Source organism: Drosophila tropicalis, unplaced genomic scaffold, assembly GCF_018151085.1.
Source record: "Drosophila tropicalis isolate 14030-0801.00 unplaced genomic scaffold, ASM1815108v1 contig_169, whole genome shotgun sequence".
Lineage (NCBI taxonomy): Eukaryota > Metazoa > Arthropoda > Insecta > Diptera > Drosophilidae > Drosophila > Drosophila tropicalis.
In genome coordinates, this window is record NW_027172614.1 from 21,193 (window position 1) to 165,371 (window position 144,179).

General features: G+C 37.7%; 8 protein-coding genes and 1 long non-coding RNA gene across 18 annotated transcripts in view; 4 read left to right on the top strand and 5 right to left on the bottom strand.

Annotated features, from left to right (window-relative positions):
- The window catches only part of FMRFaR (FMRFamide Receptor), a 9,222-nt gene extending 6,656 nt beyond the window's left edge, over positions 1 to 2,566 (bottom strand). The window contains 1 exon segment of the mRNA XM_068283783.1: positions 2,024 to 2,566. The gene's annotated coding sequence lies outside the window, so the exon portion shown is untranslated.
- Positions 2,567 to 8,485: 5,919 nt separating this feature from the next.
- On the bottom strand, positions 8,486 to 9,511 carry LOC137572024 (actin-binding Rho-activating protein). 3 transcript variants are annotated; one of them, XM_068283790.1, is made up of 2 exons: positions 9,378 to 9,511; positions 8,486 to 9,325 (listed from the first exon to the last, which is right to left on the bottom strand). In XM_068283790.1, exons 1-2 carry the CDS (start codon positions 9,405 to 9,407, stop codon positions 8,792 to 8,794), a joined length of 564 nt encoding a protein of 187 aa, XP_068139891.1. In that variant the 5' UTR covers positions 9,408 to 9,511; the 3' UTR covers positions 8,486 to 8,791. The 3 variants fall into 3 exon arrangements, with proteins under 3 accessions (XP_068139891.1, XP_068139892.1, XP_068139893.1); XM_068283791.1 differs by having other exon boundaries at positions 8,486 to 9,286; positions 9,378 to 9,483; XM_068283792.1 differs by having other exon boundaries at positions 8,486 to 9,283; positions 9,378 to 9,422.
- A 10,073-nt stretch (positions 9,512 to 19,584) lies between these two features.
- On the bottom strand, positions 19,585 to 21,979 carry CPT2 (Carnitine palmitoyltransferase 2). The gene is given in 5 exon segments (XM_068283764.1): positions 19,585 to 19,890; positions 19,946 to 21,186; positions 21,188 to 21,436; positions 21,438 to 21,710; positions 21,770 to 21,979. Coding segments are annotated over 5 exon segments (2,001 nt in total). The 5' UTR covers positions 21,869 to 21,979; the 3' UTR covers positions 19,585 to 19,751.
- Positions 21,980 to 31,509: 9,530 nt separating this feature from the next.
- On the bottom strand, positions 31,510 to 33,524 carry Or63a (Odorant receptor 63a). The gene is made up of 10 exons (XM_068283787.1): positions 33,391 to 33,524; positions 33,205 to 33,301; positions 32,970 to 33,114; positions 32,715 to 32,906; positions 32,546 to 32,650; positions 32,241 to 32,406; positions 32,026 to 32,131; positions 31,854 to 31,955; positions 31,634 to 31,789; positions 31,510 to 31,566 (listed from the first exon to the last, which is right to left on the bottom strand). Exons 1-10 carry the CDS (start codon positions 33,522 to 33,524, stop codon positions 31,510 to 31,512), a joined length of 1,260 nt encoding a protein of 419 aa, XP_068139888.1.
- Positions 33,525 to 34,391: 867 nt separating this feature from the next.
- LOC137572025 (uncharacterized) lies at positions 34,392 to 35,956 on the top strand. The gene is made up of 3 exons (XR_011031515.1): positions 34,392 to 34,948; positions 35,016 to 35,704; positions 35,773 to 35,956. It is a non-coding gene; the product is annotated as an uncharacterized lncRNA (long non-coding RNA).
- A 323-nt stretch (positions 35,957 to 36,279) lies between these two features.
- Shab (Shaker cognate b) lies at positions 36,280 to 96,137 on the bottom strand. Of its 6 annotated transcripts, XM_068283807.1 has the most exons (15): positions 95,898 to 96,137; positions 92,728 to 92,901; positions 69,969 to 70,353; positions 69,151 to 69,894; positions 68,434 to 69,055; positions 59,396 to 60,239; positions 58,386 to 58,475; positions 51,219 to 51,355; positions 50,654 to 51,022; positions 46,997 to 47,110; positions 43,694 to 44,454; positions 43,195 to 43,619; positions 42,944 to 43,137; positions 42,587 to 42,875; positions 36,280 to 40,092 (listed from the first exon to the last, which is right to left on the bottom strand). In XM_068283807.1, exons 4-15 carry the CDS (start codon positions 69,885 to 69,887, stop codon positions 39,845 to 39,847), a joined length of 4,830 nt encoding a protein of 1,609 aa, XP_068139908.1. In that variant the 5' UTR covers positions 69,888 to 69,894; positions 69,969 to 70,353; positions 92,728 to 92,901; positions 95,898 to 96,137; the 3' UTR covers positions 36,280 to 39,844. The 6 variants fall into 6 exon arrangements, with proteins under 6 accessions (XP_068139908.1, XP_068139905.1, XP_068139904.1 ...); XM_068283804.1 differs by lacking the exons at positions 69,969 to 70,353; positions 92,728 to 92,901; positions 95,898 to 96,137 and having other exon boundaries at positions 51,219 to 51,430; positions 68,434 to 69,276; XM_068283802.1 differs by lacking the exons at positions 36,280 to 40,092; positions 69,151 to 69,894; positions 69,969 to 70,353; positions 92,728 to 92,901; positions 95,898 to 96,137 and adding an exon at positions 40,459 to 40,690 and having other exon boundaries at positions 51,219 to 51,430; positions 68,434 to 69,116.
- LOC137572037 (uncharacterized) lies at positions 47,749 to 49,265 on the top strand. 3 transcript variants are annotated; one of them, XM_068283810.1, is made up of 3 exons: positions 47,749 to 47,858; positions 47,920 to 48,111; positions 48,170 to 49,265. In XM_068283810.1, the coding sequence occupies exons 1-3, from the start codon at positions 47,828 to 47,830 to the stop codon at positions 49,198 to 49,200; spliced, it is 1,254 nt and encodes a 417-aa protein (XP_068139911.1). In that variant the 5' UTR covers positions 47,749 to 47,827; the 3' UTR covers positions 49,201 to 49,265. The 3 variants fall into 3 exon arrangements, with proteins under 3 accessions (XP_068139911.1, XP_068139912.1, XP_068139913.1); XM_068283811.1 differs by having other exon boundaries at positions 48,236 to 49,265; XM_068283812.1 differs by having other exon boundaries at positions 48,266 to 49,265.
- A 2,938-nt stretch (positions 96,138 to 99,075) lies between the features above and the next one.
- spz5 (spatzle 5) lies at positions 99,076 to 107,513 on the top strand. Its single transcript, XM_068283813.1, has 6 exons — positions 99,076 to 99,249; positions 102,318 to 102,479; positions 102,544 to 102,707; positions 104,419 to 104,709; positions 104,783 to 105,292; positions 107,031 to 107,513. Exons 2-6 carry the CDS (start codon positions 102,414 to 102,416, stop codon positions 107,197 to 107,199), a joined length of 1,200 nt encoding a protein of 399 aa, XP_068139914.1. The 5' UTR covers positions 99,076 to 99,249; positions 102,318 to 102,413; the 3' UTR covers positions 107,200 to 107,513.
- Positions 107,514 to 119,142: 11,629 nt separating this feature from the next.
- Tet (Ten-Eleven Translocation (TET) family protein) overlaps positions 119,143 to 144,179 on the top strand; it is an 82,845-nt gene continuing 57,808 nt past the window's right edge. The window contains 4 exon segments of the mRNA XM_068283801.1: positions 119,143 to 121,588; positions 121,771 to 121,911; positions 126,809 to 126,826; positions 138,762 to 138,899. Coding sequence (XP_068139902.1) covers positions 119,984 to 121,588; positions 121,771 to 121,911; positions 126,809 to 126,826; positions 138,762 to 138,899 — 1,902 coding nt within the window. The 5' untranslated portion in view covers positions 119,143 to 119,983.

Sequence of the window (144,179 nt, forward strand, 5' to 3'; positions counted from 1 at the left end):
ATACCAACAAAAATTGGGAGAAACACGACTTGCCTGGCCAGAGTTGACCGAGTTGCCGTGCTATGTTTGACTTGATATTCGCGCTGCCTTAAGTTGGCATTAACATATTTTGTTAGTCATTTATTAATGAACATCCTGAAAGGCTTTTCAGTTCTTTTAGTCGGTCCTAACGAATCTTGCCTTGGGAATGTTTAATTGTTAAAAATTTCAGCAATTTGATTGCTCAATGGTCAGGTGCTCAAGCAGCATAAAGCAGCTGATTTATGTATACCAAGTTAAGCATCCAGCCATTATCCTTTTTATGCGTCTTTGTTTCGGGCTGTTTATTTTGTTGTTGCTATGTTGGTTACTTGACTGGTGCGTGTATGCGGCGTATATTTAAGCATCTAGACATTAAATTTCAAGAAGCATTTATGTCTAAGAATTTGTAACAGATGTTCAGAGTATTTAGCTCAAGGATAAGTTCTAAAAAAGCCTCTGTGGGTTAGTTTAGAGCTCACCTAACATAAACCACTCCACACAGATTCACTCATACATGCTCTGAACGTACGCACTGAATGGTAAATGTAGAATTTAGGATTGCAAATTTTATTTTTGTTTAGTTTTTAATTTGTTTAACAGGCTTACAAAAGTTTCGCATTGTCTATCGAGTTCTCAGATTTATCTTGCATTTTAATTAATTAAATGCAACTTGCTTAAATGTTCACTGCTTTTTGTAATCAGAATATATTTACTTATCCAAGAAAATAAAATAATATGCTAAAAAATAACAAACTTGGGTTGGCCGACATGGACGAACTATGTACCTATGTATGAATACAAATATATATTTGTAGTTCTTTAACGAATAAACATATATTTTCTATAAATCTATACTTTTTCAATCTTCTATTCGTAAACACGACTAAACTAAAAGAACATAATTAGTTTTTTGAGTTACCAGGTTGGTTGAAATGGTAAAGGTTTTCACGAAGCCGAACAATACTTCGTTTCAGTTTATATTATGTTTGTATTTTTAGTTTTTAAAACCATTAAGATCTTGCTAATATGTCGACATCGAAGACAATTAAATCAAATAACGCAGGCAATTCATCTAAAAACAAAACCGTTAAAGCTTAGTCCACAGAATTTTCAGTACACCATCCTAAGAAAATCACCAACTCCACGCTATAAATTAACACATCAAAACTTTTCAATTGTTGTCCGCCATTGGATATAAAGTATTACGATTTCAGATTGAATATCATTTTATTTATCCTTACACATATTTGATCAAGCAAATGGCACAACATTGTAGTCTATGTATATATACTCCTATCTGAAAGTCTTTTATGGCAATTTATTTGGAAAACAGCTGATTGAAGAGTTCGTTTTGTGAGGTTTAGGTCAAAATGGCTCTTGACATTTTTTATGTGTGTAAGTCCATGAATTGTATTAGAATGTACATATTCCTGTTTCATTTCATTTTATAAAAATATTGAAAAGCTTAAGGCATGATAAACTTATTGACAGCGACAATCCTAAGGGCTTTCGGTTGGTCTACCCCAAGGCTTTCACTCAAATGAGCTAAGTAATAAAAAAGCCACTTGAAATGATGTAGTCTTAAAAAACAACATTCGCACACACATACACACATATCTTAACATTTTACTGTCATTTTGTCAAATAAAAATGCGTGCCCGTTTTTTTAATAGGCTTATTACATTTATTTATTTCGTTTACCTTGGAGAATTTTAATTTACATTTCAAGTGCAATCTGCCTGGCTTGATTCCTGAAGTGCGTGAGTGTGTGTGTGTGTGTACCACGTATATATATTAATTTGTGTGTGTGATTCAGTGAGCGTGTGTCAGTCTGTCAGTTGAAATCTTCCAGTATTCCCTAGTTGCTTGAATTCTTTTTCTCTTGCCTGACAAGATCTACAGGGACCTGCCTCTGACAGTTCTCAAAGGTAATTCACTTGCTTATCATTATAAGTAGGGCTAATGGAGGGTATATTTAAGTATGTATATGTGTATCACTCACACGTGTAAACAATTTGTAGATGTTGTTGTATGTGGACGGATATAGCTGACTCTTGACTCTTCTGTTTCGTCTGATCTTCTGTTTTTCGCCTGGCTAGCATGGCTAATTTGCTGATTTGTTTTCGCGCATTTTCGTTTTCTTCCTCTGCTTTGCTTTTTGCTATTAATTCTTTGTCAATTTGTTGTTGTTGCTTTTGTTGTTCGTTCACCAAAATATATTTATTATATTTATTTATAAATTTATGTGGTCGCTGTTATATGTACATATGAAATGTATTATGTATTCATTTGTTACACTTTTCTAGGCTTTTTCAGACAGCATAATATTTAGCCATTTCATTCGTCGCCATTGTATTCTTATGTTTTTTTTTTTTTTTTATCACAGTTAACTTAAAAAACAACGGAAAAAAAAATTTAAAATTCTGTATATTTTTTTTATTAATTATAAGGAAATATTGTTGTCTTTTGCTTGAAAAACAGTATTTTGAGTTTTTCACACCGTAAGTGTATTCCGTCCAATTTCGCTTTTGGATGTGAATACTTCGAACGCTGACAGCCGACTGTGCCTCTAGCCCGAATTCCTATAGTTTTTCCGGCTGGCAACAATGTTGCTTCTGCAACATTGGGCATGCGCCATCGTCAAAGCATTTTCCCTCATACAAACAGCTGTTTTCATCCATTCATTCATAAAATGAAGAAAGCAGCTCGTTGTTCTGACTTTTTTACACCATGCACCAATCGGAACAACTGTTTAAGTTTTTAAAATAAAATTCTTCTCAAATTTTGCATAGATATCTGAATCAATTGTACAAGTTTACCAACATTTTAGTAACTTATTTTACTCAGCCAAATTCCCGTTATTTTAAATATTGCAGATAGAAATTGGTAAGTATTTAAAGGGACGAAGAGGCGGATACGCATTATTTACTCGACTATTGAAGCTGATCAAGAATATACATATATACATACATACATACATATTGGGACAGTAGAAACGTTTCATTCTATTTGTTACATACATTTTGGCGGCGTGAATAAATCATTTGATATCATGGATGAATGGCATTTGGCGCGCATTATTACTACATGCAACATTTTCATTTTCACTTGCTGCTGCTGCACTTGAGTGTGATTTTTCTATTGCTTGCGTGCGTGAGCTTGTCCCTCGTGTGTTTGTATCTAGCCTATTTATAAAGTTAAGTAAATGCCAGAGGCAAAAGACGGCAAGCAATAAACGACCCAGTAATTGAGCAACAGACAAACAGACAGACGATGAACATAAAAGTTCACAATAGGTACATATACATATGTATGTATGTATTCGTACGCTAGGAAGATAGGTGAAGCAATCGCTTCATTCTATGAAAATAAACCACTAAGTAAACATCGGACAAAAGCAAAAGTCAAAATTTACTACTTTCTCGCTCTCTGTGTGTGCAGCAAAAGCTTAATTTAAAATAATTGAGCAATTGAGCGATTCAATATTTAATATTAGATTTTTATGTACATATATTATCAGGATGCACCCACAGTTGTGTCAGGTCTATTGCCTCCCCAAAGCAATTATTAAAGAACCAATGACTTCGTTTAAATATAAATAGTTGTTTAACTGTATTTTGTGATCTGGAAAGTCGAGTCGTGGCTTTCCTTGAAACGATTCCTTTCCAGCATCGATTGTTGATGTTTTTATTTGTGGAAAATTCTTTTCTTTTATTTTATTTGTTTTATGCCAAATGAAATATAGTCACGTCATCATTATCTACATTTGTTTGCCAACATATGGTTATGACAATTTGCCGTTTTCCTTCACTGAACAATAGCAATTGTAGTTTCTATTGTTACTAAACGTTTAGGAAAATAAAATTTGACTTGGCCACTAGCTTAAACGTTAACGCCAACTATTTTTTCATCTGTTCCATCTGTCTGACAAAAAGCGTCAAAATGTTACATCATGTGTTTTTTGTTCTCACTCTATTTCTATTTCTCATCTGGAGAACAAAATTTTTACTGAGCAACTCGTTTGACAGTCAACGGAAGAGTAACTGCACCAGTTGCAAGGACCATATTTTGAAATAAAAAATTGTAGAAGGAAAAAAATTGTCTGCATTTGCGTTTAAGGCAATTTTCATGTTCCTATTTTGCGACAGACACAAGGCACTTGGCGTGCCAAGAGAGGACAAATAGTGTCTCCAGTTACTCTTGCTTTACATGTCCTCTTTCTGGAAGTTAAGTAACTCTGCTTGCGTTCCTGTCGACCTTTTGGGCCAAAAGACCCTGAATCCGTGTTAAGTTTTCGGTCTGCGGTCAGTTATCAATAAATTCAATGATAGTGGGTGGTCACACAACAGAGTATTAGTTTTCCTCTGTTCCCTCTATCCCTTAATCTTTCGCTTTGCAGCTTATGTATCGCATTTTGTTGTGTAATTGTGCATAGCAACCACATTTTGTGTTTGTCTCTGTGAGTTGGTCCAGCTAAACTGCTTGGAAACTTCAAGGTAATCACATTTAAAGTCTCTTACCAACTTTAATGAAATCAGTGACCAAGCCAAAATGAAAAGAAAATTTTGTTGGCATCATGCAATTGATTGAAATTGTCACATACATTCACTCCCATGCTCCAAATTGTTATCTTAGCTAACCATCGAATATATATTTGTGTTCCATTCGAACGGATACTCTCAGTGTGTTTGTCAGCGAGGCGCCAAGTCAAACATAAAAACGAAGAAGAAGCCCTTCAACACACAAATACAAGAATATAGAAATTGAACAGCAACAACGGAAAAAAATAATATCAAAAGTATAAAAGAACGAAAGAAAAGTTGAATCCGACAAAAAAAAAAAAAAGAAAAGAAAATCCTCTAAACTTTTAATATTTATTTTTGCCTTTCAACACAATTTTAAGGCTTACGAAACACATGGCCAGTAACACAAGTGCTTCAACCAAGTATTAATACAAAACTTCCTCCAATTGAACCTAAACCATATGCCAGCCAAACGATTTTAGATTTATTGAAAACTGGGCTTTGCAAGTCAAATCTAGTGAATTTTTTTAATAAAAAAATCGCTTACTTTTGTTTTGATTTAGTTTAGTTTTTGAAAAAAATTGAAGAAAAACAGATGTGTATTTAGTTGAGATTCTTGTCCTTTGTATTTATAAGTCGGTGTCTAATCTGACATCTTTATAGCTTGGAAAATTTTTTAATACCCATTAGCCAAGTGTTTCATCATTGTCGCCGGGTTGATTCAAACCGCAGCGCCTCAACCACAGCCTTTCGTGCCGCAATGACCTTTCTGCTTGGTTGACGCTCGGTTTATCCTTCTTTGGCGGGGGGTATAATAAATTCAAATTGATATACAATAAAAACTTGGCACATCATCTGAACTTCGCAAGTAAGAAACTGCTGAGTTGCCAAAAAACTCTAAACTGAAGGAAAGTGAACTATATAGTTTTAGTTTTTGTGTTAAATGAATGCCCGACATTCCAATAAACAAAAAACCGCCATATAAATAACATATTTATAATCATAAATCGTATTCTTTTGTGTTTTTCTTCCATTCTATTCTGCAGCAAATGGCGGCAATTTGCATAAATGAGTGGAATAACTGCGTCATTGTTTGCCTGTCTGCAAAGTTTTCTTCACTCGGTCGCCGCCTCTTCACATTTTGGGCATTTTTAGTTTTATCATTTAGCGTCATCATCACCGACATCATCATCATTGAGTCTGAGCTTAGCTGCCCCACTGCTGCTGCTGCTGCCAGCCATTATCGTTAATATGCAAAAATGTGTAGGTATAATTTTTATGCTTGTTACATTTATGTATAAGCAAATGCGGAATCTGATCGCAAACTGGAATCTGCTCGACAATATTCGTGGACCTACACAATATTATCATATAATATAAGTTCTTTCAAGTTCGTTATCCAAACCGAAAAACGCGGCAACTTTTTCATCAGCTACTGCTCGTTAGGACATACCCTGTATAAAGTCCCAAGAGAAACTAAAGTGAGTTGACTGCTATAACTCTTAAATCGGATACCCCCCTTGGTTTGCAGGGTATTAAGCTTAAATCCTGAAATTAAGCTTTTCAGTTGTATTTTCACTTTGACTGTGTTGATTATTGGCTCTCCTGGTCGTCATATCCATGCGGCTGGCTTATCAAATGTTAAATGACAGTTTTATGATTCCAGCTAAGTTATCAGCTTGGCTATGACAATGATGACTAGCTCGGCTTTTCATTGTGCTCGACCTTTGTGGGTTTTTGTTTGTCTAATCAAAAACAGCTTACCACCTTTTCGGTGCTGGAATATGGGCAAATCCTTTGAGACAGCGATGCCAAAAGCTACACAGCAAAAGCAACAGCAGGTTGAAAAACAAGTACCGGAAATGGAAAGGAGAGGCAAATGGGGGAGAGATAAAGGGAAATAGAGATATCGCCAAGTGTGTGCTCAGGTTACGTCGTTTTTAGCTCGCATCCTTTGGCTATAAATCAGCTGGCAAGTTTTGACGGAAATTCAAAACGTCTAAGCCAAGTAGCAGCGGGCTGTCCATTATGAGATTCTGGTCAAATTGCTTTAAAGTACGGACACCAGGATACTGGTGAAGTTTTCAACAACTTTTTACTTGGTTAGCTAATTCGGTTCGTCCTTATTTATACACTGTTTCACAGATCATAAAACACTTTTTCTAAAAGCAACGAAAAAAAACCAAAATAAATCAATAATTTATATGCATGTTCAGGGTGTTTGAGTGGCACATATGTACATATGTCTGCATTATGTACGATAGTGTGTGTGTAGCGCACGGGAAGCAAGAAATTCTAAGCCAAAAAATATGCACATAAATAAATAAAAGTTCATGTGAACTTGGCCAGTCAAGTTCAAGTCAAAAGTTAAACACAAATACACGGACATGACCATTTGGTTTTGTTTTGTTGATACCCTAGCGTAGGATTGAGTATTGGTTTATTCCTATCTCATTATGGTACAAAGTAACTCAATTTAAGCATTATTTTTGGCTATGTTAGGAATTGCTGGCAGAGTATTTCGCAATAAAGGCAGCCATTTATCGTGCAAAGTTCTCACTTTTGTCCTTTTACTTACCTTCGTCTGGACAATTGTGTGTGGACTGTGATTTAGTCGCATCCGTTTTCGCCCTTGGGCCTCCAAAGCCCTCAGATTGGGAACCAGAGAAAGAGGGAGAGAGAGAGAGTAAACCAGAGATATTGGCAAAAGAGGAGCAACCAAAACAAAGCTTACAACACAACAAAACCCACCGCAAACTGAAACAATTTTCGAGCTGAGCAATCAGCACCTACAACTGTACAACTGAAAGGCACAGTGGGGCGAAGCATTTCAAGCTTTCTACCCCCTGGGTCTTTCTCTATTTTTCACTTCCTTTTTGGCCTTCCGCTTTTAGTTGGCAACGAAAAATGGCAAACGGAAGTTGTGCGCAACGAGCCGAAATCCTGACATTTGCATAATAAAAAACAATGTGCCTTGTGCGACTCCAAGTAGCCGGCTTTTTAATGCCCTGTAGACAGTTGCATGGACAAGAGTAGGTACCATTAAATTAAGTTTAAGGCCAGTTGTTGATTAAACTGAGTATACCCGTCGTCCTGTTTTCCTTTCATAGGTAGAGTATAGTACACGTGGGATAAAAATACTGGAAAGAATGCGAATAAAATTTTACTGCCAAAAACGGAAACATGTTTATTTTAGATCATTTCACTTGCTGCCCTTCCTGCTATGCCTCTCAATCATAATTATGTGCCAAAAATTGAATAGCAATCATTTTTTCAATAATCATTTGTTACTGGTGGAAATATTTTTAAAGCAGGAAACTCGCCTCCGCAAGAAAAATCTACATAAATTACACATGTTACAGGCGTATAATTTTTTGGTGGGAAGGGCCCACAAGTCGGTCGACTGACTGTTTAACGAGTTTGTGGAGTTAGAGGGACAAGAGATAAGGGGGCTGACTGTTGGGGTATAGTCACTGTATTCAGCTCGTCGTAAAATCAAATCAACGGTACATTAGTTGTGCGCATTCACGTCACCCGTTGCTACAATGGACTTCACCCATGAAAACCTAATCAAAATTGTATAAAAAATAGGTAAATACAATGTGGCACCCATGATATAAGTGTCTAATCTAAGTTACCAATATATGTATGTATATGTCTGTCTCAATGGAATGCCAGATTATTGCAATCAAAATCTGCTATTCCCAGCTTGTTTCCTATTTTTAGCCCACTGTGCGGTACGATTTAAAAACAAGAGTCTTTTCCCTTAGAAAACTGAATGACTTACAAGATTCGCAAAGATGCCTTAGGATTCCATAGGAAAATAATTTGTCAGATGAGCGAATGCGAGGCGCTTTGAAGTCTTCCTACGCTCGGGCATCAGTGTATGTTTGTATGTACATTTGTATGTGTATTAGTGTGTATATAAATTTGACTAAGACTGGTGTAATTTATTTATTTGCCATGATAGGGAGACACATTCTGGTTGGATATGAGAAGAGTTCAGCCAGCTGCGTGGCATTTGCTTCGTATAGGAGCTTAGAACTCTGACACTTACTCGTAAAGTATGCGTGGCGTATACGTGATGGGATCTCCACTCTGGTTGACTCTGTCATGGCGAAGAAGTAAGTTTCTTCGCCTGCGAAATTTTAATTCAATTAGCTGTATAAAAAAGGGTTTCACGGTTTCTCTTTGGTGGGCACGTGCGTGAATGACATGGGTCAGCGATCAGATGACAGTTGAATAGTTCACAAGAACTGGGCACTGCGTAGAGCAGGTCTTTCAATCGGCTTTTCTGTGGCTATGCAACGTATATCCTCGATTTTAACAAGTATTTCACCCTTCAATTCGTCAAATGGTCGTTCCAAACGTATGAGGACCCTATCATCCCGTCCCTGGAATAGAGTCTCACCCGGAAAATCCACATACTTTTGCTTGCGGGCACCAAGTAATGTGCCCATTAATTTATCTGAGATGTTATTATATAGCTCAAATAGTTGGCCAAAGTGCACACTAATCAATTCTGATTCTTGAGCCATTTCACCCTTCTGATGGATCAATTCGCATAATTGCAAAATTTCCTGCAACGACTTTACCTGAGCCTGCAGAGCCCTTTGCTCCGAATGACTGCCCGATGGTGCTCGTCCATATTCCTCCTTGAGGAATGAACGCTTCGGCATGTCCTTAACACTGTAGTGAGTGAATGGATTGATTTTCTGCCAGTTCTGGTAGTCCTCGACCTGCTGATTGAATAGTACAATGCGTGAGGATACTGAAGAGTCCTGCAATGTAATTCTTCATTATGTTTCCTCTTTACCATTTACCACAACTCACCTCACTGTCACTACGTTCGTTGTCTGTCATACTGGGAATTTAGGATGAGAACGCGTGTTATGTTGTGACTGCAAAATGTATAATAGTAACAAAAAGTTCTGACATAATGGAATACGGCCTACCATGTGTAAATACCTGATTAACGTACGAAACAAAACCTAAATTGTTGACGATGTAGATTAAATTCTCTTTCACTCAAAAAAAAAAAAAAAAAAAAAAACATAAAAATAATCAGGAAATGGCTAAATGTCTGTTATGTAGCAACTGTAGTGGAAACAGCCAACCAGAATAGCTCCATAAATTTGTGGCAGACCTAAGTTAACGGAAACATTTCGAACTCACGCAGTTGGTGAGAAGGAAACGCAAGACAAATTTTCCCAGAGACAGCAATCAGCCACTAAACTAAAAGCAGAAGCAGATCCAAAGACCGGATCAGAGTCTGTGTCTGAAAATAAATACAACAAAACCAAAAAATCTAAAGCCAAACTTAAAAGCAAAAAGAATTGAGAACCATCTTAAGCCCAAATCAGACGATATATTGATGTCCTTTCCTTAAATGCTTTCACACATTACAAGGGAGAACCGCATATTGGCCAACTGATTGTTCGCATATCGAATGTCGTGCACAAGCTTAATTAAATACCGATTCACCGAAGCCAACATGACCTTAGTTTCCTCGCTCTATTGAACAACTTTATATGAATAAAGTTGAGGTGACCCGATAAAATGTGTCATCATTGCCAATGCTTTTTTTCTTATAGAGTAATGCCAGAGGAGAAATCTTACTTATTTTTCTGTGTGTGTGTTCTATGGTGTGGACTAACGTACTAACAAATGGCAAAATGGCGTCGGTTTCACATCCGCCAAGCAATAAACATTAATGCGCAATTAAGGCTTGAATCTGTCTTTGTGGGTGCGTCTCTGCGACTCTGACTCTCAATGCTTAAATGGTTGGGGTCGTAATTCTGTTTTGCCCTCTTCTCGGAATGTTCTGTGGTGCCTTCTGTACTAATTTTGTTGCGATGGTGTCTGTGTTTGATTTCTAGTCTTGGCGCCTTGTGTTAGCCTTTTGGTTTATTTATGGACTTGCTACAAAATAGAAACCAGAACCCGAATAACCTAAGTTAGTTTTTCGGGTGTGTTGAGCTTTGATGTTTAATGATGGGCTCCATTAGGCGTAGGAAGTGACGTTGTCATGGTACTGGGTGTTTATTCTCGCCAAACATCAAAGTTTAATTATAATTGACCATTTTGTCTATAAGTGATTCCCTGGAAGTGGCAAGTATTTAAAGGAAATGCACGAGAACTCCAAAGGCAGAAGTCCGAGGAGACTTAAGCTGTCTCTAGTCAAGTGATGACAGCTGCCAGAGAGCAATCCTTTCCAGCAGCTGCAGCAGCTTGTTTGCATTGATGCTACTTACCCATTTTGCACCGCCCACACACAACTTAGTTGCATATTCTCAGTTTCTTGTCTTTCTTGCTATTTTCCTGTAACAGGATGTCCTGTACAAGTTCTAGTGACACAGCTGCCACTTCAGTAACAATCCAATCCAGCCAATTTATGCACACGCCTTTTAAATTTATGGCCAAAATAAACATACGAGGGACCTTGCAAATGTTAAATAACCATACACACATACTAGGCGATCGATAAGATTTCAGTATCACGGTCTTATTGTGACAGCTTTAATCTATTGTTGGATAATTTATAAGAATTTACATACATACACTGAGCAACTTTGAAATAAAAACCACAATAGCAAATCTTTTCTATTATCGTGAATATTTAACCTTTCTTTTTTTTTCGAAAGGAATTAAAGCAATTCTTATGTGCCCCTCGTGTATAAACGTGTACTAAAATGCTTGACGAATTATTCAATTTGCCTGTAAAACAATTTCAGTGAAATGCATAAAAGCGTTTTGGGTTTGGAAGAAGAAATCGCAACGCTTGAATGATTTTTATGTGCGGGGCACGTTCCACAATAAATTTTCATGCGAGCTCCTCATATTGGATTTTACAAATTGATGCTTAATCCCCGACTTGGCCCCTGGCATGGTGAAGACAGACGAAATTTATATACGTATTGTATTCTTCAAGTTTCTCCCAAAATAGGATAGGTGTGAGACTGCAGAAGGGGAATGAATTTTCCCTATTTAAAGTCAACTAAATGTAATTTATTATAACCTTGGCATTTACTAAATAAACAATTTATTTCAATGTCTGGGGCCAGTCAATATTTTTGATAAATTGAAATGCATTAAGTAACTTTTTGTTGGCTTTTGCATATTGATCCATGCTAACAGTTGACAGCATCGGGTAACTGCCAGTTGCACTTTTTCAGCTTCATTTGGCAGATGTCAAGGTTTGCTTTATGCTATTTAGTTCAGAATAATATAGTAATAGCAGCACTAACAATGCTTAATATGCCAGAAACAAAACCATCAAATCAGCTTTTGTGTCCTGACAAACAGACAATGAACCCGTCGCTGCAGAAGACCCAAATGAAACGAAAGAAATCAAAACAAATCAATACCAACAACAACAACAACAAAAGCCAATGTCTGTAGTTTACGCTATATAAAATTAGCTAGATCGACAACGAACAACAAAAATCAATGTGTTAAGCAGATATGTGGAATAGTCGTGAGGGATTTTTCCTTCATTACTTTTTTGTTTGTGTAATTTTTGTTCCCACAGGGCGCAGAAAAGTATGCAACATCAGGCGTATTCATCATGCATGTGAACGTCAGTAAGGGTTCGTGTGTGTGTGTGTGTGAAAAATTGCTGGTTGTTGGCTCTACCATTGATTTGATTGACACTTTGTTGTTGTTGTTCTTTGCCAAGGGTTTTATGACCGGTTAAAAGGGCTTCATGGCGGGAGCTGGTCTTTAAGTCAAGAAATATTTGAAGCCCAAACGATTAACTGTCCAAAAAGTTCAGCCTAAATACATATAAGTATGTTTTCTATTAATACCCTAGCCACATTTGATACTTTTTCTTGAGCAACATAGAGGAATCGAGCTGAATTAGTCACATAAAGGATTGCCAAAATTCCTTTCAGATATATTTCACTATACACGTTGACGATGGCGATTTTTTAAAGGGTAAAATAACTTCGTTAGTGGCGAAAATCAATTACAAATCCCATTTACTAATTCTCTACTTCACAGGGTTAAAAGAAAACCATAAAAATTGTATTTTTTTGATCAGATTTATGGTAGTAAAAACGTTCTTAGCTATATACATAAAAAATGGGACAATAAAATTTGAAGTGCCAATTTTCCAAGTTAAAGTTTTCGCTTTTTGTGTATGTACCTACTCCATGAGAGATTTTAATGGACCTCGAACGCGTTGGAATGAACCAGCTAATTGGCCAGCTCCCTCTGACTCTCATTCTCCCTCTGTCTCTCTCTCCCTCTCTCTCACGGTTAATTAAATTTTGTGGCATCAAATGGATAGTTAGAGGGAGGGATTGGAGGTTGGTTGTGATACTAGCGCAATGAATTTTCCTGGCACTCACAGTCGCAATTTTTTTATACGTGCCCATAACAATAACCGACACACAAAGAGAATAGAGATTGATGAAGAGGGAAAACGAAAATATACAAAACAGAGAGTGAAGCTATAAATACAAGTATGACATTTTCTAGCCTTTTGTGTTCTGCATTAATCCGGCATAAAACATGCGGCTAGCCTTTTGTGGTCATAATGACAAGCCTTATGGGCCTCTCCTGCTGCTGCTGCTGATGCAATCGTTGGGCAATTAATCAGGCTTCATTTTCACTTAATCGCATCGCCATGATTCGCACGCAATGCCGAATATTACTTTCTTTTATTTAATTTTCATTATGCCGAACCGAAATTGCTTTTAGCCCCCTTGGTGACCAGCAAATGGCTAAAATAAAAACCGTCATTTAAATATGCATGGCATGACGACCGCCATTTTCGCTTTTGTTGTTGCGGCCGCTCCACAGTGCCACTTAATTATATATTTAAATTCCAACTGTGCGTTGGCTCTCCGCAATCGGACAAAAAAAGTTCTTCTTCTCTACCTACAGGTGTCAACGTGGAAAAGGTCGGTCTTTCGTTAAACGAATCACGACCCAACCGAACTAATGCAATCCACATATCATGCAAATTTTTTATTTCTTTGTAGTTGTCCTCGTTGTTAGTTAAAGAATGTAACAGATACATTCGTTCTTGAAATTGAAATTAAATTACATCCAAGACAAGAACAGACTGTGGGACAGGTTTTTTTTTTTGTACGGGATAAAGGTATAAAAAGGCCATATTAGTTATTATAAAGTAAGGTTTGAAAGCAAAAATTAAAAGTCAAAGTACGTAAAAAGTATTAATTTCAGTTGTTGGAGTTGCCGGCACACTCAGAGTGCGAAAATTAAACAAATTCATTAATCCTAATAAGCGTGAGATAATTCATAACACTCCTCACAATGGGAACCAAATTCTTTCAGCGTTAAAATTAAATTAAAATATGTTAAAAATTTGTTGTTCTTTCCCTTTTTATCCCCCTTCTGAAATTTTCACAACGTTCCTTTTTTTCCGTTGATTTATCTAGGGGTAGGCTAATCCAGGCCTCCCCCCAGCTAACCAGCGCCGTTCTTCCTCCGCATAGACACACACACTCACGCAATAGCGTCATAACTGACTGACTGGCTGCGTGTGTGGTGGCATTTTTATTGTTGTTGACTTGCGTATTTAAAGCGCCTTCAAAGCCATCTCCGGATAGAGCTTCTCAGGCTCCAGGTCCAGGTTTTATGACCTCCTTGGTTGTTTCTTCGTCGTTATTATTATCGTCATCATCATCCCAACGAACGAAGGCGAAAAAAAAAAAAACATTGATTCATCGCAAATTTATGCAAATTGCCCAGTATTCGGCGACTGCCTGGAGCAGCCTAAAAATAGACTTCTACAAAAAGTAGGCATTTTGAAGCTCTCGATTAGGCTCGGCGTGAAATTCATTTGCCTTAAATGAATTAGGAATTTTGTCTTTAAATGAAATCGGTTAATTAACTTTAACGCCAACCAGATATAAATTTTTACACACCAAAGTACTTCTTATTGAAATGACAACAACTCTGCAATACCTTGTAGAAAAAAAAAGAATTAGCGTACTGAATCTTTCTTTTTGTATTCATATGTATATGTATATATTATAATTATATAATACATATATATGTATGTATAATATATAGGATATATAGGATTTTGGTTTTGAGTTAACTTACATTTATCTTATAGTGTTAGTAGATTATCGTTCCTGTTTTTTCTGTATGCCACATACTTACGTAATTTAGCAATTTTTTTACACAACAATTGCAACGTTTATAGGCGGCAACAAAAACCTTTGGATTGTTATCGGTAGAAAGCAATTGTCAGGGGATGAAGAAAACACTTTTGCTGCTTTATATTACATACACCCACACAACAAAATCCAAAATACCATACAAACATCTACCCACATATAACTATTAACAATGGCGTGCTAGGAGGAAAAACATGTTGGCTCAACCATTTTCTGTTTCAGAAAGCAACTTGATGACGTGGCCAACAAAAGTCCTTCATGCTACTCAAGCTAGTTGAACTGAAGGTTAACATACTATACTAGGGCGGACCCTGGGCTACATTTCATTCCAGTCGGGGTTGATGGGAGTGAAGAGAAAGGGCTCTAGGATGCATCTAGTTAAGCTTTAATATTTCTGCGGTGATAAAACTGCATTCCCCTTTGGGCAAACTACATTGACTGCCATGACTGAATCCCATATTTTTTACAATATTGATAAGGACAAGAGCACGGCGAATGATTCTCGACTCAAAGGCTAAGGCAAATGCAAAATGTAATTACTACGATGAAAAACGACACACTTGACCTACATACTGGCCTCACAACTACAATGGCAATTACTTCCGCACGTTTGGTCAACATACACAAGGGAAAAAAAGACCCTTTGTGTGCCTTTTGTGCCGTGGAGTTCTCTAATAAAATCCTGGAAGAGCAGCATGGAAAATTATTGCATAGCTGGCAATATTCTCAGGCATATTTGGCATAAGTACAAAAAAGTGGTCAGTGCTTCCTTTTTTTTTTTTTTGCCTTCATTGTTGCTCCGGATTGCTCATAAAATCCTTGATACTTGGATATCTTCACAACTTCATGCTGTCATATGTGAATTTACGCAATCAAAGAGGGTGTCGAGCTCAGGCCAGAAGCTATCATAACTTGTGCTTCAGGACCAGACACAAAAACCCAAAAAGGCCAAATCGAGGCCTACCGCCTCCCATCCCCATACATTAATCAAATGTCACTTTGAAGTTGTAGCCCAAGATAAATGAAACTATAATACATATACATATGTATGTACATAAATATACATAAATATACATATTGTTATTTTTGGATGGAAATGAAAACGTTTTTTGGCGCCGCGAGCTGTAGAAATCGGGAAATTAATACATAGAAAGCCAGAGGAGATTACGCCAAAAAGCAAGTAAAGCATTTATGTTTACCATAAAGAAAAAAATGTTCCAACTTGACAAAATACTTTGGCTTTATATCGACTTTCTAATATTCTTTAAATTTTATATACAAAGCTTATGTTTAAATTATAAAAAAATGTTGTGCTAAATTCACTTTAGTCACTTCTAAGATTAAACAAAATATACTGTCATATAGAAACTGTTTAGAAGTATGTCTAATTGTAATGACTTTTTTGTTAAAAAGACAAAATCTTCTTTTTGTGTTGTCGTAACACAGTGGTTTATAATTTTCATATCCCCTGTCCAGCTGCAAATATGAAATCAACTCCTAGACCAAACTCTAAAGATAGAAGTTCATGATGTCATTTTCGGGTGAAAGGACTCATGCTGTCTATGTTTGTGTTAAAAGTTGTTTCCGCTTCTGTGGCTAAGTCATCATATGAGAATGAAAGGGGAAAAAGGCAAATGATAATAAAAATGCTGCTGTATAAAGACGAAATGTAAACACGATTGTGGCACGTATGAGCCACGAAAACAAAACCCCGACCGGGTTGCTTCAGCTTGAACGAAGTTTAACTTAACCTAATTGACTCGGCCTCTGCTTTGATGGATATGGAGTAGTTTCGTTACATTGGGTTAATCACGAGGAGTTTTCTGGCTTCCTGGCTTTCTGATTCAGCCGGTCCTGATGATAAGCCATGTACGAGAGCAGAGACAGTCATATCTCTTATTATGTACATGTATCTAGCGCTTACACGTAGCTATTTTGGTTTCTACTCCCGACGTTTGAACATTCGGAGTTAACGCTTTTTGTGCTATTATTTTTTGAAACATTTAACTTGCACTTTCAATGAAAAATACTTTGTTAATCAACTTTCTTTGTTTTGGTACAGTTCCCGTAATATGAAGAGCCTTTCAGTCTCTTTGAGACGAGGACTGCTGCTTCAGTAAGTACTTGAACATCCGTTAAAAATCTTTTTCTAAATTACTTGTAATTTTAATAAAATGCTAAAAATTGTCATTGTGTATCTGACATTAATATGTGTAAACACATCAGATATCAAATATTTAGCAAATTGTCTTTGTGTTACGTGGTGGATGCTACGCCGTTCGCTGCTGGGCGTAGCAATATCAATTTAGCAAGGGACGGAAACGGTTAAGGTTTTTAAGTGCATGCCATCTGCACAGACATTTACCCATTCACCTTGAATTGCTCATAAAATTTATGTTAATTGCGTAAAGGACATGATCCTAAAAGGAATCGACAAAGCATGCACACATGCTTTAAATTGTCTTATGAAAGTTCTTTGAAAATTATATTCTCATACGAAAAATGTTGCACATCTTACATGTTTACGAGTTACTTAATAATACGTGCAATTGGGCCTCGAGGAAATCTATGACACTTACAAACAATTTTTTTTGATTGAAAATTGGCTAATTGGAGCAAGGTCATGCCTAGGTCATGTGTTGGATAAGTTAATATCATAATAAGCATTTAATTAATGCGACTGACATTTGTGATCATTGGGGATAGACCCAAACTAATTTCCATATTAATTGGTCATTAGTTAGGTGAGAAATGTTTCTGTTATTGCCGCTCGTTTCGACTCGGGCATGGGCAAGTACATTAACATTTCATATTAAGCATACGCAATGTGTTTTATATTGGGTACCCGTTCGACTGATGGTTATGTTAAACTGTTACTGCTTCTGATGCGGTTGCGGTGCGGCTTGCCAAATGTTTCTTAACTTTCCGCTGTTTTCATCTTGGGAAACAAGTGTTGATATCTCGCCTAATGGCAGTAACCACAAATTTTCCCATAAATCAAAGAAGAAACCGAAGTGGAAGTTAGCCACAAAAACTTTTTAGGTCCTGTCAACATCAGCTACAGCAGGAGCAGAACTGAAGTAGGCCTAACGGCTAATGAGGCGTGAGCGAGTCCTGACCATGAAATTAAATATTAATATTCAATTAGAAGAATAATTATTGATTTTCCCTCTGGGTTATCCCGCAGTTGTTTGTTTTTTGCCAGAGTTTATTTAGCCTTTTGACTCACATTGGCGTGTGGCAATCGGATGCACAGGGTCTGGTGTTCAAGGGGCAGGCAAAATAATAATAACAACAGCAACAACTTGACTCATTTTCATTTACTTCATTTATAAGCCAGGCACGTTAGGACTTTTTATTACAGCCACATGTTCTGCTACTACAGAATGAACTATCATTTGAGGGAGCCAACGAGCAAATTCAGAAGGACTTGGTGACAGAAAATAAAAGAGTGGACGGAGTAAGAGAAAATAGGAATGGATAGGGCAGATGTTAAGATTCCTCAACTCTGTAGCCAGCCAGTCTGGGTCTCATTTTGAATAATTTAATGAGCTTCTCATGAATGGCGGCGTATGCGTAATATTAAATCCAAGCGGCCGCACATTTTTCATACTCACTTACCCATACTCTCACACATGCCATCAATATACATTCTCATACTCGTTCTTGGCTACTGTGTGGCATTTAAATGCCTTTTTAATTGTTATTACTGTTTGCGCATGGAAAACATGGCCGTAGACGTAAAATTGTCCAAATTATACGACAAGTCAATCCTTGCTTTTCTAGAATAAGTGCCATGACGTCTAGGGTACCTTTCGAGAGTCGTTTAAAGTCCGTTTCCATTGTCTGCTCGATTTCAGTCCCAGTTGGTTTTCGAATTCATGGAGAAACTTTTTATTACAATTAAGAGGTACAAGGTATATGTCCTAGTGTACTCCAGTTTCGGACCCAAACTCGATCCCATCCTGTTTGGATACGCCACTGCTGCAGTGCACTACATATATTGTTCGTACAACATGCACTTTAATGACCATCTTTTCTTGAATATTTTAATACCTCATTAATGGTGCTGCGACACCAACGAATGATATATCAGCTACAAGCTAAAGGGTTGAGGGCGCGGATAAAAAAAACAAAACCTAAAGGTTAAAGCATAGCAGAATTAATAAAACGAGTTAAGCGAATTAATTCATTTTTATTGGGCCTGGTTGCCTAGCTGATTTTCTTTATGTATTTTCCGCGACATTTTTATAAGCAGCAGTGGGAAACAAAATTGACAGTCAGCTTAATGCTAAAAAAGTGGAAATTGTTATATTTGAAACAAACTGGGTATGGGCGGTATATGACAGGTTGAAAACATATTTTGATAAACTTTCACGACAAGAGTGGGCCCGAAATCAAAAGTTTATATTAACCCCCATCCAAGAACTAAAACCCAACTATGCCAGCCAAAGATGTCGATGTCGTTGTCCTTGTTAGTTACTTGTAAGTTAGGCGCAAAAAAAAGGTCAAGTGGGTTAAAGTTTCCTTCGGATTAATCAACAAAATTTGCTTAATATGTGTGTGGGTATAAAGAGTTTCGTGGGTGGGCATGCGTGTGTCGATTGTTCCCTACTTATGCATACGAAATGAGCAAAAGGGACTTTGAATTTAGAACCATTTAAAGATAGCACTTTGTTTTGTTTTGTTTTTTTTTTTTTTTTTTTGTGAGTGCTGTGCAAATTAAATGCTTAACCTGACAGAAATTTCGTTTAGATAAGTACATTAGGAATACGTTCTAACTAAGACATTTAAACTATAAAAGTGTTCAAATTCGAATGTTCTTTGCATTCCCTTCGGATTAGATAAAAAAAGGAGCTGTGTGCATCTTAAAACCAGTGAGCTAGGAAGGGGGCCAAAAAGTGTTCTCTCTTTTTATTATCTATAAATTTGTAAAACTTGGAATAAAATATTGCGTTTCAGACATTTTGAATACATAAAAGCAAAATTTCGTTTTGTTTTCGGCTTCCTGCCTTTTCTTAAAGCTGCGTTGTTTGGGGCTGGGAGCCGTCTACTTAGTGCTGCTCTGCTCAATAATGTTATATATTTTATTAAATGCCGATTCTAAGCTATTAATAAAAACTTTGCCATCGGCTTGATCCTTATACGTGGTTACAATGGCACCGGCAAAGTCATTTTGAATCGAATAGCTAAAATCAGTTAAAATAAGTGAATGCTGAAGAAGATGATTCATTGTAAACTCACCCGATTCCCAGGCCATCTTTAACCACTGGGCCAAAGGAACCCGCTAATAGGGCATCAGAACCCAATGTAGAAGTGCTGATGATGTTATGGTTAATTCGTTTATAGGCTTCAGTCTCGTATAGGTCGGGTTGTTGTAAACCCTCCAATTGGGCGATGTGTCGTAATGCAAACAGATGACGGTCAAAGCCTTGTCCCATGGCTGCTTCTTTGGTTAGCTGTCCATGCATTTTGCTGCACTTGTCGATCATGGATCTTAATTCATTGGCAGATGGTTTTGAGCTTTCCGGTTTTAGGACTGCCTCACAAAAAGCTTGAGTAGCCGTAGAACATGGTCGCATTGTCTCGGTGCGACCATGACGAAATGCTGAGGTGCTGCAGGACTCGTAGGTACCCACATATTTATTGAAAGCTTGCCTATAAGCGAGCTGGAACGATAGTTGTATAATGGAATCGGGACTCAGGCCGTACTGTTTGCAGGTTTTTTTGTTAATGCGAGGATATTTTAAAAGATTCATCTCCAGGCTATTCACAACTGCGGAGTTTTTGGCAAAGGCCTCCTCTACGGAGCTTTTTGTTTGATTATCAATATCAAAGTTAATCGCACGAACATTGCCAGTATCACCATCGGCAGGAGTATGGACAGAATCTGTAGAAACAAATGGCTGTTCTAGGGTATCCTTGTACACTTCGTTGAAATACCGCAGAACAGCCACACCGTCGCCCCAAGAGTGCTCGAAGTGAACAGATGCAGTGCCATCGGCACTGATTAAGAGGGAAATCGACTTGTCAAACCAGCGATTCGTTGCCTTACCTCCTAGCAAATGTTTTAGCAGAGGCACTTGGTTCTCCTCCTGGAAGACGCCATCCTCCTTCGTGTCTAGGCATACGCAGAACAATGATGCATCAACTTCGCGTTGTAAAATATCGGCATTATGTGAGCTGCTCACCAAATGGGCCCTAGCTTTGGCCCATTCGTCTCTTTGGGCAGAGGTTAAAACACCCAAAGGTACTTCTGCTTCTTCCCGCTGACTATCCAGTTGGAGTACAGCTTTAAGCCTGCCTATAATCACACTTGGACTCTCTATGAAACCACTGGAATCAAGTACATTCACTGCATACATGTGGCCTCTTCGCATGACTAGAATATGTTTTGATTCCGGTGCGTGGACCAGCTCATCTTTTCCCAATCGCGGTATGCGGGAGGTGCCAAACAGCCTATGGTATTGGCTCATGTCCAAGGGGGAAAGCTTTGAATGCATAAGAAGCATATGTAGCTAAAGCTTTGGGAGCCACCTTCATCCAGCGACGATAGCTGGCGGTGTCACTCTTCTTCGCGTTCATATGGTAGACCTCCGGTTCGAGAAGACCATTTTGAAGTGAGCGCCAAAAGCGTAACGAACTGATAATCAGATTTGTGGTTCGAACTATCTGCTCTTGATACTCCGGACGTACATCGCTTTTCATTACTAGTAAGGGATTATAATTAAGGGGGCAAAGGAGCCCGATCAGATAAATACATATCGAACCAGGGCTGAGATATATAACTTGTGTGCTTATTCCGATCGTCGATATCTTTCAATTTGGCATGCAATTCCATTCCAATGCCCTCACGGAATTGAGTTATCACCTGTTGTGTATGACCAAGCTCTGAGGGAGTCAGCAACGGGTGGACAGCTGCCAGGAATCGCTGGCAAGTATTTTCCAGCAAAGGTATAGGTAATCTCGGCAGTGATCGTTGAAAATATAAGGTCGGCAATTTGGAGCACTGAAAGAAGGGGAAACACTTTGTCAAATATCCAAATTCTCTAAAGAGTCTAAACCAACCTGTAGATATTGAAAATGCCGGCCATGAGTCGTTGTCGTGGTGGAGGAATAGCGACTTAAGCCTGTAGTAGCAGTTGCATGAACTTTTCGTCTTAGCATCTTGAGGAATTTTTTTGTTTTTTGTAAATTGAATAACACAACAAAAAAAAAGAAACCAAAACTGCAGCGTTTCAAAGTCCACAATCCGTAACAACAACAATAATAACAGACGCAACAGATGAAAATAGAAATAGTGTGGCATCTCCATTTGGCCATGTCTAGATCACAGCTGATCAATTATCGATAAGTCTGACTGGTCTGCCATCGATTATTGTGTATCTCATGGCGGGTGTTTTTGAATTCAAAAATAAAAACTACTTATGTATAGATGTATGTTTATGAATTAATTTAATTTAATATTCTACTTTTAAATTAAATTCGATGCTGCTTTAATACTTCGAGTTCATCTACACGCACCCAAAAAATTGCTTTTTAAGTTCCAAGAAGCTATAAAGCCCATCGATTTGTACGATTTCAAAGTGCTTCAGGTGCATTCCTCAAGCGTACTTTCACCTTTCGTTTGAAAGATAAACACATTTTCTGCTGGAATTCGCATGGTCAGGAGGATGAGTACATAAGTGGTGGGTGGATGGTGTCGACTGGACTGGACGGGTATTTATTTGTTTCACTGTCTGCAATTCGCGGCACGGTCAAGTGCTTGACGTGGCGCTGTCTGCGTTCTCAGGTGTTGCCACTGAACTTGGAAGAAAGCGCAGAGGCAAAATGCAAATTTGAATAAAAATTTAATTCTTGCCTTGTCGAAGTTAACGAGCAACCTTTAGGTGCTTATCGATTTAGCTTTGCAATTCGCACCGAAACTAGAAAGATAGAAAAACACCATAAAACTTTCTATCCACAATTCTTCAAATTAAGCAAAGTGCGCGGGTGAAGGCTCTCTGGATATTTGCATAAAAGCCAAAGCCGCGGATGGGGATGCTGGTGCCGATGTGGATGGGTTGCAGTGTAATTGGGCAAAGTGAAATTGCGTTAATATTTAACAAGACAAGTGAAAGTGCAGAAGTGAAGTAGATAACTCTGGCCCAATGCAAATGCGAGTGCAAATGGGGAAGAGGATGCGAATGCGAATGCGGATCCGGATGCCAAACTCAGAGTCGGAGTCTCACACTTGGCCAGCCTTGGTGCAAAGTGGAAAATTATACAAGCGACAGAGCCGAGGGGCACCCTACTAAATTATAAGGGAAAAATGAACGAGGAAAAGTAAAAAAAAGAGCAGGGTAAACGCTCAAGTCCAGCTTTGCGACTTTAAATGTTAAATGTTTGCAATAAAGTCAAATTAGCACCCATATATGTACATACGTGTGTTCACATGAACATATGTCGTAACATGTCAAAAATGGGAAAGGTCACATCGTAATGAATTTAATTAAAGAGCCGCCATTCAATTTGCACTTTACATTTGGCCAGTTTTAATTTTTGCAATTTTCTCAAAATTGATTTATTTATTTATGGTTTGTAAAAACGAATGCGCAAGGGAGGACTGCTGATGTTGACAAAAAAAAAACTTTTCAAATATATTGTAATTATAATGCACAATTACATAATTTGCAAAAGGAGCAAATAATGCTTATGTCGTAAACGTAATGGATAACTTAGGAATATCTACATACATATGTGACTACATGTTCAATGTATGTTTGTACATACATGTGCGGTTAAAATTAGAAGGAAGATTAAAGTATTCTCGGGGGTTCTTTAGTTGCTAAGGCAGCAAACTAAATGATATGCACGTTCTGGTCCACATTTTTGATTTGCGTTATTCCTTTCTGATGTTGCTCCACTGAAATTTCGCAATAATTTTAATAATTTTCATACTTTTTTTCCGCAACTCCCACTCGCGCTCTCTCTCCTCCTTGGACATTATTAACAAATGGATTTTCTTAGCAAAATTTTACCCGCTGTGTGGATTTATTAAAAGTCAAAGGAAGAAAATAAAAAATAAGGAAGACAAAATAAAAAAAAATATTTCAAAGGAAGACAAAAAAAAAAAAATATTTCAAAGTCGCCTGGGATTTTAAAATATCCTATACCCATACCTAATACCAGCTGAGTTCCAGGTGTCGGAGGTGGTATAGTATTAGGATTGGTGAAATAAACTTATAAAATTTTGAGGCTTTGAAGTAAGTTTGTGTGTGGTCCAAATATACCCTTTAAACCAAATCGTTGGGTGGTGCAGGGTATGCCAAAGCAGAACAGCATGCTCATTAACGGGGGGAAAAAAATACTTGACGCCTGCTGACACTTTTGGTTGTTGAAAGTTTAAACTGTCGTGGCCAGATGTCAGCGAAATAACTACACAATAAAAAAGAGAAAGAACAGAAATGAAAGCAAAAATAATGTGCAAAAATAAACATTTGTTTTAAGACAAAAAAAAAAAAAAAACCAAAAGAACGTTGGACCATTTGGTTTTGGTTTTTTTTTTTTTTCAGAAGGTGGCGGACAAAATCAAACAAAGCAATTCCGTCACGTTTGAAATACTAAAAAAAGGTCGACAAGTTTGGATTGGGATACGCTTTATTCGATTTGAGAGTGACCTTTTTTGGCGGAAGGAAGGCGGTTTTCAAACAAAGCCGAATCGAGTAAAGAGTGTTCAGGTGGAAAAAAAGGGAAAACATAAATTTTCCATTTCTCAATGACAATGACAAGTAACGGCGAATGTCCTCTGTGGTAGACAAAATACTTTGCATAGGAATGCGTCAGCATAAAATGCTTCATTCGAGCAAAACATTGTCATAATTTTCCTTCCACACTACCACATACATGTACATACATATGTATATATAAACACACTTACAAATTCACGCACACAGAAGGAGAACAACAGGGAGAACCATATGAAGGGAAATATGTATGTTGTACCAGTTTCAAAAGCCAAATTCAAATGTAAGCAATGCTTTAGGCACAAAAATAAACCAGAGACAAAAGAAAAATGTTGACCTTAATGCTGCCTCAAAGGTATTTCCAGTAAATTTAAATCAAACCACCAATTTTGCAAATGCACAACAAATAAAGCTGAAAGATTAGCCGGCTCAACTACAACTCAATGATAACGTGTGGGAAGAAAATTCGCTGGGCAAAGATACCTCTCCTTCTCCGTCTCTAAAGTCGTTGAACAATCTATAAACAATAATAGCTAGTCTCATTTGCTTTACTTGCCCTGTAACAGATTTTATGTACTTCTTAATTTATGGTTAATAGACAGCAGAAGGAAAAGTGCGGCCTGACAACTAACATTTTAATTAATGTAAAAATAATGGCAGAGGGCTGAGGGGGTGGCTGCGGTCAAGGGTCAATGGGGGTCATCGGTGTAGGTAATCAATATGTATGTGTATGGAACAAGTGCCATAAAATGCAGGATGTTACTCTTCAAAATGATCAATGAGTTTATTGATTGGTCATGCTCACTATATGAAATGGACTGCAGTTCGAGGGTGGAGAATGGCGGAGAACCGCTTTTAAAAAAGAACATCGTATAGTCATGAAAAATAGCCCTTAATGAAATTTATCGTTTATATGTACATATATAGAAAACTTTTGTATTTAAGAATAAAATACCACAGAATGTACTTCTCCAAGCGAATTATTCGAAATATTGAAAAAAACCAATCTGAATATCAATAATTTGGATATTTGCATGAATTACATAATTTCTGTAAGTTTGCTTTTGTCTTCGTCTCCATTTAATGAAAACCAGCCAGTAGAGAGAATGATAAAACTAACCAATACAAAGCTGGAAGTTAATAAGCGAATAGAGCTAGCTTCTCTTTGCTCTATTTTTTCCTGTCGGCTCTCCTGATGATGATGTTGTTGTTGATGTTATTTCTAGAAGGCCATACAAATTGCCGTTTTCTTTTGGCGTGCCCATCTAGCTGAAAAAGCAGCAGCAGCAACAGCAAAGAGGGTTCATTTTTCACAAGAAGCAGAACAACTACGGAACAAGAGGCGCATTAAATTGCTATAAAGTCATCGGCATCGCCCAGTCCAAGTCCCTCGCGCCCCTAAGGAAGGCGAACCGACGTGAAGAATGAACAGTAGTAACTTTAGTGCCTGAGACGACATGTGACTTTTGTTTGTTGTAAATTAAATTTTTGACGTCTCAGAGAATGCTCAGTTCAGCTAAAGTCCTTCTGTGGCCTTTGTTTTACGTACCCTGCTGCGTAACGCTAGGCCACAAGGTATACTAAGATTACCAAAAAGCTGTGTTTTAAGTTGTATAAACATGTGTGCTTGTTTCTGTTTCTAACTGGTACGAACAGCTAGATGTGTGATATCAAGTACTTAGCTCTCCTACAGAAATATAGAGTATCCGCCCTCGACTATACAATGGTAGATTTTCTTTATAATTACGAGGAATTCGGGAATTCGACAGACGTCTGGCAAGGCTAGCTCAAGTTGTTGGAACCATAATCTAGCAGATTGAATTGTTTCGTTCTTTGCCTGTGGCTTTTCCCATTTTGCGTGAGTTTCGTTTCTGTAGAGCGTTTTGGCGCAATTTTATGGTCAGCAATTAACAAGTTGAGAGAGCGCTGCCCTCGAAAGTAGGCAACACTTTTCACATATGGCGTGCTGCCATTCATTAATCATGATGGCGTCTAAATGGGTCGCATTGCTATGGAGAGCGATGAAGGGGGACATTTCTAATGGCCTGTTTTTACGGCAATCGTAATGAAATCGAAACGAAACGGAAATGTATACAAATAAATCACGTTCACATAAATTATGACGAAAATTCCTTCAATTCTCGTCCTGCTCGCTAAAAATAACAAAATGTCTGCCTCTTTGCGTCAGTTACAACAGAAACATGAAGCATTGGCCATTTTGTTTATTTTCCTTTTTCTTTATTTGCCTCAACATTGAAAATGGTTTTTACTCTGTGATAGAATTAAAAAAAATTTAACTTTGTTTTGTGTTGCTTTTGCCGACTGACGTCAAAAATGTCCTCACTAAAGGATTTGAGTGTGTGGATACGAGACTACACCGCAATGCCAACGAATGACAGTTTTTTGGCTATTGGCAATGAATAGAAAAGCTTTCAGTATCCATCAGAGTAAATCCAGCCAGGCTCTCAAAGTCTAAAATGGCAAATCAATGAGTGATTTGGAAAGATGTTGAAAACGGAAACCATCGAGAAGAGAGCACTGCCATCGATAAACCCTTTTGGCAAATCCAAAATAAAATGGAAACATAAAGAAAATGAGTTTGTTGTATAAACTAAAACTAATTTATGCATAACTTTGGGTAATCTGCTTTAAATAGATAGACACATTAGTTAAAGAGCAATTTTGGAATTCATAAAACAAAAGCAGCCTCTCTGTTAAAATAATAGGTGGCTTTAGGCATACTTTCAATCGATTCTCTTCTGTCGGAAACAAAAAAAGGGAAATATTTGGCATATTATATATGTACACACACTCCACGTATGTGTGTATATCAAACGCAAATATCAGATATGAAAGTATTGAAACTGCGAAATGGTTAAAGTTGTATTTAATATTTGTATTGTGCAGCCAAATACGAACTTCATTTCCGTTAAGGACAAATAAAGGATGGGCAAAGAACAGAAAAGAAAAGAGGTGTTCGTATCTGTTACGGCAAATTACGTATGCAAAGGACGAGAACAGAACCGAGGTCTTTAGTTCATTTTGGGTTTTCCCATTGTCTTTCCCTTCTGTGGGCTCAACGTGATTGCCTTGTCCATGCATTTATTTGCATGTTTACCGTTTACCTGGGCAGTTGTTTTTTGCATTGGCAGACGTTGCTGTATTTATTAAACATCAACTTGTCCTAGCAGATTGCATCTCACTGGTAGAAACACACATAGATTCGCACTCACACACAGATTTACATATGTAGTATGCAAATTGAGTGACCCCCAACATTTGTAAAGTTAAAGGACTGCGATTTGTTCAATTTTTTTCCATTGGGAGCCCATCAATCTGGCTAAGCGGAATGGCTGAGAGTACATCGACTATTTATTAATTTACTATCCAACTGATATAAACTCGACCAAGAACTTATTCGTTGAGTATGCTTATTTTGAAATGAAATCGTTGCTAGTTTGTCAATCCCAATTTATAAAAGTTATCTGTCCAAAAGTTTTGCGCTCAACACTCACTTAAAGCAGACTCGTCTATGTACTGTACATCTGTTAAATCTTTTTATTATTAGATTTTTGATTTGTATGCATAACAAGGGGACAATATAAAACCCATTTAGTTCAAAAATGAATATTTATAATGCCCAATTGTATATGTACCTATTCCAATTGAATTTGTGAAGAGCTGCAGTAGTTTTGTAATGGTATATAGCTAACCATAGTTGCTTTATAAGGTATAAACGATTTGTTCTTTGCATATATTCTTTTTTTTTTTGGAAATTCACACAAATAACTCAAATATGTATAATTCCAAGGTCTGCATGTTTCTCAATGTCTTATCACGCATAATTTGGCGAACTTTTCATTTTGTATTTTTCCGGCAGACAATTTGAAAGATGCCACCAGAAGCACCAAAGAGGGAGACGTTCGTGTATTCAGTATTTGCATTACCAACTTCATGTTACCATTGAGCAGAGAACAATTGTTATTTTTACTTCCTCTCTACACGCACACACACACACACACACACCATTCCGTTTCATTTCCAGTGGAGAAAATGTATATGGAAGGCTGTACAAGAGGCGAGACTGCGTAACTGCGGAAAATGCGCATTGGCTGCAGCTTAGTCTTAATTCCCTTGAAACTTAAATGGATGGATGCTGAACAGCTACACACACACCCATGCATAACTAAGGGGCATCAAGTGCCATTTCGCATGAGTAAGTTGAACAAAATTAAAGAAAAGGAAGAGAAAAGAAAAGGCATTGCAAGAAAACGTATACAAGATGGCGAGAGGCAACTAAGTAAAATGAAATGTTGCCCTCTTTCATACCAAAGAAGCAAAAAGTGAACGAGACTTGTGTAAGGATAAGGCGGAGGCAGGGAGACACACAAGGAGATTAAAGTGCAGTAAATTAAATTTTACTTGGCTGTTTTTACAATGGAAAACGTCGAAAGGAGTTAGCTGAAGAAGAAAGTGTGGCCTACTCTTTTATTTGTCCATTCACAACTGCCTACGATATCAGTACCATATGCGGAACAATGGCTTTAAGCGGTCCAGCAAACAAAGGAAATTCCGGGCCATTACTTTCATTCCTTATAGGCCTACTTTTTGACAAGTCTCTTTAAAACGCCCCTTCAAAATTGCTTTAAATTGTTGCACAATGACAGAGTGAGCTGCATCTAGCCAAAAGTATTTGTCATATCAAGCATACACACACCGCACATCCGCCAACAAACAGGACACAAATTGCTAATGTAATTGTTTGAATTAAGTAGAGACGTTGCTTTTATAACTTTTTACTAGCTGACGCAGCTAAAATTGGTGTAATACGAAAATCTTTAATTGGATTAAAAGGATGTATAAAAAAACAGCAGCTCTGATTGGTGAAAAACAAGCTTGAAATGTCAACCAGATGATGCTTTGAGTTACTCTTTTTAACTTGGACGTAGATTTAATATTTGTTACTTTCAAAGACTTCTAACTTAAGCCGAAAGTATCCCAGGCACGTGCCAGTTACCGGTATTGGTCTTCTCCCACGACTTTGTTGTTTTTTTCGGATCAAAGTCAGCAGAAAACATATTAACTCCATTATGGCGAAGACAATACGGCTAATAGAGATAAAGGCACAAAGCACAAAAAGGGAGAGGTCGCATTTCCCTGTTTTCAAGGACAGGTTTGCCAACATTGTCAGAATTCTTTAAGTAAATGGTCATAGATGATGATTCTCCGCTCCGCTCCGCTCCTCTACACCCCATTTGGTCCTGTTTTGTCCTGTTCTGGCCCTGATTACCCGACAAATGTCATGGGGACCCACACAAAGCATAAGCAAATTGCGGCCAAATGGCATAAAAAAGGAAAGAAAATAAAACAGGGCCACTTGCCGTTCCTTGGGGATGAATACATATTTGTGAAGGCAAATCTATATATATACATATGTACACATACAATATAAATATTTTATATATTTGTATGTATATATATAATCGTAATACTATTTGTCATCCAAATCGTATTTGTCAATATGTTGGCTAGATTCCGGCTACGTGTGCAAACATTGTCATCAAGCCAAAAGAGATACAAGCCAGTTTTCTCTTTCATCTTAAACATCTTCCTGCATTAGCTCTTGAGTGTGTGAGTTTGTGTGCTTTTGTGAAATCCTTATTAAATATTCCAATCTAATATAATAGTTTTCGTTCACTATTAAAATTTTAACAGATTTTATCATGTTATTTGCTTTCTGTAGTTAAAGCCCGCCATTGTTAAATATTGAAGTAGTAAAGTAAAAATGATTTATTTTCAATTAAAAATATTCACTTTAAAAAGGTTAAGGACTCTCCTCCTATTTATCGTGCAATGCGCCGTGTGAGATAGAATATTTATCATCATTACAACTGTCTGTTTTCTTGTGCCCTTTTTCGCGTTTTGTGTTTGTTTTGTTTTTGACTTATCCTCCTTGACTTATGTATGTATTTGACAAAGGGCGTTTAGACCGAGCTGAGGCTAAGGAAAGGCGACGAAAATTTGTTATATGTATCTGTGCACTCCGCGTCATGTCATCAAATTCATTTTTATTGTTTCACAATAGTTTTCTCACTCAGCGCTTTTTTTTTTTATTTGTTTTGTTAAAACGTTGTCTGCGTGTCAAAGTTTGCAAATTTTTTGTTGCCTAATTAAATTGCTAATTAGTTGAAAAGTAATGGAAATAATAAAAAAATATTTGTCTCCTTCGAAGCAGGAAGGTGTTTCGGTTGTTAGGCAAAATTTTAACGAGGAAAATTAAAGCGTGAAATGTCTTGTAAGACTTGTTAAGCATAACAAAAGGTCTGGCCAAACGCTTTCCGTCAATGCATAAATTATAGCCGTCCTTGCTCAGAAAGGACACACACACATCGAGATAGTATTCACAACGGAATATACATGTACCTAAATAAACCAAAAATAAAGAAAATATGTCCTTTTTTCGCCGGGCAAAAAGGCATTAAAGTGAAATCCAAGGAAAGCAAAAGAACGGCAGGACAAGACAAGGCAAGCTTTTGCAAGTTGAATGTAAGAAAAGAAAGAGAGAGGCGCAGGAGAGGGAAAAAACCTAAACAGCAAATATGCATTAAAAATATTGTAAAGAAAATAGTCAAACTGAAACAAAGACGTTAGTCAGCCTTGAGAATAAAAAAGAAATACCCAGAAAAAACAAACAAACAATTTGAGTAACGAAAGAAGGAGCCATTTAAAGCATCAGCTAACCGCAAGGACTCTAAATGATTAATAAAATTGATTGGCAATGGCCGAAGCAGGAGCTCCGCCTTGTTATCAGCGGGTGCGAGCCTGGCAATTTAATGTCCAAAATGAATTATCAGACAAGCCAAAACGATGTCAATGAAAACTAATGGACAGTTGACGGGCGTATCGTTCGGAGGAATTGTCGGTGGGGCAGACACTGACTGCAAATATTGTTTGAATTGTGCCGTCAATATCAAATAGGAAACCGAATGTGCTGAAAGAAAGCGACAAATAAGATAGAAATAAAGGTCATCCACTCTAAGTTCAATAGAATTGCTTTTATTTCTATTCTTTTAATTGTTAGGTCTATTTTTGAGTGACATTTTGGAGCAAAAGAAAATATTGTCCACTTGTTCGAACCATCTGCAAATCAATCATGTAAAATATTAAGTAGGAATTGAAACATCTCTCCATATCCCCTGCAACTCACCGCCATTAATGTGGGCAGCGACATTTGCATGAACCATGATACATCCAGACGAAAGCACCGATTCGTTCGCATTATTATCATTTTAATGAGTTGCCTAAATTCACTGGATTCCTCGTACCATGAGCAGTCGTAAAACGCCATTGGAATTTGCTCGCTCTGGGGAGAACGGAAAGTATTTACACTTTACACCAAGAAAATACGAAAATGGATGCCAACTTACAGCTGTCTGAAATCGTTGACCATTATAGCAATAGACGACAATTTGATAGCCAGCTGCCATCAGATACATAATCATGCGCACCAAAGTGATAGGACTTGAGCCCTGTGGATATAAACGAAGGCACGCACACAGTTCAAATTTGAAAACTTTCGATAAGATTCCGCAGCCATACCAAACCAATATTCATCTGAAATAGCGCTAAGCCCCAGTTGAAGAGACTCAGCAGAAACTGGGTGAGTGTTATGTGGCGAAAGCAATCATTAATCTCCGTGGCATAACTGGATAATAGGAAACAACTTAAGATTAAAGGTGAATCGGTAGAACCCCTTACCCATTTAATCTTTGGGAATCTTTACTAGAATAAATTACTAAAGACAAACCACTCACCGGGCCACTCGCTGGTATTGATAAATGCAACAGCGCAAATACTGAACTCTGCGCTCTGGCGGCACCAATGATGAAGTGGAGCATTCAATCATATGGATGAGTGACTTCATCAGTCCAACACTGTGCAGACAAAGCACTATGAAAATGCCATCGAAACTAACAGCACCTGTTCAGGGAAGAAAAAAGTGTTTTTTTGACAAAAAGGACACCCTTCCACCAAGCTCAAGCTATCAATCAATTCGAACAGTTTATAGCTCATTATAAACGTTTCCCTCCTGAACGGAACATAACTTGGTAATACTTACACATGCCGCAGATATAGAGAGAGCAGGATTCCAAGTACATTTGTATATGATAGTAGGGAAAGGCTAGGCCCTTATGCTCCCAAGCAGGATATAACGAGGGCAGAGCTGTTTTCACAAAATATTTAAAAAGTATCTTAAAGTAGTTGTGTATAAGTCAAATTTAACTCACGGAGGACAATGTTAAATCCTTGTGGTTGAGTGAAATACCGATACAAATTGATTGCAAACGAATTGATAAAATAATTGCTAGTAATACAGATGCAACTGTATAGGTAGATGAGCAATTGTCGACGCGTACTTCCCCAATAGCTTTGCATAATGGTATCAACTTGCTGACGCAACATTTTGGCCACTGGCAGATCTGACGATACATACAAAAAGAAAGATATACAAGAATCTGACTCAAATCAAAGGCAAATCTCACCAGACATTACAACAAACAGCTCGCATTCCTGCAACAATTCGTGGCAACGAGCAATTTTTAATAAAACGCAAAGCTTCTGGTGGGCAAAAAGAAAGAACCACATTTTTGCTATAGACGTGAGGAATTGAAGAGCAGTGCTAATGGTCTGTTCCGCAAACGTAAAAAGTGAATGAAGTATAGAATCAAATGGAACAATTTGTATGCACGGACATTATCCTAGATGACACTTAGTTACCTCCACAATGCGTGGTATGTCCTGGGCATAGCGCACAGACATCTGCCAATGGCCATATAGTGAAGCAACGCTGCTCAGACTCAGCACAATTGTCCAGCTAGGAGTTTGTTGTTTTTGGTGTGCGGTTATATAAATTGGCGTATACAGATACATACATATGTAAAATGCTTACTGTATTACACTTACACTCTGAGAACTCTTCCCCATTTTGATGATGGGTTCATTAGATTAAATCCAACGGTGTAGGAGAGACGAATCATTTCTCTGATGCTGCGGTAGTTGCTCCGCTTTACATCAGTTGCTTCTTCTGTTGAATACATACTTATAGTAATTGCCAGCTAATTGCCCTAATCAGGCCATTTATAAAGTTATTGCAGGGGCCCTAAAATGGGCTTGAAGAATGGGGCGGAGGGCGTGGCTTAGAAGCAGCATTAATTATGCAGCATTAGGCAACACGAAAAGTGAGACAACGACGAGTCAAGTGTCACGCCTCATTACGTGAGTCACTGTGAGTTGCATTTTAATTATTGAAATGAATGAAAATAGGTTGAAGGATCCATCAAAGGGCGGGAATCATTATCGAAACTAATTAGATCTAAGAAAATTTAAAAGTAGGGGGAATGAAAGGGCTAACACTCTTATTTAAATAAAAGCACAATTTCACATTTTCCCATATGATGCCACCCATTTGTTTTGGTTCTTTGTATGTTGTTCTTTGTATATGAAATTTACATTTACCCAGTTTATGTTTGAAAACGTGACCGCGATGAAAGCTTATGCGGCTGCCAGAAGGTGTATATCTTGACTTTAGTGCACTTTTGAACACTGAAAAAGCTCATTGAAGCTTTTGAAATATTCAAATATAAAAGTTTTATTAGGTTAGACCGAAACAACTATGCTCGAAATCATTACTTTATCCATTTCTGTATACCACCCATCACAAAATATAGAAACAAAAAACATTTGAAGGAGCACACAGCTAGTTCATTGTTGGTCCGTGAAGAGACCCAATAGGATGGCGTGGATCCACAGATGACATAGACTAAGATGTGTAAAGGGTATCAAGTGGGTCGCCTCACTGACTTCTTGCTTTATATTATTACGGTGTTATCAAAAGTTTTCAAGCAAGTGACTCATTAGACCATTGACAACCCAGATGTTAGCTTAGTTTTAACATAAAGGTGAAGCAATATGCACATTTTGGAGCTAAATGACGACTGTTTTGGCCACATACTGAAGTTCTTGCAAATAAAAGATCATATAAATGTATCACATGTCTGCACGGCACTTCGACGCGTAGTCCAAAACTGGGCCAATACGCTCTATCCAACATTTTACATCAACGAAATTGTGACGGAAGAATTTGAATTGGACACTCTAAGGGAACAGCTTACATTATTTAGTATCTTACATGGCTGCATACGAACTCTGGCTGTTAACATCAACCATGTTGATTATCATTTTTATAGCAGCAAACAGGCATGCTCCCGTAATGATCAGCTATCCAGGGAAGAGATGAACCATAACTACTTGCGTCTTTTCCGCCAAAAGCTTGAAGAACCCAAAGAGTTAATACCCATTGACGACTTTTGTACTATAATTAGAAAAATGCAGTCACTTGAAAGTTTGACCATCAGTAAAAACTCATTTTTCTATATACCTAATCCAAAAATTGTTAATGAAACTATATTGGCTTTAAGAGGCTTGCCGAAATTGAGAAGCCTTACAATTAAAACTCAACTAGGTAAGAGTTAAGCAAGTAGACCTCATCACATGGTGAACTGACAAATTTTTTTTTGTTAATTTTACAGATATAAATATTGATGACCTATGTGAAATCAATAATTTAGATACTTTACATTTAGAGGGCGTCAGAAATATTGATGATCTAGTAAAATATTGCAAATCAAATGGAAACCTTCGTGTTATCCATCTGCATAACTGTAAAATCAATGGAAATCTTATCGATATTGTGCCACATTGCCCCAAGTTGGAGGAGATTTCCTTCCGTTTATGCAAAGATTCCAACTTATATACGAAACTGGCCGATTTACCCAATTTGAGAACCTTGAATATTAGAAATTTAATTGACGACAATATGTCATCTTTTTTAAAAGCCTTTTCCCAAAAGCAATTACAGTCGTTAAAGTTTATAGAAACTGTTGTCGGTGTCGAAGACACTCAGCAGATTGTAAAAATCGATACTCTCAGAGAAATTCAATTAATATTTGTTGACCCAGAAGCGTTTAAACTGTTGGCCCAACTTACAAAACTTCAGGTCATTTGTGTAAAATTTCGCGGCAAAGCGGGCGACTTTTGTGCAGCAGCTCTTAAAACTCTTAATTCAAATAAAGGTCTAAAATATTTGCGTATCGAACCAGATCTAGGCGAAGAGTTTCGAAAGCACGCGTTCCAATTAATCAAGACCATACGGAATCCCGAACAGCAAAAACCCCTGCACTTGGAAATGCCAGATGTTGTGAGACTAAGTCATGATGAAGTATGTATCGATATCATATAATACTAGTATATATACACTCAACAAATTAGTAATGAATTAATTTTTAGGAAATCTTATTGGATGCCAAATATATGACATTCAATCGGCTACAATTTTATCGATAGAGATCCAAGTAAAACAGGAAGAGAGTTGACTCCGTCTATACATATATCTACCTCAAATACAAAAATATTATGGAGAGATGACAATAATAAACTATTTTTTTATATAAATAAAACAATTTCAACCTAACGATGAGAAATCTATTTGTATTCATAACTGATATGGTTGCTATCCTTTCCACACACACTCTTTTTCGATTCAATGGGGTGACAATTATTAATAATTCTAACTAAAGGCAGCCAAGTCAACTTCATCGAAGACAGGACGATGCGATAAAATCTCGCAGGTTCCTTTATGCCTCGCTAACATATTTTCTTATTGTGTCTTAGCCCATAGATGTCAAAACGAGAACAATGTATTCGTAATAAAAACAGGCACTCACCTCATTATGTACCTACATATGTATGTAGTACCTTATTAAAATTAGTTCAATTAAATCAATTGTGTCTAGCTTTTAAATTTTGCCAATGATTCATATATATATTTCCATTATCTTTCGCTCAATATAGATTTTAATACGTTTAAATAAATTTTTTTCCAACGTTCGTCACCGACAGACTACATTTAAATGTACATATCGTTTAATAAATAATTTTAATATTATAATTAATATTAATAACATTTTGCATTTGTTAAGTTTCTCTGTTGCTTTTTTTTTTGCTTTGTTTTGTTATCTTTATCCAGTTGCAGTTGTTTAGTAAAAAAAAAAAATATACCGCAGGAAAGTCGAGCGCCGACTTTGAAATACTCTCTACGACCACATATTTTCATGATGCCCAAATAACATTTAAAATTTTGAAACTCCAAGAATGTAACAAAAGTTTGAAATACGGAAGGATACACTTACTGATAGATGACTCCGCTGTTAGAGAATCGTAAATTTTGTTTTTACTTGAGTATTGAATTGAATTTAATGATGGCATTTTCTTTGTTAGGCGTAAAGAGTATTTAAATTTAGAAAATTAACAACAATTTCAAACTAAAATATATATAAATATATATTCTGTATGCAAAAAACAACATTTTCTTTTTCAATTCAACTAAAACTAATATGACTCAGTTACTCAATTTTTCATTATCCTCATGTTTACTACTTCTCAACCTCTTTCAGTTTTTGATTGTGTTCAATTGAAATCAATAAGAGAATATTTACAAAAGCCTATACACAATGAAATGAATTTTCTATATTTATGGAATGTGCCCACAAAGAAACACTGTGTTCAATCTTTTAAAACCGAGATGCCTAACAACCGAACGCAAATATATCTATGTACGTTCGCAAATTATTGAACTGTAGCAGATGCATGAACAGTAGTAATCAAAAAAATACTTTAAAAAATTACATATTGTACTGCATATTCCTTAAAAAGTTAACATTAATTTAATTCTCCTTGATCGAGTTTTGTTTTCTCAAAAAGCGGACGTTAAATTTATCTCTTGTGTTAGTTTTGCTTTTGGTATAAAAAACAACGTTTCATGTTGAATTTACAGTGTACATTTGCAGTGTTTATGTCCTGTGTGAGTATGTATGTATGTATACGTGCGTGTGCGTGTGTGTGTGTGTGTGTGTGTGTGTGTGTGTGTGTGTGTAGAATACAGTGTATTGCTATTTGTGTATGGTGTTGTTGTTGTATTCATTCTACTGATATGTTTCTAAGAGGCGAATTAGCATTCGACTTCATTTCTCATACATTTTTGCAGCCCTGCAGCATCTCCGATAAAGATCATTCATAAGAAATAGGGTAAAAGAACATAAAGGATATTATTATGTCGAACTAGCAGAATTGTTTAACGCTGGACAGTTCAAGGCTTAATTAGTTTTAAGCTTCTTAACGTTTTATATACATATTTGCTTAAATATTTATTAGATTAACTTTAATGTCTTAATAAATGCTGGAATTTATTGATCTTTTTGTAGGTTTTTTGTTAAACGTTTTTTTTGTTTTGCTTTATTTGTATTTCTTGCATAAAAATTTGCACATTTTGCTAGCCAGGCCTAAAAATTTGCTTAAAACTTTCATCAAATGCTTAATTGTTTTTATTATTTTGTTTTTTGGGGTCTTAGTTGTTTTTTTTTTCTTTTGTGTGTGTATGATTTATTAAGAGATACTAAGTACGTAGTTAATAACAATACCAATGGAATGTTTCTTAAAGCAGAGAAAGCAAGAAACGAGACGACTTGCAAAGGAAATTTCGTGATTTAGGGTAAAGTTTAAATAATTGACGAAAGAATTGTGGGGTTGGTGTATGAGAATGCATTTTGGAGGAAATGTTAGTTGCCTTGAATATGGGCGACAGTTTTGTCATTGAACAAATTTAGTCCAAAAATATTGATTTTCAATTTTATTGCTTACGTATTTCAGAAACAGAAAGCCAACAACAAAATAATGAGACACGAATATACTACTTGGAGTAGATCTAACTAACTCATCTAACACACACACAAGCGCACACATCGAAAGCGAGCTCACAAAATATCACCTATATATTTTTCACGTATATTTTTTCCCACAAATATCAAGAGGCATATTTATTTAGTCATTGTTTTGGGTACACGTGATATCTGCTTTTGTTTGTAACTGTGTCTATAGAACTTTTGATTTTTATACATTAAGAATGTTTGCGTCAAAACTAGGAATGCAACCGTTGGATACCCGAAACCATAAACTACACTTTATAAAGCTCAAACATTGTCAACTGCAACCGATAAAATAAACATCCACTTGGATGAAGAAACAAACAGGACTTTAACAATGGCCGGTTCATTCGAAATTTGCCATTTGCTGCAACCAAATGTCTCATATTCATAGGTACTATCGTAGTCGGTATTTAGCCGGTAATTAAATATAGTAATAACATTAGTATCAGTTGCATTCCTTATCGATTGGGATCTCTTTGTCAAATAATTTACCTTTACTATTAACTTATAGTAAGTAGTTTCGGTTGCTTTACCGTTGAACATATATAAACGAACAATTGCGTAACGAGTTTTAAATACAGTTGTGATTTTCTTAATTGTTTTTTTTTTTTTTGTTTTCTCATTTTTAGAATTCTTATTATACATATGGTAAATAGTGTCATATCCGATCTACTATAAAAAGTGACTGTATACTTTTCTCTTTGGCGCGTGACTTTGAAGAATAAATAAATATATATATATATACCTACATATGTATATGTACATATATATATTCATCTGTATGTAAATATGCTGCAAATCGTAATTGCGATGGTTGAAGATGTGTAAATATACATATATGCAACAAGAGGACTTTCACATTTGTATATGTATGTGTATATGATACTTTTAATATGAATATTACAATCTTATGTTTGGTTTGCTATTTTCCTATCGGCAATTTAGGCTTTTCTGGTGATTTTGTTTATGTTAATATTTAGCTTATAGTTGTGTTATAGTGCTAGTTTAGTGTTTTGGTTTACTGCAATTGTTTTTAGTATCTGTGGTTTGTTACTATGAAGGCTGTGGATGAATGTTTGCTCTGTACATATGTATGTAGATTTATGTTGGTAAGTTAAGGATGCTCAGAACTCTCCTGTTAACTTATTTATTAAAGGAGTTGCTCTTATTAATTTCCATTTGCCTCTTTTCGTTTCGTTAAGCACACCGATAAGGGCATTTGTATCTAAATAAATTATTATTATTTTGCATTCCTTTTTTGTAATGTTGCTCTTGCTATTTCTTTCGTCCTGTTGTTGACTCTATACGGCCGATCGAGTAGTTTCGTTTCACTTTCTTTTCTTCCCATATTCTTTTTTTTTTGTGTTTTTTGTTTGTTTTGTTTTTTAGCTTTGGGTTTTGTAAAAATATTCAACTTGCTAACACCATTTTGACTAGGATACTGTTCATTGCTTTTATATAATTCACATTCCATTTTTGCTAACTTTGCTATCACTTTGAGTTTTTGTTCTTTTGTTTGGTTTTATAGAATAACTAAGTACTTAGCGATTTTTTAATGTTTGTGTGTTGGTTGTGTGTGTATTTATATTTACTTATTGCTACGTGCCTTCATTACTTTGACAACCACTGCCGCCACCTGTTACATCACCATCCTTGGCATTGACATTATCTTCAGCTGATTGAAGCAGAGCTTGCTGCTCATCGTTGGCCTCAATGTCGTTTTCGCTCTCGCCATCGCCCTCTGCCTGGACGTCGTCTTGATCCTGTGTTTGGACAGGATAAGAACTTGATGCGGTTTCCTCCATAGGTCTACTGCAGATGGGTGATGTAAAAGTTGTCTCCGAATCTGTGATAAATGTGCATTAGACATTTAATAGTAGTAATAACAATTTTTTTTTAGTTTATTTAACTAATAACGAGTGATATTCGGCGAGCCGACTGCGAAGTATCCTTGCAAATACAAATATCCTTTAAATGACGCACTGTTATTTTTCCTTTCAGGCTGTGCTTAGAGTACCAGTTTAAGAAGCGGAACAAATGCCACGGAGGTATGTTTAATAAAAAAACTCATATTAATTCATTTAAAACTCGCTAAAAAGATTTAAGAGAAACCAGAATATCAGTCTAAATTCACTTTACTACTAATTAAATTACTTTACAGCTGTTTTATAAGTGAAAAAACTATTTAAAAAGCGTTGCATTGTCACTTCCTTTATTAAATTGGTCAGATGTTTGAATATTTTGTTGATCAGCATGAGAAGATGAGTCGATTAAGCCATGTCCATCTGGCCGTCAGTCCGATATTGAGATATTTATATACACACAAACAACGCTGTATGTATGTGCGTGCCGATCACTGACGTATTTGCGTGTACACATACATACTAGTGGTTCGCAAAGAGGATGGGGGGAGAAGAAGCAAAAGAAATTGCGGCTATCGCGTACTAAAAAGAGACAGAGGGATACCTTGGACGTTTTGTCTGTGCATGGATGAATTGAGTTACAGAAAATTAGTTTTGAAAATGGATAAATATTATTGACAAGGACTGCAAGGGTATATATACTTCGGCATAGCCAAAGTGTGCTTCTTTGATATTTTTTTATACCCTTGCAAAAAGGGTATATTAATTTGTGTCAGAAGTGTGCAACGCATAGAACGAAGCATCTCCGACCATACAAAGTATATATATTCTTGATCAGCACGACGAGACGAGTTCAACTAGCCATGTCCGTCCGTCCGTCCGTCCGTCTGGATCAACGCAAACTCCTCCTAGACCGTAAGAGCTACAGAGCTGAAATTGCACGTAGGCTTGTATATACTGCAGGCGTTGTATATCTCAGATTCAGCCGGATCGGACCACTATATCATATAGCTCCCATACAAACCCCAAAGTCACGAACAGTGACTTTTCTCAATAACTTCGTTATTTTCTATGCTATTATCGTGAAACTTAATATTAGAGAGTTTACTACGCCTATAAGCGACTATGCCAAATTTGATCAAGATCGGGTGACTATATCATATAGCTCCCATACAAACGGCCAAGTCACGAACAGTGACTTTCTCAATACCTTCGTTATTTTCTGAGCTATTGTCGTGAAACTTAATATTAGAGAGTTTACTACGCCTATAAGCGACTATGCCAAATTTGATCAAGATCGGGTGACTATATCATATAGCTCCCATAGGAACGATTGGTCGAAAACAGTGACTTTTGTAAATAACTTCGTTACTTTTAACGCGATTGCTTTTAAATTAAACATTTCTTAATTTAATATATATGTTAATGACTGTGCCGAATTTGATAAAGATCGGGTGACTATATCATATAGCTCCCATAGGAACGATCGGTGGAAAACAGTGACTTTGATCAATATCTTCGTTATTTCCTATGATTGTAGGCCTTTCTTTCGCAAGCATAAGCCTTTTTAGATAAAACGTTCTTCCACATTGATGGCTAATAGGTAAGGAAAGAGTTACCAAAAAAGTTGCAAGGGTATACAAACTTTGACGCGGTCGAAGTTAGCCCCGGCCCTCTGGTTTTTTGTTAATTTGAATATGAACTTCTTGGGCGACATGCATCTGAATGCATTTGAATAATACAAACCGTTTCGGCTAAGAAGTTTGGTTTTAGGTAAATACATTTGTAAGGATATTCAAGAACTACATTGCAATATATAAAGCTGTGTTAGTGTGTCATGTGAGTGTGAATTTATGTGTATTTGTGTTGTGTGACTGTGTGTGTGGGTGGTGGAGAAAAGGCCAACGGCTACAGCTGCACAACAATATTAATAAGATGGTAACACAACAAAATATTCCCATTTGCCCCCCATCAGTAAACATATTTTTAACTGAGGAACGAGTAGTGCTAGATAGTCGATTGTGGGTGGGGTGGGGTGTATATGGATGGCATTGGGAACATTTCAGTACTGAATGAATTTTTGTTATCAAATTCCCCCATACCCCCATGTATATACAGGTGTCAATGTTATACATATTTCATTGTATTTTCGATACTAACAAATTAACAGCGCTGTGGCGGGCTGCACTCCATATTTGATTGGGTCTGTGTATCAGTTTCAGTATCAGTATCTGTGTCTGCGGATTGGGATAGTGGAGTCAAATGGAGTGGGGTGGATTAGGGTTTTCAAAATGCAGCATCGAAAACAGTAACTAAAGATTGAGCGGGATAGTTAGTTTAATGGATTGATAGATAGATAGATATGGAAGAGAGGGAAAGAAATAAAATAGTTGTTTTTGGATTTTCACAGCCAAACGTCTGGATTACTCAGTGATGTAAATGATGGAGATTGGCATTATTTTAGACCTATGAACCTACCTAGACTGCTGTCTCTTGTCTGATGGCCATCGCCCATTGATTGGAATGCCTGCAACTGGCCAGAGTTGGAGGCCGCAGGTGAGGACCGAGCTAGCAAAGGTTTTACTTGACGCAAGGCCTGCTCCTCGGGATAGCGGGGCGTTTGGAACTTGGTACGATTCGATTGCAATGTCGCGGGTCCAGATCGTTGTTGTATTAGTGTACGATGCCTGAGAGGTGGTGGGGATATAGACTTAGCTAAAACTGAATGAGGTAATTTATTCGGTGAGTAATCGCTGCCAGATTCGCCCTGCAAAACGACAACATAACATTTAGAACTAAAGCTAACAAGTCGGCCTAGTTTTTACTTGAAATTACCATTACTGTGCCGTTGTCGGATACGCCCGAGCCCGACATGTTGTCCGCCAACAGACGCTCACATTCAGGATCAGAGAGTATGCGTGAGACATCAGACTTGTTTTTCAGTATCGATTTGGAGCGTCTGTGGTGTTCCAGATTGGGCGAGGCATCAATCGAGTCAATCGATGAGGAATGTTTGCTCTCGAATTTGGCTGTAATCATAAAACTGCAGCATAAGACCATTTCATATTGTGGTCAGCGCTACTTACCTTTGCTTCCCACATTTTGTACGCCAAACAAACGTTGATTGATTAGTTTGGTGGCAGTGGCTATGCTTTTTCCCGGCATGAAAACCGAACGCTTCTTTTTTTGGCTGGTGTTGGTGGAGCTGGGCAAATTGCTGCTGGTTGCTGTACTACCTGAAATGCTGGCAGTATCCATACGAGCCAAACCCGTTCCGAGCCGTGAGTCCTCATCAAGCCTCGTGTCCTCGAAACGTGCTCTTGGCTTGGCACTGGCCCCTCTTAAGGTGCTCGACGCCGGCGATGTGGTCGTAGTGAAGCTCTGCTGAAATCGCGTCTTGCGATGCTTTGGCACTGAGTTTTCGTTTAAGCTGACGCGACTGCCTCGCTCCTGGACATCAAAATTCTGATAGACATCGTCCATTGGACTGAGCCCACCGGCAGCAAGATTCCTTGAAAAGAAAGCAGTATCATATTAGATATAACGATAATCATGGAAAACCGTAGCTATATACGCGGAATCTACCTTAATGCCGTATCCCCAGAAGCACTCTTCTTCACCTGGGCACGAAGTCCGGATGATGAGACTGTGGGGGGCAGACCCACTATAAAGCCCGTGGAGCTGCTTATCGCTTGATGATGATGAGTGGTCTCTCGTTCGAGCGGATTTATATACAAATTATCCATATCGATGTCCAAGGTGCAAGCTTCATCATTAAAGTCGAGAGTAAGGTCGCCCTGGGATAGAAATGGGTGCGTCTGGCAGCTAGCATAGGTGTCCGAGCTATCCACACTGGCTAGATCGGCGTTGTTATTGTTGTTGGTACCGTTGGCAAAAATGGTGTTAAAGTTGCCACCATAGACTAACAAGCCACTAACTCCTCCTCCTCCACCACCTCCAGAGGCACCTCCACCTAATCCCGCAGTGGTTGTGTTGAAGTTGTTATTGAAGTTGTGATTGAAGTTGGAAGTCGTTATAGCGGCACCATAACGTATTGGTGTATCTGGCGGCAAAGCAATTGTGGTGGACGTGGTAGTGCCATACGACGAGGTGGTAGATGATGATTGGGATATAATGGGTACGACACTGGCACTAGCAGTTGTCGAGGAGGGTAACGGTAATGGCGGGGGTGGCGGCAAAGACAACATGGGAGGTGGACCCAGTAAGCCGAATTGATTTGCCTGACGATTGGCCGCTTGCAGACGCATTTCCAGACAAATTGGCTTATGAAAGTCGGAAGTTGGAAGCGAAATGACGCCCTCCGCATCTGTATACTCCTTGAAGTCCTGCAATAAAGTGGAGCAACAAGTGAAATGCATCGAAACATATGAGAATGTTGGACCTAACACACCCGATCCCTCTGATGTTAAGTGCTTGACACAAGTGACTCGAACTTAGGAAAAACGAATCATTCAAAGAAAACATGCTACTATTTTAATAGAACTTAAACGTGCATAAAAAGAAACTCTTGAAACCCTTTCTTGCCTGATCTGAATATTTCAATAAGAATTTAAAAAGCATCTTTAAAAATTCAAGTTTTGTGGTTTACTTACCCTGCGGATCAATGATGAAAATTATAATGCTAATCGAAATAAAAAGTATTTTAAAACGTTCTAGGTCTATAGATGGTGGAGGCGGCACACACTAATAAGTTAAACAACACGTTCTTATTGATATAGCCAATTGTTTGTATTGTTGTTGGTGCTCAGAGTATTAGTTAGGTGCTAATATATTGTAGTATTATCATATGCATAAAGATAGATTTTGAAATTATTACAGTTTGTTTGTTGTTTTATTATTAGGCTTTTTATCGTAGCATTCAGAATTGCTTAATTTCTTTTTAACATTGATTTAAATAAACTAAACACTTTTGTTTGTTATAATAGTTTTTGTTTTCTGTTGTTGTGGCTAGAATTTTAAACATTTTTGCTAGGGTTAAACATATACATTTAAGAATTAAATATAGCTTCTGTTCAAGAACTGCGCTAGGAATTGCTGGAAATGGAGAAACATGAATGGTTTCGAAATTTAGCTCTGATCGGTCCGTTTTGGACGCTAACTAAGAGCCACTTAATATGGCTACGTTATTAATCAGTGTCGCAAAAGTGAATCATTATCAGTTTATGTTTGTATGATCTCCGAAAGCCATACTAAGCGTTACACTCAAATAGCAAGGTAATACTATCCGAACCAAAATTATTTTCAAAGAATAGGACGTACTTAAATCAAGTCATTATTTAGGTATTCGCGGATGACAAACTTTTTGCTCCGATTTGAAGCAGCATATTCCTCGCATATTTTGAATAAAAGTTATATAGTTTTAGGCTAATTGTATTTAAGTGCTTAATGTGTAAGTGTGTAAAATAGCAAAAAAAAAAAAAAAAAAAAAAAAATTATAACACATAAAAGAGAGGAAAGAGGAGAACAACAACGAGATTTAAACTTTCATCAAGACCTTAATCTTACACATTTTGTAATTTGGGATATAGATTAAATAAAATAACACATGCTGCTTTTTTGGTATTGTGGTAATCATTAATTAAATTCTTAGAATTTGCTATGTCTTTCTTAAGCTTTCACTTGCACGTCCACTCACGAATCGATTAAATTTTTAATTTGTGTATACTGATTAAAGCTAATTAGAACTAGAATTGCAAATTTGAATGTTTTGCAATTTGCGATTTGCAGTCTGCGGTTTCAGTGCAGTTCCACACTTTGAGTTCGTTTTTTAAATTAACATTTTTGCAAGAATTTTTGTAAATTCGTCGGGTAAAGCTTTTTCTTTCTAAACGCTACTGGCGCGCAATGGAATACATTCGCCTTGACATCCTGGCACACCCTTTAAGAAAGAAAAGAAAAAATGAAAAGAGAAACAAGAAGTCAAAAACATCAACAAACATAAAAGTTGCTAAGTTCAGTTTGATTCAGCTCCGGCCAGTACACAAAAATGAACAGAAACCGACAAAACCATAACCAAATGAGGGAATAAATCAAAATAAGAAACGTTAAATAACCATCTTCAAATAATATACAGATTGGGTCACACTTCTTCACCCACTCTGCCAATACCAAGAGCACAATACACGCTGAAATCACGAAAGGGACTTTGTTTTTGTTGCATTATGGGGTTTTTGTGGTAATTGCAGCTTTACCCGCAGGTTCTCCCGTTGGAAAGCTATAGATAGTATATATCGATAATGCCTTCCTCGATCATACGCTTGAGTGCCAAATAATTTTTGGGTGGTGGCGGCGGTCGAGCCAGCCTCTTGATGCTATACTCCCTGTCATGGAACACACAAATGCGATCCTGCAATATGTACACATACACACAAATATATACACTTTTATATTGAAATATTACGATTGATTTGCAATAATGGTCCAATACGTTGCGCACTCTACGTTTAGTTTGTCCCCTTTTATGAAGGAGGACGAGGAGGAGAATCATCTAATTCATTACGGGGAGCGTTTGCAGAAGCGATTTGAATGAAACCCAATTTGCCATAGTTGTACAATTTCACAGTATTTGAATGCGATGTTCGCGATAGGTTGATATACAAGGTATGTGTGTATATTGTGTACACAATATTTGCCAATTTTAGTTTGTTTATACAGGCTAGACTAGATATTCAAAAACAAATTAAAACCAAATAACCAACAACAAACCGAAAATTGTGCAATATGGAAAAGAAGCATGCGACATAACTATAAATACATACACAGGCACGTTTACGTTAGTAAATAACATAAAGGGAAAGCATTTGGGCAAACATTAGAAACAAAATTTGTAGGCAACAATTGGGTTGACCGATTGCTGATCGATTTTACCTTAGTTGTGCAGAAGCAGCATTCGAATTCCACGGGCACATCTTGTTCCAAATTATCCATGCGCTGATTCTGCAGATTCTCTAGCGCCACTTGGCGCCGCAACTCAGCCACTTCCTATAAAACAATATTTCGGAATATTTCTTTTGCATAACGTAAATTTTTCAAAAACAAAAAGTAAATAAAACTATAGCAAGTATGAAATTTTGAAAATTATATTAATCATAAAAACAATTCAATTATTTAAGAAACAAGTTATTTATACATACATATACATACATACATACATATATATATATATTGTTTACAGTAGTTATGTACAATAATGAAAAATCACCATAAGTTGCATGCAGCACAACACTAAAAAACTATCAGTTGGCTTAAAAGTTAGGCGTTTTTTGAATATATCGTATAAAGGCGGTATATGGAGCAATAAGTTAATCAAAGTTGAATATACATTTCGCATGCAGGGGGATTATATCTTTGTACATATTTATATAGAAGTAGCATGTTTAGCGGCATCACCGCATATGGACTGAGCTGTTGCAGTGTGTGTGCCTTGCAGTGTGTGTGAAATTGTCAAAAAGTGGCAGGAAAATCTATAAAATGTTTAGAGCAGTTTATCCCACGCAAAAACAAAAGGAAAAACAAATAAAATTAAATTGAAAATCGATTAAAGATTGATTTAGAGCTAGAATTTTAGTCATGGCAGTCCGTTGACTATCAATCGAAATGATTGTTTTGATTGTGCGTTGATTCCGATACGAAATTGCCAGCTCTCCCATGCCTTGCCTAGGAAGTTCATGTTCGAATTTGGTCCAAAGTGTGCTCTAAATGCGCCTAAGCAATTCGCTTGAGTGGTTGAGTGAGTAGAAGGCCCAGGGCCAGAACGAAAATCGGAGTGAAACCTAATTTTCTTTATTTAGTTTTTATTTTGTCTGTGGTCCTACGCGCTTCGAACACACAACAGTATCCCAAGATGAGGCGAGAATTCGAAGCAAATGCACAAGGGATTGGCGGGAATGGTGGTGACTACTACGACTACGTTTACACTAATGAGAATGGGTTTGATGATTCGGATACGCAACTGGATGCGGCGGCAAACGAGTTTCTAGCTGGTGGGTAGCGAATATAAATTATCCCGTATTATTTGATTGAACAACATGCTTGTGGCAGTTCCTGATGTGCCAGGCATTTGTGTGGGTCCCGAATGTGATCCGATATCGTCGTCCTCCAATTTAGATTCTAATGTGGGAACAACTTGCTTTCCAGTCAACAAGTCCACCGGTAACATGGAAACCACTGATCCACCAAAATGTGATCCTCCACCATTGCCAATACCTTCGTCTCCGCCTATACCGCCGGGTGCACCCACATCACCTCCAGCTAGCTCTACCACTGTGTTGTCATGCGAGAAATTTTTTAAAAGTGCCGATGATCAAATACAGCCGATGGACAACTTGCAGCAGCAACAGCGAGCTGTTGACGCTTCTACCATGGCTCTGGCCGACGGTGAGCAGAGAAGCAAAGAGCTACGCACCCTGGTCCAGCATTTATATGTTGCCCAGGCTCGAGTTCAATTGGAGGCCACGGAAATCAGGAAGGCCCAGGCAGTGGCCTCAACAGCGCAATCGCAGCTCGAAGAGTCGGCGAATCATGTGCGCAGCATTACCGCAACGCTTCACAATGCCCAACAGGAAGTAGCTGCCGCGGCCATTAGGGCACAGATTGCACAGCTTCAGCTGGCAGCTCATGATCAGCTGCTGTTTGCTGCCCGTCAGGATGTGGATGCTCTGTCCTCGCAAATGGTTGGACTGCAAGCGGCTGAGGGTATTGTTCAGCCCAGACTAACAGTAGATCTGCACGCTCTACTTGACAAGCTAAGGCAGCCATTGCAGCAGTTTGATAGGCCGACTCCTGTCCCTCTTATCGTCACCCAGCCCCCTACATTTTCTGCAGGGCAGCAGAACAGAGAGGGACAGCAATCTCAAAGTACCGACACTAGCGATAACCCGAACGGCCAAAATAATGGGTCTTTTGGAAACCCTGCAGAGAGAGGAGTAGTAATACAGCAGCAGCCAGTCCGTTATCCCCCCCAGACTTTCAATAATATACGTTCGAAAAGTTGTAGAGGAGGTGGGAATAGAGGAGAAGGTGCATGGGCAGAAGAAGATGGTGGTCAATGCATGAACATAGAATTCACCTAACTATTGTCGTTGTAGTTATAGTTGCATATATTTTTTTTCACTTTAACAAGTTTTAACTACATATTGTGTACATTAATGACGTGTGACTAGATATTTTTATATGTATGTAAGTATGCGTATTTGTCAATGTACATGGATGTATTTGTTTTTGGGTCCAGGGAATGCAATCCCTGAACCGATTACCTTTACTCTAATATTTAGTCCTTTAAATAATCAATTTTGTAGTCATATTGATTAATGCTAGATAGCTTGACTGATCGTTCTGATTTTACTAGTACATTTCATAAAATGAAGTGAATTGCAAATTTGTTTTTTATGAATATTGGCATTCCCTACGTTTTTAGGTTGAAAAATGTTTGCAGAGAAAATACATACGAAATGAAAATGATATAGGAGCGAAATATATACAATATTATTGTTTGATGCACATTCACATCCGAACAGATCAGATCAGATCAAATTACTTTGAAATCATACATACGCCATTGACAGTATGTATTGCACATTCGGTAAAGGCAAATTTAATTATTGCTGGAAATTTTGTGTTTCGCGTAAAAGGAAAAATGAGAAAAGAAGAAAACTTATAGCAGTTCATATTCAGCCGTTGCAGCAATCGAATTTCGTATCTCAATCAAGTCAAATCGAAATGGAAACATGATTATTTATTATTAAAAGAATAGAGTAGCAAGTGGTAAATATGCATTTTATAGAGTATAGAGTAGAGTTTAGAGTATAGAGAGTAGGTTGAGTTCTTGTGTATACTTTGAATGTACCTCCTTACTGCGTCCCCGTAAAATCTAAAAGTTAAAATGTGTTTGGGGTTTAGCTTTGATTTGTTTGTTTCAAAATAGTTTTTTGTTGTGAGAAATACTTATATGAGACTAAACTACGTAAAACAAATCAAGACAAAAAGACTGCCGATTCTACAACTCAATAAAATCGTATATGTTGTATATCAGATACACATATATGAGTATGTATAATAAAGACAAATAGTATATAGAGCAGATCGAACTGAAAATGCCAAATCGATAAACTTTAGAAACCGATAGAGCCCAGTATTAAGAAGTGAATTGAAAAATTTTACAATACCGTCAAATTAAACGTGTGAGAAATAAGTTTTGTAATTATTTCTTGATATTTATATATATATAGTTTGTTCTTTTAAATAGATAGAACAGTTAAATAGGTTGGTAGGTAGGTAGGTAGCTATATATGTGTATGTAGATTGATAGTTGGAACATTTAGATCCAGTTAACGGCTTCACATTTACTAATAGTTACATAGTTACGTTTTAAGAACTTTACAAACATTAAGAGATATATAATATATATATATATATATAAATTTGTTTTGGTTTATACGTACACCTACACACACACACTCACCCACACACACATACACACGCATCCGCACACAGACGAACCACACATACACAGAAAAGAACACTTACCCCGGGCGTTATCATCATTTGTATGGGAAGTCCTTTTTGATTTGATGCAATTGTCATGGCATCCTCGGCCTGTCCTTCTTCTTCTCCAGCAGCTTCCTCCTGTGCGCTGTTGCTGCTAGTTGTGGCCACAGCTGTTGCCGCATTTGCAGCTGCTACAATGGCCAAATTATTGGCCAGACTTCCATCACCAGCCCCAGTTGATATTCCTCCGCTTGCCACTGTGTTTTGGGGCTTTTGCTGTTGCTGGGCGTGAAGCGCCTGCTGCTCACGACGATAGCTTTCCATGGCCATCATTGAGGTTTGCCTCGCATTCGGGTTGTCGAAGCTGTAAGGTGGAACGGTGTCCTGCTCGGAGCTGGAACCACGTCGCTATCAGTAGAAATGACAGTTAATTGATCAGTATTATCCCATCAATGTTAAATATGTACATATAACGCAACAAAAACTCCCGCAGACGAATTCCAACTATTAATTGGTAACATATGTATGTGTATAAGTGTGTGGAACAATCGACAACCAGCGAAAGATTGGTCACATCGAATTTGCCAGTTTGTTCAATACTCACATGCTTCAGGTTTGAATTTCGTAAATTGGCTATATGCTCATAGTTCTTATAACAGCCGGTTCCCGTAGTTGCAGGATTGCGATCGCTTGTCGATTCGCCTTCAGTACTATTTCCGTCCGTTTGGGAGAGATTGTGTCCTGTGGGTGATCGGCGTAGCGCGTGGGTTAAACGATGCCAATTTTTCAGTGATCTTGTGTGACTCTCGCGCTTTTCTGCTTTTCGTTAGTGTGAGTGTTGATGTTGGTGTTGGTGTCAGTGGTGAGGGTGTGTGCGAATGATAAGGGGTTAATGTATTCATTTGAAGGAGAATGTTATTCAGTTTGGTACGTTGTCATGTTGAAAGGGATCGTTTTCGGTATTTGATTGTTGGAGTTGGTGTTGGTTGATTGATTGATTGGTTGGTTGGTAGGTTGATTTCGGTATTGGATTTTTGGTTTGTTGTGGTAGCACACGCAAAAAGCCATGAATGCATTTTGTTGCCATTTATTTGTTTGTTGTTCGTTTGAGTTTTTTTTTTTTTTTTTTTTATTTATTTCGCATTTGTTTAGCCGACATCAGTGTTAATGAGTTAAAACGAGTTTGTATTTGTTGTTTTTTCGCAAATGATAATTTCAACCAAAAGAATAAAGGAATAAAAGAAAATATATATAGATTGGTATGAATTTTATGAACGTCGCTTTTATTATTTATTATATTGTTTCAATTGTTAATAGTTGTACGACCATATATCGATGACGAAGACGATAATAAGGAAAAAGACGATGTTGACGCATAGATATTATTAGTTGGATAGGTACAGTGAAACAACATTGAACAAAAGTCAACGACTATTAGCAAGTAGTTTAAAATATAGAACATAGAATTGCTCTTGTTAAGTGAATTACCTTTACTAACAACATTTACTTTTATGTATATGTCAAGGTGGCATACCAACTATTAGAGCATTTACGTATGAATATGTAAGTAGATTGGTTAGTAAAATGTAAGACACCGAATTGGTTAGTAGTCACAGTAGAAGAAATTATAAAAAAACGATAGAATTTTTGTTTTTTAAGTATTTGTATTCATTGCTTCTCAACCAATAACCTTTTTTATTTACTCAAGCATTTACTAGTGACTCTTCGAAATGTGTAAATTTAACGAGGGTAATCCTAATAGCGCTCAGATCAATAACAAATGTCATTAAACAAATTATCAGTTAAATATTTATTTATCTACCACAATTGGACGCCACGACTGGCTGCTTTATGATCCTTATTCATCTATACCAGTCGAAAGGCTATTCATTTCACTTTAGAGACTTTTTGGGCTACCCTCGCATATGTAAATGTGCATGGACTATGATAAAGCGTGTGTGTTAGTTGTTTCTGGTTTCGATGGTTTTTGCTCAAAGCAGCTCGGCAAAACAAATGTACGAAACAAAGGACAGACAGGCAGCTTGAATATTCAGGTAGACAACTGACTTGATACACAAAAGCATATTTCATGGTCATTTACGCAATGTGTGTTCGTCTGATACATAAAATACATATGTATACGAGTAATTGATGAATACAGAAGACAACACAAATTAAATGAGATATCGATACTGAGGAAAATATGAGTACAGAAAACGTGATAAAATAGTAAAAATAGTAGATGTTTTTAATTTGCTTTTGATGATACTCAAATCTCTTGATTTGATATTACCTTTATTGTTTAATTTGAAAATATTCATACATACGTATACGTTAATGTATGTTCATAGTATTTATGTGTACGCATAATAAAATGAAGTAAGTCGTCGTGCCGACTTCGGTATACCATGCACCAAATGAAACAACTATTTTAAATATAAAAGAGACTGAAGTTGCTTTTACATGTTGGCTGTAAGAAGCGCCCAACTCCATTGGGCCTTGGTTTACGTAGTAAAAGAAGTAATTAGTATTGCTGAGAAAGGGCCACTTGAGCCGTGGCTCTAACTCTCATGGTATTAGAGATCTTGGTGCTCTTGCCAACACACGGACAAGTAGGCAGACGAATTGACAGACAAACATATTCATTTCAGTTACCTTGAAATAGCCTTTCACCCCATGGGTGCAACGTATAAATACGATGTGGAAAATAAAATGAATTGCGGGTAGAACAGAGCAAAAGCAAACGACAACTTGTTTGGAACTTGCCAAACATTAATCTAGATCTAGGAAGTAGATGTAGATGTATGTGTAGTCGTATGTATTTGGATGTAAGTATGTATATATATGTAAATGTTTTAGATAAGGCACAAAATCGAAAGAAATTTTACAGCGTTGTTTTTGGTTTTGGTTTTATTGCTAATTTCACAGACACACAAATATTATTATTGTTTGTTTTGTTTGCTCATCGGTTTACAGTAGTACACAAAAGTATCAGTACAAACACGATAATCTGGTGTTTGTATTATAATTTTTTGGTTTTTTTTTTTTTTTTTGTTTTGTTTTGGTTAAATTGAATAAGTAATTGTATAGGGGAGTATGCATGTTTCATATTGTTCATACACACGGCTTTGAGCATAAAGAGCGCACAGTTTCTATTTAGATGTAGCAATAATAATTAATTGGGGGAGGAAAGTAGGGGAAGCATGCGGCGACAGAATATAAAAAAACAACCGAATTTATTAAAATTGTATAACTGAAAATGGAGTTTGGAGTTAAGGACATAACATACACACAGACATAATAACAAAAAAGCTTGTCAGTATGACAATGAAAAGGAAAAGGAAAATAGAAAAAGGCACAGAAAGGCTTTCATTCGATTAGACACAATTTTCCTCTTCTTTTTCGTTAGTATAATGATATTCAAGATGTCGCAAAAGACCGCAACTTAAGCATCAGAATAATGATAGAAACTTTTGAACTGTTTTGTTAATTCTTCATACGAAAAACAAAACAACCCAATCAAAATTATACGCACAATTTCGTGGCAATTTTGGAATCGCACAGAACAGGTAAATGGATAAGAAAACTATTACAACTTGATCTTATAATTGTATGTTCTATATGTATTTTATTTTGTATATAAATTTACTTGGCTTAAGACTATTATGATTTCCATTGTAACAGTTAACAAAAATTAAGTAAGTCGTCGCGCCGACTTCGCTATACCATGCACTCACGCTTACACTTTTCACATAGTGAAAAACTTTAATAGTATAACTTGCTAAATTTCCGATTTTGATCCAATTCTGTTGACCACTGATAGATGTTAATAATAAAAATGTGTGTGTGTGTGTCCAACTTGATTAATTTGAAAACTGTTCGCATTTCATTTTACGGGGCGGAAGTGTTTCGGACTAGCAAACTAGAGCTGACAAAAAGTTGGTTTCACAGCACATACAGTCTACGAGACATATGTACATACATAGGTGTTAAGGTGAAACGGACAGACCCACGGTGAGATGGGCACGGCTAGACTGACTGGGCCTTTGTGCTGATTAATAATACATATGTATGTATATATGTATTGTCTTTATCGGAAACACTTCCTTCAGCCTGTTACATAGATTTCACTTTGTGGGTGCATGATAAAAATAAGTCATTAATTTGTTTCTCCTTACTTTCTCACCCTGCCTCTGCAACTAAAACTAAGCTTAGGTAGGCTTTTAATAAGGCATTTGTTTGGTTTTTTCTTTGTTTTCAAAAAATTGTTCACCAATGCATATTTCTTAGGAACATTTTGCCAAGTTCTCTGCTGTTTCTACAAATACATACATATGTATGTAAATAGAACGATGAATATACTTCGCAAATATGTACATATATACGTACATATGTATGTATGTACGGTTTATATATATGATTGGTATATTTTTATTAATATTGCATTGTTTTGATGCGCTCTCACTAAATTATGAACTAAGCAATTACTCTGTCTCACAGCTAGCTACAACAACTAATATCATAAATAAGGCTGATTTTCGTTTTGGTTTATTTTCCATTTTAGTTTTTCCTCTTGTGGCATTGAGCAGGCCTTTCAGTACTACATTAACTTTTTAGCATGTCTTTAACTTTGGAGGGATTTTCAATTATTCAATATATTTGCTCAATAAATGCCTTGGAGTTTGCTTTGTCGCTACTTTAAGTAGGATTTACCTAATTAATAGCTAAGTTTTTTAGACTAAATCAAAATTGTGCTTACGCAGATTGTTTTTTCTGTTTTCTTTCTCAGATTTGATTCCAGTAAAGCGTTTATCCACGCACACACACACACACAAGTCACACTGGAACACACATAACAATAAACTAAGTCGACTAAGTATGTGGAAGACTTTGTCAAATATCAATTAGGAACTTCTATCCAATGGAAGCGGTGAGTGTCAATTCATGAAGTTAGTACTTGAAAGTTTTGCTTTATTTCTATTGAAATGAACTACACAGAAAACAAAATATAAATAAAGATGAAGGGCGCGAGAGCGAAACGAGGAGAGAGATTAAAAAGAGTTAAAAAGTATGTAACTAATATTTACGGGAAAAAAACTCAAAATCAAAATGAAAACATTGACATTGACAAATATTAGAACAATAATAATAATGGTTAAAGAAAGTATGTTGAAAAAAACGCCAAACAAAATAATAGTCGAATGCGATTTAATTTAAGCCAAACATAACAAATTGACAGAATCAATCACAGAACATTCGCAAATATTTTTTCCATATGTTTATCAAGTTCGTTCTTTTTTAGTCAAATTTTTGGTAACTTTAAATTATATTTTCAAGTGCTGATAGCATTTTGATAAGAAGAAAACAAAGATTAGCAAAACTTTCAATACACTTTACGCAAGAGCGACAGAGAGAGAGAGAGAGAGAGAGAGAGAGAGATATAGGGATGGACAATAAAATATTGGAAAACACGTTGCAATTGATGCAATTTCAAAACAGGCTAAGAGCCCAAGTGTTTGTGTGTTTTTGTTAACTTGTTCTTTAGACTGGTTTTTTTGTGAGAATCTTCTTAGTCGGGACATTGAAATTCAGAATATGAGAAAAATTAATTTTCTGAATGAACAACAAATAGAATGTCTAGATACGTTTTCGGAATGAGATTCAATATATATGAACGAAAAAAATGACAATGATCCGAAATGATTAAGTTCGATTTCCTATTAGGATTTCTGCGGACAACATGTCGAATGAGCGATGGTCTCTTTTTAAGCAGTTCAATATATCATTAGCATAAATTGATTAATATAATTGTTCTGCAAACTATAGCCAGTCTGATGCATGTGTTGTGTGTGTGTGTGTGTGTGAATAAGGCGCCTAAAGCAGTTTACATTTAATCACAACATACAATATGGCCTAAACAAAAGTTCATACAATTCTGATTCCTAATTTTGTATAACTGATTCTGATTCCGATTTATTCAAGCATTTTGGCTCTACCTAAGAACAGCGTTAGTTAAGGGTTACATTTATGTATAATAAGGAAGTACTTTGAATTTCTTCTTTTCGCTTTAAATTTTGACTTTGGCTTGAGTCTGTTAATGTGAGATAATGTATATATATGTGTGTGTGTGTGTGTGTGTGTGTGTATTTGTATGTAGGTGTGTGTTTAGGACAACAAGCTGCATTTGTTTGCATTTGTAGGACTAATTTACAAATAGATTAACAATAAGTTGTGATTTCATTTATTGCTAATTCTTTATCATGCTAAATTTGCTGCTGTTGCTGTGGTTTTTAGTATTGAGCTTGGGAGTTAGGGGTTGGGTTGTTGTTGCTTTGGTTGTTGGTTGTTTTAGCGGCTATCTTCATTGTCACTGGAGCTATTCTGCTGCTGTGCATCGCGCTCCTCCAAAAGGCTGCGATTAAGTTCTTGAATGCGAGCCGATAGGGCACGACGGCGTGGAGTGCCGAATGAAGGCAACGGTGGCGGCTCTATCAATGTGTTTTTCTCGCCTGGATCCGTTTTTTTTTCGGTTTTGTTTGTAGCGTTGTGAGGTGGAGTTGTAGATATTGGCAACACACATGTATATATAATTAAAGATTGTGTATGGGTTTGTTTGTTTGTTTGTGTGTGTATGAGTGAAGTGAAATTGTAACGTTTTTTTTTTTTTTTTTTGAAGAAAGTCATAAGTGTAAAAAGTAGAAAAAGAAGAACAGAAAGAAGAACAAGTTGGTTGTAGGTTCATATTGAAGCTTACATTTTAGAGAGATTTAGAACAAGAAAGAGTTTGAGAGATGGAGGTTTTTTTAGGTATGCTAAAAATACATCTATCCCTTTTACCTTGCATAGAATTCGATTTGGATTTCGATTATAATTTTGATTTGGTTTTTTGTTGTCTAAATTACAAATCTACAGTTGGCTAAGAAGAATGGGTATACAATATGCTTTGATGGTAATGCATGTGTTTCTTTATATAGGGTATGTATGTAGTAGGTATTTAGTAGATATGTAATCAGCACTTGAAAATTTTCTATAATATTTATTTTTTATTTTCTATATAATATTGTTGGAATATTTTTGTTTTGTATTTTTCATTTATGTATAAAACTCGAAATGGAAATTCTAGATTGAACATTCAAATTTGTTGTAAATATAAGAAACAAGCTTGGCATTTGGATAACTCGAAATGAAAATGGGTAACTTTCATATGTTAGAGGCACGAAAGGAATTTTCACCAAAAAGAAAACGAAAATGTTTAGCTAATTAATAAATAATTAAGCAAATTTATAGAGTACGGCAAACATAAGTGTTAACTATGCGGCAAATTGGAATACTTTGAATGACACATTTCATATGTTGTATCTGAAGCCTAAGAATATAATAAGTTTATTATGCTATTTTCTGTACATATACAAAACCCTGACTGTAAATAATTCTCAATTGAGTTTGTACAGTTTACATATACAAACAAGATAAAGTGAATATCTCTTTCAACCTTTTATTTGTAATTTATAAGTTTTTTGTTCTTAGTTAGCATACTTTTTGGGATAAGCTGAGTATAAGGGTTTTTAATGCAGTTTGATAGATTACAGTGAGGATAATAATGCCGACTGAAATTATTAAGTGCTTTTCTTTTAAAGCATTTATGGGCATTGGCATTTTCCGAAAAACTACAAAAACGATATAGTTGTGTGTGTATTTATATGGATAGGTACAGTTAGAAATACTGGTACAAGGTGAAAATTGATTATAGGCAATACGCAATGTTAGTCACCTGGAGCGCTTTGCACATCAAGGGTCTGTCTGCCTATATTGGGTGTACTTTGTCTTTTACCCTTGGGATGCACGACATTAGTTTGCTTGCCTAAAATTAAATACAGGACAGATGAGGAGGGAGAACTTAGATCAATTTGGCTTAGAGTAGAGAGTTTGAAGATTTGAAGATTGTATTTATATGGTTATAGGCGTTTTCTATTGTATTGTACAGCTGTGTTTTATTCAGAGAAGGTGTTATAAAGGGAGGGTGCGGTTTTAATTTCCCTCTCGCTATTTGCTTAGGCTAAGTACAGGAGTAAAGCAATTGCCTACTTGACCTCAAGTAGGCTTAATTTTTTGTATGTGTCGTTGAGTGTCTTTGTGTGTGTGTGTGTGTGTGTCTGTGTGTGTATTCTTGTGGATAATGACGAGGAAAGCCTAACGGCTACAGGAACTTATAGTTATATGCAATTTGCTTATCTAGTTTACATTTGACCAATATGGTAGTTATACTATCAATGATTATGTCCAACAATTTCTATCTTCATCTTACGGCTTAGCAGTCGATGAGGTGTCTTTATTGATCAATATGTATTTACACGCATCTGTAATTAAATTCTTTTCTGCTTTTTTTTTTGTTTTTTTGTTTTAACTTGAAATTATGTAAGTAAATCGAAGAAGCCATAGAGAACAAGGCATGCAGAAGAAGGTACATACAAAGTAAGCTAGAATTGAATAATGATCCAAAAATTATAATAGTGGTGTAAGGAGAGGGGATGTGATATTAGAGTTCAAAGAATAAAGTAATTGCAGAAGATTAATATATTGTGTATATCATATAATGCATCTACATATAATGTACGCTTAGCTATAGATTAGAAAAGCAACGTAAACAAATTTGATTTCAAAGGTAGGTTGAATAGAAAGGTGAAAGAAAGGCTAGAAGAAATATGTGGGGAATTGGTGGGTTAGGTAGTTAGGTGGTTATAAGGTTGGATGCGTAGGAAACATGACGAAATGGTGACTTACCTGTATCAACAATCACATCGATGAGATCCATGGATTTGGCGAACGCATCTTTCAGATTGATATGATGGAAGGATACAATGCTGCCCTCGCGTTTGGCGCGATCGAGCGCCTCTCGCCGTTTGAGGGCCTTCTCACGTCGCATCTGATTCTTATAAAATTCAGCAAAATTGTTAACGATGATGGGAATAGGCAAAGCGATTACCAGAACACCGCATATGCAACACACAGTACCAATAACCTTTCCCAGTGCAGTTGTGGGATAGATGTCCCCGTAGCCAACAGTTGTCATTGTAATACCCGCCCACCAAAATGTTTCCGGTATTGAAACGAATTTTGTATCCTTTTCATCCTTTTCGGCAAAATATGCCAGCGAAGAAAATATGAGAACGCCCATGGCCAGGAACAGCATTAGTAGACCGAGTTCCTTATAAGAGTTACGCAGCGTAAAGCCTAACGACTGCAGGCCCGTTGAGTGACGGGCCAGCTTAAGGATTCGCAGGATGCGCATGATGCGAAAGACTTGCACCACCCGGCGCACATCCTGGAACTGGTCCGTTGCATTCTTATTCGTTTCCAATAGAAATAGCGAAACAAAATATGGAAGTATTGCCAATAGATCGATTATGTTCAAGCCACCCTTAAAGAACTTCCACTTGTCCGGCGAGGCGCTAAACCTAAGTATATACTCTAGGGTAAACCACGTGATACACACGGCCTCAACCATTGCCAATTGCGGATTATCCTGTGGCGTACCATTGTCAATGTGTTGTAGTTGTGGTAGGGTGTTCAACGTCAGGGCTATGGTAGACAGGACTATGAATAGTATGGATATCACTGCGATAACCTGCGAACGGTAAAGATAAATCGAGACTTTGTCGAGACCATAATTCAGCAAACAACATCACAACGATCATAATTACGATACTTATTACGTTTCGATTATTATTTGTTGACATGGCTAATTTAATTAATCATCAAACAACAAACAGGGTTACAACAAAACGCAACAACGAGGAGCGCCTAGAAACAGATCCTATAACTCCGCCTATATATGTATGTATGTACATCCAACCAGCTCCATTCATCCTCATGATGGACAATGAAGAAGCCGATTAGATAACTTTTTTTTTTTTTTTTTTTTTGGTTAGTCGTCAAGAATATAAAAATGTAAATTTTGTACTTTTTATTAAAATGGTATCCCGCTTTGGGATTTCTTAACCTTCTTGAAGGGGTCAGAAAAATATTGCCCAAAATAATTTTACAACGCACAAACATGAAGCATATCCAATATATATAGTATATGATCAATCTAAAGAGTTGACTTGGCACATGTATATGTACATATACACATATATATATGCACAGGTCAAAAATTTGGAACTTTGACCAAATACATATATCAGAACCGGCTGGATACCATAGGTACGAACGCTCGCAAAAGGTTCAAGTGGAGGGGAGAGGGATTTATCAATTTGTCAAATCATAATGCCAAGTTAAGCTCGCATTTGAATATATGAGCGGAAAGCTTACTTGCTTTTAAGCGAGAACAGATGAGAGTATATACAATTTGCTGGGCAATGAAATACCCGGTCATTTTCGTTACACAATCGTTTTTGTTTTTTGGTCTTTTTGTTGGCATTAATTTTGATTGGTTTTTGCTCAGGGAAGCTTTTGTTTTTTCTTCGTTGATTTTTTTTTCGTTTTGTTTTGTACTTTTCAAAGGCTGCTGTACTATATGTGAAGTATATATTATTTATTGTAATCCTTCTTCATCATACAAACTGAACAGTTAAATTAAACTATTAAATTGTAAAATCATCAAATATAATTAAATTAAGTGTGGTAACAAAGTTCCTCTTTATGTAGGAGGTTGAGTTAAATCGTAGAAGTAAGAGGGAGAGCGAGACAGAGAGATATCCAAAATCAGCTAAACTCTATTTTCTGTGTGTATTTGGCGTGTTCATTGTGTGTGTGTGTGTGTGGGTGTGTGTGTTGATTAGTATGGTGTGTGGAAACTAATGGTCAGTTGGTGGATTGTGGAAAAGTGGTGCGTGTAGTCAAATGTTTAGTTTGATGGTGGCAAAAGGACAGGAGACATGATTTAACACAAAAGACGCAACACACCGAAGTGAACCTAAGTAGGCAAATACTTTTTTGACTAAAATCAATTACAAATTGTTTATCTAACAAAATAAGAGACGCTACCATCGGGTCTGCAGTCGATAATTATATTTCAATTTCAATTCAATTTGATCTAACTCGATTCATTTGAGATGCGTTTCAACGATTTGGTGTTTGAATTCGCTGTCAGTGTTTTATTGTTTTTGTTCAATTTAACCAAAAAGTAAAACAAATACAGAATATAGTTTAAAACAATACAATGGTAATTGTAAACTCTAGCAAATTACGGAATAGGATATGTTCAATGCATAACTTTCGTATATCAAACCAGTTATAGATATTATTGCTGTAGGGAAACATGAAATAAAAATAAATGAAAATACATTTGGAGGTCTTGATTATGATACAATATTCAAAATAGGTTTGAACAAAAATACATAAACAATTTTTTAATTTATTGTAATTAAATATTTAATGTAATTTACTAAACAAATTGCATTTTGGGAAAATGAGGCAGACATAAATCAATCATTGACAGCAAACGCAATGCAATTTCAATGCCAAAAGAGAGAGTCACACACAAACAGAGGAGAGAAAGGGAGACAAAAGGATATCGTGAAATACAGAAAGAGAGAAAGGAAACAGAAACCCATCTGGTTGCCATTTTGGGTCACTTTTTTATGTATGTATGTATATACATATAAATATTTCTAATTTTATACAAATATCTATGTATGTATGTATGTATGTATGTATGTGTGTATGTATTTGTGTGCGTGAGTGACATTCGGTATAGATAGAGACGGAGGCAACTCACATATGACCATGTTAGTTTGACAAAATAGCTTTTCGTCTAAGCTATGGAGCATACCGATAAGCCACGCCTCCTCAGCCCAAAGCTGAATGTATTCATGTACAATGTACGAATATTTGGGTTTTATGCGATTGTGTAAGTCTGTGTGTCTATGTCTGTGTGTGTCTGGCTCTCATTTAGCCCATAGATTTATATCTGGCCGTGTCCAGATCTACCATAGTAGGCCACTGTACGCAACCACGCAGTTCTGGTCGATAGGTGGGAATTGGAATTCGTGTAAAGGAATACGTGGATAACAAGTTGCGGGAGCGGTGATAGCGAGGATGGGATAAGTTTGGGAGGAAATTTGCCTAAATGGGATAACGTTAGATATTTATTTGCAATCTGGGTACTTGTTCTACATGAACATTAGGTTTTAAGAGATATAGAATAAGTTTTCCATATACTATATGAATGTGTTTATGCAACTGTATTATTTAAGTTCATATACTTAAGGTCAATGAATTACTGCATTAAGAGTAGACAGAAAAAACATATCTCAAGGCGAATTCAAACATAAAACTGAATCAATCAAATCAAACTATTCAAAGATCGAATATGCATATGAATGATGCCAACATTGTTCTAGGTTGATTTGATGTCAAGAAGAGTTAACAAAATATATAATTGTATAATTGTATAGACAAAACAAAGGAAAAAATTGACAGACAGAGAGAGACAGAGACAGAGAGAGAGAGAAAGAGAGAGACAGAGAGTAAGAGATAGAGATATTTAAAGGGCGGGACAAATAGAGATAAAAACGTAGGCAGAGAAAAAGAGAGCAAGAGAAAATGGGTGTTCCTAATCATGTTCGCTTTAGTTTTAGTTTTAATATTTACAACTATGTTCTTAATAGAAAATTGTAATTGATTAAAGTGGTCGTCGGGAAAGTTAATTAAATTTCATATTACCAGCAAGAGCTTATAGAGGATGGATAGTTTTGTAGGTGGGGTTAGGGGTAGTGACAGGAAGATAGAATAAGGGTTAACAACTTTCTACTGGATGTGATATCAAATGCATGATTTGAGCCGTCATTTAACTAGAACTTACGCTTTAATTTATATTTCGATATTGAACAGAGAATGCATTGGATAAGGGAAATGTTGAAAACAATAATTTGTGCGAGATTGTATTTTGGTTTAAGTTTTTGTTTTTGGAACTGCTACCATTGCTGCTCAGTCATGATGAAGGGTAGATGGAAAGGGTCGAGCGGATAAAGGAAGGACTGCGTTGCAAGTACAAAAAATATGATTCTACACTATGAAGTTGAAGGCGGCTTAGCTTTAAACTCATTTTTTAATTGAATGATTGGGGAAACAAAAACATGTCCAAATAAAAAGATCGTAAAAACCCAAGCGAAGAACAAAACAACAAAAAGATAATGAAAAAGCGGTTGACAACGTTGAAACATATCATATTTGTTCTCTTTTGTTTTACTATATGAAGCAAAAATTGAATTAACTTCCCTGAACTTGGGTCAAATCCACTTGAATCATAAAATGTATATTGTATATATATAATTAACCACACATATACATAAGTATGTATATGTTGACGTGTTCAACAAAAATCAACAAAATTCAATATATCGGTATAGGTATACATATACGCGTATATTTAGATAAGTTTAGATAAAAATATGTAGGTATAGTCAACGAGTATAACATGCTTCGGATAAGTTTCAAAAGTTTATAGTACAAGATACACATAGACAAAAATGATCCATACATACATATACATAGATGTACATCTAGGATAAAACATTCATATAGGTACAATGGACAAAATGAAAAAAGTGCAGAAATTTTGGACAATTTGCTAGGTGAATTGCTCAGTGGATTTGCTAGGTGTATAAATGCATATTCTGCCGATCGGCATACGATCGGCAGTTGTGTGTGTATATGTGTTTACTTTTGTGTGTTTGTGTATGAAAGTATTGAGAACTATATATGTGTGTATGTAAAAATTTACAGGAAAAAGTATTTAAGTATAGGTATTCTAAATTAGTATTATACATTCCGTTTCGTTTGCTTTTGTTTGGTTTGGTTTTAATTGGTCGGTGAAAATTCCGGATTCTTTCGACTAGTGGATGACAAGGTAATGGGTGGGAAGTTGGACGGGAGGTATTTAGAGTGGCTGTGGTGCATGAGTTGGTTCGCATACTTCGTTCGACTCACTAAAAAACAAACAAAATTCGATACAAAAGGCTATTATAGAATTCAGTACGACCCGACTACAAAATTCTATATGCTAGGCATACAAAATGCAGCAAATTTGGTGGGTTAATATTTCAAGTAAAGTTTTAGTCTTAAAGTTGTTCGTTAACTAAGTGTACAAATAAGTTGAAAACTTAAAAATTTTAACTGCTACATGGTTTGCAATTTTCTTTTTTCGCATTTTGAAACGGTTTTTGTAATAATTTGGAAATCCCTTTTTTCGGTGGGGCTGATGGTGTTTGGGGCACTTGACGGAAACTCGATATCGATTATATCTAAAGGGTTACTTAGTTTACTGAAGGTGTGTGTGTTTGTGTGTTGGTTGTGTTTTCGTGTTTGTATATATAGTAAGTACATAGTTATAAGAAGAAGCTAATAGACCAATATAGTTGACAGCAATCAAGATCAAAGAAATATTGAACAAAAATGTACATTAAAACACAATAAGAATTCTAGGTAAACAAATTTCATTGTATATGCAATAGACGACAACAAGAAGACATCAAATACCGACAAATATGCGACTATATATACACATACGCTGTACATGTATTTAATATAATCACTTGGCAAAAGGAACATATTAACAAAAAGGTAAAAAAAGAGCACAAAAAAGTGACACTCAATTAAACAACGTTTGAGTTTGCTTATTTATACCCTTGCATAGAGTGGAAAGTAATATGTATTATGAATTTAAATAAGTATTGCAACTTATTGTTAGATGTGCATCGGACTACAAATTGGGGAAAATATGGATATGGAACACGTTGCGGGAATGGGAAGTGGGGGAAATGCTGCAAGGGTATATATGTAACTTTCGGTGTGCCGAAGTGGTTCATTTATTTTTCGTTAACGTTGTTTTATTTTGTGTTTATTAACAAACAAAATATGTAAATTTCTGTTTGGCTGTTTGTGTTTGTTTTGTGAGCACGCGCTTTTCATTTATTGTAGGTTGAAATCAGTATTTTTCCGGTTTTTTCAGTAAGTATGTTTGAGTTTGTGTGAGTTTTAGTAGTCCCTTTAATTAAGGATATCAGCTGAGAGAGTATTGTATTTTTATAAATCTGAATACGGTTTTAGTCTTTCCTTTCTTTTTGGTTCTCATATTTTTCATTTCGTTTGAAAAAAGGATGTGTATAGGCGGAATATTAAAAAGAAACTAAAAATGTACAAAAATTAAAAGATTTGTTTTTCTCTCACTCCTTGGAGAGAAGTTCTTTGAAATAAAATCATTGGAACAGAATAAAAAAGAAATATACTTTAACATAAATACAACTGGCAAAAAACTCTGGAAATTTTTCATTACCTTTTAAAAATGGGAAAATAAATATTTGATCTAATCGATCAAATTTATGAAGAGATCATGAAATTCATTGTGTTTAGACTTCCCCATGGGGAAAATGTTGAAGTAAAATCTATTGAAAACAAAAATCGATTGTTATATTTTTCATTGTACGGAAAACTGAAAAGTTTGTAAGTAAGAAAAACAAAATATAAACTGAAAATCGAATGAAAAATTATTGGAGATGCACCCAAAGTATGTTGTAACTATTTCCATTTCCTATTTCGTTAATAAAAGCTAAAGCTAACGGGTATCGGCTGCTGCATATATACAAGCCAAAGCTAAAAAAAGTCTGGAGTGTGTGTGTGTGTGTGTGGGTGATAATATGTAAACGTGATCAAACTATATATAGAGGTAGGTATACATACTATATATTCGAGTGTCACGATTATGAAGCTATGCCTAAATCACACTGTTTGGTTTATTGTACAAGGGAAGCAAATCGACGGTACGAATGAAGTGACCGACTGGATGGATGACACATTGTCATGAAAGATTCTCCTGTTCACTTCAATCGCCCGAGCTGTAAGTTTTGCCCCAATTTGGCTGCTAATTCGTAACAGGATGTCTTTGCCTCAAACACCTATGCTTTGAAAATGGAAATGTTTACAACACCGTTTTGGCAGCTTCTCCCCAGAGTTTTTTATCTTTTCAATATTTTCGAGGATTTCTACAGCACACCTGCCGCCTGGTCATATCGCTTATTGCCCATTCCCAAACATTGTCACATGGGGGAGGGGGTTTTTTTGGGGGAGTAAAAAATATATTAGAGATAAACAGAGAAAGAGAGATATTACTTCACCATCATCATCAACAATTAAGAGATATATATATATATTAAAAATATGTAGAGTTATATATATACATATGTAGATATATATGTATATATATGGAGATATTTGTATGTATAAATTTATGTTAATACTGTGTGTGATTAAAAAAAGATTGGATTAGAAAACGATTAGTAAAAAATTTAGTAATAATAATTGATTGATCGATCAGTTTGCCTTCCAAATATGGTTGGTAATTGGTTGGTTGGAATTTGCTTAATTCTAGCGAGGATGGGATCTCATTGGTGTCGGATTTCCGAGAACAGAAACGAACAATTAAAGGAATGCAGTTAAAACTATATAAAGTGGGTACCGGGTGGTTGGATAGGTAAAAATACGTAAAAGCAAAAGAAATAAATTAACGAAACAATGAAAATTTAACAAAATGTGCTGCATACTCTTCGAGATGAACTCAGATCTCTTAAAACGTTATTGATTCATTTATTGAGAGTTAAGGGAGACTGAAAGTTGTCAAAGGCCGCATGTCTTCAAAAATGTCAGAGAGAACCAACTACAATAACTTAGAGCGCGAAGACGGTGAGACGGAGCAACGCGGGCGCGGTAAGTGGTGAAGAGGAGAGACTGTCCTGTATAGTCCAGTAGTTGGTTAGTTAACAGTTTGGCCAGCAGGTTGACGAAGCAAAGGCAGGTCTATTTGCAAAAAGTTTAAATATGCACGAATATATGCATGTATGTATATACAATAGCAATAAAGATTGGTTCACATCTCGTAGACTTCTTAAAACTCAGCAAAATCTGCCTTATGTACAGCACTTTGGTAATTAGAAGCGCAGATGCAGCGACAACATTATTATTATCATGAACGCCTTCATCACATCAGCAGCAGCAGCAGCTGAATTAGAATCGTAAGCAGCAGTAGAAGTATTTTACAGTCAAAACACCGGCACAAAAGCTGCTCAATATTAGGATAGACATTCATTTTAACGATTTATTCAATATACATATGTATGAGTATGAGTACTTTTGCAGTGCAAGCAAAGCATATTTATCATATTTGGTTAAGAATAGGTATTTACGTGGAAATTGGATTGTTGTTTATATTTAATGTAAGTTTTTGTACAGCATTTGGTTTTGGATCGAAAATGAAGTTATTCTTGCCATAAGATTTTTGTACACTATATTCTGTGTGTGGTTTCTTTGAATCTGCTCGAATTAATGGAATTAAAAAAGTTTTCCAACTATAGATTCTACTAGATAATTCGAGAATATATATTTATATATATATATATTTATGTGTTTATATAAAAATATATAACAGTAATGGGTTATTTATGAGTATATTACAGAGTGTTGCAAGCCCTGAGAGCTCGGAAATAAAAATAATAATGATTTTAGTTGAAGTTTTCATTGCACCAAACAAAACTTAGGTATAAAAACCGAAAAACCATCAGTAAATAGATGGATAGATAGATAGATAGATAAGAAGTGAACATAATATATACCAACTGAAGAAGTAAGAGTAGAGAAAGAAAAAAAGGCAGGATATAGACTTTCTTACGCTTGACATTGACACAGATTTACGATCAACACGGTTAATTATAATATAGTTGAATACGATATAGACACATCAATACAGGATTATCGAAGAAATTGGGAAAACGGAGTTGGGGGTGGGATAGGAGACTGAGAAAAGAAATTATTTGCTTTTAACTTACCCGCGCCGCAAAACTTGTATTGGGCTTCTCAAGCAGCTCCCAGAGATATTTTTGATACTCGGCGCATTTACCTTCGCCAAATTCCTCCTCATCCCGTTGCCGCAACGACTCGGCCTCCTTGCGCATCTCCTCGTGAACGTTCTCCTTGCGCTGATGATACTTGTGCTGGCAACACGATTCCAAATACAGTTCGTCAACGCCCCAATACTCCAGATCATCACTAAACGCAAGCACGCACATCTCATCCACAATGTGCAATTTCCCGGTGCGATAGAAATTTAATATGGAGCTAAAGCTTTTTGGATGACGATCAAAGAAATACTCATTGTCGACCAGCGAGTAATCGTCGCATAGCTCAATAATGGCCTCGTGGGTAGTACATTCCCTAAGGCGGCCCAGTCGCGTGTGCGGCAGCCGTTCCAGTGTGCGCCAGAGGACCTCGTGCTTGACGCCACCAACATTGATGGAAACGCGACTATTTAGCTGCTTCGACTGGGCTATCATGAACGGCTCTGGTGGTGGTATGGAGGACATGGATCGGGAATGTGTCCGCTGGAGGGCGCCAGTGGTGTTGCTGTGGCTGAGGCCTGCATTGGAAGTGGAGCCACCGCCCAGGTTAATGCTGCCTGTAGCGTTTGTATGGGGTCCGCCAAGGCTGCCACCACCTGGGCCGCTGCCGGCTCCACTACCACCACCACCAGACGCCCCAACACCTGCCCCCCAGGGCCCGCCAGGGTTTGCTGGGAAGTTGTGGGATTTGAATGCGTTGGTGATGTAACTGGGAATGGAGCGTAACGAACTTCCTTGCCAATGGCTCCGGTACTGCTGGTTGCGGTGCCTGTTGTCCCGCCCCCAGTCGCCAGATTAGCTCCTCCACAAGAAGATCCCAGACCAAGGCCGGTTGCGGCGGATGAGCCACCAATGTGGCTGCCATCAGCATAATCCAGGTGACGATTGTTGAGGACAAGTGGGCCGCTGGCAACATTTGGGCCAATGTTATAAGCACTACTGCCAGCTGTTGGGACAGATCCACCGATGCAACCATATGGACTAGTTCCACCGGTTCCCATCGCCCGCTCCCAATCGACATTACCACTTGTATCGTAGTAGGGCTGATTATCGCCGATGTCGGCAGGTGGCGCAAGTTGCAGTCCGCGGGCAATTGCCTCGTGTTGCTGTTGTTGCTGCGGTTGTTGCTGCTGTTGCTGTTGCTGATAGAGCAAGTGCTCCGAATGCTGCTGCTGCTGCTGTTGTTGTTGTTGCTGTAGTTGCTTCTGCTGCTGCTTTGAATGTTGCTGACTTGATTGTTGTTGTTGTTGCTGTTGTTGGCTAGCAGCCTGTCCACCTTGCAATTGCCCAACCATTTGTAATACTCCATTATTGTTTTGAAGCGGTGTTGATTCACCCGTTGCCCAGCGTACCGCCTCACGGTCCCTATCGCGTTCGCCGACCATAAGTCTGCTGCAAAATGAATGGGATGATGGTACATTCTATTAAAGTTATCGAGTCGTCTTTCTTATTTCATTTGTACTTACCGCTACATCGCGTCAATTGTCGTCATTACAGCCTCCCCTCTCCTTTCTGGGTCCTGGTTCGGTTTATCGGCAAAGCAATTGATTTTGATTTTTTCGCCAATCTCAAGATGTATATTTCTAACACTTGACAGTAATGGCCTGTTCTCTGTGGTTTGGCAGAAATTTAGTTTTGTCTGCAGCTGTTCGTCATGACTAGGTACTGTATGTGTCTGTGTCTTTGTGTGGGTATGTGAAGGGTATGCTGGTCGTTGTATTTAGTCGAATGATCACAGTTGTATTTCCTTGTTATTATTATTTATTCCTTGGTATTTTTGTTTAGTGTTGTAACTGCGGCTGGCTCAGGCGATATTGGGCAGTATTTTGTGTACGGATGTGAGGGAAATAACTGCAAAACAGATAGATAATGGCAAACTGATTAAAAACGAATCCATGTATAGAAATATATGATAGGTTTCATTGAACTATTAAGCAATTACATTAAACATTGATAGTTACGAAGAGTTTCGAGCAATGCGATGTCCAAAATATAATCAGCGGTTTCGTTGCAGATTATTGTAAAGTAGAGAGCGAAGTGAAGTCAAAGGTGGAAAAGGTTGTTAAAAGATTGGCAAAGAGATTAGTTGGTGAGACATGAGGGAACACAAAAATATAGAGTATCTAATAGATGAACGAACTTTAATGCCAAATATTTACAAGCCCTGTAAAGTCAAGGAAGATTAATATGAAGAAGCCTGTCAGAACAAGAAGGTAGGCGAATCCTCGAGTCCCAATCAACACCGCGTATCGCGAACTTGAGGAATTGCTTCTGTTTTCATACTAAAACACAGAAACAGAATGAAACACGCAAAATTAGCAGTTAAGTGTTAATAAACGTTTAACATAATTTTTGCCTGCAGGTAACTGCCAACTGCCTTTTAATAGCTAATAGGAATGCAAACAATTTTCTTGTAGTCAATTTTTGTTTCCTGTTGTTTGGTTTCGCGTAACACCATCACGCCCACCCGCCCAATCATTCCGTTCATAAATCAATAGTTGCTGACGGTTGATAAGATAACCAAATTGATATTTGATATTAATATTCGTTTCCCTCTTGCGTGAACCCTTACATACGGCCTTCATTTATCCAAAAAGCAATCAGCAATGTTCATCCCATTTTTTTCTTTTTTTTTTTTGTCGCAACTGCCAGGCAATTATCGCATAATTATACATACATACAGAAGGGAAAGGTGGTAGCGGCTAAAGAATTGCAAAGGGGTGGGTGGGATGAGGTCGATTCAGTTCACAGTTGTTTTGTAGAATTGAGGTCAGTACATTGGCTTAATTTATTATGGTTAATTTACAAAGGCCCAAGGCTAAACACATAACATTTTCACTTTTCTTTCTCTCCCTCTCTTGCCTCGCGTCTCCGCTTTCTTTTTGTGCATATAAATGCTGCAAAATCAAATGCGCCACACATGCACACAGACATTGGAACGTGCATATGTAAATATTGAACTGGCTATTTTTGTGGGCCAGTTCAAGTGTTTGGCCTTTGCCTAAATCTAAATTTCTGCCGCATTGCAATCAAATTTGAATTTTTACACCCCAACGGAAATACACAAAGTAATAAGCCTAAAATGGGTAAGCAATGGTCACAGTGCAATAGACGGTTTTCGCTGCGTATATTAGTTGCGGAACAGGGAGAGGGTAAAACAAAAAAATTACCAGTTCTGGGCCCTATAATATTGTTCAGATATATTTCCAAAGCTGTCTTTGACTAGGACCTATGCATTTCTAAATCCAGCGCTGTTGAAGCGTAGCCTTGCCATTTTCTTTCAACCCTCTTAACAAGAACTCGAGCTATGCTTAAAACAAAATGTCTTCATTTCATGTTCAGATTTGTGCACTTGCTTGTCATTTTTATTTCAGTTTATTTCGCTGCATGCACGAATGAAAATGATTGTTATGACTTAAATTATAGGTAAATGGTTTTGGTGCATTTTGCTCTAGTTAAATTGGTATTTATCATACAAAGTCAAGACCGGCCTGGCGCTGCTTTTTATGTCATGAGCAGGGAAAAGCACTTACTTGTCAATAGTTCTAGTTTTAAACTCATTATAATGCATTTTGTTTACAATGTTTTCTGTCAAAATTATACTTGTCCCTGTTCTTTCTCTCTCTCTTACCGTCCCTAAAAATTAGGTTTTGCTTTGCAATAGTATTGCATTGTGAAAATAGAGGGAAAGATTATATATTTAATTCCTAAAGGATCCCATGCTGGTTTTTATAACATGGATAGATTATGTTCTGCAGTTATCATGCTTTGTATTTTTATAAGTTTTCGTCCCAAAAAGGGCCCCACAAATGCGACAACTTGACTAGACTAGAGTATATAAGCTTCGACTTAGCTGAAGAGAGTTTCTTTGATATTTTTTGTACATTTCGTTTTTGAATCGCGTGCAGAGAAAGTTTTCACTTGCGTTTTTTGCAATTACTTCACGGGCAAAATGAGAAAATCAGCTGCATACGAAAAGTTATTGTGGCCGCTGCTGCTTGCCGCCTGCGACATGCAACATGTTAGCCCCAAGCTCGACAATTAATAATTCTCTTGTGCAGCACTGTCTGTGTGTGCGTGTGTGGTTGTCAAGTGGCTAACTTCACCTTGGAACCTGTTGAATTGCTTTAGGGCGAATGCAATTAATTTTCCATTTTAATTAAGTGAGGCCTTTTCGTTGTTTCGGCTAAGAAACTTCCTCGAAGTGTAATTTCTTTCGACAGACCCCCAACATGAGCTCACCAGAAACTTTCAACAAAGACAATGACGCTTCAAATTTATGTTCCTTAAACGGATAGCGATAGCAATAGAGATAGTTTATACTTATATACAATCTACTACAGGGCTCAGGGCTCGTAAACCCTAAGCATACATAATTTGTGCGTCGGTAATATGTGGAAAATTACAAAAATGGCAACCTAATTGCCCTCAAATAGTTTGACAACGCCCCCGAGAGTCGACAAGGGGAAAGGAAAGGTCGGGATAACGGGCGATAATGCTTTAAAAAGTGTAGCTAGTTTATATAGAATGAACGCATATGTACTCAGGTTACGCCATGGACGTTTAATTTTATGACTAAAAGCAACACCAACAAATATGACCATTAAAAAGCTGAAGAATTTGATGACAAAGCTAAAGACTTTCGTGTCTGTGTGTGATTAATGATTTCTTTGCTTAAGCAACGCTAATTGAAAATATATGTATGTATGTATGTGGACATTTTATATTTTGCACATGATTTCCTTTCAATATACTAATCGTGTATGTATTTGTAGGGGTTTCATAAGCAAAGGAACACTGGCAATGCAAATGTGTGCAAAGCAAAAGCGTTTCAATGTTATTATTATTCATCTAATTGTGATTTTTTCCTTCTTGTTGAGGCCGTGACCGACCAGTAAAAATAGAAAACATTTATTGTCGACTTAGCGTAGCGCCAAGTTGCAGTTGCCATTGCCATTGTCTAAAATTTATTGTGCTATTTTGTTTTGTAGCCACTGCGAGCGTTTCAGCCCAGCTTAGTGCATTTATTATACCCTTACAAGAAGAGTATATTGCTTTTGTTTAGAACTGTGCGTCACATAGAAGAAAGCATTCCCAGTCAAGATACCTAGGCCGTCCAAGCCCCAGTTGGCAGTGAACTTTTAAATATACATATGTATCTCGGAATAAACTAAACTTTATCATATTGCTTCAATGGAAATGATATATCTGGTCAGTACGACTTGTCTTTTTTCTGAACACAAGACCATGCAAGGGTAGAAAAACTCTGTGGTTCTAATGTATTCGCAGTTTTAAGTGTATCGAAGGGTCGCCGAAGAGTTAGCGGTGTCCAAATATGCGTCAGCGGTAACCTCAGCACTTAACGCGGCGAAAACGAAAGACGGGTGGACGGAGACGGATGGGACGTTTCTTCTTGCTACCCCAAACGACGCCAAGTACATCCGGTCCCTAGCCACATCCGCCCAGCCAGCTACGTCTTTTTGTTGCTCTAATTTTGTTAGCCACCAAAGGAGGAACAAGAATTTCAAAAACGTTACAAAAAGTCGAACACCGATACACACACATTTTCCACTTGTTTAAGGCAAGTTACTCTAATTGTGCCTACGATTCTTGGCTACCACCCCAAGTTGGAAGCTCACTGTATTACTTTTTTTGCTCCTTTTCGTACTCTTGCAAGAAACCCATACATTTAAATTTTGATGAGAAGTGTGCAAAGCAAGGTCAGATCTTTTATGCTACAAGTCATTGTATATTTCGGATTTTGGTCAATACATTTTTTCAAACCATTCTCATAAGATACACATAATAAGTTAAAATTTTGTATGTTTTTGATTCTCCTTCTTAAGTTCTTTGAACCGATCTTTAGTAGAAATTGTTCTTTTGATGTAAAAAGCTTATTATTTTCACATTTGTCGATGGCAAAGTGTAACTCAAAAGTCTGAAGGGTATTTAAACTTCGTCTAAGAAGAAGTTGGGCCGGTCCTCTGTTTCCTTTTTGGGTTTTTTGCGTGCGAATGCGAATTATTAGCCATTGGCATGCCAACTTTGTCTTGAACAAACCACCAAAATTATCGGCCTTGGCTAACATTTTGGTTTCGGATTCTATTTTTGAGTTTAATGACTAGCTGAGCTAGCGAAATGTGGGTGTGGATTTAGAGGGATGGATGTCTTTAATTCTGTCTGGCCCTAGCAATGGAGTGGCTCAATTGTTGCACTTGGCAACTAAGTCCACGTCTGTCTGTTGTTGGATACCATTTGTCACTAAAATCACAAGCTGAATCTTGCCACTTCTTGACATATCCGGATACGGTGACGTCAATCGACTTGCATATACACACCACGTTCATCCTGATCCTGCAAAGGACTCGCGAGATGTTTTTATCTCGAATCACGTAAGGACTTTTCAGAATGTGTTAGCGTCAGTCCTGATCTTCCTTAAAATAGCTGAGATATAAGGACATTTATGTTTTGTTTGCGACTTTTGGCAACTTTTAGTCAATCCCAAGACAGAAGTATAGAATACACTCAAATGTTTCCAGTTGCCTCTAATTTAGGTCATATTTAAATAACTTACATCTCTATTTGAATCGCAACATCGCAATTGACATCTAGAACTTGAAAAATTAATTTAAATCCTTGTAATTGCTGTCTTAAAAATACATAGGCCTCTAGTATGCTTTTGAAATATTGTAAATGCATACATAGGCACATACATTTGTAGTTGTGTAAAGTGGACAAATGGTATTTCGTTACAATACTTCGCAGTTCGACACAAAAACTAATGTAATATTTATAATGCAACGTTCAATTTGAGGGCGGTTTCCAGAAGGAGGCCAGGCCGTTGCTGGTGCCAGTGGAAGTTTTGACTGTCATATTTCCTATAGAAATGATAGATACGAGTATGTGTATATGTCTATTTGTTATTGATTTTCGATTATGAACCATTGCTTCCTTAATCATGAATGTCTATCAGTCTGCCAACCTGTTTGCTATGCGTGTTTGGTCTAATAAGGCGTAGACACTCGCACGCAGGTCGCATCGCTGTGACTAAATAATGTATGACATACACAATTCGAATATAATATTTATGATGTTCTTGGTTTGGTTTTGTGCATTCGAGTTCTCCTACTTTTTATTTCCAGTTAGTGAACTGCGATTATCTCTCTGTATTTTGATTCCTTGAAACCCTCAGTAAGAACATTTATCAAATGCCCTGAAAAGATTAATATCAAAATATACCAAACAAACACAAGAAAACCTAAGAATTATTTAATGTCGCCTGAAACGCCTGAGCTGCCCAACCACTGATAATGATAAATGACTCAGCGCAACAGATAAGCCACAAACCACCCATTCATATACTCATTTCCACTTGAAATAAGTTCAATGCTGGCCAAGTTCTTCGTCCGTTTATGTTTTGACCTTCTCCTGTCCGCTTTACTGTTTGCCCATTAATGTAAAAACTTATTTATTTATCTTCCTAGATTCTTGCCAATTCCGCCAGCGGTTTTAAAGATATATAATAAAAATAAATAATGACTAGCAAATCGCTTAAAATTCCTCACAGACGAATTCATAGACTGTATGTGTGTGTGCGGCGCGCGACGGGAGAAAGAGCGACGGAAGAAATTCACTTAAAGATTAATTGCAAGTCAAAAATAGTTTTTCATTTGAAGAGTTTGTGGAACCCGCTGAGATTGAGATTACCTGATGAGAGAGCGTGCTGGAAGCACGTCTATTTTCAGGAAGCATTCGCGTGCCTTTTTGCAATTAAAACCTGGCAATTAGAATTAGAATTCGACTTGGGAATCTGTTTTGTAGGATTGTGTGCATGTCTGTGTTTATATATATGAAATGGTATATATTTAAGTCGCCAACATTTTTATAAGGACGCCATAAAGTATATATGTATACTCTTGATCAGCATCACTTACACAAATTTAAATAAAAGTGTTTATCTCAAAGACTAAGTATTCTAGGTAGAGACCCCAAATTTGGCATGAAGGCTTTCAGTAGTGAAATTTTTGTCACACCCACTTCCGTCCCCATAGAAAAAGAAAAGAATAGGTAAACGTATATCAATTTGGTAATCGCAATAAAATATTTTTGATCCCCTTGGTGCATGGCATACCGAATACGACGAGGCGACTTATGTACTTGTTCCATTTCTTGTAGCTAGTACGCTTTTTGAGATGATGAAACAATACAAATAAGTTTGCCAAAATCTGAGGAAATTGACCAAAGTGTTGGATTAAATGGAAAGTCAGCGCAACATTTCACTTAAGGTTAATCGTAACAAACAACAAAGTTTTTGTTATTATTAGGATTTGTGATTTATTGCAATACTTAAAATGCGCTTTGTTATCCACTTCTAAGACATGCTCTAATAAAAGACAAATTAATTTTGACCAAACTCTGTGGATTCTTTATTTTCGCCGTGCACATGCATTTTCGAATATAAGTTGTTGCCGCCGCGACGTAGGAATGCGGCACAAAAGTAAATCTTTGAACTCATAAAAATCGATGAGCGCACGCAGCCAATTTGTTTACCCTGAACACGCAGACGAACGCACAGTCATTGAAGGGAATGCAGATACAGACGCAGAGGCAGGGGCAGTAATACTAAAACAAACTTTTATTTGTTGTTGTGCGATCTTCCCACATGACGTCATTAAAATATTGCCAGATAGAATGAGAAAGAAATAGAGTGATGGGGCTTTCCTTCCTCTTCTAACCGTTTGACTTTGGCCCGACGGAAATGATGATGGCTGGCACTTGGCCAGCGGCAACAACAACATTAGTTAAAAAAACTTAAAGCACTGCCGAAAATTGCTCTTACTCATTGGTGGTCCCTCAGTTAGAATGCAGGCATCCGCTTCTGGGGCTATCGTGTCGCGATAATGCTAGGTATTGCTTAAGTTGGTATTCACCGATCTGAAAAAAAGCGAGAACGCACAGGCATAGGCGAATTCAGGGCTGTATAATGCACTATGAGAAAAAACTGGGCCTTTTTGGGCATTAGCATATATTGGCAAGGCTAAAGGGTAATTTTATATTTACCAATAGGTCCATGACCGCCATAAGCATTTATTTTTCGACGCACTTGCATACTTTTAGGCTACAGTTTTAATTGATAAGATTAACAGCTACAAATGGGCAGTTCTCTACTAAAGTATGAATTTTTATTTTATGAGGTCGATGAATAAAATATTGTCCATCTAGGCCCTCCAGACAGGCCACATTATAGGTAAGCCCTTTGAAATAGTAATTAACTTATCCCTTAAAAGAAGTTGCATGGAACGTATCACGTATACGTAGAGTGTTACACAACGATATGAAATAATAAGAATAAGGATAGGTTTTTTGGATATGGGATGCAAACGCAGGTAACTAAGATCAGTTAAAGTTCTGTTTTATGTTTTCGCATGAATATATACTCTTCCATTTTGGTTTAAAGCTTCTATCATAATGTGTAGTATGCGTGCAGGTGAGGGTATGTAGGTAAAGTTAATTTACATGTAAATAAATATTAGGCTCATTTGCGTACTTATATGAAGGAGGAAAGTGCCGTTGCTTTGTCCAAATTCAAATGTATATTTATTAAAAATATGTAAAAATTCAAATACGATTAGTGAAAATGTTGTCTCTAACTTTCCTCAACGCAATAGGTGCCACTAGCCATAAAGTTCGCCTTTTCTCCCTCACTCAGCAAACCTAAAAAACGCGATTCTTTTATTATTAAGGGCGTCCACGTGCTTGGTTCATACTTAGAATCAAAAGCAAAAGAAATAGGGCTAAAAAAGAGCCAGAGTTCGGTTAGCATACATATATAAAAAAGTATTTCTATATATGTTCAATTTTGAATATATGTACATGTGTATGAATGTATGTAAAGCTAGTCAAGGCAGTGAGAGCGAATAACAATCATAATAATTCCAATGTCGCCGTAACCAGAATTGAGCGGCGCTACGCATGTTTTTGGACTTGCACCCTTTCTTCCTCTTCTTTTCGCCCTTGTCGTATAATATACCAACAAAGACATATATTCCATGCTTTCCGGTTGCTCCAGCTACTTTTCTTCTGTTTACTGCCATTTTATGTTGTTTTTAGAGACCCTTCCAACTCCAATGCGAAAAAGAGAGTCAGCGAAAATGAAAAAAGGCTCTCTCTGCGCAAGTTGTTTTCCAGTTGAAAACCTTGGTCATATTTTCTACCAATTTCTATGAGTTGGTTGTGCCGAGGCTCTAAAATATTAATGAATATTGAAACTAGACACAATTTCAATTTCGGCTTTTGGTATTTTTAATAACGTCGACGTCCCAGCGCCTATTTAGGCACGTTTTGCTCTTTGCTCTTTGCCCGTCGTCATCCAACCCAGGCAGGCATCCAGCCGTAGACCGCCGAGGCACCCCCACTGAATGGTCGTACAGGCGAATGAGCAGGCCAAAGCATATAGCTAAACCAATGACGTCATAACTTTTTTGTATGGACTCGTAATGAGGTTGTTTGAAGTGTTTCTACAACAAGGACGAGACAGGACGACCTACTTTGAATTGGCGGGGACGTTGCGAAGCCAACCGAAGTTGAAGTTGCCTTCGTTCGTCTAATGGAAGTGGAATACTGAATGAAAATTGGAAACAGGATATAATTCTGCTTGCCTGCCACCAAAACTTGGTTAGCTGGCAATTGGTAGCTTTTTTTTGTTTTTTGGGCGATGTTTCACGTTTTGCTTTGGTTACTATTGTGGCCGGGTGAGGACGCGTGTACCGAGAACCATAAACGGGGAAGTTCATTTTGAGTGTGCGTATGTATGTGTGTTACGGCAGTTGAAGGCGCACTGACGAGGGTAACCAGAATGTTGAAGCTGTGGTCTGGGCGAGAGGTGAAGTACATCTCTTTGTCTGTTTGATTGTTTGTGTTGGTGCAAGGACTACAGACGGTGGACAACGGACAATGCGACTGCGAGACTACCACTGCAACTATGACCACAGTCCAAGTCAACCAATCTTGATTTAACCTCGTTGCGAGAGACACACTTTGCTGTTTTTTCTGTTAGTTTAACTGCCTTTGTGTTAAGAAGAAGAACCGTCACTCTGAGTTTGAGCGGATCAACAAGGTCCAAGGTGCAATGCAGTGTGCAAAGTAAAGTTTACATTTTTGGCATACTTAAATTGTCCTACTCTTCTTTTTAACTGGCCCCAGCAATTAATTTAAATTAACACTGGCTACAACTCACAATCATCAAAAATATCAGCACCATGAATGTTCTCAAGCCAAGGCTGGCTTAAAGAGGCCTCTTCTCTCTTCTTAGGGAAGGCAAAAGTTGATATTTGAGCAAGATGTTAACCAAGTTTATTGAATTTGAAATTGGGAATGTGTTATACTTTCAACAAAAATGTAGTATTTCATTATCGTGGATTTCGTCATAATCATGGATTTGTCCATCGAAAACATGCCAACATTTTTAATTTAAACAAATGTTTATTTGCCCCCACTTCTCTAAGAACAGATTCGGAAGAGACTGAAACGTGTGGATCCAGTGAATGAGTTATAATGGAGGAGGGACAATTTTCATCGTAATCTACATGGCTATTGCCATGACTACCATGTGGCACTTTGTTTCTTCCAAAATTTTTCTGTTTATTTCGTTTATTGCTATTGTCGTTTGCTAACATGCTTTATTTCCATTATGTTTTATCTCTTTCTGTCATTGTTGTCTATTATTCATCTAACCGGCCTCAATAGCAATAAAATAAGTAAGTCATCGCACCGACTTTTGTATACCACTCACCAAGGGAGTGAGAAATTGATAACAAATAAGGAAGTTGAAGTTACAAACAAATGATTTCTGTACATACTTCACGATTCCACATTTAGTAGATCTAACATGAATTTTCCGGGTTCTCACTAAGCATGGGAGAATAAAAGATGGGAGTGAAAGAATGGTTTAAGTGCGCCTTGGTAGACGGACATAAATACTCCACTCAATGACTTTTACTTTGAATCCTCATTTTCTGTCTTGCCAGTAGAAAGAATGAAGTAAACAAGTAAAACAACTATTTTAAAATTGTAGAACCAACTTTATACGTATTAACATATATTAATTCTTTGTATATGGCACACTCTTACAAGCACACTACCAACAAATAACGGCCAACTTAACTTTTTAGAAAATTCGTAAGAAAATTGTAAATATATTAATGACGGCAAACATTGTATCAATTTTAAAAACTTTTAAATTCGCCGAGTCCTACTTAATTTTTAAAGATTGCTATAAACTAATCTAGATATTATTACATATTGGAACTGACGTATGAGATATATATATTATGAATACATATGTTCATGTTCTGTTTCCAGTCCCTTGTTTTCCCTTATTTTCATAGCTTACTTGATGTTTTTTTCTGCAAACGCGTATTTTGGGCCAATTGCCAAATAGTGAAAACCAATGGGTGAAAAAAATAATAGACATTGTTTCATTTGTTGCTCCCGCTGTTGTCGTTGCTATTGTTGTTGCTGACATGTCTTTTGACAACATAAATGCGCTAGCATTTAAATCCAACAACTGATTCGACATTGCCAACTGTGTTGGTCTTTTTTTGACTATCTAGATGAGGCAAAAGGCATTATCTGAAGAGGACAGAAGCAGTCACATGCTCAATGTGATCTGAAAAAGTTTTCCGCACGTTGTAAGCAAATATAAAAATTTCGCACTACTCCTTAAGTTAAGCCTATGTATTTACATATTCAAAAGTAATTAAAGCTTGGTGACATTTTTACGGATATGAATGTAAAATTTTTAGTTAGTCCTAATCAATCAACTTTGAGGGCATTAGAAAGGCAGCTGCAGCAATAATGTACTAGCTCAAAGCGTGAGCAATAAATAATATTAACAATAATGAAAAATTCGAAGAAAGGCATTGCTCATTTCAGAGAAATTGTACCTACGGAATGTTTTTCCGTTTGTCTAGTGGAAAACACACAATCATTAGAGCGAATGTGGAAATGTATGCATAGAGATAATATTACTATATAAATAAAAAATCGACGCCCCCAAGATTGACATTTGTAATGAAAATCGATTATTTCCACAGAAACAGTGGCTCCACGGAGCAAGAGGTGAAGTTAATCCCTCAATTCATTGTCGAATTGAGTAAATTAATTGAATAGTGCCTAATTCCAGTCTAAACTTTGCAGTGATCCAATTATGGGATGGCAAATTGAAACGATGTTAAATGCGTTTGGCTGCCATTTGACTACACAAAGGACCATTAATCCTTCGATGCTCTAACAGTAATGATGCTTATGATAAACAACACCCCTCTCTCACCACCTCTTTGCGACAGCAGACCATTGTCAAATTGTACATGCATGTGTGGATATACTTCGAAAGTTCCCTGGCCCGAGGTCAAGCAACAACGTCAAGGTGGCCTTTTAGTAATGAACCAATTTCAGTTCTGTTTTTATTTTTGCAGTTGCTTTAATGGGCTGATGCTGCCTTTGTCGTCTCCGCCCTTGCCTATGCTCAAGATGCTATTTGTGTCTTGCTGAGGCTCCCCCGTTGCCTTTCGCCGTCTGTTTCTTTGTATGCTTTATTCTGAGCATGGAGGCACTCGCATTTCTCCACTTCGTTTTGAAGTGGCCGCTCATTTCAGCGCATAATTTTAATTGGTTTTGTTTGGTAGCAGTTTATGGCCCATTGATGGGATGCCCATACTCGGCATTAGTTTATTTACATACACACAACAATTCACGATTGACCAGAGTGCATAACGTATACGCCGCATAAGCTGCACTATTTTAAAATTTTGGCTGTAGATTTAAAATTAAATTTTGTAAGCTTTTAATGTCTGTGTAACGAAATAAAAAGTCAAGGCTAGTTTTTCTCCTCTCACCAAGCAATGACTCATTGAAATTCTGGAACGGAATATGGGATCCGGCGATTTGAATCGAATATCTAAAGTGTCTGACGCACCATGAACTTGTATTTTCTCTAAATTGTGAAACAATTCTTTTGTTTGGCTGACCATGGGCGAGTTTATCACACAAATAGTTAAATTGTCCTTCTTGCTCTCATTTTTTATAATTATTACGATTTTATATTTTTTGTTTTTGAATGTTTTTGTTGTGATTTTTAACTTAATTTAATGCACTTGGCAGTTTTAATTGCGCATTACCCGGACAAACAGGCCATAAATTCATGTAGTTGATGCCATAAATGCCATTTTATGGCTACTTTTTATTGGCCTGTTTCTCTTACATTGCCATGAGTTGCGCTGCCCTCGGTCTCCCCTTAGTCTCATCGTCCAATGCACCTTTCCGCATCTCCGTCTCTTATTCGGGTTTGTCCTCGACAAGTTTTCAAAATTTAAATTGTTGTTTTGCCTTATTTTGTGTTTGTGTTTGCGGTCTTTTTACTATTTGCCAAGTTTCCATGCAAGCAGAGGCTGCAATGTTGCCGGGACTATTCACATGCAAAGGAGGGTTGGCGAACAGAGGGGTAGAGGTAATAGAACTGCGGTTACGTGGGAAAAGGTAATACTGGGAGGAAGAGAGAGGTTGACGGGATGGCAGGGCCAGGCATGTCCGTGTCTGTCGGTTCCGTTATGTGTGCAAAAACATGAAACGCCTGTGGTCTTGAATTGAACACTTTGTTAACGAGCCAGCCAACAATTTTTGACACATAATTAAGTTTTTATATTTAAACGCGTTTTGCAGGCGCCCCCATTAGCAGGAATCCATTAAGCGGAAATTAAAGGGGGTGACAGGTTGAAATGAATGGGTTGATAAGTGTAAAAGGGGCAAGAACATAGAGAGCAGCAGATTCCTCTTCTATCTTTTCTATGCAAATCGCATCCAACTGGGTCAGTGCTAAACACTGTGCTGAAATTCGCAACACTCGATATCGGGGGTAATCACAAACATTAACCAAATTTTATCAAACATAAACATCCACATACGCATTTCAATGGAATTCTTAATGATGAATGATCATAAGAATATCAATAGTTCCATGTGTCTACGGTAAATAGTTTCGCGTAATCTCTCGGGTAACTGTTCGTGTAACCCTCGAGTAAAAGAAAATCAATAAAGCCCCACAATAATGGCATACAATAAACGTGGGACAGGTGACATTAACGAGACATACCAAGCATAGGTGCCCATAAGCTGCTTTAAGTTCATATTTTTATTTCAAACGCATAGCGCCACACCATGCACCCATCTACGCCGCGCCCACTAATTATTAGAACCCACTTTTCGCCTTCCCACACATATAGTATTTTGTTATATGTACATATGTATGTTTTAGGCTTTTCAAATGCTGCAAAAATTTTGTGCGTAGACACGATTTCAGCTAAAATTACCGATATGACACAATCTAAACGGAAATAAATTCCGAATGCAACGTGTGCGTTAAAGTGAAATAGCATTGCGGGGGGATGGTGTTTGGACGTTAGTGGGAAATTGCATGATGGAGAGGAATTCGGTGGCGTTAGGAAGTTGGATGCTGTTGCAGCTAAAATAGCTGCATAAATAAACATAATGACCTTCTCCTTTGCTCCTATTTTTGATACCGCCACAACATTATTTGCCAGCTACAAACAGTTAATGGTGGAAAAAGGAAAACTTTGCTGTTCATCGTCTTGCCCCGCCACTTTTCTCATAACACGCCTTGGCATCTTATCAGCTGCTGAGGCGAGCACATTTTTAAATTGATGACGCCAACGCTGAGCAAAGCAAATAATAGAGGTTGCTTGCATTTCCTTTTAGTTGTCTATACCCTTTTAAAGGTGCATATCCGTTTAAATCAAAAGAATGCAGCATATAAATTGTAACATTTTCTGTTCGCTCAAAAGAAGACAGCGTGATCCCCATTTATTCGACTCGAAAACGCAAATACATTCCAAAAACTGTTGACGTTTGCCATGTAGTCAATGTCAGTGAAAAGGGTATTCAAAATTTGGGTAAATTTTTTGGTTTCAAACTTTTTTTTTTGCTATATTGTTGTTAAGGCAATGTGAAAATGAGTTTTTCCTAGTTGTATAAATGAAATTTTTATCTGAAAATATATAACAGCAGAGCAAAATACCGCGAACGGAGAGGCAGAAGGAGAGGAGCGAAGCGAGGACAGCCACTGCCCAAAGAGCGGATAGGCAAAAATTATTGCAACAATAAATAATTATACAATACATACGTACCTATGCACACAGATGCAAGCATACGAAAATGGCAAGCGATTCATATACAAATACATGCTGTAGAAGTAAATCGAGTAAAAGGGTTGTGTTAGTGTGAACATATGTTTTCCATAAACAATTTCCATTGCGTTATGGAAAATTATTCGAACGTAGCCACTATGAATGTGTTTGTACATAAACAAATACTACAAACAACTTTCAAATTTGTTTATACTCAACCAGTGAAGCGCTTACTGAATGGCCAATGAGAAGGAAAAACAATAACAATAGCAAATATGTGTGCATGTGGATGTGGGTGTGGATTTGAGTATGAAGAAGTGGGGATGGGAAAAGGAAAAATTGCCCTTTTTATCCGAGATGCGTTTGTATATATATGTATGTATGTACATATATACATACATGCATATGCTTTATTCAAATGGAACTACAGTTATTAGAAATTATGAAGATTGCAGAAAATACTTAATAAAAAACAAGCCACAATTTAAAAAAAAAAAAAAAGCGGCAAGAACTCTGAAGGCGACGTGAGTAAGAGTTTATTTTGGTGTGCAGCTTTTTTTCTATTTTTTTTTTTTTTTTGCTAAATTCAAAATAAAACCCACACAAAGCAAAAACAAAGAGAAACAAGAAATATATTTTCATTTAAATCAAGGCATCGACTTTCTGATACCCTGCATTAGCTACGTGTACGGAGACCTAACTCCCAATATCTTTCCCGAGATCGAAAGATATTTTAAGCTTATGCAGCCAAATCGGAGGTATGCCATAACTCAGTCGACCCTCAGTTAAACATTGTCAGTACCTAATGCTGTATTGTGTGGATGAAGGGTATATTACACATACGCCTCGTACACCTCGCGGGCGAAGAGACAATGATGCTGCACTGCAGCATTGCCAGCTATTTTTGTTGGCCCATATATCCGTGATCTCTTTCTCTTTCTCTCGCTCTTGCACCTCTCTCACGCTTACTCAGCTTTCTTATGTGGCCTTTTGTTTGCGCGCTCATTGAAAACAAATCGTATTTTTAGGCTTTTGGGAAAACCACCTGATAAATAGATAAAATAAAAATTCTCAGCCAGACGCCCTGAGCAAAATCGCCGACCGAAAATTTCTGTTTGTGAATGCACATCATTTGCATCTGAATGTAGATATGTGTATGTGTATTTAATAGATGACTAAACTAAGCCGACTGTTTAAAACCTCAAATAGTTTTCTATACTCTTCTATCATTTTGAAATAGTTCTGCAGAGAAATTTAGGTTTATAAGTCCAAAATCGGCACACTTTTAGTACGACCACCAATGTGAGAGGCCAAAACAAACAAACGCAACTGGATCGTGAAACAAGGTTTTTTAAATTTATAAGGCCAGCTTTGATTCAGTGACTTTGCATGACGATTATCCAGATACACTTTCCATAGAATAGCGAAACTGTATATCTCAAGATTAAACAATTCCCTGCTGGTTATAAATATTAGATTTTGTATCAGATTCTCCAACAAACTTTCTTTGTATAACATTCTTGCCTTCAACAACTAAAAAAAAGCACCCAAACCATAGGCGAGAGAGCAACCAGAACTAAAACCAAATACTAGAAAACAATGGCATTTTGTTTATACAATATACATAGACGTATGTACATACATACATGAATGAAAACACTGTTTGGCAAGTATTTTCAATTTACTTCTCTGCAGTTGGTTTACAGTTCGAGCTGTTTTTTGTGTGTAATTTAAAGTGTTGCTAGAGTGCAACTGTCAGATAAATACTCGACCAGTAGCAGGCTGCACAATTTTACGTCAAAACAATGGGGATAAAGAGTAGTAGAGTAGACGGACGAAGTGTAGAGAGAGGCTTAGCATCCCTGTCGAAGAACATCCTTGGTATGACTTGAATTGCATACGAATGCATTCAAGACGTTGGCGAGGCGCACACTTTGCTTTCAATTCCCATGGCTAAAAAACAACAGCTAAAGTCAAGCTGTTACTAGCGACAGCAAATGAATGCATTCATGCATGACTTCACTCACACACACACACACACACACCCTTACGTATTCACATATGTATGTACAGTGTACACGTATACACCGAGAAGTAATTGTTTTGTGCCTTATGCCTGGCTGCACCCTTTCTACCAAGCATTGGCACAACTAGATAATCTACAGCAATTGCTTTACTTTAGGGCATTGCCGAGACGCACTGCAATTTGCAAAACAAAAAATGCCTACTTTGAGGCGCAAATTACTCAAATTGTCAGTGTTCTCCATAGAGACACTACCATATCAGCTTTCGTTTTTCTTTTTCTTTCTTCACGATTCAATTTAACTTTACACCCACTCACTAAAATTTAACTACCACTCTGCCACTTTTGGGCCACCCCACTGTGAAAGTGGTGTGACGTTTTTTTTCAATGTGACTAATCGATACAGTGTTTCTCGACGGGCTGCCCGCCGCAATTGTCAATCAATGTGATGGAAATTATGCCAGCCCCCCTTCTAGGCATTGCCAGGACGGTGTTAACACCGCCTGTCAACCAGGAAAACGACAGGATGTGTGGTCCACAAACCACACTCTCACATAGTGAGAGCAAAAAACACGCTTGACAACTGCTTTTCCTATTTCCCGCTCTGGTCCACAAGTTGAGTAAACAGTTTTTGATAATCTTACTTAAGAGTATAGCACTTTAAAATAGAGAGAGAGAGATTGAAAAAAAGACACCAACCAACAAAAAAGATCCGTCACGAATGACGGCAATGATGATGAGTACGTCAAATGTTGTTAATGACTGTGTTGAGTGTGATTATACAGCAAAAGCTTAACGCTTCAAGTGTTCTTATGCGACCCATAGGCACACACTTCCGAACCCACACACATACACACTACAGTTTAGAAAAGCTGATAGAGAAAAAAACACACACACATAAGGGGTTTATGCGTATAATGTGTTTCGTGTATTAAGCAATTCACCAACAAAAATAATAAAATAAAAGCAAGATCAAATCCTGTAACCATAGGTCCGAAAGTCACAAATCAGAAATTAAGTTAATCCATTTTACTTGATTCAATACTCATTATATTCCATAACCATTTTATTTACGGGAATTGAAGCTATAAACTTGGATTTTGCCAGTCTGTATAAACCTTTTCAATTAAAGTGAATGCCAATTTGTATCCCATTCAAAGCCGCACTCAACTCGACTTAGCAGATAATGCGACACAATCTACTCAAGGTAGTTGCGATTCACTTTCGCTTATTCCATTAAGAAATTGCCTCGTATTGCCTCCAATTATGACTCGCTTAGCTCGCTAACACTTTCTTTGCTTTACGAAAGCCCGAAAACTGAGGTAATGCGGCTTTTAAACCGATTTAAACCGAGCTTGTCCAAACGGCCTTTAACACTGCGTTACAAGCAGCTCGTCAATTCCATAAAACCCTCTGCAAGGGTATTAAGCTAATCACTCAACATAAGCAAAATAATGAATTGTTTGGGCTTTATTTCCCTTTTCTTTCTCCTTCAAATAAATAAACATCATTTTTTAATTTATACGACAAGTGCTGTCATGGTGGATATTAAAAAATTGATTTTTATTATTGTTATTTAAATAAACTTTTCTGTTTTATTGATTTCGTTGCGATCTTCTGCGTGTGTGTAAAAACCACCTTCCAGCGTATTATGCTCAATGCTTTTAAGTGTATTAATATGCAGTAATTCAATTAAATTTATATTTGCCTATGCAAAGAGGAAGCCCGAGTGAAAGCAAAAAACAAAAGAAACTTTACCCAAAGGCTCTTAACAAAATTAATTTCGTGCAAAAATAAAAGGAAATTCAAGTGTGTGTGCCGTTTCTGATTATTTATGGCTCTCGACTTTGGAGGTCAATGCAGCCCAAAGAGTTAAATTTAGAAAATTGTTGTCGTAAAAAACACAAGCATCGAGCCAAGTTTATCGGCAAACTTGCTCGAAAATTAGGCAATAGCTGACACAAGAATCCATTTGCAGAAAGCAGAGATGAAGGCCGCTAACGCCCACTCGTCAGGTAGAACGAAGATACCTAGACAGGAACCTGCGGCTTAGCTTAGTGCTCATTAAATAGTAACGGCTAGCAACAACAAACAACCAAGAAACGGTAGTCAACTGCCATACATAGCAGCAGAGTTACTCATCCCATACCATTTATTTATCTGTCCCTTTGTCTTCATCTTTAGCTACATCTTCAACGAACTGAAATGGCTATTAATTCACAGTGGGTCATAGTTAGAAAACAGTCATAGGCAATTGTCCTTTTGTAGGTGATAAACCAAGCTGTATACATATGTAAATAAATTCATTTTTTTCCACTCCTTGTTAAGTGAGTTGTCTCAATTAGGCAAGTGAACAAAGGATCCAGGCTCGAAGCCCAGGCTAGTGTATGGATGCTAGGTAAATCATACTTATGTTAAAGGTTTACAACTAAAGCTCATTGATAGTAATATTCATTTCTACAATTTAAGGGGGGAAAAGAAGTAATAATTTTGTGTTCCACAAAATGAAAATGTGCCTTTTTTTAAGTTTCGCTTTTCAATTGGCCCAATGTGTGGCAATATAACTCTATTTGGGACCATGGTGCCTCTACGTTACGCTGCGATGGTTCTAGTTCATGCTCCTAGCATGCTGGCGATAACTGGGCGAAAGCAAATAAGTAAACTGTCACAACGAAGGAGAACGGGAGCACCACCACCAGGTGGATACAGTTAGAAGCATCTCGTGTCCGTGCACCTTGGGTGAAAATATTTATAGCATTTACATATAAATATACCTGTATACTTGTATGTGTCGTTAGAGATTCAGAACAGGAGGACAAAGGCAAAGAGATATATGTTTGTACATATAAACCTAAACGTGTAAATATAGAATATATGCGCGGAGGTTGTTTTTGACATTTTAACGGAAAGTGGTTGTAATATGCCATTTTGGTTAGATGCATTTACGAATATATGCGCATCAAAAGTTAACAAAGCTTTTACTAATAAAACGGAATGATTTGATTAATTCATTTTAACTGAGAAAAGTATTCTTGTTCGCCGTTATAACCATCATGGATGTGGACAAGGTTGCGCTTGCAGCTTTGAAACGACAAGCGATCTCATACAAACAAGCAGAAAGACATGTCTTATTGGTCGTGTATATACGATCTAGTTGTTAATGCTGCTTTTTTTCCCATGTCTACAGAGGATTCAGTTAGTGAATGCAAAGACCGAGATGGTAAAATGTTTAGACACTTATCATTGCCTCAAAAACAATAAAAAGTTCCCACCATTAACATTATACGACGTTAATGGCCACTTGTTTTCCCTTCTTATTATATGCATCATTTCCGCCAGTGTTTAGTATTGGACCACCACGACAACGAATCGATTAGGGAGAGAAAATCTACAAGTCAACAATCAATAGCAAAATAACAACAATCGGAGCTCCATGAGCAAAGCAATTAAATGGGGAAAAAAACCACAAATTTTCATTTATGATAACGTAGTAATATTTTCTTAAGCTATCTAGGCTTGTTTTGCAACAATCAGTGAATGTTTTGTTTTATCATCTTATTTAGTTTTATTGCTAAAGGCTTTTTAGTCACATATTTGCATTCGTTTGCAAAGGCCCAGAAACAATGTGGGAGCAATTATATCGTTTCATGTATCTACTTTTTGAATATCGAGTGTTTCAATGCCTTTTGTTGCTTTTGTACACTGCTGTGTCAACAGTTTAGAGTAAGTTCCCCGGCAGTTAACTAAAGCAAGCACTGAATCGACTCGAGCTGAGCGGAAAGAAGGCAATGACGAATTGCCCAAAGGAAGCTAAATATGACCAACAATTAATCTTTGGCTGCCTTTGTACATTTAAAGCAATGCAAATTAGCTACGTATTCTGTTAAACATAAGATTAATAGCATTAAGTATCCGCCGCGTTGAGCACATAATCTGAATAATATTGTTTTGCCGGTTGGCAGAAAGCAGCAATTGGCACTCATTTTGCAAATGCATTTTTGCTTGAAGTTTCAGTCAGATAGAAATATGTATAAATAATACGAAAAAACTGAAATAAGGCTCCAAAAGTCTGTGACAGGACGAAGAAATCCGCACCCATCCTAAAAAGGAGAAATTTGTGGCGCACTGCCATTTTGTAATGACAACAAACAAGCCTTAAAGAAACGAACTAGGAAAAGGGGGACAAACACAAAGTTTTCACTACTTTCCTCGCCCACACACATACACACACACACATGAAAATTCAATTGAATTTTGTTTATCGTCTGCGCTTCAAGACAGCTCTGGCTGATTCGAAGAGTAGCGTCTCCCACACGAAGTCATGTACCTGCAGATACTGCAGCGACAGAGACTTTTCAAATTTCACACGACAGGAAAGGAACCAATAGCAAGGCAGGAGCAAGTTAAGAAGCCTTGCATGTGTGCCAAAAACTTCGACTGAAAAATAATATTCTGTATTAAAAAGACTTCTCCTCGACTGTCGTCGCTGTCATTGATTTTTATTTCTAGCCAAAGTGCAACTTAGAAAATGCAACTGAAATCTTAACTAAAGCAAGTCTCAAATTGGATTTACTTGAGATGCAGAATTTTGGTTTAAATTGTTGTGAAAATAATTCATATTCAGCACATTAGATTTGAAAATATAATTTAAGAAAAGAAAACGTTCTTTATTTATTAATTTATAGTTTTTGGAACCAAAGCCAGCGATATGTTTCAACGCGTATATAGAACTTATATTTGGTGAGAGTAGATATTATATTTTATAAATATATGTACTTGTAGTCTTTAGTCACTGTATATCGTGTAGTTTTCGGAGCTGTCACTGTTTGTCATATGCAATTCGGCTGCTTGCCAAATATTGATTATATGCCTTCGCAAACATGAATGGAAGTGCGCTTCGCTGACTTCGCTCAAGTGTTTGCCTCAGCCAGAGGAGAAGGCACTGAAAAGGAGGATGAGACCGAATATCTTCTGGTGTATAAAAAGGTTATCCCCAGTTACAGCAAGATATACGGCGATCAGTGATAGTTACAGAGGAAACCGAAGGGTTACATTTTCAGCTGTTTTTGCTAATTTCATTTAAAACGATTCGACAATATGTTGGCAATAATGAAAGTGCCAACCACTCCGCTTTATATCCTCAATGAAGAACGAGAGTGCAGCTGAATTTGCCATAACTGATTAACCTAGAGCCATTATTAGTTTCCAATAGTTTCCAATTTGATGAGTGAAATGGTAAGGCGATTGTATGGATGTTTTACGTTTAAGCAAAAATTAGGTCAATTTCACTTATAGACCTTGCATGCTACTTTTATGGGAACTGTACTGCATTCATTTTCGTTTATTGTGCCGCCCCACACTGTCCTTTAAAATAGGGCTTTAACCACCTGTCAATCACCTAGGGAATTGTTCTGTTCTAGTTTTGCCTTATGAAAAATGACCACGCCTGTACCTTGTTCTTGGGCCACCATACCATCTCCGACCATTAAGAACGGCATGCACTTGGGCTGCTTACACATCTAGGTAGATTGTGTTAGAACTACGGAGTCCAGACTCAAGCTCTTAACGGTTCGAGCCGCACCTGCAACGTTTGTACCGTGACTCCAATCTATTCGGCTACATACTAGAGACCCATAAAATTTCGCCAGTCTGTGTTAGTAACCTTATCACAATATTGCCGCACATCACATTTTGATTGGCATTCAACTACAATGAGTATTAGCATTTATTTTCGGTATGCTTATCTAACCACGAGCAACTCGGCTCTTCCCGAAATCCCATTAACGCCGTTTGACAACTTGGCAAATGTGTTTGCTCAGATTGTGTCATAATTATAGATATTCGTTTTTTACCAAACCATGGAAATGTATGTACATACAATATACAGGCAAATATCCTAACCTTTGCATGACTCCCTCTGTTGTTTGAGGGAAAATTGTGAGAGTATACACAAATTGCAAATGCTGGTTGTGAATGTTAGTTTTATTCAATTCAAGTACTTACCAGCTAAGTTGGTGAGGGGCATTGGCCCTTTGAACGCTTTTATAGAAAGGTTTTAGATATAGTCTGAAATCATTATTGATTACATTTTTTGATTCAATTGAATTCCATTAATATTGAACTTGTATAGGAAGTCTTAAAAAAAATTGTGAAAAAAAGTTGTCACAGACACTCGCGCTGTTAAATTAAATTGATATATAATAGGCTTTTTCGCACAAACACCCACACTGTTACACACGCAAATAGAGAAGATCAGCAGGGAGCAAATCTTTCAAGCAATGAAAATGAGATAACTTGTAATCCTAAATCACACTTCCTTATTAAAACATGTACTTTTTGCTCTTTTGTACGAGTATTTTCTGCGTCATATGAAATAACAACAAAACCAGAAGAAAGAAACAACAAACAAATAAATGGAAAAATGAAAAACTTATTCCATTCAATGTGCAACCCCGACGACAGTCCCATCTCCCACCACTTGCATTCCCCCTCCATTTTTTCTGTCCTTCATTGCCTTTGGCATTAGCATTATGGTAATGCATATAGTGGCTAGGCCATGAATTTTATGAAATTTACAGAAGTTTCTTCCGCCTATCTGTCTGCCTTTGCTTTTTGGGAAATTTTTTCCCTCGTTGTGCCTGTGTGTGCGTGTGCGTATACGTGTGTGAGTATACGCGTGTGTGTGTATGGTGGAACACGCCTTACTTTCTTTCTTCACTAGTGCTTTACAGTTTTTTTTTTTTTTGAATTCACTTCCACTTAAAAAAAATTCTTTCAACTTTTGTTTTAACTTTGTATTATATATACAATTATTTCAATTATTTCATTTTATTTGCTTTGACAATATATGGGTGGTAATAATGGAGAGAGGGGGAGAAATTTAAAGAGGGTCAGACCAAGTCTCTGCTCTAAGTGACTATGTGTGTGAATGTGTGTGAGTGTGTATGGGTGTTTGGTCCGCTTTTCACAATTTTCAGCACAGCACGCTCCAAAGTCTAGCCACGAACTAAGCCAACAACCGAGCCAAACTCCAAGTTGAAGTACAAGCGCAAAACCCGACAACGAAAAGCGACCATGACGGAACGAACAAAGAGAAAAGCGATGAAAATGAAAACGAAACCGAAACCGAAAACGCTTCCAAGCCAGCAAAATCCTTTTACCGAACTACGAAACGAAATGTGTTATTTTGGAAGGGAAAGCGTTTTGGAAGGAAGCGACAGCTCTCAGCGATGACTCTCCTCTCTCTCTCTATCTTCCTGTCTCTCTCTCTCTCTATCCATCGCTCCCGCTCGTTTCGCGTTTCTATCTCTGTTTGTCTCTTATTTTGTGGTTTGTTTTCCTTGCGTCTATTGTGCGTACGTTTTGTATAAAATTCTTTTTCGCAGATTGCTGCTCCTGCGTGTTCTGACCTTATTCTCTCGTCTGCACTTCCTCAGTTTCTCTTGCAGGTAATACATATACGGACTATTCTATTATCATGTTTAGCAAAATTAAATTACTTATTAGAGAAATTAGCGGCATAGAAGATTCAAGTTCTTAGCCAGTTATTCCAAAACTTAATTAATTTTGAACATATTATAGTATGTTTCGGTTTCTCTATTCTCAAAAGATTTTTTATTGGCTGTGCTTTTTTTGAAAAAATTATAAATAGAAGCTGCAGCCTCGCCAGAGACAGAAAAAATGTCGACAAAAACATCAGCGAGACAGCATCAAGTTCAGGCTGATTGAGGCAAAGTAGATAGAGACGAATGCGGTGACAGTGTTGGAGGCGGAGGCGGAGGCGAAGGTGGAGACCAAGACGAAAGATGGGAGACGGAAAAACGGCAATGGCTACCAAACTTTTGACCTTAGTCAAGTGAAAAACGTGACAAAATACATATAAACTTACATATATATGTAGAAGTGAGTGCGTGCCCGTATATGTATGTGTGTATATACATATATGTGTAAGTGTGTGCGTTGTATGCCCTTACTGCTTACATGCCTAATTGGCCAACTTCCATTGCAGCTTTTAGTTTAAAGGCTTTTCTAATTTCCACTCACACGCGCCACAGTCAAACTGTACTCTAAATGCCTCATATAACGCCAATAATTGAATCGATATGCTTAACCGATTCCTATTGCTCAAAATGATTATGCTGCTATCCATAGGACTCTAGAGGCCCAATTATTAATATAAATTCGGCAGTTTTGATTAATTACAACTAATGAATAAATTAGGAATAAACATCTACATCCAAAACATATCCCTTCCTTTGCCACACATGTAAGCCTCACTCTATTCTCTAGCGAACTTTCTCCTGCCCTTTCTTTCCTTCCTGTCCCCGTCTCCCGTTTCGCTATCTCTCCCATCTCTTACTTGTGACATACGAATTTATGATTTTTGTTTGTTTTCCTTTTATGAGTATTGCGTCGCCGCTTCTATGTCTGACTTTTAGACCGTGTTTTTTCCGTTTTGACGCCATGGTCTAGAACCATTCCCATCTTAATCATCCCCCTTTAGACTCTGTCTTTTAGATTTAGGGAGGCCTTAAAATGTTCTTGGTAAACTTCTGCTTCCACTTGGCAATATATTTTGTTGTGAATCTAGTTTTTTTGCCGAACTCCCCCCTCCTGACATTTGCCAGTCCCAATCCCTGCCTCCGTATCTCGTTCTCCGACTATTTGTATTTGCTGATTACGCTGATGTTATGGCAGCATTATTAATGTTTCATTATTTGGCCCACTTCGGCGAGTCTTGACAAAAATCAGAATTGAAGCTGCGGCAAATGTTTTCGAATCGCTCCGATAATAAAGAAAAATCAATTGATTGACTGCAATGGCCAAATTTTCTGCACTCTTGCCTAAAGTCACAAGCATTTTTCATTTCAGTTTGATTTTAGATTTGCGAGCTAAACATGTAGTATATTTCACATATGTATACATATGTACTTTATGTATTTCTTCTTTCTGCCTTTTGTCACACTTGATTTATTTCGCTTGCTTATTTTCTTTTACTCTTGGCCAATTTCATTTATTTCATTTTCATTTTTGTAGGTCGGTATTTTTTAATTTTCATTTTTTAATTTATTTTCCTGCAAGTTTCTACACACATTTTTTGTTTGCTAAATTCGCTTGCCAGGCTTTTATAATCATTTCTTTTATTTAACGATAGATTTTCTTCTCAAACTTACACTTTCTTGTTTTTATATTTCCTTTTATATATTTCAAGGTGAAACACCGAAAAAAAAAGCTTAATATTTTTAATTCACTTTGTTGTTCTGTTTCTCCGCGGTGATGATGATGATGTTTAGCGTCAGAGTTAGCCCTTTGCTTTCCGTACTGACCAAAACACGAAAAATTCTCCGACAATACGACAGATAAGCGACCGAAAGACTAATTCGTTTACCCACAGAGACGTCCGTTTTCAGCTGTGGTCGTTACTCCACTGAGAGCACTGCTTTGCATTAGCTTTTCCACGACTGAAAAGAAAAACTTTTTCCTACACTCGCTCTCGCATTTGCTCTCTCCCACGGTCTCTGTGACTGTCTTACTGGCTGCCTGTCTGACAGTGTCTGGTTCTCTTTTCTCGTGTTAATTTTCGCCTGTGCTCAATGTCTTTCCTTTATTCTGAAGTTACAAATATTTCGGTGCTCCTTTTCTGTATGGTTTTGCTCCTTCTAGTTATCAGTAAAGGAAAGTTTTCGCACTGTTTTCCCTTTTCATTGTTTGTTCTTTATGCCTTCTTATTTATGGGCATTTAGTGCGTGCGCAGCACCAGAACACATTACGCATAAATTTAAAGCATATGGACAATACTTTTATATTAGGCTTTGATCTCTCATTTAAGCCAGTTATGATGAAGGAGTGTAAGAAAGTTTCGGATGCCGAATGCCCAGTCAGGATGTTAGGTATAGAAAGAAGTTAGTTGCTCGTGCGACAGGGACAACACAATTAAGGAACATAAATTTTGTACTTTACTTATGTATTTCGTATAGCTCCAATAACATGAATCGAAACAGAACTATGCAGAAAGAGTGCTCTCGCACTTTTATCTTGACTTAAATTTATTAATTTATAACCGCATGTTTTTCGACCCGTTATCTACACAAGTATTGACATGCTTTAAGCTTCAATACTACATCATAAAAGCTTTAAGCACAAGTGCTGCAACAACACGTAAGTCGGTTAAATACACAATCATATCTACCTATATTTTGAAGACATTGTAGAGAAGAGATATGGTGAAGAGATTTCAAGTACAGGATTTCCTCCTTATGCCATTTGTAGTTTTTCAATTTTCATTGTTTGCCGCGGTTTTCCAATAATTGGCGATATAAACATAAAATTGGGCAGCCATTAAATGAAGACTTAGGGACATATGGTCTATAAGATCAAAATAATTAAAACTAAAATTTCATTTTCATTTTTATTACTTAATTGACTATAAGCACTTTCAAGTGGAGTCGCAAAATTATGCCAAAGGCAGCAGTAATGGTTTTTCGATGGTTTCATTAGCTAACTAGGCATTGGTGGCCACAATGCTAGCAATGCCAGCGATGACAACGCAATAGTCTAGGTAGATAGACACCCAGTCAGCCTCCAATTAACAATTTCGTAATTGAAGCTAAACTATGCTAACCACAATAGACCAGTAATAACCATAATAGAGTTTGACGGGTGTAGAGGCCAAACGGAACCCTTCAATGAGTTACGTATTTTATAAAAACGGTCTCGATACCACAGATGCAGGCCTTTTTGATTAATGAGCAGCTTAAGTGATGCCGGGGTAGCTAAATCTGAGATCATTTGGCTGGCCATCTGATGAAGCCACTAATTTGACTTAAAAACGCATTAAAACCCATTTTCGATAAGAGCCGCCAAAAACGGCTGCCAACAGATTGAGGGTTTTCCCGTAGTTTTCTACACGCACACATGTGATGTGATGGGGAATGCCGTGATATACTCTAGGTCGTTTTGTGAAAGTTTTGCAGAAACAAAAAAAGCAACCAACAAACAAAAAACAACAAAAACGCAAATAGTAACTAATAACACAAAATTTGAAGAAGAAGAAAGATAAAAGATGATGAAGATTTTTAGCCTCGCAAAGTGTCCTTTCCTTTTCATACCTTGGTAGAAGAGTTCCTTGACTTTGCTTCACAAAGAGAAGTCCCAACAATGTGTGGCTCGTGTGAAAAATATTTTTGTTTTTTTTATATTCTCCAGAGATGGTGATGCTGATGGTTATTGCAGGTGTGAATTGTCACTGAATGTGTCTGCATTTGAAGATTAAAATATAAAGCAACTCCACCAGCGGCCCCATCAGCAGCAAAATCAGATATATTCAACAAAAAAAATAAAAAAACGGCCTTCATTGGATATAAAAATCACAAAGCTAACATAATGAATATTTGCAAAAGAAGAAAAAACAGAGAGCCTAACAATTTTATCCATGGCAATGGATACACATTTTAGGTTTGGAACAAAGCTTCAAATTATTAACAATCATCTTAAATCAAATAAATCCATAATTGTTACAAAGTGTGTAGAACACTTATTTATTTCATCATGAAATTTGAAAATATTTTAGAATATGTTTGTTTATTTGTTCATTCCTACTTTCTTTTCCAATTGGCGCTGACCGAACAAGAACTCACATACCAACCCGACCAAAGGAAAGGGTATAAGAAGTCCGCAAAAAATTAACAATTCAAATAGATTCACTCGATTACAGTTTGCACATTGGTAACAATGTAAAACACAATAAAAATTCTCAATAAATAAAATACGGTCGCTTTATTGTTTGCTGTGGCCGCTTCTGCCTAGATGTTGATAATGAACTTCCGGTGGAAGTTTTATATGCAAACATACGAATATCACTCATTCGCATTGTATTCGCATTCTGCGCGTATGCATAAATATATGAATCACAAAAGTTCAGAGGTTGCAGCATTCCAAAAATTGAAAGACAAAGATGAAAAGCCGGCATTATGTGCGCCCGAGTTGCCGAACGCTTCAAGTAATGACGTCTCACGGCGTCATCACCATGGTCTGGGGCTTGTTTGTGGCTGCGGTTGCGGCTGGGCTTGGCTATGTCTGTGTTTGGGCCGCGCGTTTGGCCCTCTCGCTCAGTTGCCTATGAGCTGCAGCCGTGAACATTGGCTAGCGCGTGATACGAAAACCGAATACCGAAACAAAATATCCAAAACCCGAGATCAACAAAATATTTTTGCCTCCCTGCCGCTTATCGTCTTTTTTTTTTTTTTTTGTATTTTTTTTTGTTGTATTTGTTATTGTGCTTTTTATACGTGTTAAGTTTTTTAATTAGACAAATTTTAGAGTGAAAAAGATTTTTGAAAAAGACAACCGAAAACCAAACAAGAAAAGAGAAATTACACAAAAAGCAAAAGGAAAAGACACTAAATAAATGTGGATTGAAGCAAGTGCAGTGCGAACATTATGTCAGAATAGTAAAGAGATTTGATTGAATATCTTTGATTGAAAGACAAAATATTAAACAAAACAAGCGAAAACATAATTAGCCAGGTGAGTAATTAATAATGCGTCGCTGTGATTCAAATTCAATTTCATTTTCAGTTTTGACTTATCTGTTGGCACCAAAAAATTTAATAAATTAAATAACCACAATAAAAATTAAAAAAAGAAAAATTAGAAACAAAAAATAAAACGAATGAAGAAACAGCAAAATCGCTGCATTAACATCCAAGCTTTAAGCAAACATTGATTTATTATAACATTTTTGGAAATAAAGAGAGAGATGAAAAAAACACAAAAAACACATGTAACCGAAATTAAGAAACCTCACAAATTAAATCAAATGAAGCAAATCACAAAGTATAAGATACAAAAAAAAAAAAAAAAAACTGCCAAATGCAGACAAGATATCAGTAAAATAAAAACAAAAAAAAGAGTATCGTTTTAGCCTTGAAAAGTCGTGCTTAATTTCTCAGTTTAACTCAAGTATAAAATATATGTTTAAAAAATTATAATGAAGTCGATCTCTAGCTATCGACCCATTGTCTTTTTGGAATACCTATAAACTATTCGACGGGGGGTGTGGGCCGGTGCGTGAGGGAGTGTGTGTATGTGCGTTTACAGGCAAATTAGTGTCAGAAATCAATTAGGTGAAATCTACTCAGTTTGAAAGGCGTTCTTTAGTTTTGCCCAAAAAAACTTTTTTGCGAATCGCTGTAAAAAGGACTCTATTGAATTTATAAGCATTCAGTTAATGAACATCTTTCACTTGAACAAAAAACTAACAACAAGAACCAAATCCTTTGGACACATTGAGGTTGAATAAGATTTGATTCAACTCTTCATCAAGGACATCCAGACATCGCTAGCACCCTCGCGTCATGCTCGGCTTCTCCTCCCTGATCCTACATCTTACTTACATACGTAAGTATGAGAAATATTGCTACATTTGCAATAATAGACACCTGTCTCTTGCTTTGTACTAGATAACTTTACACCTTCATTTCATAGAGTCTAAATGGATATAAATAAAGGAACTCGTAATAAGTTATTTTATATTAATTTTGACTCTGAATTTGTTGGTTGTTCTTCAAAAGAGTAATTTCTATGCTCAATTGGAAGATGAGACAGTGGATGACGCACAAGTCTTGTTGGAAGGTAAAGGCATAGATGACAACATTTTATTGAAATTGGCACTAAAAGAGTTTTATTCACTGTACACTTTTGACTATGTGTTAGAGTATGAAGGGAATAGAAAATTTCTGCCGATCGCAGGAAATAAGTAAGCTAACTCATAAGATTTCAAGTCTGATTCAACGTTGCGAAAATGAATTTTTATATCTGTAGGGGTATCAACGGATCGATTTTCAGGGTCAAAAAAACTGAAGCATATCGAAGGAAGTTCACTAAGAGCTTAAATCAAATGGAATTATGTGTAAATGGCCAAATATATATACAGCCAATATTAACACTATAAAAAATATATGTAAAAAAGCAGCCAAAAATCAAAATAGGAGAAGAAGGTATTTTCAAGCAACTTCATTTGGCTATTTTATGATTTATATGATTGAACTGGTTGGCGAGCATTTTTTCGATGGGAAATACCCATTGCGGACGTAGGCGTGTAACTCTATGTATGAACTGCAAGTTCGGTCCATTAGCAGATGACAAAGATATCAAACGGCCTGGCATGGTAAAGATTATTGGCATATTTCTGCGTAAAACTCAAAAACAGTGGTAACGTTGATTGATTAATAGCGAAAGTCAAACCGTCTCTGTAAGAGCCTTGATTATAGTCAGCGATCCCGGAAATCCTAAAACCAGCAGGCAGATAGACCGACAGGCAGACCAGTCGAGCAGGTGTTTAGACAATTCGCATTACATTTTATTCAAATTATTTCAATTGAGCGCAATGATATGCCACAATAGTGGATTCTTGTTGTTGGAAATCAATTGTTCGCCAAAGTTATATCTGTATCACACCCATACTACCTTAAGATCCGGTTTGTGACTTGTGCACCCCATTCTTTTAAGAGACCCGAGGACAGAGCTTACTTTGGACAATTTTAGCTTTATATCCCCCTGCAAGATTTTGTCACGCAATAAATATGTATATATGAACTAAAATGTGAAATAAAGCTTATTAAGTGTATTCGTATTAGTTTGGTGTTAATTGCATGAATAACGAAAAAGTTTGTCCAACAAAACTTACTCGATTATATATCAAACATATGTATGTTTGTTTGGCCGATCGTAATCGAATTTCAGTAAGTGTATTTAAAAATTGAAGCAAACCTTAAAATTGTTCTTTTTATTCTGTATGGCATTACCTGCGTGCTGTTAAATTTTAGTTGATTGGAAATCTTTTATTTCACATTATTAATGATGATTACAACTGCTCTAGTTGCTAATTAAGAGATGATAACGGTTGTTTTCATAAAAATAACCGCTGTGCATTTGTGGTGGAGGGAAAACCCCACACTTCATGTCTCACGCTAACTTCAATTTCAGCGATTAGCATCTAATATCCTACATTAGCATTCGTTTAATTATTGCCATTAGTCGACAACTTAAATCAACACTAGAAGTACCGCCTTTCCAATAGACTTCCACACAGTAGCACAATTGATTCTGCTTGTGTTTTTGTGGGCGTGTCCGACTGTCTCCTACTGTGTCTATCTACTACGATCTATGCTTAGTCTAATGAGCGTCCAACTACTTCTACTACTACAACAATAAAGTCTTTCTGCGTCAGTGTGTGTGCACTTACGTTGTCGTCACTTCGCTTTCACTTTTAGCAATTTATTTTAGCAATTTACGAGATTGTTTAACTTGGCTTTCAAGAAACTTTACATGAACTCAACACAACTGAACCGAAGTGAACTTGGCGTCAAACAATACATTTTCAGGCCAAAAGCTAAATTAGCTAAACGCATCTATTTGGCTATGGTTTGTTTGTTGAGCGGTGCAAAACCAATTGTTTAACATTTGTAAGGGACTTATGCCATTAGTTAAGTCTGCATTGTTAATGACACTTTACAAAACAATGGTATTCCAACAATATTATTATATGTCATTTCTAAATTTGTATTTTTGGTTATCTCTCAAAATTCTTGTAGATCAAATAAGATTGCGCTCTTTTTTCTGAACTGCAAATCAACTTCAAATGCAAATGCAAACCAAATCAGACAAAACAAACAGCGAATGAATTGACAATGACAAAAAGTATTAAACGACTTCACACTTCGAGTAGTAATAATGGGATTCTCTGTACTTTAGTGGTAAGTGTTCAATCATTTTGCACCTCCTGCTCAATATATGCATATCTGTCGATCTACTTCATAGATATTAGCTCGTATCTCAGCAGCTCTCACCTCCGCACCGGGGCCGCCATCATGCGGGTTATATGGAGCACCCCCTTGCCAATTTCTACCAGCTCCTCCTGGACAGACTCCCAGCTGTGCCCGGCCAGGCAAAACCTATTGCGAACATGCCGACAACTATCCTACGTAAGTCGCTAAATCCAATAAAACTAATACGTCTATTTTAATAACCAATTTACTGGTCTGCACTTACAAAATAAGAGTGTTAACCTTAGTCTTTAGATGCGTTTAAGTAATTCACCATTCAAAAATAAAAGACGTTATGAAAAAAAGTGTTCACACTTTAGAGATGAACTATATTTAGTATAGCAACTGGTTTCTTGGCTTGTGATATTTCAACAAATGTTTCCAGAAATTTTTCGATTCACCCTCGTGTGTTCGAGTGTGTTGAGGTTCGTGCGTGTGTATTATCAACATCATTAAGTGCATTTCAAACAAAATGTTTGGCCACGAGACAAACTAAAGTTTGAATTTGAAATAAAATAAAAAATAAAACTAGTTTTTTGTTTTTAAAATTAACATAAGCGAGTAAACTCGAATCTATTGTGGAGGCTTTTGGCTTTGGTGATACTGCCTGGTGCGGCTGCTTCCGTACGTAGCAGCTGCGGTCTCGGCCAGTTAGGGGGGAGCTCCTTGACCCAATAAACTTGAATTGACAGTTCAAGACACTTGGTTTGGCGACGTCGATGACGACGTCAACGAAAATATACTAATATAGTATACGTACATATATGTATGTATGTTTGAGCTTGCTTTGGCAAATACTGGCGTAGTGATACCCTTACGCAGTGAGTACCATGACAGTGTCACACAACTATCAAATTTCTTCGAATTTGAAGAGTATAAGATTTGAAGCATTGGATCACAATATTAACACCAACTTGTTTTGAAACTGGTTTGTGTAGGGCTATTTTTAGACAATTGCTTGGATTTAAATAAAATGTGCATTACTTACTGATAAGTAATGGTAATGCCGTTGTTGATAAGCGCGGCGCCGTCTCAGCAATTTAACAGACACTTTGATTACTTTGAGGATTTTGGAATTTCGAATTGCATAATTTTGTAAACAAAAACCACATTCTGTGTGGGTATAACAAATGGATCAAAGAAGTTGTCGCGCCGACTTTAGTATACCATGTACCAAATGAAACAACTGTTTAAATTCACAAGGCCAAATTCATCGGTCTTTTAGTTTCTTTTCACATGCCAATTAAATCACACAGGAGCACTTTAGCGCCGCGATCGGCCAACTCCGCCCTTTTGGTTCACCGACGGACATATCGACACATCGGAACAATTTCCTTGAGCATGTTAAATTTCGCACTCTTGATGCATGGTATAAAAATATCGGTATAAGGAAACCCAACTATGCATTTATATATTATGTTCGTTTTTACCGGGCTCTTTTTGGAAAATGGGCCCAATAGCCCACGATATACCTTCAAATGGGTTAACAACTTTATAGTGTGGCACGTGATTCGCATTCAATGGTCATTTTGGATAAGATGCGATCGGTAACTGCAATTTATAATTTACGATATTAAATATTTGCGTTTTTCCTTCACGATTGCATATTAATTATGATACCGATGTTATGATGGACTTGGGCAACATTTAAATTTTCAAGCACTTGTCTGTCACTCAAACAGACAGCCAGACGGAAGACCCTTCGCGCTTGCATAACCACATCAAGTGCATGATATACACTTTACACAGCGACTCCCAGTTAGCAATCAAGCGAAAAATCTTTGTTTTTTAGCCTTACATCATCTTGGAGCAGAGCAGAGCACACCTTTTCATGACTTACTCATTGTCTTCGCTTTCGATTCCATTGCAGATATCTCATCAAGAGTCTCGTACGTAAATGGGGCTATGAGGCTACTACATTGTTGGTAGATGAGACCTGGGAAGATTTCTCAGCTGTGGCGTGGTATGATACTCCAGTTTTCTATGATCCCAAGTCTATATTTCCTCCACGAGACTTCACCAGTTCGGACTTCAATGGATACAATTATCAGACACCATTTGGTGGAACGCCTCAGAGAGTTGGAGTAGGCGAAGGCGGAATAGGCGGCGGCGGAGTTGCAAATCCTCTATTTCTAAGTAATCCCACCACAGAGGCACCCACGTAAGTATAATTTTTTCCATGAATATATTTATGTTTGATATTGATAAGCGAATTCTTCTTTCTGATTATTCAGTTATCTATTTTATACCTCTGCTGGTGCGGGTCAACGTGGTAATCATCGTAGTCCTGCTGGTGGTGCACATTCCGGTTCTGGTCAATTATTCTACAGTAATGCCGGGAATGGCAAATCAACTCCCTATAATGCAACTCTTTGGTTAAAGCGTCTGGTGCGAGATCTAGGTCAAAAACAGAGGACGATGGAGAAGCTTGTGGGGGAAGAGCAAAACAAAGAAGTGGAGAGGAAGAAGTATATGCAGGGAGCACAGCAGGAAGAGCGCAGCAAACGTGATGTCTCGCTCAATATGGATCTCTTAGATATTGTAGGGGTGGAAGCCGATCAACAAAGCAATCAAAGTTTGAAAAAGAAACGTACCAAGCGCCAAAGTCCTGGACGGTCGACGCTCTGTACCACCACGTCGCAGTTCATAACGCCACAAGCGGCGCTCAATAGTCGCGGCAATTGGATGTTTGTCGTGAATGAGCAGAATACGGCTCGTCAAATGGTCAAGGCGGAATTATGCGCGTGAGTGTCCATCTGTGTTATGATTTTCTTTATTTATACATCTCGGAACAACCATGTGCTTAAAGCTCGGCCATAGCTTTAATGGTTCTCCAGTTTTAACTTTAAGCTGTTTTCCAATAGCTTTCTCACACGCCATCTATGGACAAACGTAGAAAACTTCTCTAGATTGTGGAACTTTAAGTTAGAAGATTTAAAATCAAATCCTGTGAGAAGAACTTTATTCCGAAGTAATCCCACTTTCCTTTCATAGGCACTAGACCCCTTTTCCATATATTTGAATTTTGTACAATGATTCATTGCTAGTTTTTAGTATCCTGTTTTGTTTTACACAGATAAAGGACATCGACAGTTTCAGTGATAACAAATTGAACTTGCACATAAATCTCGGTGCAGGTCATAGTCATACCCCCGATCTGTGTGCATTTCCCCCTGCTTGAAATGCAAGTTTGTTTCCTATTGCAGAGTTATGCAGTTTAAGTCCCAAATCGTTTAATCAATCTCCTTATTATTCATATTTGAATTGGACGTATGTTACCCCTTTTTAACACTTGTAATCAAAGTGCCAAGGTGTTGCTACCGGTACCTACACATACACCGCTCTCAATACCACCAGAATACCACAGTCACATCAACACATAGGAACTCACAGCACTGCAGCAGCAGCACACAGGTCTACCTTCCATAGAGTTACCCCTTTGCTTTTGATGTCTGCTGCTGCTCTCACTGTTAGTTCAGTTAGGGGAAATATCCAAGGGCACGGTACACGTTACACGGAAAGTATTGCTTGGACACTTCGGTTATTTTTGGTGTCATAATTGCGGTTAAACGAATTATAACACCCTGGCAGAGAAACGTCAACATACCGGAGCAGGGCTTAAGATTTTATTCGCAGTTCGGGGAAGGAACTATCTTTTTACGTATGCTTATAAATAGATATAGCTTCCTAACGGTACGCGGTATGCTACTACCGTCGAGTATCTGCAATTGAAACGTTTCAAAAGTTACGAGAAAAAGCACAAACAAAATGGAAAATAGGCTGACCTAGTCATCCGCCTAGTTAGCTAACCGGGGTCAATCGGACGGACGAACAATACGTGCCCTAAAATAAATGTTGACCCTGCCATTTAGCCACGGCCCTTTCTACTTTTCCTGTTGTAAGTACTTAGAGAAATTTGTTTAACAAAATGAGCTACGAGGGCATACTTAGAACTGTGGGAAACTTATGCTTGAAAGTCGGACTAAAGCCTAAAATCAGTTTTGTTGATTTTAACGCTAATTCAAAATATGGATACATTGAACAAAGCATGACATTAACACTTACATAGTACTTTTCATCCAGTACTAGTTACAGTATATTGGCTTTGAAGTTTTCTGTGAATTTGTATTACTGCCCTCGCACACTTGTATGCGCAACGCGCTTATAAATCTTGAAGGAACAGAGTTGAGCAGCTGGCCAGGGCTCGGGAACCCAGTGCGTACAAGTACCGTTTCGCTGCCTTAGCGCTCCTCACTGAACTCCTTATCAATTACGTACGATTTCCCGTTTTAACGAGTTCGTTAAACTTTCAACTCTTGTATGCAGCACTCGGCTAGGCCTTTTCTTATTCTTTTTGTTTTTCTGGCTTATTTATGGGCACAACCCACAACTAAATTTCGTACAACTGTTGATTTTCGAATTTTAGTTAAATGTTTGCTGTTAGTAAATGTTTTTGGCTCATTTCAATTTTCCTGCTTTTAGCTCGAACACCTGCTCGAACCTTTGTGAACTGCCAAATGGCTACAACTCGAGATGTGAGCAGAAGTTCGTACAAAAACGTTTAATTGCACTCCAGGGCAATGGACAAAATCTGTATGCGGATACGTTTTGGTTTCCCAGTTGTTGTGTCTGCACGATAGCCGCCAATTAAAAACGAGGGAAGAACAGGAACTGAAGCTGGAAACGAGACTAAGACCGCTACCAGGATAAAGATGGAGACCCAGGTCCAAACGGCCCAGTACTGGGACCGTAGCTGAGGCCAATCGTCCTGTCATCATTATAATTATAAATGTTGAAATTTGAAATGATAAAGGATTTTCTGCAATTGATAACTAAATTTGCAAAACACGCACATTCACACTGACAGACATGCACACTCATAAATACTGTACTCTAGCTTTACAATTAACTTAAAATCGAAAATCAAAATTGAAAAATTAAATATGTAATTAAGATGGACAAAAATGAATACGTTAACGGGTACGAGCATTTATGAGGGCTGATCATAGCATCAATAAAACAACAACTCCTCAATGCTTCTTACAAAAAATCATTGAACACGATCTTTTTCACTTTAGTAAACAAGAAAATTCGCTGTCCTAACAAGTTCTGATCCAATCGAAATGTTTAAGATTGTTTTCATCAGGAAAAGTGTAAGACAATTCGTAATTATGAAACGTTTTATGTGAAGTAGGGCCGTGGCGTACATCTACAAATCAATAGTTCATCGCTCATACATATGCATCTGTAATAACGTTTTTAGTCCCTGCAGATTCTGAATCCGTTTCAACGGCAGCCACAAAAAACATTGGCAATAACAACAGTAGTAGCTACAACAACAATAAGAAGACAAATAATAATAACAACAACACCTGCTGCTACTGCTGCTTTTTGCGTTGCTGTTGCTATTGGTGCTGCTGCTGCTGCAAGTGCAATTGCGTTCCATAAATCCAAAAACAATAATCGTAAAATAACATCAGGTGTCACGCGCACGTAACGCAACCGAAAAAAGGGCTCAGTCATGCATTGGATTGAATTGGACGTTGTCGATGTCGATGGACGTCGGAGGATACAGGATGTCTGCGGGGATGTGAGATGCTCTGGGCTGCTGCTAGCTGGAGGCTAAATGATGTAAGTATGTTTTTGTCTGTATTTCCCATGTTTGCGGGTTTGCTGATGCGTAATATGCGTATTGCATATTGACAAATCGACAAATCGGAAGGAAGGAAGGAAATAGGGCAGCTGGTAGGCAGGCAACTTGCTAGGTAAAAAGTTTAGCCACACACCGAACTGATTAAAGTAAGTAAACACAAATACATCCAATGCAGTAACTAAGTCTTGGAGCCGACTACGCTATACCATGCACCCAGCAATACAACTATTTTAAAATCATAAAAATTGGTATTTGTATGTAAGTACATACATACATATATAAAATTTCTGACTTCTCTTTGCCATTTTGAATCATGTATTGTGAAACGTTTATGACATAAATCGATGTTTTTTAGTTAACTTCACATCGAATCTATTAAAACAAATAGGCTTTAAAAATATGTGATCACAATTAAACTCAATGATAAAGAGCACACATCGCAAAGAGTTACCACAAGTTCACAGAATATCTTTCAATATACATTAGTAATATCTTCTTTTGCTGAAATTTGCTTACTTTTCCCTTTTATCCGAATTGGGTAACATGGCCTAGGCCAAGTGAATAAAATAAGTAAAAACAACAACAGACCAACAAAGAGTAAAAAAAAAACAGAACTGGCACAGTTAGCGGACAAAACCCACCCACTGTGAGTCAACGGAGAGATCTCTTTTGAACCTCACACCCCTCTGGCTCATGCAACTGAGGGATAGTTTATCCACTATATATGTATGTGTGTGTGTGAGAGTGTGTGAGTGTATATAGTGTTTTAGCAATGATTAGCATCACCAAATGGAAAACCATTGTTTCCAATATGCAGTGAGCACAACAAAGTGGGAGAGAGAGCAAGAGAGAGAGAGAGAAGAGATGCAGCTTGCCAGGTACATCAATAAGGACTTCAGACGACATTGACAAATCAGGTAAGGACGCAGGATAAAAACGGCAAAACAAAGAAGAGTGCCACATAGAGATAGAAGGTATGAAATAAAAAATTGGTACAATTAAACTCCTATATGGATGGGGTAAAACTGCTTACCAGGATAACAAGTGTAAAGTGAGCAAAAAATAACTCAACTTGCCAAAGTGCTCACTGTCCAAAGATCTCGCCAACTACTCGCGTTAAATGAAGAGCAGCTGAAGTTTCTGCCACCAACAACAGGAACATATAAAGACGAACAAAACAACAAAAAAAACAGTGCTGTGGCTGCTTGGTAACCAACATGAACAGTAAGTAAGAGAAAGAGAGAGAGCGGAGGGCATGGCACGGGGAGAGAAGGGAAGGGTGCCTGGACAAGCACCATGGCAAGGAGATGAAAAAGGAGCTAAGGGCAGTGCGAAAGGAAACCAGCGGCAGAGAGCAATAATAATGCAGCACATAAAGAAGAAAAAGCAGCAACAGCAACGCCAGCTGAGCCAGCAGCAGCAACAACGTTTGTGTATAAAAATTTAACATCTGCTCCTTTCATGATTTCGGAAAACTCAAAACTCGTACAACAGCAACAACAAGGGCTGTAATGGCACAAATATAAATATGCGAGTGTATTAGTGACGGAGTATTGTATGTGTATCTATGTATGTATGTTTATATATATGTATATATACAACCACGCCACATTGTGTGTATGTGTGTCTGTGTGTGTGTGTGTGCAAGTTGCTGCTGGCTGTTAATGCATTTGGCTTGCTTTACTCGTATTACGTGCAGTTGCCTCACAGAGATATAGAAACAGAGATGCCAGTTGAGAGCTGATGGTAGATTTCTTCTTCCTTTTCGTTTCCCTCTTGCAGAATTTTTTGTAAGGACTTTTGAATTTGGTTTCTCTCTCTCTCCGACTCTCTCTGACTTTATACATAGTATATATTATTGGCTGCGCTAATTGTTTATTATTATTGTTGCAAATAAGAAATCTGGCAACAGAAATGATCATATGCAAGTCCCAATTTAGATCCGAATTTATGGGACTTATACAGTAAGAACCGACTAATAGTTGGATTTAATTATCCGAGATGAGATCAGCAGAATTCCCAAAACTCATTTTCCATTTCTTGAATATAATTTTATGTCTAGGACATGAAGTATTTTTTCCCTTCGCTTCTCTTTCAAAAATGCGGCGCTTGGCAACTGTTCTCTCGTATTGCTCTGAACTCTTACCACCGAACTGCAGTTCAGTGCATTGCGAATGTCCTTTGCTGTCCTGACAAAGGGCACGCATACTCTGAACCAAGAACCAAGAACCACCAACTTTCTGGCAAAAGTCAGAGTTTGCATTTAGCATGAAGTTGGAGTCAGAAATACAACTACTGCACCTAATTCACATGAAAGGAACTTTCGGTGGGCCCACTAAAACTAGCCGGCTGCATCTTGTTTGTGCAGATGTAACTACATTCGCCATAGTGCGTTTGTCTGTGTGTATTTGTGTGTGATTTTTCGTGTGTAGGACAGGTCAGTGTTCTCTGCCAGCATAAGGATAAGGCACACAACACAAGGGTTGGGTTTGGGTTTGGATTTGGGTTTTGGGATGGTGTTCCATTACGCAATGCAAATAACTGACTGACGTAACGTTTTCCAATTCCATTCCCGCTCAGAGCCAGGCAACAATGCAACTGTCAAGGTTTTTCTGTGTTCTGTTTTTTTGTTTTTTTTCGTACACGTCTATGCAGTAAAGGGATCCTAGAACAACAACATCAACAGTAAAACGAACAAAAATTCCAGTTGAACGGTGCACAAAGCTCGACTAATAGTTGAGGCAAAACGAGGTCCGAAAATAAAACAAAAAGTGAAATGAAATCAACTGACATATAGAGCCAACAGCAGCATCTATGGCCGCCCACTTTCCTCTCTTTATTTTCATTTGTTTTTCATTTCATTTTCGGCTCCAACTCTTTACAAATTGTAGCACTAAAAAAAACTCCCAACAGCAACAACCAATGCACAGCCAGGATATAGTACACTCAACCGGTACAAAAACAACAGCAGCAAACTTGGTTCTGGGCTAAATAGAACCAACGAAGAGCTCACAGTTGGAAAGCACTTAAAAAAAAGTATCTCAATTAGGACCATTTAAGCAATTAATAATATCAATTGATAATTATATTAATTTATGTGGAGTTATAAAATGGAATACTTCCATCAAAATCCGAGAATATATTGTACATTGTATATTCTAATATTATGTTTCAGTAGCCAGATTATCAGTTCAGGATGAGATTTCTTAATATGTATGTGCATATATGCCAGTTAAAGTGATTTTATAAATTTTTTATACTAAATTTCGCTGAAGTGTAAATTGCAAAGTTTCGCGAACTGGGGGGAAAAATTTTTTAATTGGAACAACTGTACAGGGCATATGCATACATATGCATCAGTGTTTGTATGTGTGTGCATTTGTCATTGAATGTGTAAGCCTGTGTGGATACTGTGAAAAGCCCGATTCAGGACATGGCCAGTTCAACTCCAGAAGATACAAAATATGGCCAAACCTAAAGTGTTTCGAGATGAAAATACTTAATTGACGAAATTTGAAATGGTTTTCTATACTTTGAAAATAAAAATATCCCACACAAGAGCGCCGAATACTTGAATGCAGTTTGATCAAACTACTTAACAGCACTACCTAACAGCGACTACAGCACTCTGTTAGTTTACAGTGCAACAAGTTCGATGCGTCGGTTGGTTGGTTTTTCTCCCATTCGCACTCGCGATTCAGTTGTTGTGTATCCTTCGGTTTCGAAGGGTGGAAATCCGCATTCGTTAAATACATTTTGTATCCTTCATATAAACACAAATAAAAAGATCAAAACTGTGTTGCACCATTGCCGTTGGCTGTTCTACAGATTCGAGAACTTATATTTTAATTTAAAAACAGCAACAACAAGCCCAAAACCAAAGTGAAAATGAATTATTTTATTTGAAAATTTATTGACATCATTACGGGATGCACGAGTGTTTGTAAGACGGAGAGGATCAAGGATAACCATGATGCTAGTGCAACCGATAACAACAACATCCACTGCGATATATACAACGGTCAATTTGTGTTAAACGCATCCTTAACCTTATTATTTACGATAGTTTTATTCCGCGTCGCGTTCTGAATTTGTTTCGGCAAAAAAATTTTTTTTTTTTTTTTTTTTTTCCTTTTTTTTTTTTTGTGGTGCCAAAATCTTGGAATTCAAATTATTCTGTAGTTTCCTATATGAAATTAACACAGAAACAGCGGCAATGGATTAATAACGGTTTGTACACTGACATTTCAAATCAATAGTTTTTGAGTTCCCGAAAGCCTATCTGTTTGGGTAATTTTTTACAAAAGTATTGATACTTTCATAAACTCCCAAAATATTCCGATAACATGTTCAAAATATTTGTTTTGATCATCTTGATTCATGTCTGAGGAAGTTTCTAAAATGGTCAAATGAAACCAGTAAAAAGTCGTTGGGTATTGGAATTGAAATGAATAAGAATACTTAAGCTATGAAAACTCGGTAAAACTTGATTGACAAGCCAAATCATAGGCAAAATATCTAAAAAGGAAAAATTTAATAAGTTTCTTGGTGAAAAGTGTGCATACGACATGTTGACCGATCGATACTAAAAGGCAGCAAAGTTAAGCTGCAATAACAGCAGCATCTGTCATTCTAATAACAGAAAATCGAATTCAATTAGATTTCGATCTAAATAAGAAAATTAAGGGACCCAGTTACCCTAATATTTTAATTTAGCTAACTTGGCAATTATTGCTGGACAACAGGAAACTGAAGAGTTTATTTAACGACATCAGCCATGGAATAAGTTAAGTTCAGCTGGAGGCAAAAAGCAAGCGATGACAACAAAGCGATACCTAGTTCATTTAATGTTGAGTAGAATTATTTGAGAATTAAGTGATCAAAAATAACAACAAACAGCCGCCAACAAAAAACAATAAAAAATGCAAGCAAAACAAATAAGCGCAAACAACAAGAAATCAAATAAAACACAGAGGGTTAACGTCTGGCAACAGTTTTTGAATTGACAAGGAAATAATACTATATAGAAATGAGTAATGACAACTAATACAAAAGAAAATACAAAAACTGTTGCTGGCATTAGCATTGGCATAGCATCATTTGTATATGTATCTGTATCATTGTATTCCAACACACAGACTTAAATAAGTATACGTATATACAAATATATATGTATTTATATACATATATATAAATACGTATGTATATGAAGCATATGTGACAAGCGAACGTCATGAAGTTAAATTAAAAAGCAGCAGGCCAAAGCTGGAGCTGATTCCGTCTCTGGCTCTCTGAAGAATTATGCCATTCTCAGGCACTGAAAACGTGCCAAGAACGTGAAGACAACAACAACAACAACAAGAACAACAATAAGCAAGACTCACAGCTACTCGTAACTAACAGTAACGTGCGTACGCCAAAGACAGCTACAAAACTTGAACACAAAGATACACACACTTGCAAATACACAGTCGGAGAAGAAGGCAGTCAGGCAGGCAGGCATACAGCGGCTTCTTTTGGCGCGCTCAAAACAGAAGCGCCAAAAAAAAAACCAAAACAAAATATAGAAATAAGAAAAAAATACTGCAAAAAAAACCCAAAGGAAAGTAAAGTAAAGGAAAATATGGAAACGAAAGTGAAGGCCTTACAGACAGAAAGGGGCAGTGTGCAGAACTAAAGTGAAAATGTATTTTAATTTAAAACTAAAATAGTTTCTAAATGTCAAAAATAAGATGATCAAATATATCCCGTTTAATTGGCAATACAAGATCGACCAAAGACATTAGAAGGAACCTTCTCTCGCTCGCTAGTTAGCCTCAATGTCCCACTGTGCGTTGTCGGCTCCAAAACTGCCTTGACATGGCAATAAAAAGAATTTAAAGAAAAATAAATAATAAAAGGCAATCAAATTGAAGGCGGCTGGCAGCAAGAAAAAGAAGTTCAAGTTCAACAACGGACAGATAAATGTATCTATAGCTGTGGCTGTATACATATATATATATATATCTTTGCATCTGGGTGTATCTTTTAGTCATGACCAAGGCAAACACACATGTGCCGCCAACTGGCCGCTAATGTGGCTGCTGCAGTTTTATTTTTGTTTTATGTTTTATGACTCCGCGTTGCAGCCATTTGTCCATCTCAGGCGATTACCCCCAATGAATTAGCAGCTCATGTTTGCTATAAATACCCAAAGACACGCACTTTGTTGCAAGTTCAGTAACTCACACATACACAAAACGCATACATAAATTCACAGCATGACAAACACATATACAGATATTTTGTTTTCCTTTTCATTCATAAAATACATGCCAAAAAAAACAGAAAGGAAGCGCTCGCAGGTGAAGCGAAAAGGACACGCAGGCAAATTAAGGCTTTGACCTAGAGAAAACAGAAGAATACATACACACATCTAGTCATGCAACCCACACACACACACACACACACACACACATAAACACACACAACCGGCAATGTGCGTGACTTTGAAAGTATGTGAAGTAAATGACAATCTCGTAAATCTCAAAGGTAAAAGTGTAGGCAGAGGAAGTAGCGGGCCATGCCCCACGCCTCCCGACCCTCTAGTAGCCCACACCGCCACCACCTCTTCTTCTTCACAAGCATATGTATTTCTCTGAGCGAATTGTATGCGTAAACAGGCATAGCCATCCTCATTCTCCTTATTTACACGACTCCTTGTATGGCTTCTGCACGTTTCATTTTATCCGCACCGGCCCCCAAGCCCTCCCACACCACACAAAAAGCTACTTCACAACTCAATTTACACGTGACACACAGGAACATAATGGCGAATTAACCCATTTGGGTTACAACAATTATAAAGAGTTTTTTTCACGGATATATGAATATATCATGAAACGAATATATTTATAATGTGGATTTCAAACAAATTGGAGATTTGAAATATTCATTCATATTCCACTAAAAGGCTTTGTCTAGTTAAATCCTTCTGCGACTTACAAGTTCAACTTTGAAGTTCTCCACTGTTAATCACAACCACTTTATCAAGTCTCCTTTTGATAATTGCTCTTTTTTATATTTCTATTCTACATACATACATACATATGTGTCGAAGTCAAACATGGGTTAATATTTCAGGAAATTCGAGTGCAATTTGCTAAAAATTCTCATTTTATCGCACACGCAGTTCAAGGGCTTCATATGAATGGTAAAATTTTACCATAACCCAACCCTTTCGCACCTTCACCCTCCCACTGATAGTGCAAAAGCACACAAAATGAACAAGGAGGAAATTATCTTCATTAACTTGGAAGATATTTTCCATGGTGTGTAACAAAATGCTAGTGGAATTTTTAATAAAACACATTTTAACAGCAAGTTCCTTTTCTCCTCTCCTCCCTGCACTTTTTGCACAACAAGTCTTGTAAAACAATTTTCATATGAGCAGGAAAGTTGTAAACTAGCGGAAAATGTGCAGATTGCATATTAAAATATTGCATTGAAATACAGAGGAGAGAAAAGAAGTTAGTACCGCCAACTGGACAGCCACAAACAAATGAATGGATGATGGGACGAGCGGAGAACCTATGTATGTTTCTAGGGTGTTATACACGGAACAGGACCTCGACTTGCAGCACTTGTTTCACACAAACAAATAAAAGTCAGTTGGGTTCTTTGCAAAAAAAGAAAGGAAAAACAAAAACTATGAACAGCCTGCAGGTAGCGTCATGGCTGAGTTGCCGTGTTACCTTCCTCTGTCACATACGCAACGAGTGAGCGAGTATTTTCAAGTGACTGGGTGTTTTTGTGTGTGTAACCTATTTTTTTGCGCCGTCTGCTGCCATTTTCATACCATTGCAACTGCTCGATTCCTCCATTCCTTCGTCATTCCAACTTTGTATTCCAAATGACGCATTGTTCGGTACGATATGATAGATACATTTGGATGTACATATGTACTTTTAAATGTACATATATACCAAACTACATATGTAAGGCTTGCGTGGTGCGGCGTGTTTTATTTGCAAACTCAAAAAAAAAAAAAAAAATTAAAATTAAATTTGTAGCAACATTTCTACTGAATTAACGGCATTGTTCCTTTTCTCTTACTCTTTCCCTCTCTCTCTCTCTCTCTCTCTCTCTCTCTCTCTCTCTCTCTCTCTCTCTCTCTCTCTCTCTCTCTCTTATTTAGTTCTTGCAATCATTTATAACATTGGATCTAAAGTTGAGCATAACATAAACTTCATGATAAGATAAAGCAATACCAAATTTGATTACCAATTAGGTTACTTGAAAAGTTCACAATTTATAAAATAGATAGAAGATGTGTATGTACATACAGATATATCATAACGCAGCCGGAAACGCGGATAGCTTAACCGAAAGGCAGCAAGATGAAGACACATTTCCGATTTAAATAACCGAAAATTCATCAAAACCAGAGACAGTGACAAATTTCGTATACCCTACCTCAATGTAAGAAACACCTCAAACTTATACAAAGAATCATTGTTTGTATGCTAAGTGATATAGTGATCCGAATTAGTCATTTGATCGGAACTGATCAGTTGTTCTCGTAGTGCTGATCATAAATATAGACATATATACTTATAAATACATGGTCGAAGATATTTGTTCCCACGAGTGACCAATCCGCAAGTGTATAAGAAAACCGAACAGAAAAGGAACTAGAAGGTGAATGAGGCGGCGGGTGAGAAGATTGTCTCAATTTATCCTCAGCTGAAGAGTCTCCCAGCCACGCAGAAACTTCTTTAATTGTGCACATGTTGGCCTAATTTTACCATTGCATTGCGCGGGATCTTTATCGCGAAACGTCAAGCGTAATGTTCGTAACTCCGATGAATAAAAAGTGGAAACGCGAAACGGAATCGCATAAAACGGAAAGTGCAGCAAATTGTGGCAGCTGCAAAAGTTTTTTCTTCCTTTTTGCGCTTTTTAATTTTTTGCCTTCTCTTGTTCGCCTCGTCGTTTCTGGTATATTTTTCTGCTGCAGGTTCTTTTTGCTGGCCGTTGGCCTTTTACCGTTTTATTAACAGAAACGGACAAGGAAAGAGAATGAGTGGAAAAGGGAGAGACTACGCCAAAAAGGGAACCGAATTGCAACACGCAAATTGCAGGCAGTCGACAAAATAATCAGACTTTAATTGTTCGTTCTGCAACAATGTGCAAACATGACGAGAGAGCGAGCAAAGCCCAAACATAAGCCCGATGAGTCGGGAAATGATCTGACAGGACCATGTAGAATATTTTCACCAACTTTTCTTATCAGCATGCTCCTGAAAGTGAAATTAATTATCGGCCTCAAACTTCTCCTATCATCTGTAGTTTTCATACTTGAATCCATTAATTGTTTGCCATCAAAGTTGCTGCTGTCAAAAAAAATTCTCACTCACTTCAACACCCAAGTGAACCCAGCGACAAAAAACACAAAACGAGGCAACGAAAAAAGGAAATAAAATTCCCCATGGGATGGCTCAGGTTTGAGGCATATTATGGGCAAAAGAGAGCCCAATGAACTTTCTGAAGCGCAACAAAATGTTGCTAAAATGCAAAAAGGACGTGCAAAAAAAAAGTACACCTGTGCCATACAAAAAAAAATTATATACAGAAGAGACACAAAACACAACAACAAAAAAGAGAGAGAAAGAAAAAATATAACAGGAAAAAATAAAACAGAAAATGACAACAACAAAAAATTAAGACACAAAGTCATGGCATCGACTGCGGTATACCATGCACCAATGAAACATCTATTTCAAACCCATTTGACAAATTTACAATATTAAAACTTTCCTAAGTTGAAAACGTTTATACTCGACCATTTTAAATGCGATTTTTAGACAAGTATTAACATTATTCAAATTGATCCCTAAACCTCTTAATGTGTCCGGACATGACTAGATTGGCTTGGCTTTCGCAATGATTTCGCAGATCCTATGCTACCCTTTTAAACAGGGTTACAGGGTGTACGTAGGAGGAAAGGCAACTGAAATACGCGCTGTGTATGTCTATATGTGTGTGTGTGTGTGTGTGTGTATAAGCCAAAGAAACTGGGCAGCATAACTTACATACAAGCAGCACCACCACCAGAAACAACAACATCAGAGCGTCAGGGGCAATAAAAAAAAGTTCCAAGTGAGTGTCCTTTACATTTTTTGCCGCTTCCTGCCGGCTCAGTCGACTTGGACTTCGACTTGGACTTGGCCAACGCCGCTCATTATATAGTCAAAGACCATAATTATGTGTTGAAGTTGAGAAAAGAAAAAAAAGACAAAACAAAAAGGCAAAAAAAAGTGAAAAAAATTAGATTGAAGACAGTGTCCGTTCAGCTGAGCAGAAAGAAGGCAGAGGGAACCAAACTTTTTGTTTCAAATCTCAATATTTTAGTTTACTTATCAATTTTAACTGTTCTGTCGTTTTCAGCTTTCAACCAAAGGATTTGATAATACTTGCAACAGCACAACCAACAAATAGACAATTTTTGGCACAAACAAAATTCGCCAAATCTTTTGGCTCATAATCAAAATTGAAATTCCCAAACTCGAAACCAAAAACAAAACAAAAAAAAACCGAATGCAAATCATATAAAGCATAATTATATAATATTTCTACTATATATATACATATATATACAAACATATATATGATAAAATTCATTGAATACAAAAATTTACGAAGTAATGTTTAATTAATTTGTAAGCTAACCAACAAACAAACAAACTGAAGACAAAGATTTTTCAACTTTAAGCATACGAAATAAGTAATAAAAATAATTAATAAAATTACAACAAAATAAAATAACAACAAAAAGAAATACTAATTTTACCGCAACTATTTTTTATATACACAACAAAACGCAATTTAAAATTTTAACAAAACAAAAAAATACAAGATCAACCAGAGTACAAAAAATTTCATTAATTATATATCAAAATAACAAAGCTAAAGTAAAAAAAAAAAAAAAAAACAACAAAAAAATCAACAACGCATACAAATTAAAAGTTTTACAACAAATTTTACAACCAAATCGAAGAAGTCTGCATAAACAACAACAATTTATCAACAATTTTGCATAGCTGCCGTTTTACAACACAAATAAAGTACAAAAAGACAACAAATAAACACAAAAAAGAAAAACCAACGTTTAAATATTTAACAAATTACAAATTTTAACAAAAATCAATATCAATTTATTAATAGCACTTTTACAAAACCAACAGCAATTACAATAACAAGTATTTATATAGATATATTAACTCAATGTAATTAAGCATTAAACAAAAAACAAATTTACATAAACAAATAGAGTACACACTCAAATAAATGCACACACACACGCTCATACTACAAACATATAAGCAAAACCCGTGAGTTCAAAAAGCAAAGCAAATACTGTGGCAATTTTAGTCAAAAGTAAAAACTAAAAGCAAAAAACAAAATCAAATTGATTTAAATAATGTTTAAACGAAAAGTTGAAAATTAATCAAAAACTACCTCAATAAAGAGTTCAATTGCAAACAAAAGGAGATAAACCCATACAGACAAACATATACATACACAAACAAAAAAAGGAGAGACAAGTGCAAAATCTCTCTGTTAGTACAAAAAAAAAAAAAAACACGTTTTATTGACGTAACTCCAGTACAAAACAATTTTGCCAAGCGTTTTACGGTGTTTCGTTTTCCTCGGTTTACGGTTTTCGGTTGTTCCCCCAGAATAAAAACCCACGCAGTGGCAGTGCCAAGATCTGCGTAGCCATGCCCCAATGCAAGCTTAGATGGCGTCTTCAATAATTGCCCAGAGCAGCAGCACAGGCGGCCCAATCGACAGCAGCAATAGTGCCAGCAACAGCAACAGCATCATTGCCAGCAACGCGACAGCCTCAGTAACGAACCTTCACAACACTCATCTCAACCAATTGAGCACCTTGAGTCAGCACTACACAACACCCTATCACACGCACTATCAACAACACTATCAGCAGCAACAACAACAACTTGTCGATCAACAGCAGCAACACCATTGGGACTACTATGCCAGGCAGCAGCCAACGGCCACCGCCACTAGCCAAGCCAACGGCAACAATAGTCAGGATAGCTCGACAGTTCCTGCTCCTTTGGACAGCAGCAGTAGCAATCATGCTAATGCTGCCAGCGGTAATCGGCACAGTGATGCCAATGCCAATACCCTTTCCGCCGCCACCGCCGCATTAGGCGGCAGCAACAGTACTAACACCAATTCCAACTCCAATTCAAATTCCAACGGCAGCTATACACGTCCCTGGGAAATGGAGTCCAAGGATAACAGTGTTAGCCATACTCTAAATATCCAGCAACAGCAACAACAACAACAGCAACAACAACAACAACAACAACAACAACAACATCAGCAACAACAGCAACAAGCCATAAAAAGCGGCTTTGAGCCATTTTCAAAGCTACCGTCATTCCAGAGTCAATTCCACGGTTATAATGAGCAAATGATAGCAGATGGCACACCCATGCCACCTGCCCCAGCTTCCACGTCTGCGGCGTCAACAACAGTACCAACTGGAAATGTGCCACCCATGAGCTCCCTACAAACAGTGGCCATGTCTCCGGCGAGCATTTCCGTTAGTTCACCAGGCATGATGAGTGTTGGCTCACCGCTAACACAACTTTCTGGTATGCAGACCAGCATCACACCTCCCTCGGGTAGTTTCACCCCTCTGGGAGCACCGCCACCACCACCAAATGCATTTCATCATCATGTCCTAAATCCACATCATCATCCTCATCACCATCCCCATCATAGGGGAACTGCTTCCGGCTATCCGTTGGGGCCAGCTCCATCAACTCCCTATGTCGATCTGCAATTGTATCAGCCTCTTACACCGGGATACGCAACAACTGGCCTGCAAAAGAAGGAATCAACAGCGGCGTCTAGCAACGATTTCGAAATGCTTATCAAGAAAGATGAATTTGATCTCAGTGGGAGCCAGCAACAAAATGTAGGGCATGTTCCACATGGCTTGCATACGCCCTCATCATACGATGGCAACAGCCAGAATAGTTATCCACATGCTACCACCACAAGCAGCACACAACCACACACGCCAACGCCAACACCCACGCCCTCAACTACCACACCCATCAAGGTGGACAAATCGCAACAGTCGCCAATTGCGCGGCTGGAGGGTCGCAAGAAAGAACGACGGAAACAAAGACCCAATTCACTCGAGTCCAGTGCCGAGAGTGAGGCCAGCGGCATGGACGTCGACCCAAGCAATCCTGGCCAAGTCGATGCCGTTTCCAGTACGGCCAACTTCAAGAGTCCTATGAGTACTTTGGGCATGGGCGACAGCAATGATGCCACAGCCCATGCGAACGGTTGCGATAAGCAGGTAAGTTTGCCAAAAAGAACATATGGGGGTAAATGCAAGTCAAGTAGTAGTGGAGCACTGGCAACCGCTGCAATTAACAGGAGCCATCTGGTCACCCACACCCACCTCCACCCGCTACCCTAACCTACCCCTACCATGTACCCAATGCCAACCACTCCACTTCTTCCTGCTCTGTCTTTCAGTCAAAGAAGAAGCGTAAGCGCTGCGGAGAATGCGTCGGCTGCCAGCGCAAGGACAACTGCGGAGAGTGCGCCCCTTGCCGCAACGATAAAAGCCATCAGATCTGCAAACAGCGACGTTGCGAAAAGCTAACCGAAAAGAAGGTAAGTCCTGGGAATCACACCAGCAACATGTATACCCCCGTCCAGCTACATCGCAGGGACTACGACATATTCCATTTCATTCAAAAAGTTACTCAATGAAATTGGCAAGCACCTGAAAAAAGGGGAAAAACTATAACCGCTACACAGTGGGTCAAGTAGGCAACTTAAATGCGCAAAATTAACCCTCTCTGAATGGACCTTCTCTTATATGTGATCTATAAAGTCTATCCGATATTTATTTCTTTTCGCTTTCTGTTTACTTCTGACATTTTTTATAATTAAAAGGTATAAATTGTTCTAGTAATTTGTATGTTCAGATGCTTCCTGAATACAAATTTGAATTGAAATTTTGATTACCTTTTCAACAACTTTTTGAAGTCTTCTACCAGAGAAAACAGGTTTATTTTATTGTCTTCTTTTTTTCTCTTTTTCACAATCCGCGGTAGTGCCATCGAAAAATTCGCGGTCTTTCGCTTCATCGGTCAGTCACTCAAGATTTATGTCAGAGTCCAGCGGAACAGATGTTGCAGCATGAGTGCAAATGAATGCGGCTGCTTGTATGTATTCTTCCAGGCTCATGCTAATGCCCATTCCCAATGGAAATTGTCTTTCTCTCTTTGTCTCATTCGCTCTTTACCTGCAGAAGTATTAACCGATAAACGTTACGCAGTACTGGGCTTCTCTGCGTTTTCTTGTAATTTTTTTCAAATACTCACGTGTGTGCTTAAGTACTTTGCATCCGTGCACTTTAGAGGAGCTCAGCGCATCCGCACGTCCCCACTGCAGCACCCGGCATCATTCGGTACTGAGATTATTACATCGGCATCATCTTCATGTGTTCATTCTTTTCGCTTATACATTTCAAAATCACTTAAGATAACTGCAGGCAAACCCACAGGCTGAGCGTATCCTTTGAGAGTTAAATCACATGTCCATATGCATAGGACAAATAAATGTGTGTGCATGTGTCCTTTTAACTTAAATTAGGTAGTCAAGTGATGTTGCCTTCGGGTGATGTCAAATGTCTCTATAAAAATTTGGTTCGATGACGTATTTGCACTTGAAACTACATTTCTCAAGTACGATCCTCTTTAGGTTTAAATAGTCTCTAATTTGTTTTATGGGATGCCAAATTGCTGACTCAATACATACATAAGTGTAAATATGTATGTACATACAAAAATTAAGAATGTTCGCCAAGTTTTTATATACGCATAGGAGGAAAAGCTAGTTAAATAATAGTATAGTGACAACAAGAACAACAACATAAACATTTGCCAATATGCCATATGAAATAAAAACAACAATAAAAACGATAATAACGAAATGAAGCAACAACGACAAACCCAAAGGCAACAACAATGGAAAAGCAAATGTTGTTCGCAGCCGGAGCTAAAGGAGCAGATGTTCACAAGTTACAAACGCGGCTTTTGATCGCACACACACACTCATATCCATGAGCAGACGCACATGTACACACACAGATGCAAAAAAACAGAGAGATAAATAAATAACGACGACGGCCACGATCAACGCCGGCAGCAACGTGGACAGCAAACAGGAAACCTAACCAACAGCAGTGAAAAAATATAAAATAAAAATAAAAGAATACAGTAAAACGGAGAGGAGCCGAGAGAGTGACTGATAGGATGGGTACAGAGGGAGAAAGAGATAGAAAGAGAGAGAGAGAGCAGGCTGGTCACACACAATTAAGGTTGACAGGACGCGCTGCTGAGCCTACCAACGCTCTCTACACAAATACACACACACATCAAACCAAAGGTTGTCAAACAAGAAAATCGCACGCAAACGATCGACATCAGTGTACGGCCAAACGGCGGCGCTCAGCTGTACGACCGACACACATAGATACATATACATAGATAAAGTTGTAAATTTGTGCAGGCAACGTAGTGAGCAACAACAACAAAGTTGACATGTCAATATAGACTGAAAGATATGGTGAGATGACCCAGCCTTACCGCCAATTTTGTTGTCGGAGCCCTTACTCATTTTTTTGTTGCTTTGTCATTATCGTCATCATCATTTGATTTGTCTCTTGCTTACACATACATGATACACGGATGATGATGACAATGCTAGCTCTACCTCGCGGAAGCTCGCTTCTAACCGAACCAAAAGTTTTATCCTTACTATATTAGATCAGTACACTATTAGATGTATGTATATACATACTAAACGTTTCTTTTCCTATAGACTCTTTTGTTTTCTTTCTGGCTCCATCCCTTCAGTTTTTTGCAATTCCGTGACCTCTCAGCTAGCATCTGTCCATATATTCACTAGCGAAGAAAGATTTAGTCAGTTAAGGACGAACTTCCCGGCGTTTGTGCTTCCACAAAAAAAATCAGTCCAAAAAGCCCTGAGGCGCAAGTCATTAACTTCGCTATTAGAGTTGCTTGGCCGGTTCGAGTCGCTCACCACCGTACACCATTTGACGATTTTGATTCTTGTGTGGAATATTTTTCTGTTCGGTTTTTTCTTACTTTCTTTAAATGTGCAGTTTTTTTAAGGAATTTTCTCATTAAAATGTTTTTTTTTCGTTATTTTTGCACTTTCCATCTCCGGCGAAAAAAATAAGGCAAATATTAAAAGTGTCTGCTTTTAAAAGAGAGGAAGACGGCAAGAGGGAAAGGGAGGGAAGGGAGAGAAAAGAACGGTACAAGAAGTAGAGAATAAAAGAAGAAGAGCAGGAATCAACCCCAAGAAAACCAAGACAAACAGTAAGGATATTTTGTAGTCTATTTATGGCATGAGTGATTGACTTCATTTTGGAGCGGCTTACAGACATGGATAGAGTTTGTGGCAGCAGCGTTTTCATTATCTCTTTTCTTTTTCCAGTCTATTCCTTTGTACACAAGTTTTTCGTAAAGAAATTCCAACAAGAACTCCAATAAGTCCAACAAAAATTGAAATCAACTCGAATCGTTGAAGCTAGTAACAACAAAGTAGTCCAGAACCGAGCTCTAACGGCTTAAAGGTTTCACTTCGTGCATACGAAATATGCTTAGCGCACATGAACATAAACACGTATCCTTAATTTTGCACTGTGAGTGCAATGCTCCTACTTGAGCTCACACACACACACACACACACACACACACACACACACGTACATACGCACAGATATGCATGCACATTCACATCCTTTCGGTCGTGACATACTCTCGGCAGTCGTCCAGGTTCTAGCCGCCCTGCCTCAGGCTGACTGGCACACATCTCCAGCACGTCCATTTTCAGAGGCAGCTCACAGTTTCGGCACGTTGGCATATGTATAGAAATATGCATGTATGTATAGGTGTACATACGAGCATAAGCATGTATGCATATGTATACAGGAGTTGTGATACTTGAGCTACAACAAAAATGAAGTGAACGTTCAGTTAATGATAATTACGAGCTTCATTATCGTCATACATTTGCGTTGTGCAATTTGATACCTTGTCGTGGTCGTGCTCCTAGTAGTATCCAGTTGCAACAGGATTACTTCACCTCCCCTTTCTCCTTCTGCTCCACATCTTTTTCATTTGCGTTTTTTAGATCTCTCTCTTCTTCTGTGATTGTATTACAACATTTTTCGCCATATTCTGACGATAATGATTGTTATGTATGGCCAGGCACACGCTGACTTCTTTTTGCTTTCTACTTTCCTCTGCTCATCCACATTGCATCAATCATTCAATTTGTGCATTTGTCATTCAATAAGTCTCAAAAAATGCTTAAAGGCATGTTCAGACTTCCTTGCGCAGAGTTCAATGCTCCATGTCAGCTGGCAAAGACAATGTTTTTCGAGTCCGAGTTTCAATCCTGCCCGAACTCCGATTGAATGAATTTTTCCTTTTTGTTTTATTTCCTTTCTGGTCGAACATCTGCATCTATGTTTGAGTGTGTTTAGTTGTGTATATTTTTTCTCTCCGCACATTTCAATGCACATCTGTTCGCATTGTTTTATGGACGAGAATTAGATAGGACTCTTAGACTCAAATTTAATCCTCTACACACACCCACAAAACACAACACATACACATGTACATATCTGCTATTCGAATAATATGCCTCAAAAAAAAAAAGCACATGCATATATATATATATATATATATGTTTGTATATGCATATGTATGTATATCTGTATCCCTATAGCTATTTAGACAAATAGGAAGCAACTATTCTGCTAGGCAAACGCATGCTTAAATCCGCTTATACATTTGGCTTATTCTCTTCTAGTTTTAATTGAAATTGAAAACTTTAAAACTTCAATTAATACAGTTTGTTTTGTTGTTGGTTGTTTTCTGGGTTTCATTGTTGGTGTTGCAACTTACGATATTTTAATGGGCCTCATTTGAAGTGCTTCATTTAATACAAAATAAAATATAAGAGCGTAAATTGCCGCCATGGCAGCCAATTAGTGAGCTTATTTTTGATGGTCCAACCATTTTTATACCTTTTCAAAAAGGGTATATTCATTTTGATCAGGAAAGTGACACGTTGAGAAGAAACATAAAGCACCTAAGACAAAAGTATCTTGAGCCATGTCTATCCTTCTATCTATGTATCTATCAAGTTTTTAGGTAAAATATTGTTTTAGCTTTTCCAGTAATTTTGCGAGGGTGTTTAAACTTCGGCAAAGTGGCGAGGGTCGTCCTGTCCATTAGTTATTGTGTACTTAACTCTGCGATTGTCACCCATATATGCACACATGTATGTAAATATATATGTGTAGTTCAGAATTTATCTGCATTTCAAAAATATAAGTAGGCTTAAAAGGGAATTATTTTGTCGTCCTTTTTTATTGAGTAACTTTTTTTTATTTTTGATATTATTATTATTGTTGTTACTACCATTTTTATTATATTATTATTTCTTTCTTTTTCTCTTTCAGGAACCAAAATCCAAACCAGTACGTATTACTTTCAATATTATTCAATATGTATTTAGTATTTATTTTAAAGTTATCACATCCTTCCTTTTTGTCCATTCAATATCACACATATAATTACATCTTCAGATATCCATTTTCGATGAAAATCGCTAAACAAGTTGAAGATTTCGAAATACGATATAAAATGCAAATCTCTGTGTTCGACCTAACATTTTGAATATGATTATTTAAAAATCGTCAAGTTTTTTTTTTTCCATGGTTCTGTTAAGCATTGCCATTGTTTTGCATTGCAGATACGAAATCTTTCCATGTGTATCTATGGATGTTTTTGTCAGCTTTAGTTGGTACATAGTTTAGTTTAGGTTTTTTTACCAGCAGATTCTATTCTCTTTTTTTCCCACCAGGCGCATAAATTAAATAATAAAATGCTTATGTATGTATGCATCTATGTACATATATGTGTGTGTGTGTGTGTGTGTGTGTGTGTGTTTTTGTCTGCGCAATTGAACGCTTTAGTTGTTGCTGTATTTATGAAAATGATTTCGCTCATGTAGATGGATGATGGGTTTGGGCTCTGCTTCTGTCTCAATTTCTGCTGGTGGTTGTTCTTGCTGCTCTTGCTGTTGCTGTTGCCGTTTGTAGTTATTGCTGCTGTTGCTGATGATGACAATCATTCATTCTGGTGCTCTACACATTTATATAAATCTGCACTGATTATAGTGCGTTGTTAAATTTTAATAAATAAATTTTCACATCCTTGTTAAGTTTTCAACTACAACAGCCAACTACAAAAGCAACAATATCAGCAAGTGCAGCGGACAAAACCAACAACAAAAATCTGAAAGCTAAATGCAAACAAATTAATGTTGCATAATTAACATTGCTGTTTATTTTTTCCTCTTTTTTGCTGGCAATTTGCATAGAGGCAAGGCTAGAGACCCAGTATCCTTGCTTTTAGTTGTGAAGGACACCAATACCGCATTGGACCACGCCTTACTACTCAATTTCACCTTGCACCCACTCTCTCCATCGCTATCTATTTTGTTTTAATGGAAAACTGTGAGGAGCAAAGCAGAAAAAGTAGAAGTAAATACATTATAATGACCAGGGTGCATATTTAGGGTACCTTCTACTGGCAGGTGCTAAGTGCAGGAGATAGATATAGATATTAAAAATTTCATGTTGTTGCTGTTGTTTCTGGTATTGTTGTTATTGCTGTTGGATGCTTTTATTGTTTATTAATAAACAACAACCAGGAAGAAAATATAAATACAAAGCTTTAGCTGCTAATTGCCACAGCAACAAGAAACAGGGAAAATAAACAGCAAATATATGTATATACATATATCATTTAAAGGATCCCGTGGTAGAGTGAGTCAGAAAGTCAGCGGAAACTAGCCATATAATGGTAGCCCTCTTTTTATCAATGTTAAGTTGTCGTCAAATAGAGAATTTCAATTAAGGTCGTAACATTTTGTAATTGCATAAAGAATGTTTTGTTTCATAAATTAGTTCTTTTTCGATGCAGTGATGTATCATCCTTAACATACAAATACGTATATACATGCTTAGATACAAGTATTTGCATTTCATTTTCTGAACCCTTTTCCATCTGCATTTCTATTTTTGAAGTGCATTTAACTTGCCCTGCGCACATTGCTGCCCGTTGGCTCAATTTAAATATCAACGATGCATGGCCAAAACGACAGAGGGAAACCTGTCCTTGTCGTTTCACCCTATACCTGTGTGTCTGTGTGTGTGTCTTTTTCTGTATGTCGTGTGTACAAGGTGCAATTGCACCACATTTTTCAGCTTGACCGATTCGGCCGACCCTTTTCATACCATGCACCAATAGGGTGAAATGGCATATTAAAGTCGCCAAATAGTATGTGACGACTCTCGATCACCATCAACAGCCGAGTCGATCTAGCTACGTCCGTCCGCCCGTCTGCTCGTATGAACACCTAGATCTCAGAGACCCAAATCAAATTCGGCGCTGATGTTCAAATTATACGTATAAACGTATTTTACTAGGCGGTTCATAAGAGAGGAGGTGGCCGTAGGCTATCGGCGGCGCTAGAATGCTCGTGTGTTATTAAGAGTGAGCAAGACAGCATGCAAAAAGAATTTAATGCCCGTAGTGCATGGTATCTAGAAGTCGGCGAGGCGACCGATTCACTTCATTTAATTTTCTACGCGGCGAAACTAAGTAAATTCGCACCCCAACAACAACAGCAGCAGCGACAAGAGCAAAAACAACAAACAGGTACGCCGAGTCCGCTGCATAAGGGGTTAAATGTAGCCCACAGGAAGCTGGTAACTTTATGTGACTCTCCTGCAGACGTAGGCTTAGAGGGTCAGCAGGTTGCAAACAAGAAGAGAACTACAACAAAATACTGATTACAATTTGAGAAAGTTGAACAAATTTGTGTTGTCGGATCAATGAGTAGAGTGAAAGACAAATTTTATCATTTAGTTATGACGGCAAACTCCCGCCTTTTTCGTCCTCATCCCCATCTTCGTTTTTGGCTTCGTTTCTTTCCCACCAGCCCCATGTTCAATCGAAACTGTTCTCAGAGCTATCTCCTCTACTGGTTCCTTTTGGTTTTTGGGCTCAATGAAATCCGTTTAAGCTCGAGAAAAAAGAAGAAACCAAACAATTTCAATTTCGAAAATGTAAAAAAAACAACAACAAGAGAGACGCGGAGTAAAACTTTTTAGCTTACAAAGTGCCTATCAGGCAATATGAACAACAATTTGCCATATCTTTTGATTGCATTTTGACAACAACAATAACAGCAGCAACAACAAAATAAACTTGGCATGAGGTCTGGCATATTGTTACAAAAACAAAGACAAGGCACTTTTGGAATCGATTTTTGATTATTTTTGCTTATCATTGTTGTTCCTTTCTCGTGGTGTTGTCGTTGCCAATCTCCCAACTCAGCTTACAACTACCCCTCCTGCAAACTTGCTCCCAAAAAAAGGCCAATAACCTAAGCAAAATTCAATTTAATTTTCTTAAATATTTTGAGACAATTTCTCTCTTGCATTATCATGCCGAGAAATACAATTTTATAATATTTTCATATTTTACTTCTCTTCGAATATACTTTATCATGTTTACTTTCAATAACTTGTTGCCCCTACTCCAAGCCATGCTTACTCCCTCACACCGCTCCACAAAGAATTCAATTCCGCGCATAAACTTAAAAAAAATGGAAAACAGAGGAAAATGTTGTATTGTATTTTCCCTATTTTGCTTTATTTATAGCTCAGAGCCTTTGCATTTGGCGGTTTTTTTCTTTTTTTATTTTTTGTTTGTCGGCGCAAATTGAAAATATAATTGAAACAATAAATTTTGCTTTGTGTAACCAGGAAAGAGTTAGATGGCATACAATAATAACAGGAAAAAAAGAGTACCAAGAGGGAAAAATGTATTTTCCATTTGTAGAGAGAAAATCAATTCAATTTTCTTATAAAACTTGTCTGATGCTTTGACCAAAAGTCAAGTCGGAGTCAAAAAAAAAAAAAAAAAAACGAAAAAAATCATCCCTTAACTGTAAAAGAGGGTGGTTTAAGGAAACGAAAAAAATAAAAAAATACACACACAGAAGGAACAGAAAAAAAGAAGAGGAAAAATTAAAGAAATGTTGTCTAAAATCTCCACAATGCTCGTTCTTGTAGAGAACGTACACATGAAACTCGCTGGAAAAATTTCACAGCACGTAGCTTCAGTGCCAGCTACATTTAAAATGGTTTTAGCAAAAGGAACAAAACAGAGCTAAAACGGTGCAGGACTTTGCACTTAGTATGCCCATGTACATATGTACATGTGTATGTATGGAGACACGCAAAAACACACACACGTATAGTATTCTGCACACACACTGGGAAACTGGTATATATCAAACAATTTAGCGCATTGCATTACAAGTTACAAAGGGCAAAAAGTTGCACTGTAAGTTTTCTAATTGCAATGGTGAACAGCTCTCGCTTCTGGTTCCTCTTGATGCAACTCCTCCTTTAATCCATCCCCAAAGGACCAGAAATGGTGGTGCACGCACGGATAAAGTAAACGGTAGAGCATAAAGTGTTGTGCTGTTTGTTGCTGTTGATGTTGTTGCTGGCACCATCATAAGCTATGCAAACAAAATACGCATAAATATGCACACGCATCCACTCAACACTGAAGGCGGAGAGGGAGAGGAGATACATATACATACATACATATATATTATTCAAGAACAGACACGCATATACATCCATACATACAAAACCATATAAGTGTAAACACCTCCACCTTTCAACATGTACCACCAATGTTACTCCTTAACCTCTTTCCGCGGGCTTCGCTTTGAAGACCTGCGCTTACGCATATTGCGTATACGACATGCATTTCAACTGAAGCTTTGCTAAAAAAAAGAACGCATTCCATTAGCATCTTAGATAGACTCCTTACTTTACCCTTTCACCTCTGCCGGAGAATTAAAGTAGAGCAGGACTTGGTGAGAGAGAGAGAGCAGGGCTGCATTAGTTTGTACTTTATATTAATATTTGCAGTGGCAAACACTCTATATACCTACCTATATAAATATGTATACCAACTTTGTTGTATACATATATGTATGTATATGAGTATGAGTGTCTGTGTTAGCGCCGTCACCATAAAGGAATCTGCAAAATGTTACCCTAGATACATGCAGCGACAAACTTGACTTGATGCAATTTCTTTGCCTATTTTTTTTTTTTTTCTTTAGTTAACCCTAACAACCTCAACTTTAGAACGATTGTCGCCTTTGATAAGCTGGCACGGCTGCTGCTCTTGTCGTTTCTATTGCTGCTGATGCTGACTTTGTTGCTCGGCTACTTGTGGTTGTTAATTATAAAAATTTCCCGTTTTAGCTGTGATCGAGTGAAGTTACGGTGCTGGAGGGCGACATAAAAGTACAAGAATATTTTCTAAACGGACGCTCAAAAGCATGCTACACTTTTTTCGCCTTTGACGATGCTATAAGTATGTGTGTGTTGTTTTGTATGTATGTATATATATGTATGTGGGGGACTCGTTTGAACAAATTGCAAGCTAGCATTTCATGCTACTGAAAAGAAGAGGGAATTCGATAGGGACAGAGGTGGAGGGAGGCAACAGGCGAACAACAAAAGTTTAAGAAAAAGAAAACTGTGCAAATAAAACTTTTTGCTTTCGTTGGCTTTCCCTGCTTTGGTCCCGTTGCAAAAGTCCTTGCCAAGGGTAAATGCAAAGTTTACACACACACACACACTCTGGAAAAGAGAGAGAGAGAGAGGGAAAGAAAGTTGACGGAACGCAACAAAAACTGTGCGCGAAAGTGGCCAAAAAGATGTTGCAAGGAAAGCGTCAAAAATAAGACCAGAAGAAGGAAAATACCAAAGCAAAAAAGTGCAAATAAAAAGGGCGAGAAGGAGATGATGCTTGGCTTTGATTTTGCACCAAGGAGAATAAAGGGGGAGAGTAGTAGGGAGAGAACGCGCCACGGGTTGTACAGAAGAAGAAGAAGAACCGGCATTGCAGTTGGCAAAACGCTTCACTGCACTTGACTATTATTTTTAAGTTTAAAGCCGGTTGGATACCGAAGGACCCTAAGTTCGTCCTTGCCAACAAATTGAGTTGTTGTTGCTGCCGCTGCTGCTGATGTAAAACTTTTGCTCTGCTCCTAGCCGGGCAACGTCTTTTGGCATCCTGGCATTCTGCCATCCTTTATACTTCCTCTAGCTTCTCTCTCTCTTCTGTTTCTCATTCCCAATCTCCCTTCTTCTCTCTCTCCCATTCGCCTTTCTATCCTCATCATCATCGCCCTTTGCATATTTTAGCGCGCGACTCGTGGAGTTTGTTCTCTGTCACTTCTCCCGTTCTGGTTGGTTCTTTGCACACTTTTTGCATTTTTTATGTGTTGGTAGGTCATTGCACGTACAAAAGCCACTTTTACTGCGCCAGCAGCAACACAGTGGCAGCTTCTAGGGACGCACCAGCTATAGCAGCTGCATTTGCAGCAGCAACATCAACTTTATAAAAACTGTTCATGCCGCGAAATTAAGAAAAAAAATAAACAAAGTCCTATGAATTTTCTTATGTTTGAATATCCACATTTTTTCTATTCAAAGGAATAAGCGAATCATGTGTCGAATTGTTTTCTTAGCGTTTCATCGATCTGAAGTGCACCAGAAAAGTTAAAAGCATTCGTGAATTCGTACAAGGTCTTTTAAATTCCAAATAAAGTCATATTTACTATTTTTCGCCTTCTATTACACTTAACCAGTGTTAGAAAACGGGGGACAGAGACATAAATGAAGGATAAACCAAGGACAAACTTCATTGATGCAAATGTCAGGGAATAAGGGAAAAATGTAAAACTTCAACATATTTAGTCCTAAACGTATTACATTCAGGGGAGGATTCGAAGTATAATTTTAGATCTTTCACTATGGATTATTTTTCCCCGAATATTATGTATTCAATGATAAAAATCTGCTGCTTCTAATTTTTAGCTGGGCTTGAAGAAGGTTGGTGTGCAATTGCAGTGAGTGTTTAATTAGTTTGAACTGTGAGATATAATGTCAAAATGTTCAAATGCCAAAATGCATAAATCATTTTTTGAATTCGGATGCGATGAATTAAAAATTAATGCGCAAACCATAAAAATGGCCGACCAACGAAACTGCATCAGATAAAGAGAGAAAATATATAGAAAGAGTGAGTGTGAGGTGATTGGTACGGGGGCGTACTGACGACGGTGCAAAGCGTAGAGGGGAAGGGAAGATTAACCAGGCAAGTATCTCTGGCCATGGCCAAGCCTGAGTTTGCTGCTACTGCTGCAGCATAAAGGCACATTTTTATCGATTTTCCTTGTGTTGGTGATGGCAAATGCAGGCGTTGAAATTTTTTGCAACCCCATAACGAACGATTCTGTGTTTCTTTTTCCTTTTCTGTTTTTTCTATCTCCCTCTTTCTCTCTTTGTTCTTCGTTATGCGACCAAAGGCACGCACTTTTAGAAAAATACCAGAAACAAATGGGAAAAACTGAAAAACAACAAAAAAAAAAAAGGAGGAGAATAGTGCGTGCATGTTTCCGAGTGTGTGTGGGTTGACGGAAGGGAGAGATAGAGAGAGAGAAGAAAAAAACACATACAGAAAAAAATCGCAATGAGGGTTGAAAATAAATTGCTTTTAATTTGATTTCAACTCAATTAAATCTACGAAATGGAATTTCAAATTAATTCCTTTCTCTCTATTTGCTATATCTATCGGCTGCTTTGCTGACATTGTTTTTATCTTTTTTTTTTTTTTTTTGTTTAGTATTGGCTTACTCATTAACTAACTAAAATGTACCTACATACTTGTAAACTTATAGAGAGCGAGTTAGCCAATTTAGCGGGTCGCTAGGATTTCGAATCTGATCATTTGAGCGATAACTTCGCTCATGAAAATGGTTTTGCGCCTATTCTTTGGCCTCGTAAGGGAAGAAAACTCTTACAGGTGTAGGGGCTTGTCATTAATTAATACTCAAAATTGTCTCGCAATAAGAACAACTAGTATGTTTTGATTACTTGTCTTCCTTTTACTGTTCCTAGACCCCCGAATGCGCAACCCGAACCCTTTCTATCATGTTTTTATACGCTCATTCATTTCTTGTCACCTCAACAAACAATCAAACATTTTCATTCCCCCTTTGTGGAGATGGCTCTGAACTTGACCTTGATAAATATTTTGAAGTGAGCTTTTTAGCACATAAATATCAAAATGGATACATCTCAAGGGGGCCGAACCTTTTTTCCCTCTCTCGTCGTGTGCCCTGGGCTGCCTCAATGTGTACCACACGCCCATGGGGAAGAAATGTCGCAATTGACATTGAAAATTTTCGCATCTAAATTACTTTGAAGCACAAATCGTTGATGACGCATATCCACGCTCGAAACCTAACAAAATTTGTACTGCAGATATATACAAACACAATATAAAAATACTATATACATAAATTTTTCGTTTGTATAAATGTACGCATATATATATATATATATATATATATGTATAGATATATACAAAAATACATGCACAGGGGTGGCTTTAATTCCAACCGAAACTCACCCTTAACTGGCAACTTTTCTGCGGAAGTCAACCCCCAAAAAATATACGACGGGAAAGGCACAGTCCTGCAATCAAAATGGGATATTAACCATAAAAACGTAAATCCTACCATCCGACATTTAAGAAGGAGCAGACCATGCTGCTTCTCTGTGTGAATCATCAACACCTAAACCCAGACAGATACACAGACAGCAGCTAGTCACTCAGTCAACGTTTTAGTCACGCAATCTCAATGAAACCAGCCTTCAAGGACGAACGGAGGCTAATCAGGAAAGCTCTTCCTGTATCTTCCGATTTCTTTCACCCTAACTCTGACCCTGACCCCGTCTCCTTCTATGGCTGTCTGCCTGTCGCCACAAAAATGATAAACAAAATAAAGCAAGATTAAGGTTGTATTGAGGTAACCTTGAAATCCTTGCCTACGGAGATCTGTTCCCCTTTCCTTCCTTTCCCACTTTGTAACCATGCGGCCCCCTTTTAGATGCCAACGCTTGAATATTTGAAAAAGGGTTGCTGCCAGTGAAGTAGAACTAATTAATATTTTGGCACATTGCTAGGCAAAACGATTCGGGTCAAGGTTGTTACGCTTTTTGCAAAATATATTAACCAATTCATGATTGCCTTATACATTCATACAGACGGAGAGGACTTGAAGCTAAATAAAGCAGGTGAATAATCAACAGATTTCAAGCAATGAAGAATCGTGAGAATTAAAAGGTTACGATAAATTTCTCAACACACAAATTCGCCTGCAGAAATGTACATACATCCAGCAGCTTTATATTAATGTATGTGGTTGTTGTTAGTATCTCCCTAAAAGCAGCAACAAGTAGGTAATACATCAAACCGAAGGGTTGCCAAAAGCCCAAACAGTACACACATACACACATGCCCAAGTTTTTTATAGGTCGCCCATTTGAGTCATTATCAGGGGCTGATTGTTGTTGTTGTTGCTGTTGTGCTTTCTTTTTGACTGTTGTGCTTATTGTTGTTGTTGCCGTTTCTCCCTCATCGTCTCCCCCAACCTTTTCATGCCGCCCGGCTTGTCTGATGTGTCATAAAACGAGCAACAGTTTCTGGATAGGTCTCCCCTTGTGTTCGACTTTAACTTTGCTGGGCTCCTACCATCAAACCAAGTGAGATAGGTCAGTTTTTTCGTTGTGCGTGTGGCCTGTGCGGTTAACTTGGCCGCTTGGTGTTTCGGCTGCTTTTAGCCGCTTGTTTGCTACCTGTTGCCTTCGGCTTTTTTGAGCCGCACTGCACCAGCTGCCTCATCATCATTACCATCAACAAAAACTAAGTAATAATACCAATTAAGTTAACTTACTTTTTGTTGCCACTAATAAAGACTGCAACAACAGCAACTAAATATAATATTAACTAAAGGTGTCTATTTTTTGTAAAAAACGATGAAGAATGGAAAATTGATTTTAAGACTTTAAACTCATTAACTGTCAGCAAGGGAGATGAAAGATGGGATGATTGAAATAAAAAATAAAACATTTTACTTACATATGTACATACATATGTAGAAGTATGTATGTACATATGTAGATGGGTATGACATTGTTTGTATATTCGCAAATACAGAGAGTTCGTATGTAAAAGATTTGCCTACTTTTGGCTAATCTTAACTGGCCTTAAGGCTGTATTGCATTTTAACAGACTCTTTTGGGTTGTATTGGTTAAAAAAAAGAATGCAATCAAAACAACTTCACATAGAAGCTACCAGTTCAGATATACATACATACATATATGGAAAATAACATTTGAAACTGAAATTTGGTGACACTTCATGCGATTTTATGTCAGTTCCACATTTTCCATAGTCATTGCATTTTCAACTTATATAAATGGATGTCCCTCCATTGCGAAATGCCAGGCCAATCGTGGTGCAGCTTCTCAGCCATTTTCTTTTTCAAACGAGCTATTTATGGCCTGGTGTCTCATCCCCAAGAACGACTGTACTTGCAAATACAGTAGTGTCAATGATCTTTCTTTCTCTCTCTATCGGCCCCATTGTTAGTCCCTCTCAGTCTTGCTTTAATGCGCAACTGTACTGCCACCTCATTGTATCAATTTCCACCTCAGACACTCGACAGCTGACTAAATTTAGACGAACCAACCCCAAGCATCCACAATTTGTGTAATCCCAGACATAAGCAACACCATAGCAATGACATCGACACAGAGGCTTCAACTCCATCGTCTCTTTGTCGTCATTATTATTATCTCCATCATGATTGGGGGGCTGGCACGCTTTGCACTCGGTTTGGTTCGGTTACGTTCGGTTCGGATTGCCTTGATATTGCCTTAAAAATAATTACTTCCGAAACGAGAACTGCTTTCCCCATACTTCTCTACCAATTGCATCTCCAAAGTTGATGTGACGTGATGGCAACATGTGTGCGCGCCTGCGCGTGCCAACATTGTAAATGCAGCAGCTCCAACCATTGGGATCTGGGATAGCATGCAAGTTCTGGGATCTGGGACCTGCGATCTTAGGGATCTATAACGTCGCTCATTTACCGTTAAAATGCAGCGGCTGTCACTCAGCCTGCACTCCCCATCCCAGCCGTTAATTTAGCCGAGACAAGGGCATTCCAGAGGCACTCCTGCGAAGCTGTTACGTCCATTTGCCTTCATCTCCATGCCATATGTCGCCTACATCTTTCATTTCAAGACATCCGATCTATTTTTGGGAAAGGCGCGACTGCGCACACATGGAGTTATGGGGAATAGCTGGGGGTTGATCGTCACAAAGCGATTTCCATTTCATTTCCACACACTTCGTCTTGTAGTAGTTTTCCCGTTCCCAGCTCAGAACGGTACTTTGTTTTAATGACTCCTGTCCGGCGTTTTGAGACATGCCTGCGTTTTAGGCTCTCGAAACTATTTTTATTTATTAATGTTCAACCGGAAATAGATTTTCGACTTGAAACAGTTGCAACAGGCGGTTTTGTATTCTATGCTTATGGAATTATGTGCTTTTCTGTTCCATCCAGACACCTACTTCATTACTTTCTTCCTTCCCTTATACACAATTTCCAATTTGGAGTCAATGACATTTTTCAAACCATATAGTAGACTTGCAAGACATGAAAGAGGTTTTATATATAACATGGCTTCTATTGTATCGAGAAGAACAGCAAACGTTTTAACACTTGATTTAATAATTGGTAATCCAATCTTGACTGAATCTCAAACAGAGCTCGAACGTTTCCAATGTATTTAAGAATAATCTTATTATTTATACTTTTTCTTATGTTTTTGGAGATACTTATTTCTGTGCGTTAGACACTGTTGTACCAGTATTTTCGTAGTTTTATTTTATGACATATGTATGTTGAATGGATTTATTAACTAAATCTGATTGGAACAACACAAAGCTTTAAGGATGATAAGTTTTGTTCAAGTTAGGTGTGGTTCGTGTCTTTGCTAAACATGAATGCCTTTTCATTTCTTCGAACCCGTTTAAAACTTTGGTATAAAACATTGCTGACATAGCTTTCGACGTTTGTCCGCGGTTCTGACATTCGCTTCGGATTATCCAGTGGCGCCATCTAGCTGAAGCTTTTAAGCTGATTCATATATGAGTGCTAAATAAATTATATTTTACCGGTAAAATAATCGTAACTGGCAAACGAAAAGAAAGAATTCCGGGATTTTGGTATTACAAGATCGGAATACCTATAAAAATTGAATAAATCATTAAGGGGGATTGCATTCTAATAACAGTCTAGACATATTTGTTTCAGTTTTCATCATCGCATAATTTAAACAAATATACTTTAAGCACTTATTAATTTGGCTTAATTCTAAATTTAGATTGTCTACGGTACTGATGGACAACCAGTTCGGCCTGATACAAAACGTGGACGTGGAAAAGGAAAGACCTCCAGCACGGGAAATGCTGCTGTAAACGCTACAACTATAGCCACTGGCAATGGAACACCAACATCTGGGGTAAGTGTTTGGCGGGAATAATCGTAATGGTAGAATAGGATTTGGAAGAGGTGATGGTGATTATTACAATGATAATGGTGATGATACCTATGACGAGTACATTCGCATAATCCATGGTCACAAAATTCAAGGGTACCATTAAGTCACGCGATGGTGCGTTAGCCAAATGTGCTGCGCCAGTTTATATCATGTCTAGCTCCAGCAGACGCCCGACCTTAGGCACCAACACCCGACGGCATATCATGCCATGCTATTTTGGCGGCGAACGCCACATGCGCTGTAACATTTTCCACGTCATCACGCCGGTAAGGTCGGCATCGTCATCATAGTCATTCGGCATCCGCATTATTTGTGCAGGCAAATAGGTTGCGGCTCGGGCTTCCCCAAACGAAAGGCAGACAGGCCGCCAAACAGCCAATCTCATGGCATAATCCACCGCAGGCAGCAAGCACCAACTGAACATCGCACTCAGCAAGCTGCTGAGAACTCTTGGGGTCACCATCTCTGCCCTTTTCTATCTCTTTCTCTCTAGTGCTATCTTCGTGGGCGAGTAAAAAAGTCCAAAAACGGAAATAAGGGACCAGCTAACTTTTTCAACGTCGACCTCTCTATACTCTGTATTGAATTCAAATCAACCACATACTCAATTTCGATGACAACATTCTTGTTGAGTGAAATATCTGCAGTAGGTATTGTTGGATAAGATATACAATTAGATGCGTACAATGAAGGATAAGTTTGCATTTTCTCTTACGTAGCAAAACATCTGAGCAAGGAAAGCACTTAACAAGGGTATCAAAGGAAATAAAAGCGAAGGAGCACAGACAAAGTTACTATGGCAGGCAAGGGCACTTGTGCAGCAGCGACATGCCGCACGTACCAAAAAGACAGACGCCCAGACTAAAGCCAGTCATTCAACTAGCTAGCTACTTAATGTCTGAGGGCGAGGGTCTCTCTGATATCTGGTTGCCGCTGTCGCTGTCTGTTTATCCGTCTGCCGTTGCTCTGGGGATTGGCAACGAGAGGCAACATCCACAGTCACAGCATGGCAGAGGCAGTTGCCATTGACTTTGACCTTTGGCTGAGGTTTGGCACGCAATGTCGTCACTGCCATTGCCAAGTCTGGATTCTCAGTCTGGGTTTGGGTTATTTCCGCTGTAGGCTATGGGTCAACCCCTGACATGGGAGTCTCAAGGCCGAATTATCCTAAAGAAAGAAAGTCTTCTGAATCGAAAAATACAATAAATGCCCTTCGTGATAAATATGCTCTATCGCATAGAAAAATCTGCAGTCTTAAGTCAGTGAAATCAAAATGAGTACTAATGCCAGTTTAAAGTGGTTGTAAGTATTATGTTATTTTGATTCAAATTTCTATGCACATACATATGTACATACATAGACATGTAGCTTCAATCTATAGATAAGTCTTGTCGAATTTTATCTTTGCAACAGTTTTATTTATGTCTGCTGGTTTTGATGTCGTTATTTTCTTTGGCATACACTTAAACTCACAAGCACACAAAAAGGCACATTTAAACAGGGGTACTCAAACACTTGACACGCTCATAAAATTCGCCAGCAACGTCATCCTTTCCAAGTATTACCAAATACATACCAACGGCAACAAGTCAAAAAAAAAAAAAAAAAAAAAAACAACAAGAAGTCGAGGAACACCAAGCAGGTCTCTGGTCTTGGACCGTTGTCTGATTCTGAGATTTCGTGTGGGTGTTTTTCTGGTCTCTGGCTGTATTCCTTTAACGATGGAGACAACGATTGCCTTTGCCTCTTGAGCTTGACATTGAACAGAGCTTCTTGCGGTTGGGACTTTTGTTTTCCCGTTCTCTCTCATCTCAATTTCCATGTCTTTGTGCCTTTGGCAGTTTCCATGCTAGCTGCCTTTTCCGGCAACAGTTGCAAAGTTTTCCCTAGCGCCGAAGTAGAGAATGTGAAATTTTTGGTGGCCCAGTTACACGAACCACCACCGCCAATATCAACACCAGCTCCTGGTCTGCCGACTGATACGAACAGAAGTTACTCCCGCTGCGATTTTGGTCGCCAAACTCGTGGCTTGTGACCTTTATCGTCTGACACATAAAGCGAAAGATACGATGCCAGGCCGAAGTTTGTATACCCTTGTATCACTTGAAAATAACAAAATGATTGATCTGGAGTTCTTAGCCATCTGCAAGCCATCTGCAGCAATTAAATAAAATAAATAAGCCTCAGGTATTGGGCTTTCGTTCTGATCCATGCACATACATGGTTATAGATACTTCCTTCTATGCGTTTCACGCACTGGCAAAAAAAAAGGAAAAAACATATATCCATTTTGCAAGAGCATCCGAACGGTGGAAAAATGACAAACAAAAAATGCCAAAAAGAGATCGAAATTCCAGAGCCACCACTAACAGCAACCGGGTATCAGATTTACCAAGGACAAACCAACTGCATTGCCATGGTCATGGTTTGGCGGCATTCATGCATTGATGTCTCGGCTGCTAGAGGCCGCGTGGGCATCGTAGTGTTGTTAGTGGCCTTCATGTTTGCATGCAGCTTTACAAAGTTTTTTTTTTCGGCAATCCAATGTTAGCTGTTGTTGGCCATTGTTCATTTTTCCTGGTGGCCTCGCCTAGTCCCTGACTTTGTCCTAGTTAATGGTCAATTGCAACTTGTTGTTTCGAACCAACTGAAAATCTGCATGCATATAAACTGTGGCACTGGACTTTATGAAATTTACGAATGTCACTAAGGTTGCATCGTTGACACAAAGAACGCGTTGACAAAAAATAACTTTAAAACGTTAACAAAAAGAAGAATAAGAAATAAATGAACTTATTTATGGCTTTTGCGCTGCGTTTTCTACTTTAGTCTTACCCACAAACAGTTGACTGCCTGCCTGTCAGTTGCCGTGCAATAGCATAAACGGTTGTCGACGTTGGCGGCAATTAGTTAGCACTTTACCCGGATCACCAAGCCAATGCAATGAGCTTGTCACAATGTTTGGACATGGAAACAGCACAACGATACCAAACAAGGAGACCGAAAAGGAGTGTGCGGAGGAGAAAGAAAACTGGCAGTGTACGTCCACCAACTGGCCGGCAACTTCAATAAGAAACCGGGTGAACGTTTAATTAGACGGCGCCTGTTGCTTTAAAAGCCCCTCAACTGGTTGTAACTTCAAGTTAAAGTCGGTTAGGAATGTCAAACCTAAGACACACCTTGGCCATCAGTCAAAACGACAAACACACACACACACACACACACATACACACAGAGAGAGGAAGAGATAGATAAACATGGCACATGGCCAGAAGGAGCACATATAATCGTAAAAGCCAACATGTCGGAGCGGCGCCAAAACGGCTGCTACTTCAGTAGCAACAACCCAGTGGCAACATCACATCCACCACCAACCGTGACAGCGACGTCGGCGACAACTACGCCGGCGACTCCTACGTGCAATGGCTATACAAGAGCTTAGCTCGTAAAAAAAAAAGACCGACGGCCAGGGCAGGTTGTGCCGGGATGGGTTGGTCTTGGTCTGGGCTGTGCCGCCAACAGCAGGCAGACAAATTGTCGTCCAACTGTCCGCATTGGGTTTACCAGACATACAGCCAGCAGCAACAACACAAACCCGAGAATCGGGCACCAAGTTGGCACTTGTGATGTCCCAAACTGAAATGTAATCGAGACGGCGCAAACGAGAGGCGCGGAGCCGACTGACTTTTGGCACACGCAGCACCAGCCAACGGCAGCACGTGAGCAAAGCAACCTACCCTCCGCCCCCCATGGTCTCTTATGTTTTCCACTGACAGTCGACAGCTTGTTGCGGTTTTTTTTATCTTTTTCCTTTTTTATGAATGGCTACATGAACGGACAGGGGCGTTGCTATCGTTTTGGCTGGGTCTTAAGCCGAACAATGAAAGCGTTGCGAAAGGCCACGCAACAAGCAACAGGCAAAGCTGGCGGCACCTTCATGGTGGCTGCCAGTTATCCGTAATTGAAGTCCATACCAAACACTGCGACACTGAAAGTGTAAAGCGAGGAGGAAGTGAAATAAAAGCCTCATCAACGTTAAGGCCTAGCCATTTCAATGTCATGGCTTCCTTTTCGGACCGCACTTGACACCAAATTCAAGGTCTTTAAAGCCCGACTTCAGTGGGTCAAGGACAAGGGCAGAAAACCAACAGACAGAAAAAAAGGCAAACACAACTTCATCTAATAATAATACTGGATTCATTATAGCAACCAAGGGAGAGCGTGAAGAGGGGCGACATGGCAAGATGAAAAGTGCTGGCTACAGGGCAAGGGGCTTTAACCCTTTACTCTGACCTCCCACTGTTTTTTTTGGGCTTTTGCCACGCGCTCACACTTGACCTTTTGCTCAAAGAAAAAGGGTACAGAGAAAAAAACCTACAGTTCACTCAAATATCCTTCGGGCCTTTTGTCAAAAAGGGTCTGGAAAAATGTTTCTTATTCTGGCTATTTTTCGACTGCTTACTTATACAAATGGATACTTTTCCCTCCTTTCCGCCTTACCTACTTTATCAACTGTTGCTTATTGAAAAGACTAAAACAGCATTTGCATGCTTCTATTGGACTCCGTTTTTTCCTTTTTGGCGGGCGAGGGTGGATTTCGCAGACTAAAGTCTGCGGCATGTCTGAGGCCAACCAAGTGCACATTTTGTCACATTTTCCTTTTGAACGTGGGTTGCCTTTTAGCAAAAAAAAAGTTGATTGACCTTTTGGAGGTCGGGGAGTTCAACAGGCTGGGTCAAGGATTCAAGATTAATAACCTGTCTGTTGATGACGTTTATTAAAATGAAATTGAAATTTAATTTTCTATTTTCTTTGAATTTTTTAAGTGTCATTATTTTTCCTGGAAAGCAAACAACAAAATAAAATTTTATAACTTTTCAGAGAGAAAACCGAGCCTGAACTAAGCCGAATACTTCCGCTTTATGTTTTCTCTCTTTCTTGCAATCTTCTTTTTCCCTACATCCTAGCACACAAACACACACACACACACACACACACACACATACACACACTTTGAGAGAGAAGGGCAGACAAAATTGCAGCAATAAATTTGAAATTCAATTTAAAATGAACATAAATTGCTGAAACTTTTCGAAGCATGTCATTTTTAAAACATTTTTCAACTAACACAGGCACACACAAAAACACACACACATTCTCATATTAATATGTATGTATGTATGTATAAAACACATTAAGCGCTTTAAGGCACAAAATGCTGCCATAAAAATCGTCTGCTCG

Coding starts and splice junctions, on each gene's coding strand:
- Shab (XM_068283807.1), bottom strand. CDS start 69,887: ATGGTCGGCGAACGCGATAGGGACCGTGAGGCGGTACGCTGGGCAACG. Junction 47,111..50,653: donor AAATGATGATAACGCCCGGG/GTAAGTGTTCTT, acceptor ATTGTTTTATAG/GAAGTGGCTGAGTTGCGGCG. Junction 44,455..46,996: donor GCTGCTTCTGCACAACTAAG/GTAAAATCGATC, acceptor ACTTTATTGCAG/GACTTCAAGGAGTATACAGA.
- LOC137572037 (XM_068283810.1), top strand. CDS start 47,828: ATGCGCCTAAGCAATTCGCTTGAGTGGTTGA. Junction 47,859..47,919: donor CAATTCGCTTGAGTGGTTGA/GTGAGTAGAAGG, acceptor TTCTTTATTTAG/TTTTTATTTTGTCTGTGGTC. Junction 48,112..48,169: donor GGCAAACGAGTTTCTAGCTG/GTGGGTAGCGAA, acceptor TGCTTGTGGCAG/TTCCTGATGTGCCAGGCATT.
- Or63a (XM_068283787.1), bottom strand. CDS start 33,524: ATGTATTCAACAGAAGAAGCAACTGATGTAAAGCGGAGCAACTACCGC. Junction 33,302..33,390: donor TGGGGAAGAGTTCTCAGAGT/GTAAGTGTAATA, acceptor ACAAACTCCTAG/CTGGACAATTGTGCTGAGTC. Junction 32,907..32,969: donor GCTGTTTGTTGTAATGTCTG/GTGAGATTTGCC, acceptor ATGTATCGTCAG/ATCTGCCAGTGGCCAAAATG.
- spz5 (XM_068283813.1), top strand. CDS start 102,414: ATGACAAAAAGTATTAAACGACTTCACACTTCGAGTAGTAATAATGGG. Junction 102,708..104,418: donor CATGCCGACAACTATCCTAC/GTAAGTCGCTAA, acceptor ATTCCATTGCAG/ATATCTCATCAAGAGTCTCG. Junction 105,293..107,030: donor GTCAAGGCGGAATTATGCGC/GTGAGTGTCCAT, acceptor TCCTGCTTTTAG/CTCGAACACCTGCTCGAACC.
- LOC137572024 (XM_068283790.1), bottom strand. CDS start 9,407: ATGACAGACAACGAACGTAGTGACAGTGAG. Junction 9,326..9,377: donor ACGAACGTAGTGACAGTGAG/GTGAGTTGTGGT, acceptor ATTACATTGCAG/GACTCTTCAGTATCCTCACG.